This window comes from Piliocolobus tephrosceles, chromosome 15 (assembly GCF_002776525.5).
Source record: "Piliocolobus tephrosceles isolate RC106 chromosome 15, ASM277652v3, whole genome shotgun sequence".
NCBI lineage: Eukaryota > Metazoa > Chordata > Mammalia > Primates > Cercopithecidae > Piliocolobus > Piliocolobus tephrosceles.
The window spans coordinates 38485414-38600948 of record NC_045448.1 but is presented as its reverse complement, the minus strand read 5'-3'; the positions used below and the strand labels follow the sequence as shown (position 1 = coordinate 38600948).

Genomic DNA, 115535 nt, shown 5'->3' with positions numbered 1-115535 from the left:
TAGATATATGCACTGGTGCGTAAGCCCTATACCGCTGCTGTCACTAATGTTTTTGATAGTTTACTTAGGGATGACTGCTGTTAATGAAGTTTGCTTTGTGAATACTCCCTCTTTCCTTAGCCTTGGCAACATTCTTCTCTGTGCTATCTTTATGCTTTTAGAAGAACAAGAAAAATCAGATTTAAGAGCTGTAAAGAAATAATACTAGCTTTGAGTTTCTTTAAAAAAATATTGAAATCCCATCTCTGTATCCACATCCTACTACATATTTGATAATAAATCTGCCAAACTGAGTTATGGAATACGAGCTGCCTTTTAAAAATCCCTGTTCTGCTGAAGGTGTTGCCTCTCACCAAATAAAAATATTTGCAACTGTAGCCAACATGAGACTTTGCAAACATCCTAGTGATTTGGTTGTCTCAACTATGTCTTGAACAGAATTGAGAAGAGGGGAAAAATGACTAAATGGGGTCAGTTGTTTCATGTTTTCTTTACAGATAGGCTGCTGGGGAACTGCAAAGTAGCTGTCAGTGATACTCTTTCTGGAATACAGAAATTTTGAGTGTAGAACATCTCCCATACTTAGGAATCTGAAGCACAAGGAGCTTTGCTTCTCTTAAAGGTAACAAAAGTGCTTGTAAGATAACAGCGATGAACTTCCTATCTCCATGTGGTTGTTTGGTCTAAGAGACTTGTAGTCCACTGAGGGTTCGTGTGAAGAGTAGCAGGCCTTTGTCTTCATAGTACTGCAGCTCTGCTCATGATGATTTTCAATGTCAACCAAAAAGTAAGTGAATGTGCAGGCATGAATACTATTTAAAGCAAATAAATTATTTGGGATATTAAATCCGTGGATATTTTGGATTTTAAATAGTGGATATTTAATCCATAATATCGTTGCTTTTGCCTAAAACCTAGCATTTCCATCAAATGGATTCAAGTGTTAATTAAAACCTAATATATTTTATTTAGCAAAATACCATCTTCTAGGGATCTTAGTTCTAATGTTTTTTGAACTTGAACAAATGGACTTTACTAGTTACTTTCATAGAAAGCCCTTCATTCGAGGGAACACTTGAAATTCTCTGAGTTTTAATTTACAAATGAGGAAGCTGGTAATGTTGGATATTGTTTTCTCTATCCTCCATTCCACCCTCCCCTATTTTTTAGCAGTAATCAAGGTTTGAGTGAGCCTCATTGACTTAGTCTCATCACTCTAACTCAGTTCCTCTTAATAAGGGTGACAGGTCTTCCTAGAGGGGTATTTTGACAGTTTGTAGGGGTGTTTTTTCAGTGTTTAGGGGACACTGCAAACAATTTGATGGGTAGGACCAAGAAGAATTATCCCTTGTCCTACATGACTTTCCAATTTCTTATCAGATACTCAAATAGGTAAAAAACCTGTTTATAATGATCTGATCCTAGAGTCTGACTTTTTAATATATTAATGCAAAATATTTTTGTGTGGTTTTAATATGCAGTACACTGAATTTTTAGCAATACAACTACCTTATAAATCAAGGAAATAATGTTTAGAATGCTTTCAAGAGTTGTTTGCCATTTTGGAAAATTAGATCATCAACGTATTACTGGGATTGCCATTATAATACACAAGGGTCAGTTTTCATTTGTAGCCGTCACATTCATCTCTGTCTTCTATTGTAGCCATGCCTGAGCATTTATGTATTACAATGTATATTTTATCATAAATTTTATTTCTCCCTTAACAATTAGAGTTTTATTTGGTTTTTCTTTAAGCTGTGTGTGTCTATGTGTAGGTAGGTATTATCTAGGAATTTTATTTCAGCATAGTAAAAGGATATCAGATTGGGTGGGGAACCATTGTTGTAAACAAGGTAATAATCTGATTCTGTGTTGAACAGGTAACCTAGGCTGATCCAAAGAGAATGACACCTAGGATTTGTTGACGAGTGGATGAGGAAGTGCTCTCGCTAAGGGGTGTGGTCTGCTTGTGTAAGGTACAGCCATTTTGCTGTCTTGAGGGAAACTAGCTAGTAGAGAAAAATGGAATACACCGTGGAAACCACCTTGAGCATAGGCTCATTGGGTATTTTGTGCACAATACACCCATCTTCAGAGTTCTCTTTTGAGTTTGAAAACACAACCTATGTATTTTAAGGGTCTCCATTTGCCTAAATCTCATCTTCAGCAGTTTAATCTACAAACAACGCAATAAAATGAAAGCACTGACAATTGTTTGACAAAAGGCACTATTTTAAACATGATATATCTTTGTCTTTTTGCCAACCATAGGCTTTATTTTTTGGTAACTCTAAACTTTTTGTTTTGTAGAGATGGGGGTCTCACTCTGTTGCCCAGGCTGGTCTTTAACTCCTGGCTTCAAATGATCCTCCACTTTAGCCTCCCAAAGTGTTGGAATTACAGGCGTGAGACTACTTTGTAGTCTTCTGTCAGGTACCACAAAGTTTAGACATAGATGTAATATTTATGGACACTTACTGAAAGTATTGTGTGTAGATTTGTTAATGGCTCTTTTAAGGGTTTCTAAAACTTAATGGGCAAAAATTACCTATATGGGTATAATGTATACATTATGGAGTGGCTCAGTCAAGTTAATGTTAACATCCACTATGTCACATACTTACGTTCTGTGGTGAGAACATTTAAAATAGACTCTAGGGTCATTTAATTTTTAAGAGCAGAAAGCTTATTTATATGTAACTTAGAAATCTCTATTGTATATGTTAAACCCTTGTAAGTGATATAGAACTGCTAATAAAGTAAAAGCACTGAATTAGTGGCAATCTCTGATTTGGAAACTTTCACACCTCCCTTGTGGGGTGACACAGTAATCAGGCTAAGCTGCAGAGCAACCTTGAAATGTTTGCTTTGAGTTGTGTTGATAATTATAATCTGGTCATCATTTATTTTTTCCTTTTTTTTCTCCCCAGTAATACCAAAAGAAATTAAGAAGCAATGTTTTTTTTTTTTTTTTTCTGGGAAGTAATCATAGTTTATTGAAAGCCTGGAAAATCAGTAAATGACCTTAAAGATTTGGATTGTTACCATAATTTTAGTATAGCGTATTAAATAACAGTACCGGTGGGATAGCTTGGGAGTGTGAAACTTGATTACAACTTATGATTGTGAAGCTTAGGTTATTAAGGTGATTTTTGGATGTAACTTTATGTGAAATAACCTTTTCTTAGGCGAGTAGGGGAAGAAAAACAAAGTAGATAGCTAATGCCTGTGCTGCACTGTGATAGTTAGCAGTGCTTCTCAACAGTTAGGAGAGGAACATTTTATTTTGTGGGGAGATGATTTCATGACTAACAAAAAGGATCATGTGGGGAACTTTTAAAAAATACTGATATCCCAGACAATCTGCAGAATCTGACTGACTTGGACTATGTGTGTATATATTCAAAGCAAATTTTATTCATTGATTTCCATTTAAAATATCTGATTTTTGATGTCACAAAGCATGAATGTAAAGTAGATAATATTTTTGTTACAACTTAAAAATTCAAATAATGACAATTTTAAACCAAAAAACCTTCAGGTTCTACAAAAACCATTTCACTAGTGTCACTTGCAACCATTTGGCTTCTTGAATATTTCAGGCATTTATTCCAGCTTCTATCAAGTGCACTTAGTATGCCAGACAATACAAGTTCAGGCAGATGGTTAGCTTTAAAAAGTCAGTAGGTTCATTTGAGCTTAGAAGGGAAGCAATGGAAAAATGGCTAAACCTTCTTTCTAAATACGAGGCAGACTATTTCCTGAATCCTTAAGAGGAACTGAAAATTGATTAGTGAGTCTTTAGTCTTTGGGTAATACAATCTAAATCTTTTAGCTTTTATGAATTCCACTATAAGATGAAAAAATAAGGTCAAGGAATGATCAGCACTTGTGGTGGGGGTGCAAGGCTGTGTAATCATTCCGTTTCACAAACTGGGGGTGAGAGGCCCAGGTTTTTGTGATCTGCCCAAGTTTAACAAAATAAACGGGGATATAATGACTTGAATCCAGATGTTAATGCTCAAAACCTTACACAAAAGCCCTTTTGAGTCACTGAAATAATTGGCTCTTCTCAGTGAGTAGAAGTATAAGCTGTAGTAGCCTAAGCAATGTTACCTGCTTTGGTAAATGATTAGAAAGCAAAATTCTGGTTGCCAGCTGGGGGTAATGGAGGTGTGATTGTTATTGGCTACAAGATATATTTTGGGTGATCAGAATGTTCTGATGGTTGTACACCTTGTGAATGCACTAAATGCCACTGAATTGTATACTTTAAAAAGGTTAAAATAGTAATTTTATTTTATTACAGTAACAAAGTAGGTCTAGCCCACCAATCCTTTAGTTTAAATAAGGGCTAATATGGGTCTGCAAGGCTTAAATGTAGCCGGTTAGATACACTGAGGGAGGTGTGTAGGGAGAATCTGTGAGTTAGTTCACTCCCACACCAGCAGGAGATGGGATCCTGAGTTTGGTTTATGGTTGTATTGCTAGGGTGGCTGGCTGCTTCTGGTCACCTTGGACTATGGGACAAGAGATTAGAGCCAGGGAAGAGAGCCCACTGAGGTCTTGTGCACAGTGACAGGAAAGAGGATTTGAGGGTGAGGAGGGGATGATTCCATGAATAGAAAATAGAATTTCTCTTGTGTCTGAAGCCTGAGTAATGCTCTGGTTGCTTAGTTTACAGACTTTATCCTAACTAATTTTGAGCTACTGTCACTGAGTCTCAGCCTGCAAGAGGACCTATTCATGAATGTACTCACATTTTCTTGAAAAATTAAGAGACTATTTTAACCAGTTTACCCAGTTTCATTTAGACTTTGGCACGTATGCTAATGTATATACATAGCTGCTTCAAAGTCTTGAAGAGGAATTCAGTAAGAGACTGATTTATATAGACAAAAATCCATAAAAACAAAAATTGTGTGTGCAATGTATTTATAAATCCTTTAGAGGGTTTTAGGAATCTTCTGAAAAAAAAATCTAAAACGAGATAGCTAACGCATTTTGTTTTATGCACCTGTCATAATAAAACCTGAGATTTTTCTGCCTAATAGAAAATTGAGAGGACTGATGCCAGTGTCAGCCACCTCAGTCATGATAGAGGTTTTCTTGCTAGACTGTTACAAGGGTAAGTAATATTTATATGACTTGCCAATACAAATTCAAGCTTGTCCCACAAAGGCCCAGTATGATCACTTATCCCACAGTATTTCTCAGCAAGGCACTAGTATTTGAGCCAAAATTTCTACCACTTAACCAAAAAGACTAAAATAGCTCCACACCTGTTGTACCTCCTCCTGCTGTGTAATAACCCTTTGCTTCCTGCAGTTTTGCCTCTTAAACACTTGACTCAGGATCAGTAAAACCTGTTATTTTTGTTAGTTTGTTTATGTTTCTGAGGAAGGTGAGACTGCTTTGGCAAATTATTGCCATTATGTGTGAATGAAGGCCACATGGTTTATAAACTGTAGAGCAAGACACTGAAAGTGCACAAGGAATACATTCTGGAGTCCCATCCTCATCCTCAAACTACTTGCCACCAGGTGTGACACATGGGATGAAGCTCAGGGCCATGTGATGGGTCGTGATGCTCTTCCAACGAAGAATATGTGACAGGTTAGGCCAGGCGCGGTGTCTCAAGCCTGTAATCCCAGCACTTTGGGAGGCTGAGACGGGCAGATCACGAGGTCAGGGGATTGAGACCATCCTGGTTAACACGGTGAAACCCCACCTCTACTAAAAAATACAAAAAACTAGCCGGGCGAGGTGGCGGGTGTCTGTAGTCCCAGCAGGAGAATGGTGTAAACTGGGAGGCGGAGCTTGCAGTGAGCTGAGATCGCGCCACTGCACTCCAGCCTGGGCAACAGAGCGAGACTCCGTCTCAAGAAAAAAAAAAAAATGTGACAAGGGAAAGGGCAGAGACTGAGGGGCGAGGTCTGGATTTTAGTAATTTCTGTCACTGTTTGGTCTTGGGCAACTCAGTTCCTAGGTCTAGTTCCTCATCTATATAATGTAGAAGTTAGGCTACATGGCATGATTTGTTAAGAATGCGGTTCTGTTCCATACTTTTTCTGATTCTTTTCTGGTTCAGCAGTTAGTTACCACGTGTGGAAAGGGGCTGCTGAAGTTCTTTGGATAAAATGGGTAAAACTGCTATTGAGTAAAGGTTTTATTCTTATCTGAATTATCCATATAGGGTGTTTAAATTGATCAAGTTAATTTAATAATATTTTTGTTCCCTAGTAACTCTGCATTGTAGCAACAATCTTAGTGAATAAAGGAAAGGATCAGGCCGCCTGCCAGTTCCTGCATCATGAAAAATGCTCATGTGAGGATCCTTAAAGCTGGTATAGGTCAGAGAGATAGGTCAGACTGGGAACTTTCTATCCCACCCTATGGGAAGATAGCTGAGGAAATGATTGTTAAGCAGCAGTGGTTCCATCCCATAGGATTCCCAGTTGACACCAACTACCTCCTCTTAGTCAAGTTATGGGTAAGGTGGATGGGGGCAGGATATAGATTATAGATAGATTGGGTTGCTATGATGCAGGGAGTGAAATCGGTGTTTGCACACCTAGGTATTGGATTTGGATATCTTGAAAGCTGTGTTCTTCAAAGACTGGCCTTTCTGAGCTTGAAGAAATCCGGGGTATACCAGATCCTAAAGACTTGGGAAGAAGAGACTCAATAATTGGCTTTGAGAAGTGGCTTTGAGAATAAGTGGCTTTGAGAAAAATCTGAACAGAGCATTTGTAGTCAGAAGAAAGTCTCACTATGCCATTGGCCATCTGGTGGTGAGAGGGAGTGATCATAGGCATTTAAAAAATCAATTGGTCAGGTACAATGCTTGTAATCCCAGCACTTTTGGAGGCCAAAGTGGGAAGATCACTTAAAGCCAAGAGTTCAAGATCAGTCTGGGCAACAGAGTGAGAGCCTATCTCTACAAAAGAAATACAAAAGTTAGCCAGGTGTGGTGGCACACGCTCATAGTCCCAGCTACTGGGGAAGCTGAGGTGGGAGGATTGTTTGAGACCAGGAGGTCGAGGCTGCAGTGAGCCAAGATTGTACCATTGCTCTCCAGCGTGGGCAACGGAGCAAGACCCCATCTCAAAAAAAACAAAAACAACAACAAAAAAAAACCAGATTGGTTAAATAGGAAAGACTTTGCTGGGAAGACTTGGATTGTAGTCTACTGTCTGGATTATGGTCATACTGTTATCACCTAGAAATCCTGCCTTGGCCATGTATACATCTCGCCAGCTCTCAAAGATTCTTGGAAGAAATATAACCAAAATAACCAGACAGCTGCTGGTTATCCTGCGGGAAAGAGTAGTATTTTTCATTTAAGATACAATTTATATGTAGCCCAAGATAATGTGGTGGAGTTAAGAAGGGACAGAAACAACTCATTACATTCTGGTCATTTTGGATGAGCCTAAAATAATTCCCAATAATTTTGAGATAGTATTGTGTAGTAGAGCACTGGGTTAGGACTTTGTAAGACCTGGCTGCTTATCCTAGCTCTGCCACTAATGAGCTATGTGACTGGGAGCAAGTCATTTAAGGTGACTTTTAAACTTTAGATTCCTTTCATGTAAAATGGGAACAGCAATAATACCTGAGGACCAACTGATCTCATAATGAAATACTATGTAGAAAAGTACTTTTGGTGCCGGGCGCGGTGGCTCAAGCCTGTAATCCCAGCACTTTGGGAGGCCGAGGCGGGTGGATCACAAGGTCAGGAGATCAAGACCATCCTGGCTAACATGGTGAAACCCCGTCTCTACTAAAAATACAAAAAACTAGCCGGGCGTGGTGGCGGGCGCCTGTAGTCCCAGCTACTTGGAGGCTGAGGCGGGAGAATGGCGTGAACCCAGAGGCGGAGCTTGCAGTGAGCCGAGATCGCGCCACTGCACTCCAGCCTGGGCTACACAGCGAGACTCCGTCTCAAAAAAAAAAAAAAAAAAAAAAAAGGAAAAGTACTTTTGGTGACATTCAGTACAAATCTCTAGAAGAGATAAGGGTGTTCCAGAGAGTCCCTATGCTACCACAATAGAAAATACCAACTGCCACAATCCAATCATTGCCATTGTGAATCCGTGGTTTTTCTGCAATACAAATGGATTTTATAGATAAAAAAGTAGTCCAGCTCAGGTACTAGAAAATAACAGCAAGTTGGCAATTCAAATTATCCCAACCTACCTGGACAGCTTTTTCTAAGAGATCGGGTCTTCCTATGTTGCCCAGGCTGGAGTCCACTGGTTATTCATAGGTATAATCGTAGCGTGCCGCATCCTTGAACTCCTGGGCTCAAGTGAGCCTTCTGCCTCAGCCTCCCGAGTAGCTGGAACCACAGACACAGTGCTACTGCACCTGGCTTTTGTTTTTTTCGTATAGATTTGCCGGACAGCCACAGTGGCTCACACCTTGCCTATACTTTGGAAGGCTTAGGTGGGAGGATCACTTGAGCCCAGGAGTTTGAGACCAGCCTGGGTAACACAGTGAGTCCCCATCTCTACAAAAAAAATTAGCTGGGTATGGTGGTGTGTGCCTGTAATCCAAGCTGCTTGGGAGGCTGAGGTAGGAGAATTGCTTGAGCTCAGGAGGTTGAGGCTGCAGTGAGCTGTGATGGCACCACTTCATTCCAGCCTAGACATTTTAAATAGGTCAAGACCCTGGCTCACAACACACAAAAAATACTTGCCTCATTCATATAACAGCAGTAAGAACCCTACTAAATTCTAAAGACAGGCAAAGTTAATATTTTAGGATTATATTCCTGTAATCCTAGCACTTTGGGAGGCTGAAGTGGGAGGATCGCTTGAGCCCAGGAGTTTGAAACCAGCCTGGGCAATGTAGTGAGACACCATCTCTGTTAAAAAAAATCTTTTTAACCATATAACCAAGATATGGTACATAAAGACCCTTTTACTTTTTTTTTTTTTTTTTGAGACGGAGTCTCGCTCTGTCGCCCGGGCTGGAGTGCAGTGGCCGGATCTCAGCTCACTGCAAGCTCCGCCTCCCGGGTTTTACGCCATTCTCCTGCCTCAGCCTCCTGAGTAGCTGGGACTACAGGCGCCCGCCACCTCACCCGGCTAGTTTTTTGTATTTTTTAGTAGAGACGGGGTTTCACCGTGTTAGCCAGGATGGTCTCGATCTCCTGACCTCGTGATCCGCCCGTCTCGGCCTCCCAAAGTGCTGGGATTACAGGCTTGAGCCACCGCGCCCGGCCGACCCTTTTACTTTTAATGAATATGGAGTTTTCCAGAGACAACATTGAGTTTTAATATTACGTTGGCCATATATATGGTTTATTTGACGTGATACCCCCTTGGCCAGGACCCTTCATATTTCTGTTCATATGGGAAAACACAATTTAATTCCTAATGATTCAACTTAGTATTTTTTCCCAGGAACTCACTGGCATGACTGCCTGCCTGAATATTTCTGGCCAGCACTCTGTGGAGATGCAGAGTTTGATAAGTTTGTTTTCGGTCTGTGAAGAAGTACTTTAACAGGTGTTTGAAAAGTGCCAACTAGATTATCATAAACCGTCCCTGTCCATCTTAGTTCTGTCAGTCTGGATTTGATAGGTTTCTTTTCTTAACTATAACATTTCAAGGTTGATGAGTCTCAATTTTCTTTTTTTTTTTTTTTTCTATCCTTTTTAGTTTCTTCTAATTAAGTAGCTCTTTCATCAAAGCCCCAGGATTTTTTCCATCATTTAGTTGTCCACTTTCTGGGGTTTTTGAGATTCTCAGATGTGGCAAACAGAACTGTGTGCCAGTGGCAGACCCCTATGCCAGTTTTAGATAAGCATAGGAAACTGTTTTCCATTTTGGTTTCCATATCCTTAGAAAGAAGGTGCCAAGGGGAGGAAGCATAGGACTTAGCAAAGTCAGAAATCCTGGATTTGCATCCTGTGCTGCCCTTTATTAGCCATATGAGCCTGAACAAGTCATAACGATGGTGTGAGCCTCAGTTTTTTGTTAATCTATAGAATAGTGATAATATCTCTTATTTACTTATTTGTTCATTAAACCCAAATTGAGTGGCATAGAGTAGGCCTTGGGTGCCACTGCAGTGACCCCATTTTTTCCCTATTGTTTTGTTAAAACAGCCATTCGTCTCTGAACTCTGTAACGGCAGGGAACTCTGTATTTCCTTTCTGCTTCCTCTCAGCACCTTGCCCATGTAGTCAGGGTCTCCTATGTAAAGTTGTTCTCACAGATGAGAACTGTCTCCATTTGTGCCAAAGCCACAGGGTGACCCTGCCTGACTTTGTGACTGAGATGAAGAAGCAAGCATGCTATCAAAGGGAAGATAACACAAATCTAGAAGGAAGTTACAATGCTGAAAACCACAGAATCAAGATTAAAAACTCTCTCGACAGGCTGCAGCCCTGGGTTGGAAACAAGGTGAAACCTAATTGGGATCAGAAAATGTTCCTCATTTAAGTTGACTATTAATAATTATAGCTGACATTTATTGAGCACTTGTATGTTAGGCATCCTGTTAAATATACATGTTATGTAATTCTTATGATGGATGAGGCTGAAGCCATTACAAAGATGGGGAAATGTAAAGTAACCTGTTCAGTCTTGCTCAGCCATTAGATGGTGAAACCAGGATTCTAAACCCTGAGGTTTGGTTCCAAAGCAGACAATCTTCTAATAACAGCCCCCCAAAATAATGTCCCACCAAAGATATCCACATCCTAATCCTCAGCCCCTGTAAATATGTTACCTTCATGACAGAAGGGACATGGCAGAAGTGAGTAAGGGTTACCGACCTTTAGATGGGGAAAGTTTCCTGGGTTATCTAGGTGGCCCAATCTAATCATATGAACGCTTAAAAGTGAGAAACTTTCTTATCTTCTTTGAGAGAAAAGGAGATGAAAGGAGAGATTCAAATCATGAGGAGAACTGCCCTGCTGTTGCTGGCTTTGAAGGTAGAAAAAGGGGGCTGCAAATCAAGGAATGTGGGCAGCTTCTAGAAACTGGAAACAGTCCTCAGCTGACAGCCAGCAGTACCGTAAATTCAGTCCTGTCACTGTCAGGAACTGAATTCTGCCAACAAACTGAATGAACAAGGAATTGTCTTCTCCCCTAGAGCCTCCGGAAAGGAGCCAACACCTTGATTTTCTTTGTGTGCGTTTAGACATTTCTGTGAAACTTTCCTCTAGATGTTTTATATTTTTTTGTTATTGTGAATTGAATCTTTTTTTTTTTCCATTTTATTTTCTAATTGCTAGTTTAGCGTAAGGCTATTGAATTCAGAATATGTCTCTTTTATTCTTCTATTCTACTGAATTTTCTTACTCATCCTGATAATTTTTCAGTTGATTCTCCCGGATTTTCTTAGGTAGGCAATTGCATCATCTGCAAATAATTACATTTTGTTTCTTCCTTTCCAATATTTAAACCTATCACTTGGTTCTTGTCTTTCTCCATTGACTGCTGGCATTTTAAAACAGCTGTTTGACATCAGAGACATTTTGACACAGCCTAAATACAAATCATTAAATAATCTTTGTGTTTCCAAAATGAAATAATAATAGCTAATACATATCAACTGCCTTTTGTGAGCCAGGTAGGTTCCAAGTATTAATATCTTATATATTTATTTAATTATTACCACAACCTCATGAGGTTGTTATTATATTCCTTTAAAACGACAGGCAAACAGGAGCAAAGACATCAAGCAGCTTGCTGAAGGTTTAAAAGGGGGTGGTGCTTAGACTTGAACCCAGGCAATTTTGTTCCCAAGGTCATACTCTCAACTACTATTCAAAATCGCTTCTAAGTGAATAAAACGAAATGGCAATGTTGATTTTTCTGATTATAAAAGTAAGACATGCTTATTAGAAAAGATTAAGTCAAAAAGGTTTAAACAAAAGGAAAATCAACTCCCCACTATGATTTTTTCATTGCTGCAGAGTATCCCACTGTGAGATGGAATGGTAACTTATTTCATCAATCCCATGCTGATGGGTTTTTGCCAGACAGCTTTTCCTAATTTTTCTTTATTTTTCTTTTTTTGTTGTTGTTACTCTCTGTCTATGCTTACCCATCATATAGCTTTTCAAGCACCCATTTATGTGCTCATGATACTTCCTGAACTGGAATTTCTTAGTCAAAAACAGTAATCACATTTCACATTTCGAGAGAATTGCAAATTGCACCCCTCAATTCAAGAAATGGCGTATTAAATTTTGTCAACCTCATAGGTGAAAAATGTTATTTTCACATATTTTAACCATCTTTATTTTTCTATTGGGTGCTCATGTTTTTATTGATTTGTAATTATTTCATTCTTTTTATATAAGTGCAATTCTGTCTGATGTTGCTATTTTTAATTTTTACTTTTATATTGGTTTGCCATCATAGGAAGATTATAGAAATTGGCTGAGTGAGGTGGCTCACGCCTGTAATCCCAGCACTTTGGGATGCTGAAGTGAGAATCGCTTGAGGCCAGGAATTCAAGACCAGTCTGGACAACACAGGGAGAGCCTGTCTCTACAAAAAAAATTTTTAAAACAACATCAGATCTCCCTCTGCTGTCCAGACTGGTCTTGAACTCCTGGCTTCAAGCACTTCTCACTTTAGCATGATGGTGTGTGCCTATAGTCCCAGCTACTTGGGAGGCTAAGGTGGAAGGATCACTTGAGCTCAGGCAGTTGAGGTTACAGTGATCATGCCACTGCATTCCAGCCTGGGTGACAAAGCAAGACACTATCTCTTGAAAAAGAAAATAGTCATCTATACTTTCTTATATATCTTTACAAATGACAATATGTTTTAAAATTACTAATTTGAGTGAATCAGACCCCACCTTTCAGCCTCCCTCCCTCCCTTAGACGTAAGAACTCTGCAGCCACACTCGCTGGCATGAAGGGTCAGGACTGCTACTTTGGGTTATTACTTGGTAATTCAAAACTGTTTTGGCTTCTAGATAAATGTTGTGGATTGCACATTTATGCAAAAAATAAGCATGCTTTAAAATCCACCTAAGATAGAAGAAACCAAATTAGTGCTGTCAACAAACTGAAAAATGTGGTCGATGAAAAATGGAAAGTAGCCTGCAGAGAAAATGCCAGTAGGCATGCCAGTCTACAAAGTTTACTCTGAAAGGTTCAAGAATCGGAACCTTTCAGTTGTGTTAACTAGCTGGAGGTGAGAGGGGCTCATAACAGAGTCTTGTTGAAAGAACATAAGGAAGAGTTAAAACCACAGATCCCTTTCCATATCCGACCCTGCCAGATGGCTACCTCTTCCTTACCTCTGAACAAGAAAGGAAGCTTATTTTCTTGAGAAATTCAAGTAGAGAAGCAGCAAATTCAGAAACAAAGGCAGACAGAATGAGCGCTGAGGCACCGTTTGGAAAATGAAAATGAATCTATACATGGAAGACTGAGACTGCTCACCCTCATTCTTCTTGCTCCCTTAGGCTCCCAGAATTCTGGCCATCAGCTTATAGCTCATTAAGCAGATTGGAGGATTTTTCTCTGGAGAAGCTGTCTAGCCAAAGGCAAAAATACTACGGATTCTGACATTTGTAGGGTTTCTTGTTAAATGGGCAGTTATAGTGATAGCTACTACTGAACCCTCCTTGCCCATGCATGCAGAGCTGCTAATTGGCTTTTTAGTGTGTCCCTCTTAATTATGAATGGACTGCTGAAAATTAATCCTTTAACATGAAAGACAGAAACCTAGAGAAAACAGACTATGCAGGAAGCAGAAAAAAATTAAAAAGCAAAAACGTTTACCTTCTTTGATGAGATGATTTTACATGATTGAAATAAATATGGGATGCTTTTAAACAATAAAAAAGAGGCTGGGCGCAGTAGCTCACGCCGGTAATCCCAGCACTTTGGGAGACCAAGGTGGGCAGATCATGAGGTCAAGAGATTGAGACTATCCTGGCCAACGCGGTGAAACCCCATCTCTACTAAAAATACAAAAAATTAGCCGGGTGTGGTGGTGGGCGCCTGTAGTCCCAGCTACTCAGGAGGCTGAGGCAGGAGAATGGTGTGAACCTGGGAGGCAGAGCTTGCAGTGAGCCGAGATTGTGCCGCTGCACTCCAGCCTGGGTGACAGGGCGAGACTCCATCTCAAAATAAATAAATAGATAAATAAAAAAGGACAGAAAACCATAAAGAACTGTAAACGATAAAAATTAAAAGAATTGGCTGGGCGTGGTGGCTCAAGCCTGTAATCCCAGCACTTTGGGAGGCCGAGACGGGCGGATCACAAGGTCAGGAGATGGAGACCATCCTGGCTAACACGGTGAAACCCCGTCTCTACTAAAAAAAAATACAAAAAACTAGCCGGGCGTGGTGACGGGCGCCTGTAGTCCCAGCTACTCGGGAGGCTGAGGCAGGAGAATAGCGGGAACCCGGGAGGTGGAGCTTGCAGTGAGCCGAGATCGCGCCACTGCACTCCAGCCTGGGCGACAGAGCAAGACTGTCTCAAAAAAAAAAAAAAAAAAATTAAAAGAATTAAAAAGTCAATGAATATAAGCAACAAATAATTAGAAATAGGCCTGGCATGGTGGCCTGTAATCCCAGCACTTTGGGAGGCCGAGGTGGGCGGATCACTTGAGGCCAGGAGTTTGAGACCAGCCTGGCCAACATGGAGAGTACCTGTCTCTACTAAAAATGCAAAAATTAGCCTGGTGTGGTGGTGGGCGCCTGTAATCACAGCTACTCAGGAGGCTGAGGCAGGAGAATCACTTGAACCTGGAAGGCGGAGGCTGCAATGAGCTGAGGTTGTGCCAGTGCACTCCAGCCTCGGTGACAGAGTGAGGCTGCATCTCAACAAAAAAAAAAAATTAGAAATTAAAAAAAGTTAAAGATATGCAGGACCTGTATACTGGAAAACTATAAAATATTGCTTAGAGAAATTAAAGACCTAAATAAATTGAGAGATATCTTGTTCATGAGTCAAAAGATTCAATACAGTTAAAATGTCAGTTATCCCTGAATTGAGTTACAGATTTCATGCAATCTCTGTCAAGATCCCAGCAGGTCTTTTTTTTTTTTTTTTTTTTTTTTTTAAGGTAGAAATTTATAAGCTGATTGTAAAAATTCATATGAAATGCAAAGGACCTAGAATAGCCAAAACAACTTTGAAAACAAACCAGAGTTGGAGTAAGTCTTAGTTTGAATGGACTGCTATAACAAAATATCACAAACTGGTAGCTTATAAACAACAGAAATTTATTTCTCTGTCTGAGGCTAGAGTGGCCAGGATCAAGGCATCAGCTGATTCAGGGTCTGGTGAGGGCCTGCTTCCTCATAGATGGTTGTCTTATTATAACCTCACATGGCAGAAGGAGCCTGGGGCCTCTTTTATTAGGGCACTAATCCCATTCATGAAGGTTCCACCTCAAAACTTATACAGCTATAGTAATCAATACTGTGGTAGGTGTGTAAAATAAAAATAGATCAATGGGACAGAATATAGACATAAAACCACACATATATTGATAATGCATACTGATTTGTTACAAATATGAAAAGATAATGCAGTGGAAAAAGGAACATCTTTTCAACAAATGTTGTTGGAACAACTGGAAATACATATGCAAAAAGACCCCTTCTAGCCATATTCTGTTCCATATGCAAAAATTAACTCAAAGTGGGTGAAAGACCTAAATGCAAGAGCTAAAACTATGACTCTTATAGATGAAAACTTTTTGTGATCTTTTTTTGGGTAATGATTTCTTATGTTATGACACCAAAAACATTGGTCTATTAAAAAAATCCAAAACCCAAACTCATAAACTGGACTTCATCAAAATATAAAACTTCTGCTCTAATAGAGAAGGAAAAGACAAGCCACAGATTAAGAGAAAATATTTGCAACATATCTTTCTGATATAGGACTTCTATCTCGAAAATACGAAGAATTCTCAAAACTCAATAAGAAAATGACCCTATTAAAACTTGGCAAAAAGATTAGAATGAAGAAGATACATAAAAGATCAATAAGCACATGCAAAAAATGCTTAACATCATTATTCATTAGTTATTAGGGAAATAGAAATGAAAATCACAATGAGATACCTCTCTATATGTATTAGAATGGCCAAATTAAGAAGACTGATGCCAGGCGCAGTGACTCATGCCAGTAATCCCAGCACTTTGGAAGGCCGAGGCAGTTGGATCCCTTGAGGTCAGGAGTTGGAGACCAGCCTGGCCAACGTGGCGAAACACCATCTCTACTAAAAATACAAAGATTAGCTGGGCATGGTGGCGCGTGCCTGTAGTCTCAGCTATTTAAGAAGCAAGAGAATTGCTTGACCCCAGGAGGCGGAGGTTGCAGTGAGCTGAGATCGTACCACTGCACTCCAGCCTGGGCAACAGAATGAGACTCCATCCCAAAAAACAAAAAAAGAAGACTGAGCATACTAAGTGATGGTGAAGATGTGGAGGAAATGAAACTCTCATATGCTTTTCATAGGAATGTAAAATGGTACCACTACTTTGCAAAAACAATTTTGACAGTTTCCAAAAGTTAAACCATATACCTACCATATAGTCCAGCCATTCACTCCTAAAGAAAGTATATGTCTCTACAATGACTCGTACATAAATATTCATAGCAACTTTATCTGTAATAGCCCCAAACTGGAAACCACTAAGTGTCATCAAAAAGGAAATAAATAAGTTGGGTGCAGTGGCTCATGCCTGTAATCCCAGCACTTTGGGAGGTGCGAGGCCAAGTGGGGATGATTGGTTGAGGCCAGGAATGTGAGACCAGCCTGGTCAAGAGAATGAGAAACCATCTCTGCAAAAAATTTTAAAAATTAGCCAGGCATGGTGGCATGCACCTATAGTCCCAGCTACTCGGGAGGCTGAGGTGGGAGGGCTGCTTGAGCCCAGGAGTTTGAGGCTGCAGTGAGCCATGATCATGCCATTGCACTCCAGCCTAGGTGACAGAGCAAGACTCCATCTAAAAAATGAATAAATAAACAAATTGTGGCATATCCTTACATAGTGTCACTTCATCCATGCCATAAACCCTTCCAGATTTAAGGGTACTCTACTTCCCACTGGAAGAAGCGTCAAAATTCTGTTGTAACAAGAGTATGTGGGATAAGAGAGATTATAGCTTTCATCTTTGGAAAATAAAATATGCCACAGTCTGAGGTGTATGTCCTTTGGAAATACTCTTTTTATTTTTTATATTTTTGAGACACAGTCTTGCTCTGTTGCCCAGGCTGGAGTGCAGTGGCATGATCTCAGCTCAGTGTAACCTTTGCCTCCTGGGCTCAAGGGATTCTTGTGCCTCAGCCTCCCGAGTAGCTGGGCTTACTGGTGCCTGCCACCATGTCCAGCTAACTTTTGGCTAATTTTTGCATTTTTAGTAGAGATGGGGTTTCACCATATTGGCCAGGCTAGTCTCGAACTCCTGACCTGAAGTGATCTGCCCACCTTGGCCTCCCAAAGTGCTGGGATTACAGGCGTGAGCCACAGTGCCCAACCAGAAATACCCTTTTGAAAAGTCCTACACCACGCGTCAAATTCAGGGAACACAAAGAATCACTGTCCCATTGCATGGTACAGTACTCCTGTTTGTTGAGAGCCCATTCACTAGAGCAGCTCTGTTTCTGCTTAATGAAAGCTCTTTTCAGAGAGGCAAGAGAGTGTGTTCTATCATAAACGAAGCACTCTTCGAGAACTTCTGGAGCTAAAAAAAAAAAAAAAAAAGCAATATATGGTGTGACTAGAGCATCAGATGTGAAAAACTAGTTAGCTTAGGCCACAACTTCTCATCAGGGCTACCATTTCCAGTGGAGTATTTCCGGTTGCCAGTCGTATCTATGCGTAGCGTGGCCAAACTTTTTGGCATTGTTTAGTTCTATAACCACTAGACTTTTCTGGAAGGTGCTCGTTGTCTTGATGGAGATACTGCAAATGGACCACAGAAATTGGGCCCAAGTGGCTATTAAACTAGTTCCTTATTTTGAAAATAATAATCCAAGTGTAAGAAATAAACATTCAGGCTGGGTGCGGTGGCTCACACCTGTAATCCCAGCACTTTGGAAAGCCAAGGTGGTTGGATCACTTGAGGTCAGGAGTTCAAGACCAGCATGGCCAAAATGGCGAAACCCCATCTCTACTAAACATACAAACATTAGCCGGGCATGGTGGCGCATGCCTGTAATCCCAGTTACTCCAGAGGCTGAGGTTACAGTGAGCTGAGATTGCACCACTGCACTCCAGCCTTGGCGAAAGAGTGAGACTCTGTCTCAACAACAACAACAACAACAACAAAAAAAAAAAAAAAAAAAAAAAAAGAAAAGAAACATTTAACTTGCCTTTCCAATAGGAACTGCTTTTCATGGTAACTAAATGGTCCCAGATAATGAAGAAAAATCTCTGTTCTACTGAAGAATGTCTGCTAATCACATAGAAGATTGATAGAACTAGTGAACTGACATTTTGCAACACCCTGAACTCAGGCAACAAGTATCAAATTGTTGAAAGTGTTAGCTGTATGGTTGATGGGAAACTGAATATTTATATAGAGCCAAAGTGATACCATACAGATTTTTACCCAGTTGCAAGGAAAACAATGTAACTGTGTCCTGTCATTGGATCAAAAAGTCACTCTCATTCAGTGGTTGATCTCAGTGTCACTAATTGTGGGTCAACAAGACAGTACATGTTCCTGATGTGATATAAGATGAAATAAACAACATTACCTGTGATGTATAGCCAAACTTGGCTCAAACTTGTTAAGACTAAAAATTTTAATCTAATTTTCAGTTGATAAGAAATACAGAAAACAAGGGACCAAACTAACACCATAAAGAAGTGTCCAGAAAAATCCAAAACATGGCCCAGCCTATAATACATCTGGCCTAGTCTATTAACAAGTCAGTGTCAGAGAGAGAGAGAGAGAGGTGGGGATGTGGAGTGGAGAGGAAGAGATAGAGAAACTTACTAGCTTAGAAGAGAAACTATTATAACGCAATGCATAGACTGATTAAACCAGATGTAGGGAATGTTTTAAAGATGACAGAGAAAATCTGAATATAGATTGGTATGAGAAAAGATAAAAGTTTATATGGAAAAGGAGAAATCATTGCATAAACATTTCAGGTCATAAAATAGCATGTACAGTATGGTTTCATTTTGGTACAAAAAATATAGAAATATATACATGCAAGTTGGTTGTCTAAACTGGAACACTTATGGGGGTAAGGTAAGGCACTATTGATATGCCAGGATAACAGGTATAAACTTGTCTTCCAGGCAAGCTGGGAGGAATGCCCATCCTTCAAGCAGCTCTTCTCAAACTTCTATGTGAAGGGGAATTACTTGGGAGTTGGGGGTATGGTGGATCATTTTAAATGAGGATTCCCAGGCTCTATCCTGGGATAGAGGGATTCTGATTCCATAGATCTGGGGTGGGCCCGAGAATCTGGCTTTTTTGTAAGTATTCAGGTGATTCTGCTGCTGGGATTGGTGAGTGAATGGAGCCTGGCTAATAGCAGTTTCTGTAGGCATCATCACTAAGTAGGGATTGGCTAATCCTTGTGGATTTGTTTCATGGACTTTTCCTTTTCTTTTTTTTTCTTGAGGTAACCACTTAGAAATCCATCTGTTGCCTATTGAAGACCGGAGGCAGGGTGCGGTGGCTCACGCCTGTAATCCCAGCACTTTGGGAGGCTGAGGGGGGCGGATCACCTGAGACCAGGAATTTGAGACCAGCCTGACCAACATGCAGAAACCCCATCTCTACTAAAAAAATAAAATAAAATTAGCTGGGTGTGGTGGCGGATGCCTGTAATCCCAGCTACTTGGGAGGCTGAGGCAAGAGAATTGCTTGAACCCGGGAGGTGGAGGTCGCACTGAGCTATCACGCCATTGCACTCCAGCCTGGGCAACAAGAGTGAAACTGTCTCAAAAAAAAAAAAAAAAAAAAAAAGACTGGAAAGTATAGTGGTATAAATCAAAATTTATCGGAGACAGATCTCAATCAACTTAGCAGTTTATTTTGCCAAGGTTAAGGACATGGCCGGAAGAAAGGAACACAGATGTCACAGAAACAGCCTGTGGTCCGGGCCTTTCTCCAAAGATCATTTTGAAGGCTTCAGTATTTAAAGGGGAAAAGCAGGCTGGAAGAGAAAGAGGGAGGATGTGGTCATATGACTGAATCCACATGTTGAAAGAGAAAAGGAGCAAGTAGGAGCATAGACAATTATGTAGTCGTCTCCCATTCAGTAAATCAGCACTGATCACTGATAAGGTGAACATAGAATAGCTAACTGTGAAGACATCCGGCCTTTTATCTGTAGCTGTCTGCTTAGGAACAAAGAGAAAGGCAATTTCTGGCATGACCCAGCTTTCAGCTTAATTTTTTCCTTTTGGCGTCATGAACTGGGGCCCTGAGATTTATTTTCTTTTACAGTGGTTAAATGAATGGGGTCCTGAGATTTTATTTTCTTTCACTTTGGTTAAATGATGGCCTTTGCAGTTTGATAGAGTTGGGTTTGAGGATCAACTTTAGCACTGTGTGCTGTATGACATTGTCTCTTCACATCACTAAGTCTATTTGGTTGTAGGTGAAATATGAATATTGACAAAGTTGGTATGAGGATTAAGTGAGATAATGCATTTAAAGCACATAGTCTCAACAAACAATAGTTATGACTGTTGTTATGATCATTGTTACTATTCTTGAACAGGCAGTGAATACATTGTGCTAACCCTGGACTTGCCAGATAGGTGTCTTCTGCCTTTCAGATACAGGATGTCTCCTGTAAAGCAAACCAAAAACCTATCCTGACCTTCCTGGATGATTCATAAATGCTTGATGAATAGATTTTGCTACACATTTGTTCCCTGATAGCCCCTTAGAAGTCTGTGGAATTGGCTGGGTGTGGTGACTCACGCATGTAATCCTAGCACTTTGAGAGGCAGAGGTGGGCGAATAACTTGAGGTCAAGAGTTCGAGACCAGCTTGACCAACATGGTGAAACCCTGTCTCTACTAAAAATACAAAAATTAGCAGGGCGTTGTGGTGGGCACCTGTAATCTCAGATACTTGGGAGGCTGAGACAGGGCAATTGCTTGAACTCATGAGGTGGAGGTTGCAATGAGTCAAGATCATGCCACTACACTCCAGCCTGGGCGACAGAGTAAGACTCTGTCACAAAAAAAAAGAAAAATGAAAAAAGAAAAAAAAAAAGATTCTGTGGAATAGTTGCCTGAGTCTTTGGGTGTGGGATACTTACGCAGCATAGCGACTTCAATACTGTGCTCTGAAATCTTGGGTCTAGTTACTATGGAATGGAAAGCTAAGGACAGGGACTAGAAGGAGATTCTTCAGTAGTTTTTTGAACTCAACTTGTCTATTCCAGCTAAACTTTATTTCTTATGCAACATAAGTCTATGAAGGCAAGATTTTTCTTGGCAGCATAATTACTGCTACCCAATAAGGGAAGAGAATTTCCTTCTAAAGATTCCTGCTGATTTCTTAGCAGGTGGGAACTTTTGCACTCTGCAGCTGCTGGGTGCTGTTACTGTCCGTCCTGGGCTTGCTCTTTCCATTCTGAGATGGGAATGGAAAAATCCACAGGAAACAACTGGTAATTCCATCCTGATTTGTATGAATTTTGGGGTGTTGGTTTTGTTTTGTTTTGCTTGCTTTTTTTTGTTTGTTTTTCTTTGGTACTTCTATTCTGTAACATGTATCACTTATATTTTTTGAAAAGTCAAGATGCATCGTTTGACACATAATTAAATATATGAAAACAGGGACTGTCCTGGAACTCTTGGACTTTGGGCTACTGTGTGCATAACCTCATGGAGGGGTCTGAGCAGCTCTGTCCATCTACATGTGAAGGATCAAAGGGTGCCCCAGGTATGTCCCTACTGACTCCGTATAAGGCCTAGGGGAAATTGTGCCCTGAAGATAAAGGAAATTAAGCTTCAGCACCTTCGCTTGTCAGGGACTAGACCTTTCTAAGACACCAGGTAGAGGACCTAGCAATGTGTGCATATATTTTTTCATAAATGGCAAAAATAAGACATTTTTATATTGTTTTCCATTAAAGATGATCTCAAAAACTTTATAAGTTTAGGCCCCACAAATCTGTGTCCACCCATGACAGGCTTCCTCTGGCTGTGCCTGAAGGATTTTACTTTTATATAACTAGATAGTCAGCAGCCTCAACTCCAAGCCAGGGCACACTGGCATGCCAGGTATGGTGTGGGAATGCAAGTAAAGAGGGGCATTCACAACTCTATTGGCTGCTGGATGCAGAGAAAACCGCAAGCCGGAGCAAGAGCAGCCTCTGGAGAAAAACAAGCTGTAGACCTGAGGTCCAGCAGCAAGAGTTCCTTCTTCAAACAGGTTTTAGCAAGTGGCACGGATCAGCTACCTGTTCAGTCTTTGAGAAAAATTAACGACCTACTTTATAAATTAACGACCTACTTTATAATTTATACAAATAAAAATACTGTCGCCTATGTGCTGTGCCCCAGCCACTCCCCAGCCCTGGAGCGGCTTGTGTCCTGTAGTGGAGACAGCCCTGGGTAGTCCTAGCCTCAGCTCCTCTACTAGGTAGCTAAGTTATGAATGCTTAGCTTTGTTCATCTTTAAAATGAGTGTGTTGGATTAAGCAGTCTCACTGTGAAACTTAAATCGTTTTATGGTAAAGAGGTAAAGTTTAAATGATTTCTGTAGAGATACAAGAGCAGTGCTGTGGGAAAGTATGATGCACCTGTTGGGAAAGAGGTTGACATATGGAGAAAAATCAGACCATATGGGATTAGGAAATTTTAAAAATTATCTCCTCCTGCTCAGTAAATGTGCCAAATGTAAGCCTATCTCCCTAAGAACTGTCTTCCTTTTAACAAATGAGAAGATATTATGTGCCTTTCCAAAATTAAAGGGATATTCATGTCATGTTAAATGTGTGACAAATGTAGGCAATGATGAAGTTCTGAGAAGTAAGTTTGTGTTTACGGTATGGTCTTTGTTATTTAGGAGATTACAACTAAAACAGGACTAGCTCAGATGAAACAATTAACAAAGCTGATAAGCTATAACCAAAACCCATGATTAGTGATGGGTTGATTGAATACATTCTAGTACATCTATTCTATGGAATACTATGCAATCATCAAGTAGAATGAACCACATTTATATGTATTGACTTGGGAAGGTGTAGAAGACATACTAAGTAAACATAAGCAAGTGGCAAATGATAATGAAGAATATGACCATGTTTTTGTTAAAAGCATAAATGAAACCTTCAACAGGTGATTCTGTGCTTGTGTAAGCATAGAAAACATATGGAATGATATATACACCAGCATGCTAATACTGGTTACTTCAAGAGAGTATAATTGGACAGGGAAGGAGAAAAAACATATACATTATATATATATTAATATAATATATTACAAAATATGTGTCAATACGATGTATGAGATATATTTTTATATATTATATATAATATATTGACTTTCTATAATTAAGTTTATTTAAATTGTTATGAGTGTGTGTTTTTATATATATATATATACACACACACACACACACACATATATATATATATTTTTTTTTTCTTTTTCCCAGGCTGGAGTGCAGTCGTGCGATTTTGGCTCACTGCAGCCTTGAACTCCTGGGCTCAAGCAATCCTCCTGCCTCAGTCTCCCGAGTAGTTGGGACTACAGGCATGAGCCACCATATCTGGCTTGTGTATTATAATTTTTAAAAGTGCTTTTGTAAAATAAAAAAAGCATAACCTTTGTTTTCTCAGCCTCACCAGTCTGTGGTTGTATGCTGGATCACATTATGGTTATAACCTTCTAGGTGGTAGACTGATATGGCACTCGTGGGTGTGTCTTATGGAGAGGTGCTTTTGCCTCCTTCCTGTTTCAGCCAGTCTTCAATCTGGTCCAAAGTAAAATCCTGCCTCCTACCTCAAGTTAACTGCAGATTGTTAAAAGAGAGGCAAGTTGGGGCAATAGCAAGTTGTCTTAGTGACTGGAATCATCAATCAACATTTATTGGGCACCTACATTTTTTTTTTGACCAAGTCTCGCTCTGTCACCCAGGCTGGAGTGCAGTGGTGCAATCTCGGTTCACTGCAACCTCTGCCTCCTGGGTTCAAGCGACTCGCGTGCCTCAGCCTCCTGAGTAGCTTTCTATGAGGCTGGGCACTGAGGAACTTAAAGATGAGCAGAGTGGGCCAGCGCGGTGGCTCACGCCTGTAATCCCAGTACTTTGGGAGGCCAAGATGGGTGGATTGCTTGAAGTCAGGAGTTCAAGATCAGCCTGGCCAACATGGTGAAACCCTGTCTCTACTAAAAAAAATACAAAAATTAGCCTGGTGTAGTGGTGCACGCCTGTAATCCCAGCTACTTGGGAGGCTGAGGCAGGAGAATTGCTTGAACCTGGGAGGCTGAGGTTGCAGTGAGCCGAGATCATGCCACTGCACTCCAGCCTGGGCAATAGAGTGAGAATCTGCCTCAAACAAACAAACAAACAAACAAAAAACCAAAAAAAAAAAAAAAAAAAAAAAAAAACCCCCAGAAAGCATACAGTTGAATAAGAACAATGATTTCCCTGGTTTCTTTCTTTCTCCTGTCTTAAGGGACTCTTAATGTATTATTAGGCTGGGATGTGTGTGTATTAGTATCTTAAGTAAATAATTTAACACGTTAACAACATTCCTTGAGGAAATAAATGTGCTTAAATTTTTAGTATGGATGGGACTTGGCACTGGTGTCAAGATACTTTGAGCAGACAGTGGTTTACCCTGCAGTATTGGCTATATATTCTAGAGCCTTCAAGTGTCTGGAGAAGTGGTTTCCTTCTTAAAATGGATTAGATCCTTCTCTGAGTGCAGGAATCTGACTAATTACAAGAAATCTCCTTCCCTGGAGTGATCATTCAACCTGGGGTATGTCACTGCAGATAAAAGAACACGCCGTAGATTTTCACAAGAAGAGAACCAGCGGCTGAGCGTAATGTTCCCTTCCTCAGGGAGAACACATCTCTTGAGAAGGGGAAATGCTTTTCAGACAAATACATCACTGCTCCAAATTTTTCATAACTGATTCAATATTCAGTTCCAACTTCTGTGTCAAATGCTGGTTTGGAAAAGATTTCCAGTGTCATGGGAAATCTATGGACTGAAGAATATAATATGTGCATGGAGGAAGTATCAAACATTGAGCTTTAAAAAATACTTTATAATTGTCAAGTATTTACAAATGAAATGATATGTAATCTCAGATTTGATTTAACATAGCCTAGCTGAGTGGCAGAGGGGTCCTGGGGTATAGATAAAACGGAATTGACAATGTGTTAATTATTGAAACTGGGTGATGTGCCCATGTGGGTTCATTATACTGTTTTCTCAACTTTTGTAAATGTTTGAAAATTTCCATATAAAAAGTTAACAGGCCGGGTGCGGTGGCTAACGCCTGTAATCCCAGCATTTTGGGAGGCTGAGGCGGGTGGATCATCAGAGATCTGGAGTTCAAGACCAGCCTGGCCAACATAGTGAAACCCCGTCTCTACTAAAAATACAAAAAATTAGCTCGACATGGTGGCAGGCACCTGTAATCTCAGCCACTTGGGAGGCTGAGACAGGAGAATTGCTTGAACCCAGGAGACTGAGGTTGCAGTGAGCCGAGATCGCGCCATTGAATTGCAGCCTCGGCAACAAGAGCGAAACTCCATCTTAAAAAAAAAAGGTCGGGTGCGGTGGCTCACACCTGTAATCCCAGCACTTTGGGAGGCCTAAGCGGGTGTATCACGAGGTCAGGAGTTCAAGACCAGCCTGGTCAACATGGTGAAACCCCCATCTCTACTAAAAATACAAAAATTAGCCAGGCGTGTTGGCAGGTGCCTGTAATCCCAGCTACTTGGAAGGCTGAGGCAGGAGAATCGCTTGAAACCAGAACGCAGAGTTTGCAGTGAGCCAAGATCCTGCCACTGTCCTCCAAGTGGGGTAAAGAGCAATACTTCGTCTCAAAAAAAAAAAAAAGGTTAAATCCCAATAGTGTCTTTCGAGTGAAAATAGCTTTTTAAAAATTAATAATTCATAGAAGTTGCATAACGAATAAATATATAAATGCATAAAATACAGCTAACACTGGTGCTTACTATGTACTAGGCATATAGGTTATATATGTACATAATTTTATATATTATACATGCCTATGATTATATGCATACATACATTTATATGCACTTATATTACATATTTAAAACACACACGTATACATATATGTGGTGTATCAACTCATTTAATTCCTGTCAACAATTCATGACGTGAGTTTTAAGTAAATTATTTGCATTTGCAGATGAGGCAATGGGGTTACACGGGGTTAAATAACGCACGCAAGGTCATTAAGCAGGAGTTGAACTCAGCGATTTGGGCTCCAGAACTCATGCGCCCCGCTGCCTGTATCCATGCGGGTCTGCATTGTTGTCGCCAACTTTCCCCATCATAGTTTAACTTTTTTTTTTTTTTTTTTTTTTAAGACGGGGTCTGGCTCTGTTACCCAGGCTGGAGTGGAGTGATGTGATCTCGGCTCACTGCAACCTCCGCTCTCAGGTTCAAGCGATTCTCCTGCCTCAGCCCCTCTAGTAGCTGGGATTACAGGTGCACGCCACCAAGACAGGCTAACTTTTGTATTTTTTCTAGAGACGGGGTTTCACCATGAGCCACCGCGCCCAGCCCAGTTTAATTTCTATTTTTGAATTGATTTGGGAGTGGCGGGTGGGGTGAAAACTTTTTTTTTTAAACTCTCCCGCAATTTTGCTGAAGCTGCCGGTCCAGGTTGGCCCCAGGGCGGGCCTCTGGGCACCGAACTGGGGCGCCTGAGCCTCGGCAGTGCGGGCGGTGGGTCGCCTCCGGTGACTGGTTACCCCCGGTCTTGGGTCCTCTCACCGCGGCGACCCGACCGCCTCGGAGCGGCGCGCAGGTAGCCGTGTGGCGCCACCTGGTGGCTGGAGTCCCGGAGCCGATCCCGAGCAGGGCGCGCCCGGGCCTTCACGGTGAGAACGCACTCCCGGAGCGTGGTCGAGGACAAAGCCAAAGCCCAGGGTGGCGGGGAGGAGGTGGGCGGCGACAGCCCCAAGGGAGATGGGCCTTGGACCTTAGCCTGGAGGATCTTCTCCGCTAAGGAGGGAGACCGAGGAGGCTCGCTCGCGGTCCGCGCAGCCCAGGCCTCCTACCCTGACCGCGCCTCCTCGGAGCCCGGAGCTCCACCTTGGACCAAGTGGGAGTTAACTTGAGAAGGGGGTGCTGCCTAAGGACTTTTAAAACGAGCTCTTTAACATTTCCAAGTACTTACCCTTCATGTATGTGTACATAATCTATGTCTATTTCTTTATATCCTGTCTTTTTTCCAGAAAGGGTATTAAAGCTGGAATGACGTCATATGCCATTTTTTTCCCCTCTCGACAGCCCTCTTAGGCTTGTGAAGAACGCGTGTGCTGGCCCCCAGAGTCTGGTCCTGCCGAGCTGCTCCCTGGTGCTGGGGAAAGGTGGCACAACTGTAGAGACAGAAGAGTATTTTGGGGGCCTGGCAGGAGGAAGAGTGTTCACGGTGCTCCAGAAGGTGCAGCCGCATCAGGGCAGGGGGCTGGGAACCGCTTTCTCTCGCCCATAAACCTGCCAAGAAGATCTGGAAGGCCTGCGGAACTGCCTACCTCTACCAGGTGGGCCGGCGGGACTGCATTTGCTACCGGACCAAGAAGGCAAATCTCCCTGGCACGTGCTCCCTTTCCTAGTGTCTGCGCAGCTGTAAGCTAAGGAAGCTCTTCGCTGGGTCCTGCAGCGTACAGGCCGCAGGTGAGGTGCAGTCGCCTCCTGTCACAGGCAGCAGGGCTTCCATGCCACAGAGGGAGGGCAGCGCCTCCAAGACAGGGCCTCACTCCTCATCCAGACTTGTCTGAAGATTCTGCAACGAACGCCCAAGTCCATGGATGCTTCCCTGGCCAAGGCCTGGACCGGCCTCTCGTGGACTTTATGAGTACTGTGTTATTGTGCGTATGGGCACGCCTTCCCATAAAGGGTGAGGTCATTGACTAGGTCACTCCACTGGGGAAGAAGAACATTTCTCAAAATTGCACCTGAGATCTGAGCAGGGAAACTTGGGCAGGACTGAATCTCTAGGCAGCTACTACAGTGTTTCCCTCTGTGGGCATTTGATAGATACTTGGGGCTTGCTTCTCTTCTACTCCCACATAAAATCTCAAGATTCCATCCTCCAAGGAGTCAGTTCCACCCGTCACTTCACTCCAAGCTCAGCTTCGGAGATAAGGCTTCAGAAGAGGAATGTGTCTTCCCACATATGGCTCTGTTTTGAACTTAAAAACAGATTTGATGTGAGTACCTGCATACCATGGTGATAGATACCATAGAAATCAGAGGAAAGGCTGGGCGCAGTGGCTCAGCCTGTAATCCCAGCACTTTGGGAGGCGGAGGTGGGTGGATCAGTTGAGGCCAGCAGTTCAAGACCAGCCTGGCCAACCTGGTGAAATCCCGTCTCTACTAAAAATGCAAAAACTAGCCAGGCATGGTGGCAGGCACCTGTAATCCTAGCTACTCGGGAGGCTGAGGCAGGAGAATTGCTTGAACCTAGGAGGCGGAGGTTGCAGTGAGCTGAGATCACACTACTGCACTCCAGCCTAGGCGACAGCCTAGGTTTTTCTCAAACCCTCTCTTTGAGGAAAAAAAAAAAAAAAAAAAAAAAAAGATTCATCTGAACAAAACAAAACAAAAAAAAGAGGTAAAGCAGGGAGGTGGGACAGAGAAATGGTGGACCTAGAACATCAGGGGTTGGTTTGGAAGCAGCGTTTTGGTGACACAGATTCTTATTTTAAGCTGACAGTATTATTGATCATGTCCTCCCTGCACAGCCAGCCTCCCCCCGGGAATACAAATGCTTTCTGCTTCCCTATGCGCTATACTCTGGGGTCTTGAGAGGAGTGGAAACTCTGCATTCATCATGTAAGATACACATCAATGTGACTACTTCTTTGTTGTTGCTGTTGTTGAGACAGAGTCTTGCTCTGTCACCCAAGAGTGCAGGAGTGCAGTAGTGTGATCTTGGCTTACTACAGACTCTGCCTCTTGGGCTCAAACAATCCTTCTGCCTCAATGTCCCAAGTAGCTGGGACTACAGGCACGCACCACCATGCCTGGTTAATTTTTGTATTTTTAGTAGAGATGGGGTTTCACCATGTTGGCCAGGCTGGTCTCAAATTCCTGGTCTCAAGTGATCTGCTGGCTTCAGCCTCCTAAAGTGCTGTCATTACAGGCATGAGCCACCATGCCCGGCTGACACTTCTTAACATATTTGTGCATGTTACTTCCCTCATTTAATCCTGTGCTAGGGCAGCTAGTACTCACCCCTGCATTTCTGATGAATTTGAGGTTCAGAGACTGACTTGTCCAAAATCACACAGCACGTGACTGGCCACAGCTAACCTGAAGCCCCCTGTTCCCCTGACTCAGCTTCCTCATGTGGTGTAGTCATGGAATTTCCAGGGTGCTGGACAGGCCTCCGGTGTATTTTGGGCAGTGTCATTCAGCATAGAAGGAGCTGTGTGGAGTTATTCAAATGCTCAGAGAAGCTGGTGCTTCTGCATGAAGACTGCAAGAAAATGGGATTGGCTGCAGAAGAATTTTGCTAATTTTATGTCTTGAGATACATGGACTCTACTTTCAAGACTGGCAGTCATTCCAAACAGCTCCCGGCCAGCGTCAGTGAACTTCAGTACTCTCAGCTTCACTGGCCTGTGCAAATGCAAATACAGGTCCTGAGAATGGTTGCACAGCTGCCTACACCCTCCTCAAAGCATCACGGGACAGACTGAGCTCAGACCAAGCCAAAGACAATGTGAAACACTGGGCGTGCTGTCACTCCCTTTCTCCACTCTTCTGCACGCACGTTTGTTGTAGCTAACGGTACGCCTGTGTGCCATGAAGCTCCTTGTGTCTGAGCCCTTGCCTCTGCCTTCCCTCCCTCTCACCTGACCATTCATCTTCACTTTGCCAAATCTGACCTAGCCATAGAGACCCAGTTCAAATGTTCCCTCTCCAGAAACGTTTTTTCTGATTCCCTGTCACTGAAAGTTGAAAGTGATGTCTCCCTCCTCTGACACCACTGGTTTGATAGAGGGTCTAAAGGTGAGAACCAAAGGTCTCTCCATTCTGAGAGCCACCTGTAAGCCCCCAGAAGCTGGAGTCTGCCAAGCTCCCCTCGCCTTATAGGGGAAGTCCGATCTGGTTGCATGATTCCCAATTCAAGCTCTGAGGGTTGACAAAGCAGAGGGTGAGCTGGACTGGTTTTGGGGAGAGAGTTATTCACTCTCTTTCTAGAAGCCAAGGAGTAGGGTGAGGACCTAAGAGAATCATAAGGAAAACCACAGGTGTTTGCAAGAAGGGGAGTTTTGCTCCCAGATGGTTGTTCGCTTGGCCATCGGGCTTGTCGATCTGCCCTCGGCTGTGGAGAAGAGGATGGGAGGGAGATAGTGGGGAAGGGATATACTGCCTGACAGAGAGGGCCCAGAACTGCTGCCTTGAGTTCTTGGCTCCTGAGGGCGTTCAGGATGGATCCATGCAACCTCGCTGTGCTGAGAGAGGACACACTTGCCCTTTGCCTCCCTCTCTTCCTGCACCAACACACCCTGGAGGGCTGGTTCTAGAGACGGGAGGAGATGATGGGTAAAGAGATCAAGCGTAAACTAGAGTCACAGATAGACCCAGTCTGCGCGGGTGGACTGGGAGGTGATGAGACTTGAAGCTTCAGGATGCAAAGGACTGAGTCTTAAATCGGAAATAATCAAAGGTGGCTAGAAAGCTATGGGAGGTGGCAAAGATGTGATTAAGGAACCCTCTATTTGAGGGGGGGGGGGGGAAAAAAGGATGGGTCAGTCTGGATTAGTTGGGGGCAATTATATTAGGAGAAAAATCATGTTTTATCCCCAAGTAGTTTTATCCCCAAGTAGTTGAGATTATTCAATCAACTGTTTAGAATTTTTTTTTTTTTTAGACTGAGTCTTGCTCTGTCACCCAGGCTAGAATGTAGTGGCATGATTTCAGCTTACTGCAACCTCTGCCTCCCGGGTTCATGTGATTCTCCTGCTTCAGCCTTCTGAGTAGCTGGGATTACAGGCACCCACCACCATGCCTGGCTAATTTTTGTATTTTTAGGAGAGATGAGGTTTCACCATGTTGGCCAGGCTGGTCTCGAACTCCTGACTTCAGATGATCCACTCACCTTGGCCTCCCAAAGCACTGGAATTACAGGCATGAGCCACAGTGCCCAGCTAGAATTATTTTTGCACCAGATTTTCTCTTAAAAAAAAAAATTGTGCTAAAAACACATAACATAAAATTTACACTCTTAAACATTTCTCCCCCTTTTTTTTTTTGAGACAGTCTCACTCTGTTGCCCAGGCTGGAGTGCAGTGGTGTGATCTCGGCTCGCTGCAACCTCTGCTTCCTGAGTTCAAGTGATTCTTATGTCTCAGCCTCCCAAGTAGCTGGGATTACAGGCATGTGCCACCACACCTGGCTAATTTTGTTGTTGTTGTAATCTTAGTAGACATGGGGTTTCGCCATGTTGGCCAGGCTGGTTTCGAACTCCTGGCCTCAAGTGATCTATCTGCCTTGGCCTCCCAAAGTGCTGGGATTACAGATATGAGCCACCATGCCTGGCCAGAATTTTTCTTTTTTAAGGCTGAATAATATTCCATTGTATGTGTACACCACATTTTGTTTATCTAATCATCTGCTGATGGACACTGGGGTTGCTTCTACCTCTTGGCTGTTGTGAATAATGCCCTATAAACATGGGTATGCAAATATCTCTTTGAGATCCTGCTTTCAATTTTTTTGAGTATATACCTATAAGTGGAATTGATAATTCTATTTTTAATTATTTGAGGAACCTCCACACTGTTTTCCACAGTAGTTGCACCATTTACATTCCTACCAAGAGTGTACAAGTTTTCTTATTTCTCCATTTTCTCACCAACACTTGTGATTTACTGTTTCTTTTTTTCTTTTTTTTTTTTTTTGAATAATAGCCATCCTGTGGGTATAAGGTGATATCTCATTGTGGTTTTCATCTGCATTTCCCTAATAATTAGTGATGTTGAGCATCTTTTCCTGTGCGTGTTGGCCACTTGTATATCTTCTTTGGAGAAATGTCTGTTCAAGTCATTTGCCCGTTTTTTCATTGAGTTATTTGTGTTTCTTTGTTGTTGTTGAGTTGTAGAAATTCTTTATATGTTCTGGATATTAGTCCCTGATCAGGGTTATGATTTGTGAATATTTTCTCCCATTCCTTAGGTTGCTTTTTCACTCTGTTGATTATGTTCTTTGATGAGGCTCATCTCTTACCATTCTGAAGTTTTGTTGGGGCAAGATTGTATTTCAGGGGGCTTCTCAGTAAAGGCTTGTGGAATGAGGCAAGGAACATACAGTGAAGATGATTAGGCAAGCATCTTTTTGAGGAGGTGGAACTCAAGTTGCTGGACAAGGTGGACCCTAAGTACAAAAGCAAACTAGGGCTGAGTGTGTTGGATCATGCCTGTAATTCCAGAACTTTGGGAGGCCAAGGCAGGTGGATCACTTGAGCCCAGAGGTTCAAGACCAGCCTGGACAACATAGTAAAACCCCATTTCTACAAAAAAATACAAAAATGAGCAGGGCATGGGGCATGCGCCTTGTAGTCCCAGCTACTCAAGGGTGCTGAGGAGAGAGGATCGCTTGAGCCAGGGAGGTTGAGGTTGCAGTGAGCCGTGTCCCAGCCACTGCACTCCAGCCTAGGGGACAGAGTGAGACCCTGTCTCCCAAAAGCAAAAGGCCAGGCATGGTGGCTCATGCCTTTAATCCCAGCACTTTGGGAGGCTGAGGCAGGCTGATAGTTGAGCTCAGGAGTTCGAGACCAGCCTGGCCAACACGGTGAAACCCCATCTCTACTAAAAAATACAAAAATTAGCTGGGCCTGGTGGCATGTGCCTGTAATTCCAGCTACTCAAGAGGTTGAGGCAGGAGAATCACTTGAATTCTTGAGGCAGAGGTTGTACTGAGCCGAGATGGTGCCACCGCACTCTAGCCTGGGCAACAGAGCGAGACTCCATCTCAAAAAAAAAAAAGAGAAAGAAGAAAGAAAAGAAAGAAAGAAATGCAGACTAGGAGTTTGCCTGTGGCTCCCTTTCCGCTCCTGCCGTCTCCTCTGACAGTTCCTCTCTGTGCAGGCACTAGGTCCTTTAAGCGGATCTGTCACATACAGGCTGTCCCCTGGACCACAGTTCTGTTCACTTTGACAAGTGGATCTGAAGCGCTGCAGAGCTGGGTGCGGTGCTGGGGATTACCAGGGAGAATGAAACACAGCCCTACCCTCAACATGTGCCCCTCTGCAGGGGAGAGAAGAACTGTGGGAATTTCATTTACTTTAATGTGATGAATGTGCCCTGGAGGAGTAGCTACCCACAGTGGAAAAAAGGCAAAGAAGGGCTCCTGATCTGGACCAGGGAGGAGTGAGGCTTCCTGGAGGAGGCCATCCTGAGGTCATTTTGCACCGAGCCTGGTCGGCCCTCAGCACAGCCTGTGCTCCTCCACTCTGTAGGCCCCAGTTTGCGCCCCCGGAGTCGCTAGAAGAGGGAGCATCACTGCAGATTGTGTCATCTTTCCCCATTGGCATGTTCACTAGGTAAAGGTGCAAAAGTAGGCCGAGGCAGGAGGATCGCTTGAGGCCAGGAGTTCAAGAACAGCCTGGGCAACATGTGAGACCCCCGTATTTAGCCCCCCCACCCAAAATTAGCTGGGTGTGACGGTACACACCAGTAGTCTTAGCTACTTGGGAGGCGGGAGGATCCCTTGAACCCAGGAGTTTGAGGCTGTGGTGAGCCATGATCAAACCACTGCACACCAGCCTAGGCGACAGAGCAAGACTCTGTCTTTTAAAAAAGAAAAATGGGCGGGGCGCAGTGGCTCAAGCCTGTAATCCCAGCACTTTGGGAGGCCGAGACGGGCGGATCACGAGGTCAGGAGATCGAGACCATCCTGGCTAACACGGTGAAACACCGTCTCTACTAAAAAAATACAAAAAACTAGCCGGGCGAGGTGGCCGGCGCCTGTAGTCCCAGCTACTCCAGAGGCTGAGGCAGGAGAATGGCCTAAACCCAAGAGGCGGAGCTTGCAGTGAGCTGAGATCCGGCCACTGCACTCCAGGCTGGGCGACAGAGCAAGACTCTGTCTCAAAAAAAAAAAAAAAAAAAAAAGAAAAAGAAAAATGTAAAAAAAAGGTGCAAAAAAACTAAGAGGAGCAATATACATGACTGATCAATTTTTTCTAAAAATTAAATGCTAAAAAATCAGATTTATTATATTTAATAATAATGTGCTTCATATGTGCCAGTCACTGTTCTAAACACTTTACATGTCTTTAATTATTCCCCACAACAGCTCTATGAAATAGGTTTTCTTTCTACCCGTTTTCCTTTTGTAGACAGGGAAACTGAGGCACAGGGAGGCTAAGTAACGGTCCCAAGGCCAGAGTGTAGGAAGTGAGAAAGTTAGAATCGGAACTCGGGAGCCTGTGCTCTTGGTCTCTGACGGTGTGATTTTTTCATGCCAAGAAAGTTTTTCTGCTTCAATCAACTTGATTCAACAGAATATTTGTTATAAGGTCGTTGCCTTTAAAGCTGTCATTTCTTTTTTTTTTCCCCTCGAAAATCATTTTAATATAGTCCATTTAATACCAATGCTTTCCTAAAATGTAAACTGTGAGAAAGAACAATCATTCAGTTGGGAAATGGAGCCTTCAATGGTTCATCCTTCAATATGATTTCTTGAATACTGTCGATTTTATGTCCACCTGATTTCATCCATTTTTTGTACTGTTCCTCAGCGTGCAGTAGAGAATCTGCTTTTGAAGCATCTTTCCGATCTGATTCACCACTCCATGGTACAGATGGAGGCGAATTTGTAGACTGTCATTAGGATTTCCATCCGCTCAGCGCCATCTTCCGCCCAATCACAGCGGCGGCTACGGGCGGGGGAGGAGGGGAGCCGGCCGCTAGCTCGCACCGCAGTCCGCGGGCGGACCCCAAGCCGCCGCGGACCCACGCACGGAGCCCGCTGGGCCGTCGCTGCCGTCGTCCTAAGGCTGTCATTTCTTACTTGCCCCTTCTGAAAAATTCACTGTTGACTTAGGTATTCCACGTAGGACTTAGAGCCCTGGGACATCTAGGGCATTAGTCACCACTGAGCTTCTGTTGCTGATTCCTGGGAATCTCACTTAAAGGCATACTTTTTAAAAAACAACAACAAACAACTCAAAATAAAATTAGAAATAAATAAATATACCATAGACAAAAGGGGAAAAAAATCTCTTAACAGGAAAAACAAAAAACAAAAAACAAAACCCATAATCACAGTACTCAATTAAATAAACCGTAATATAAATTAATCAGAACCATAATAATACAATGAACTATAATAAAATAAATCATGAAATCAAATAAAATGCTCAAAATTAACACTTCCTTAATATTACAGTTCAATTTTCTTTCTTTCTTTTTTTTTTTTTTTTTTGAGACGGAGTCTTGCTCTGTCGCCCGACCTGGAGTGCAGTGGCCTGATCTCAGCTCACTGCAAGCTCCGCCTCCCGGGTTTACGCCATTCTCCTGCCTCAGCCTCCGGAGTAGCTGGGACTACAGGCGCCCGCCACCACGCCCCGCTAGTTTTTTGTATTTTTAGTAGAGACGGGTTTTCAGCGTGTTAGCCAGGATGGTCTCGATCTCCTGACCTCGTGATCCGCCCGTCTCGGCCTCCCAAAGTGCTGGGATTACAGGCTTGAGCCACCGCGCCCGGCCCACAGTTCAATTTTCTTTGATTATTTCAAAATTCTCTTTTCACCCTTGCATTTGGTCACAGGTCTGTCTCTTAAGTCTTTTCTAATCCATAAAAGAATGTTTTCCTTTCAATTTTTGTTCGTTTTATTTGTTGAAGAAACTGGGCCATTTGTCCGGTAGAATAACTAAGAAGACTGACAAATATGGTTTCAGATTTCTCTGTAGTTCTCTTTGCCCCTAGGCTGTATCCTCCCTAGAGAGATGTTCGGCCAAAGTACTGCGTTTTAAAGTCACTTAAAATAATTCTTCTCCCTGTGATTGCAAAATCAACTTGCTATACTATAACCATCATTTGGCTAAGTTTGTTTTTGATTGAAGGGGGTTGCCTTTTCTAAGTATAATTTTGTTTTTCAATACTCTAACATATTTACATGCTGAAAGTAAAAATTATAGGAGAGATATAAGCAGAGAATTTAACCTCCATGTCTGCCCCTTCCCCACTCAGCTGTCACAGCTGCCATTCTTTCTCATCTCATCTTAGAGATAATATTTTCTTTTTTTTTTGAGACGGAGTCTGGCTCTGTCGCCCAGGCTGGAGTGCAGTGGCCGGATCTCAGCTCACTGCAAGCTCCGCCTCCCGGGTTTAAGCCATTCTCCTGCCTCAGCCTCCCGAGTAGCTGGTACTACAAGCGCCCGCCACCTCGCCTGGCTAGTTTTTTGTATTTTTTAGTAGAGACGGGGTTTCACCGTGTTAGTCAGGATGGTCTCAATCTCCTGACCTCGTGATCCGCCCGTCTCGTCCTCCCACAGTGCTGGGATTACAGGCTTGAGCCACCGCGCCCGGCCGAGATAATATTTTCTAATTAAGTTTTTTTTTTTTTTTGAGATGGAGTCTCGCTCTGTCGCCCAGGCTGCAGTGTGGTGGCAGAATCTTGGCTCACTGCAACCTCTGCCTTCTGGGTTCAAGCGATTCTTCTGCCTCAGCCTTCCCAGTAGCTGAGACTGCAGGCGCCTGCCACCATGCCCAGCTAATTTTTGTATTTTTAGTAGAGATGGGGTTTCACCATATTGGCCCGGGTGGTCTCGAATTCTTGACCTCATAATCTCCCCGCCTTGGCCTCCCAAAGAGCTGGGATTACAGGCATGAGCCACCACACCTGGCCTTTTTTTTTTTTTTTTTGAAACAGTCTTGCTCTGTTGCCCAGGCTGGAGTGCAGTGGTGCGATCTCAGCTCACTGCAACCTCCGCCTCCCGGGTTCAAGTGATTCTCTTGCCTCAGCCTCCTGAGTAGCTGAGTCTACAGGTGCCTGCCACCATGCCTATCTAATTTTTGTATTTTTAGTAGAGATGGGTTTCACCATGTTGGACTTAAACACCTGACCTCAGGTAATCTGCCTGCCTCAGCCTCCCAAAGTGCTGGGATTACAGGCATAAGCCACTGTGCCAGGCCCCTCCTCCCTTTCTAACAACAACAAAAAACACTAGCAGACTGTATTTACTCTTCTGACCTTATATTTCTTACTTACCACTATACCCTGGAGGCCATCTATCCTCCTTCCTTTTATTGCTGTACAGCAATTCACTGTGTGCATACTCCTTAATAAATTCAACCAGTGGCCTACTGATGGACATTTGGGTTGTTTTCAGTTTTTGCTATTACAAATAGTGCTGCAATGAATAACTGGAGCATATGCCACTTCACATTTCTGGTAGTTATGTTTGCAATAGACTCCTAGAACTGCGGTTGCTGGGTCAAAGGGCAAGAGCACATGTAATTTTGCTAGACATTACAAAATCCTTCTCCAAAGAGATTGTATGATTTTGAATCCCCATCAGAATAGGGGAGAATGTTTCCCCAAAGCCTCACCAATAGACTATATTGTCCAACGTTTGGACTTTTGCCTATATGAAAGATAAGAAATGGTACCATAGTGTACATATTTTAAGTTTGCAATTCTGTTATTAGGAAAACAATAGTAAACATATTTTCACTAGTTTTATTTGCTTTGCTTTTTCTGTGAAATATCTGTTCATATTTTGCCCATTTTTCTATCAGGTTATTAGGCTTTATATTCTGAGAAATTCTTTAATTGTTAAGGATATTAACAATTCATTAACCTTGATTGTTAACTAACCTTGACTGTCTGTGATACAATTTGCAATTCCTTCTCCCAGGTTTTCATTTGCCTTTTGATTTTACTAGGATATTTTACTTAGGGTGTTTTTATAATGCTACAGAATCAAATTTGTTAATATTTTATTACCTTTATGAGTTAGGGATTTTATGAGTTATAATTAGAAAAGATTTTGTCTTTTCTACATTATAAAGTATTCCACTGTCTGTTTTTTGCATTATTTGTATGGTTTCATTTTTACATTTAGATTTTGATCCATTTGATGCTTAATCCAAAAGCTTTTACCCTGGTGCCTAATGTAAGGAATGGATCTAATTTGATGTTTTCCACGTGGCTATCAAATTGTATGACACGTGTGAATGATACTCTCAGTGAAGCTGTTTACACACACACACACACGCAGAAGGATATATGCTAGCACGCACTGGTTGACTCTGGATGGTGGCATTATGAATGCTTTCCATTTTCTGTTTTATTATTTTCCTCTGTATGAACAGATATACCCTGTGAAGGCTGGGACATTTGTGTCTGAGAGGATATAATGCAGACCCAGTAAAAAATTTTTTTCAAGAAGTTTGTCCATAATTCATACTCAGGCAGTCCCGCAATCGGAATGTCTGCTGTGCTCACTGGACTGAGTGTACTCTGTGCTGCGGGAAATGTTTTAAAAAGCGAAATCATCTGTACAGAGATACAGATAAAAAAGTCAAGGCAACTAATGGTGAGGAGAATTGAGGTCTCAGAGAAGGCCAAATGAGCAATACAGACTGGTGAAAAATTCACAGGAGACATCTTCATGGGCTGGGTAGCCTGGGAGGCTTCAGGGAGGAAGTGTCTTCCAGTTAGTCCTTGAAGGATGAAAAGGATTTAGACTCGTGGGGAAAACAGAGATGCCTGAATGCAAAGACAGTGTTGTAGGAGAGGTGAATGGGAACACCTGAGGGTGTCTGGGACACCGGGTAGGCAAGGTGGTCAAAGAGGATATCCCCTGAGCAACTGACACTGTTCACCCAGACTGGGGAGCAAAGCTCTCTGCTCCTCCTAGGAAGTGAGGTTGCCTGCAGTTGCTGGGGGCAAGGAGTCTCTCAGAGGAGCCAATTACACACAGAGCCCCTCCCCAGGGAGCTCATTTCTGGTGGTGAACTGCTTGCAGATGGGGACACCTGGGGATACTCAAGTCCACTAGACTATCAAGGTTTAGATTTGCTTTTGCTCCTAATCATTCCACTCTTGGCTGGCATCCATGATCTGAGGACCCCTGACTCTGTGGCAGGACATACCAGCACTCCACAGATGGGAACATACAGCTGCCTCCCTCATTGCAGGGCCCACAGGGTGCAAACCCCTAGGGTTGGATGGACTTCTGCTGAGAAGGTCTGGGCTGGGTGGGATGGCTCACATCTGTTAATTCCAGCGCTTGGGAGGCCGAGTCGGGTGGATCATGTGGGGTCAGGAGTTTGAGACCAGCCCCGGCCAACATAGTGAAACCCTGTCTCTACTAAAAATACAAAAATTAGCCGGGTGTGGTGGTGTGCGCCTGTAGTCCCAGCTACTCTGGAGGCTGAGGCAGGAGAATTGCTTGAACCTGGGAGGCGAAGGTTGCAGTGAGCCGAGATTGCACCACTGCACTCCAGCCTGGGCAATAGAGCGAGACTCTGTCTCAAAAAAACAAAAAAAAAGTCTCCTGGGCACAAATATTCTGCTTCCTCCTCCTCCAAACAGTCTGAATAAGCAACAACATTTATCTTAGGCAAGGAAGGGTTTCCTGGGGAAGGGGCGGGCAAGTCTAACAGCTAAAAACAGCCACCTGACACCTGGTGTAAACTACTGCTTCATTCCTTTGAGTAGTAAAGTTTTAAAAAAGGCCCCACATGTTCAGTTAGTCTTTTGGATTGCGTGTGTGTGTTTGGTGGAGTTGGGGGGCTTTAGCAACTCTCCCTCTCCTGTGACTCCCCAGAGCCACGTGCAGGCCCCACATCCGTGCCTTTTCCTCTAGACTGCCCCTAGATTACGGAGGGCCTTCCTTCACTTTGCATTCTTCCACTTCAGGGCAGGGTCATGCTCCCAAATCATCCCCTAAAGGGAGTTCTTTAACTTCCTGAGACAATCCATTTTTGTTTTGAACAATCCCCACTTGTGTCTAACCTAAAGCTCTCATGCTGCAGAAATAGAGAATACCTGAATATCACATTTTTCTCCTTAATTAGAGATCCCACTGGTGTTCCTCTTTAGAGGGCTACATGGTGGGATGGACAGAGCATGGGCTCTGAGTGAGTCTGATGGAATCCTGGCTCTGTCACTACCTGCTGGATGTCCTTGGGCAAGTGACTTAGTTCTGAGCCTATTTCTGCACCTTCACATGGTTGTAGTGAGGATGAAACAACACAGGCAAAGTGCCTGGCTCATGGGCAGAAGGCTACAAAAATCAGTTTATTTGATATGTTCAAAAGCCTTTCTTGGCATAACCCTCAGCCTTCTGGGTTTGAGCACCCTAATGTTACCCATCCTGCTTCCTAACACTTTCATCATTCCCCCCAATTTGAGTACATCACTGTCCAGAAAGGCCCTGAGCTCACTGTAAAGCCTCTTTTGAGCCTGCGCAATGGAAATATTCCTTTCCAGGCGAGGTTTCTATACCAAGAGCTGGCTGCTAGGCCCAAGGAGGCTGCCCCAGGGAGAGAGAATCCCCTAGATGCTGCCTGCAGAACAGGGTCGGACAGATGCGACTGTGTTTACGGTCTTGTCCTCAGTTACCTGACACCAGTCTCCATGGGAATTAGCACGAGGCATCTCGAATTTCGGGGTACATATTTCTGTCTGAGCTTGAGCTGCCGATCTTCCCCTCCATGGACCTGCACCACATCCTCCCAGAAATAAGTGACCCAGCCTCCTTGTGGAATGACCTACACAGAAAGCATGCCTTCCTGGGTACGGGAAGAGAACTGGGACAGTGCGTAAGGGAGGAGAGGCTCTTGAGAATTAAACAGGGCACACGGGGCTGGTCAGGAGCCAAGTCATTAATGACTCTGCTGATTTCCCTTTGGAGCAGTCAGGACCTGTTTTGCTCTCACTTTTGCATCTTATAACCCCTTTGATAATTGAGATGGTGGTACCTGAAAGCAGGTGTCTTGATACCACCTGTAACCTTGTTTCAGTATCTCCCTCCCTGTTTTGTCCTTGGACAGCCACCTAAGACCCAAATCTTTCTTTTTTTTTTTCTTTTCTTTTTTTTTTTTTTTTTTTTGAGACAGAGTTTCACTTTGGTGGTAGTGCGGATCTCAGTTCACTGCAACCTCTGCCTCCCAAGCTCAAGCGATTCTCCTGCCTCAGCCTCCCAAGTAGCTAAGGTTACAGGCATAAGCCACCACACCCAGCTAATTTTTGTATTTTTTGTAGAGACAAGGTTTCGCCATGTTGGCCAGGCTGGTCTCCAACTCCTGACCTCAGGTGATCAGCCCACCTCGGCCGCCCAGAGTGCTGGGATTACAGGCGTGAGTCACCGCACCCAGCCCTTAGACTAAAATCTTCAAGCTGCTTCTCCGTCTCATTTTCTTCCTCTGAGGCTGACTTTAGCCATGGTTCTACCTGTGTTGCTTTGCTTCTCACTGTCTCAGCACCAAAGTGTTGACAACTAATTTAATTAATGCTTCCAAGTTCAATGAGAGAAGGCCAGAAGATACTCTGGGTTCCCTGTTTAGTTCTCTATGTAGGTCTAGACACATCGTCATTAACTTTCTGACTCTGATGCTGGAAATTTCTCTCGAAACAGGAGATGGTTTTGGAACAACGGGTCATTCAATTGCCCTCATATTATACTGGATGCCAAAGTTCTCTATAAATTAAAAACAAAATTAGAAGACGACCACCATGCTCACAAATGATAAACTGAACACCATGCACTGGTGATCAGAACCAGTACTGTAATCAAGTATGATGTCATAGATTATCTGATGCCTATTCAGTGATATTTTATGCTTCCTTTTAGCCTCCATTACAATTTGCCATTAAGGGAGAGTAGCTTTCAATCTGGCTTTTTAATGATAATCTGTAGCTTTTGATAACTCATAGTTTCTTTCTCCAAAATGTAGAGTAAGTGGTCTTCAAAGTACGGTCCTGGAACCAACAGCATAAGCATCACCTGGGAGGTTGGTAGAAAGGCAAATTCTCAGGCCCCACCCCGGACCTGCTGAATTAGAAACCCTGGACGTGGGGCCCAGCAGTCTGTGTAAGAATCAACCCTCCAGGTGGTTGTGATGCATGCTCAAGTTTGAGAACCACTGGTGTAGATAATTAACCAATTACTAGTCAATCAACCCGCTTTAGCTCTGAGTGCTGGCCTGCCCCTTTTTAAAGGATCTCTCAGGGAAAATTAAATTCTTGTCAATCTCAGCTCCTTTTCCAATGAATTTGCCTCGTTTTTGCCTGGAGTAGCAAGTTGTGGTGGGAAAGAGGCAACCAGATTTAGGAAGTGCAAGAGATGCAGAGAAAATCCTTGCAAGGAACCCGTTTGGCTCTGCTGCAAACAGACGGTGCACCTGGGATTAAGCCCCGCTGAGTTTAAACTGAGCCAGAGGAAGGCATAGGCAGCCATGAGAGCTGCTGGGCCCACCACCCCAGGAACAGGCTCCTTTCCTGCTCCACCTCTCCTCATTCACCAATGGGATGAGACAAAGCCGATCAACTATTTTATTGGTGTGTAGTCTGGCTTTGAATTACATCAGAAGGGCTGGAAACAGTGGTTCATGCCTGTAATCCCAGCACTTTGGGAGGCCAATGTGGATGGATCACTTGAAGGCAGGAGTTCGAGACCAGCGTGGCCAACATAGTGAAACCCTGTTTCTACTAAAAGTACAAAAATTAGCAGGGCGTGGTAGTACGCACTTGTAATCCCAGCTGCTTGGGAAGCTGAGACAGGAGAATCACTTGAACTCGGGAGGCAGAGGTTGCAGTGAGCTGAGATTGCACCACTGCACTCCAGTCTGGGCGACAGAGCAAGACTCTGTCTCAATAAATAAATAAATAAAGTACATCAGAAACAGGACTGATCGTCACTGGAAGGGTCTATAAGCGGACAGCCTTTCCCTTGACTAAGAGGTGATGACTTAGATGGAAAAAGTTTGAGTACTGCCAGAAGGTGTTTAGAATCATAATGGTTCCCATGGACTGCATGCTTCTGGCTAGCTATAGCTGTGTGGCCACACCAGCTGATGGAGCGTGGGAAACACCAACAACCTCATTACGTTTGCTGGTCACGGCTCTTTGAGAGCAGTCCTATTATCAGCCTATTCGTAGATGGGGAGACTGAGGCTCAAATAGGTTGAGCCAAATGCCTGTTGGAAAGGGACAGAGCAGGTACTTAAACAAAGCAGGCTCAAAAGCTTTCACCTTGGTACTAACCCATCAAGCTAGTTTCCCTCCCATGGGTCCAAGGGGCCAGAATCATCCTTCATTAGTTTCACAGGAAATCTCAGCTTCTTTGGTCCTTCCCTTCCCCGTTTATCTTCTTGCCACTCTCTTCTGCGTAACCTCCCTCTTCTCCCTCCCTTTAGTGACAGTCTTTCCTCCATCTAGACTGAATGCTTTGTCTTCAGAGGTCTCCTTGGGCTTCTGTGTGCCTGATCATCCATCATAGCCCTAAAAAATAATCAGAGACAGAAATTTTTATTTAAAAACATTTTTATTCCCTTGTTTAATAGATTCTGATTCTGATTCACAATCGATTCTGAATAATACTCATTAACTGAATGAAGGACAAGGAGGTGGGTCCCTCTCAAATGTTGATGGTGTTGGGCTGAGGTGGATTTTATAAATTAAATCAGTGGTTTTGGAGTCCCAGAGCAATAATTTCCTAGGGAGTTAGGATGAGTGGACCACATCTTCCAAGGGGCTGCATGTGAATCTGACCCTGCCCTTTGCCACTGTTCTCTCCTGGTTCGATTCTGAATCCTCTGGTTCGATTCTGAATCCTCTGGAGTAGGGTCCAGGAATTGTGTCTTTTTTTTTTTTTTTTTTTTTTTGAGACAGGGTCTTGCTCTGTCACCCAGGCTGGAGCACAGCAGTGCAATGACAGCTCACTGCAGCCTCAATCTCCCAGGCTCAAGCAATCCTCCCACTTCAGCTTCCTGAGGAGCTGGGACTGCAGATATGCACCACCATGCCTGGCTAAGTTTTAAAACTTTTTTGTAGAGATGGGGTCTCATTATGTTGCCCAGACTGGTCTCAAACTCCTGAGCTCAAGGGATCCTCCTGCTTCGGCCTCCCAATGTGCTGGGATTACAGGTGTGAGCCACCGCATCCGACCTGAAAGTTGGTCTTTTTCAGAGGTCCCCAGTCATCCTTACAATTAGGCCAGTTTGGGAAACACTGAACTTGAAGGAATAAACCATTGGTCCTTTCATTTCCTTGCACTTCCACATAACCCATCTCAGAAGCCCCCTCTGGACATCCTGAGGCTGGGGGTCCCAGGACCAAAATTTGAGAACACTGCCCCAGAACAGATGTCAAACTCAGAGGCTTGTTCAAGCACAGATTATGGGCCCCACGTCTAGAGTTTCTGATCTAGTTGGTCTGAGGTGAGGTTGGGGAATTTGCATTTTTAGTGAGTCCCCTGATCATGCTGATGCTGCTGGTCCAGATACCACACTTTGAGAAATCTCCTGTGCTAGATCATTCTGTTGTGTTAAAGAGTAGATTTGCCCTCACCCGGACCAGAGACTTTTCTTCATGTCAAGCTTAGATGTATATAATTGTAATAACTGACATACCAGGCCTTCCTTATAAATCACCAGCTTCCTTAATTATTACAGAGCTCTGCTCTTGCAATGTGTAGAAATATTCTATTTACCGTTAGAAGTAGGTATTAGGTGGCCAGGCGCCATGGCTCATGCCTGTAATCCCAGCACTTTGGGAAGCCGAGGTGGGTGAATCACAAGGTCAGGAGGTCAAGACCAGCCTGGCCAACATGGTGAAACCCTGTCTCTACTAAAAATACAAAAAATTAGCTGGTTGTGGTGGCGGGTGCCTGTAATCCTAGCTACACTGGAGGCTGAGGCAGGAGAATTGCTTGAACCCGGGAGGCCAAGGTTGCGGTGAGCCGAGATCATGCTGTTGCACTCCAGCCTGGGCAACAGAGCAAAACTCCGTCTAAATAATAATAATAATAAAAAAAAGGAAGTAGGTATTAGGAAACTTAGGTGCTAGGATTCCACTTACAACCCAGAGGCAAACTTCAGGAACGTCTACAGAGAAGTCATTTCCCTCTATGTGGCCTGATTTTCCCCTCATTTGCCAAATACAACATCTTGAGAAGATGAAATGAGAGAATAAAATAGAACACACATTTATCCTCTGTTAACTGATCATAGGGTAAAAAGAAAATATTAAAAAAAAAAAAAAGGCTGAGCATGGTGGTTCACACCTGTAATCAGCACTTTGGAAGGCCAAGATAGAAGGATTGCTTGAGGCCAGGAGTTTGAGACCAGCCTGGGCAACATAGCAAGATCCCCATCTCTAAAAAAAAATTAGCCTAGTATGGTGGTTGCACGTCTGTAGTCCTAGCTACTGGGGAGACTGAGGCAGGAGGATCTCCTGAGCCTAGGAATTTGAGGCTGCAGTGGCACAAATACAATTGTGTACACTGTACTCTAGCCTGGGCAACAGAGCAAGATCCTGTCTCAATAAATAAATAAATAAAATTCAAACACATTCAGAAAAAGTTTAAAGCTCAAGGCACAAATATTAGCCATTACCCTCAGCTTCTGACTTGGGGAGATGAGGAATGTGGCTCCTGGGTCCTAGTTTGTTATTAACTTTAGGGGCAGTGGCCAGGCTTCCCTTTCTTCATCTCTAAAAGGTGGGGATTAGCCTGGACTGTTTCAAACATCGCTCACAGCTGGGAGATCACGAGGTTTCAACCCTGACCCAGCACCTGAGACTGGGTTCATTTTTATGTTGGTTCATATGGAGATCTGTTTCTACTCTTCAGATTGTAATCTAGGTTTGGGGCATGAAATATTCCATTTAAAACATCTAGGATGCTTGCAGCAAGTGGGCAGAAAAAGTGTGAGGGCCATTTAACACAAAACAAGGCCAGATGGAAACAAAAACCAAGTGAAACGTGGGCCGTGGTGTTCTGCAGAGTGGCCTGACTTATCAGTGTGTTCTCTTCAATGCCTGTCAGAGAAGAGGCGATCACTGTGTGTTATGAAATCAGATCTGTAACCGGAGAAAAGATGAAATTGCTTAACTAGCCTGACTCATGTCAGTTTTTATTTGAGAAGAGAAAAAACATCCCTTTGAATAAGCGAAATATAGCAGTCCTTATCTGTCTAGCAACTGTACTCTCTGTATAAAAAAAGGTAGCCCCATTATTCTACAATTATTATTTTTTTAATTATAAATAAATACAATATAAATGTATTGAAGGAAGGTGTGCAAACTTATTTTACTAATGGTCTGTGTGATCACAGTAGTTTGGAGACCACTGCTCTAAGTGATGAAATTTCAGGGGTCCCTGCTTTGTCCTTTGCATATTTCTTTTTAAAGAAACTTTGAAAAATAAACATTATAATTATTATTATTTTTTGAGACAGAGTCTTGCTCTGTTGCCCACACTGGAGTGCAGTGGCGTGATCTCGGCTCACTGCAAGCTCCGCCTCCCGGGTTCACTCTGTTCTCCTGCCTCAGACTCACAAGTAGCTGGGACTGCAGGTGCCCGCCAGCATGCCTAAAAAATTTTGTATTTTTAGTAGAGATGGGGTTTCACCATGTTAACCAGGATGGTCTTGATCTCCTGACTTCGTGATCTGCCTGCCTCGGCCTCCCAAAGTGCTGGGATCACAGACGTGAGCCACCGTGCCCGGCTGACATTATTTTTAAAAGTAGTTTTAGTCCACAGAAAAATTAACCAGAAGATATAGAAATATCTCATATCCTCCCTGCCCCCATACATACATAGCCACCCTCTTGTCAACGTCGCTTCCACCAGAGTGTACATTTGTCACAACTGATAACCCACATTGACACGTCATTATCACCCAAAGTCCATAGTTTACGTTAGGGTTTACTCTTGGTGGTGTACATTCTGTTAGTTTGGACAAATTTATAGTGGCATGTATCTTCCATTAAACCATCATACAGAGTATTTTCACTGGCCTAAGAATCCTCTGCGCTCTGCCTATTCATCCCTCCCTCCACCCTAACGCCTAGCAACTACTGCTCTTTCTACCATCTCCATCGTTTTGCCTTTTCCATGTTGCCATATAGTTGGAATCATACAGTATGTAGCCTTTTCAAACTGGCTTCTTTCACTGAGTAATATGCATTTAAGTTTCCTCCATGTATTTTCATGGCTTGATAGGTCATTTCTTTTCAGTGCTGAGTAATATTCCATTGTCTGAAAGTACCACAGTTTATTTATCCATTCTCCTACTGAAGCACATCTTGGTTGCTTCTAAGTTTTGGCAATTTTGAATAAAGCTGCTATAAACATCCATGTGCAGGTTTTTGTGTGGACATAAATTTTTGACTTCTTTGGGTTAAAACCAAAGAGTATGATTACTACATTGTATGGTAACCATATGTTTCTTTTTGTAAGAAATTGCCAATCTATCCTTAAAGTGACCATACCACTTTGCATTCCTATTAGCAATGAATGAGGGTTCCTTTTGCTGCACATCCTTGCCAGCATGTGATGTTGTCAGTTGTCAGGTTCACGACTACACCAAATATTATGCTGAATCCGAAGGGAGTGGCTGGATGAGCAGAAAGAACACTCGGGGGGCTGTAGGCAGGTGAAAGATGGTTTTATTCAGCAGCAGCTCTCATCAACAGCTTTCTCTCACACTGCCCGCCCTGTCTCCGCTGCTTAGTCTGGCGGCTCCCACACACAGCTGCGTAGCCGGCTCTCCCTTGCCTTCAGGGTGAGCAGCTTAACTCTTTCTCTCTCTGGGCACGAGTGAGCTGAGCTATGTCCTGGCTCCTTCTGTCCATCTGCAAAGACGGACAGCTCTGACTCACTCTTTCTTTCTCTGGGCACCTGCGCGCCCACCATGTCAAGCCATGCTGAGGCGTGCCGAGTCCAAGAGCCGTGTCTCTGGTGCACAGTGTTAACAGGGCAGTTATACCTTTTACAGACAACTGTGGCTCCAAGTCAAGTATGAACTTACACAAACAGGTTATATAACAAGTGGAGGTGTGCGCCTGCGTGCCAAACTTGCTGATTCACACAGGCCTGGATACCCGCCTCGGCCTATTCCTTGACCAAAGCACATCAAGGTACCTTACATCAGTGTTCTGGATTTTGACTGTTCTAAAAGGTGTGTAGGTGGTATCTCATTGTTGATTTAATTTGCATTTTCCTGATGACATACGTCGTGGGGCATCTTTAATATGCTTATTTGTCACCCGCATATCTTTTGTGGTGAAGTGTCTCTTAAGGTCTTGGCCCATTTTTAATTGGTTGTTTGTTTCCTTACTGTTGAGTTTCAAGAGTTGTATTTACGTTTTGGATAATAGTCCCATATCAAATACATCTTTGGCAAATGTTTTCTCCCAGTGTGTGGCTTCTCTTTATATTATCATAAGTATTTTTTACAGAGCAGAAGTTTCTAATTTTAATAAAGTCTAGCTTATCAATTTTTTCTTTCATAGATCACACCTTTGGTGTCATGTCAAAAAAGTCATAACCTGGCTGGGTGCAGTGACTCACACTTGTAATCCCAGCACTTTGGAAGGCCAAGATGGGAGGATCACTTGAGCCCAGTAGTTCAAGACAGCCTGGCAACAGAGAGAGACTCTATCTCTACAAATATTTTCAGAAAAATTAGCCAGGCATAGTGGCATGTGCCTGTAGTTACAGCTACACAGGAAGCTGAAGTGGGAGAATCACTTGAGCCTGGGAGGTCAAGGCTGCAGTAAGCTGTGGTTGTGCCACTGCACTCTAGCCTGGGTCACAGAGACCTTGTCTCAAATAAATAAATAAATAAACCAAAGCAAAACAAAAAGTCACCACTAAAGCCAAGGTCATCTAGATTTTCTCCTATGTTATCTTCTAAGGGTCTTATCATTTTGTGTTTTACATTTAGATCTGTGATCTATTTAATTTTTTGTGAAGGGTATAAAATCTATGTCTTCATTCATTAAATGTCCTGTTGTCCCAGTACCATTTTTTGAAAAGATTATCTTTTCCCCATTGTATTACCTTTGTTTTTTTGGTCAAAGATCAATTGACTATATTTATATGGGTCTGTTTCTGGGATCTCTATTCTGTTTCATTGATCTCTTTATTCTTTTTTTTTTTTTTTTGAGATGGAGTCTCATTCTGTCACCCAGGCTGGAGTGCAGTGGCCCAATCTCGGCTCACTGTGACCTCCGCCTCCTGGGTTCAAGCAATTCTCCTGCCTCGGCCTCCTGAGTAGCTGGGGTTACATGTGTGTGTCACCACGCCCAGCTCATTTTTGTATTTTTAGTAGAGATGGGGTTTTACCATGTTGGCCAGGCTGGTCTCAAACTCCTGACCTCAAGTGATCCACCTGTCTTGGCCTCCCAAAGTGCTGGGATTACAGTGGGTGAGCCACCGCGCCCGGCTCTTTGTTTATTGTTTTGCCAATACCACACTGTCTTGGTTGCTGTAACTTTATAGTAAGTCCTGAAGTCAAATACTGTAGGTCCTCTAACTTTGTTCTTCTCCTTCAATATTGTGTATCCTACCACTATTTTCAAGGAAGTTAAAAAAAAATCCATCTTTTTTTTTTTTCCCAACTCTTGCTATAACCCTCACACTGTGCACCAACTCAGCCTCTGTCTTTTACTCACTGGGTGATCTTAGCTGTTCTCTGCTTTTGTGAAAGAAAGAATCTACGTCAGGATATTTATAATTATATACAAAATCCAAACACACTCAGAAAAAGTTTAAAGCTCAAGAAACAAATATCAGCCATTACCCTCAGCTTCTGACTTGCGGAGATGAGGAATGTGGTTCCTGCGTCCTGGTTTATTATTACCGTCACGCGCGTCTGTGTGAAGAGACCACCAAACAGGCTTTATGTGAGCACCATGGCTGTTTATTTCACCTGGGTGCAGGCGGCTGAGTCCGAAAAGAGAGTCAGCGAAGGGAGATAAGGGTGGGGCCGTTTTATAGGATTTGGGTAGGTAAAGGAAAATTATAGTCAAAAGGGGGTTGTTCTCTGGCGGGCAGGAGTGGGGGTCACAAGGTGCTCAGTGGGGGAGCTTTTTGAGCCAGGATGAGCCAGGAAAAGGAATTTCACAAGATAATATCATCGCTGAAGGCAAGGACAGGCCATTTTCACTTCTTTTGTGGTGGAATGTCATCGGTTAAGGCGAGGCAGGGCATTTGCACTTCTTTTGTGATTCTTCAGTTACTTCAGGCCATCTGGGCGTATAGGTGCAAGTCACAGGGGATGCGATGACTTGGCTTGGCTTGGGCTCAGAGGCCTGACAATTACCTTTAGGGGTGATGTGGAGCCAGTGGCCAGGCTTCCCTTTCTTCATCTCTAAAAGGCGGTGATTAACCTGGACTATCTCAAACATCACTCACAGCTGCGAGAGCACGAGATTTCAAACCTGACCCAGCACCTGAGATTGGCTTCAGTTTTACGTTGGTTTATACAGAGGTCTGTTTCTACTCTTCTTCAGATTGTAATCTAGGTTTGGGACACTAAATATTCCATTTAAAACATCTAGGGCTGGGTGCTGTGGCTCCTGCCTGTAATCCCCACATTTTGGGAGGCTGAGGTGGGTGGATCACCTGAGGTCAGGAGTTCGAGACCAGCTTAAACTTATGTAATTATAACTCATATAACTGTAAGTATCCTGACTTAGAGCTGATCCTGACCACAATGGAGCCTCTAGGATGCAGGTGAACACACAGCCAGGGGAACTAGGCATCCCAGCAGAAGATGAGTGTGTGAGGATGAATCCCTCCCTCTACACAGGGCTGTACACTTCACAAGGCTCTAAGCCTTGCAGCCAGCCAGGGAGAAAAGCAGAGCTGGTAGCAGAATCTTTATTTCCCTAGGAATAAAACTCTGGCTCTTAGAAGTCAAATGAATTTCCCATAGTCCTCTAAATAGGACTGTAAAACATCTGGCTTGAGTTCAGTATTTTTTTCACATAGCTTAGAAGGTCAGGAGAACCAGGGTCTCTTTCTGCGTGAACCCAGGAAGGTCCTGAATCACCAGCATCTCCTCAAGGAAGAAGAAACCCTGGCTTGCACGTGGGGTGGAAGCAGGTGAAACAAGGGACTCTCACCTGGAGCCAGCACATAGGTTCCTGGACTAGAGAAAGCCTGGCTCCCGTGGGTGTCCTGAGGCACAAATAACTCATGAATCCTAGTCAGTCCCTGGGGGCAGTTTGTTAAATTGAATTCTGAAGTAAGCTGGATGATCTGAGCTAAACATAACTAGACCTTGTTTGAGAATGGGTCTCTACAAATTTAGCTACTTCCCCATGCTTGCTTGTAGTTGGCAAGTTGCATTAAAAATTGTCCACTGATTGCTGTAACATCCATTCTCACTTATATGTTTGTATGTAAGTTCTTTCATTTTAAGGGGAGAGCTCACTGAAGGCCACTGGCTGGGTGGTAGCAGCAGGCTGTTGGGCAGCAAAGGCTGGGGTTGGGGCCAGAGGGCTGCCATTACACCAGCCTTGCTCTGGAGAACAACTTTTGGTTGTTGAGGAATGGTATGACGATTAGTGAGATGTCATTAGAGAATATAAAATATAAATGGCTATGAACACTAATTGTTGCAGTAGTTAGGGACTGACTGATAGTAAGATTTGCCAGGCACAGTGGCTCATGCTCGTAATCCTAGCACTTTGGAAGGCTGAGATGGGAGGATCACTTAATTCCAGGAGTTTGAGGCCACCCTGGACAACATAGTAAGACCCTGTCTCTACCAACATATTTTTTAAAAATTAGCCAGATGTGGTGATGTGTGCCTGTAGTCCCAGCTATTTGGGAGGCTGAAGTGGGAGGATGGCTTCAGACTGTAAGGTGAAGACTGCAGTGAACCAAAATCATACCACTGCACTCCAGCCTGGGCTACAGAGCAAGACTCTGACTCAAAAAAAAAAAAAAAACAAAAAACAAAAAACAACAAAAAAAAAACAACTAGAATTATGAAGTAACTAGTGTGCAATTATATTGAAATTGTTACTTGTCCGTAGCTAGACTATAAGGTACATTCAGGTGGGGCCCATCTTTGTCTTTTCACTGATGTCTCACTGTTTATAGAGTTAGGCATTTAAAAATTATTTGTTGAATTAAATTATTGAATGCAATTGAGGATAGAAATGAGTTAACTTTAAAAAATATTATCTTCTAGGCCAGGCGCGGTGGCTCACACCCATAATGCCAGCACTTTGGGAGGCTCTGGATAAATTAGTTTCACCTTAAATCCATTTTGTAACAAAACAGGGATAAGTATGTTAATGAATGAATGACTAAGTAAGTCAATGATCAAAACAGTAAGCGAAACAAATGGGAAATAATACATCAGTAGCCTCTTGACCTGCCTTGGTGGAGTGAGGCTCTGGGCATCTGCTCTGAAGAGTATTCTGGGCTCCCCAGAGGTCTATAGTAGTCCATCCCAATTTTGATGGAGACCAGAGGAATGAGACCAAGGCCATCATCTCAGTTCACACAGGAACCACCTGGAGTTGCTCAACCTTGCAGCCCAGGTTGCAGCATGGAACCAAACTAGTCCTGCCAGAATGATGGTGTGAGCAATGTCTGCCTTCTCAGGGATTTTTCTTCCTTCCTGTGGGAGCTGGAACCATGCTCCATGTCCTAGCACGTATTCTCATTTGGGTCCCTCATAGGACTGACCATGTCCCATGTGTCAGCTTTTCCCTTGACTTTCTTCTTCTCCCCATGGTGTCCTGCTCTGCTCTGTGTGGGATCTGGTTAACCTGGTGGAAGGGAACAGCCTCCAAGAGATGGAAACTCTCATGGTGAGAATGTCAGACATAACTGAAAGCCAGAGTTGAAGGCATTTCTGGAGGATGGGCCACGGATTCCTTCCTTCTATGGGTCACTTGGGTCACCTGTGTACATGCTAGAGACCAGGCCGGGTGTAGTAGAAGATTCAACACAGGACCAGGCGTGGTGGCTCATGCCTGTAATCCCAGCACTTTGGGAGGCTGAGGCGGCTGGATCACGAGGTCAGGAGATCGAGACCATCCTGGTTAAAACAGTGAAACCCTGTCTCTACTAAAAATACAAAAAATTAGCCAGGCGTGGTGGCAGGCGCCTGTAGTCCCAGCTCCTCGGGAAGCTGAGGTGAGAGAATGGCGTGAACCCGGGAGGTGGAGCTTGCAGTGAGCCGAGATCATGCCATTGCACCTCTAGCCTGGGAGACAGAGTGAGACTCCATCTCAAAACAACAACAACAAGATTAAACACAGACACAGACCTTTTCCCTCCAGAACCTTACGAATGAATGAAGGGACCAGCAGCTGCACAGATCACTGTAGTAAAGACAGTATATAATAAGAGCAATCATTTTTTGTTTAAATATTGATTTGCTGATTCCTATAAAAATGCTTCTTTTGCCCTTTTTTTCTTCCCATGAGCCTTTCTTGCCTCTTTAATGTTATTTGATTGTACTTTCCAGCTCATGGACATTACACAGAATGGCAGTTCCTAGGAAAAGCGAGAATAGAAAAAAACCATAGCTTTTCAGTCAATTCTTGTTAACACTAGAGCCCAGAAGGGTCATGTAGGTCAATGAACTGTAGCTCCTGGCAATTGAAATAATTAATTTATCTTCTGAAAAAGAGAGATCAGGGTTGCCCCAGAGCTAAGTTAAAAACTGCGGGGTTAAGACAGGGCACAGTGATGCCTGTAATCTCTGTGCTTTGGAAGGCTGAGGCAGGAGGATTGCTTGAGGCCACGAGTCAGAGACCAGCCTGGGCAACATAGTGAGACATGACTGTATCACTGTACTCTGTCCAGACAGAGAGTGAGACTCTGTCTCTAAAAACAGAATAAAACAAAACAAAAAGCCGGGTGCGGTGGCTCACTCCTGTAATCCCAGTACTCACTCCTGTAATCCCACCCACCCTGTAATCCTGAGGCGGGTGGATCATTTGAGGTCAGGAGTTCGAGACCAGCCTGGCCAACATGGTGAAACCCCGTCTCTACTAAAAATACAAAAATTAGCCAGGCATGGTGGTGGGTGCCTGTAATCCCAGCTACTCAGAAGGCTGAGGCAGGAGAATCACTTGAACCCGGGAGGCAGAGGTTGCAGTAAGCTGAAATCATGCCACTGCATTCTAGCCTGGGTGACAGAGCAAGACTCCATCTCAAGCAAACAAACAAACAAACAAACAAAAACACACACAAAAAAAACCCTATGGGATTACCTGAGGTCTAGGACTAGATTGTCAAGGCAGGAGAAGGGTAATGACCTGGGCAGTACAGCAAAGGCTTCTGGAAATGACGCACACAGCTTATTATCTCTGCTCTCTTTTTTTTTTTTTTTTTTTTTTTTTTTTGAGACGGAGTCTTGCTGTGTCTCCTGGGCTGGAGTGCAGTGGCCGGATCTCAGCTCACTGCAAGCTCCGCCTCCCGGGTTCACGCCATTCTCCTGCCTCAGCCTCCGGAGTAGCTGGGACTACAGGCGCCCACCACCTCGCCCGGCTAGTTTTTTGTATTTTTAGTAGAGACGGGGTTTCACCGTGTTAGCCAGGATGGTCTCGATCTCCTGACCTCATGATCCGCCCGTCTCGGCCTCCCAAAGTGCTGGGATTACAGGCTTGAGCCACCGCGCCCGGTCTTATCTCTGCTCTCTATATCCTGCTCGTGACTTCAAGACATGACGGTGCTTTTCTGAACCTCAGTCTCTTCATTTGCAGCATGGCTATAATATCCATTCTATCCACCTCACAGGGTGGTCATGAGAATAGAATGAGTTACCATATATACATAAACTCCATGCTGAGCACACAATACAGGGCTTAGTGGCTGCCTCTCATTTCAGGAGAACTCACATTTCTTAGGTCACTGGGAAAAGGTTGAGATTGGCAAGTATCCCACATCCATTAGAGAGGTGACTCAGTGATTATCCTTCTAAGGATTAAAAACAGCTTTATCAGGCAGCCACTCTACTGCGATGTACATGATTTAATTTCAACTTAATCATCTCAACAACCGTACAAAGAAGGTATTTTCTTCTCCCTTAGACAGAGGATGAAATAAAAGTTCAGAAAGGGTAATTACACCCTGCCTGAGTTCACATAGGGATTTGAACTCAGGTCTGTCTGAGGTTCATTTACTTTTTACTCTGCCCCACTGGCTTTCAGCTTTGATAGGTATGGAAATAAAACCTAGCCCTTCACATCAGGCCATTATCCTATACACCCAAGTAGGCCATGGAGAAATGGCCTTTCTCTAAGGGGAAATGTGATCTCTGGAAAAGTCACCTTGCCTCTGGGCCATTGCACGGAGACAGCTGGGGTCCAATGAGATGCCAGTGCCCAACCAATGGGCATCAGCTCTTCATCCTCCTCTCTTTCTCTAGCATCATATCGGATGACCTCAAAGCCAACAGCTATGGAATGCATCTTCCTGGCCTCACAGGTCTCTTGAAGCTGTGAACTGCCCCCAGCAATCAAGCCAGATGGAAGCTTTGGATGGAAGCCTAGCTGGGGAACAGCTTGCGGGCTGAGTAGGGGTGTTCAGTGGGCGAGGGGCAGGCTTCACGGTAACTCTCTCTCCATGCAGTACTGCCTCCTCCTTCTGGCCTGCTTTCTGATGTCCCTAAGGCCTTTTCAAGTAGGAGGAGTGGAAGGACAGAGTGGATGTGGCCAATCAAGAAACACCATCCTCTAATCAGGTCACCCAGGCAGCCCCTCATCTAACCCAGCTGGCTCTGAGCCCTTTGCCTGGGGATCATTCTGTTTTGTAACAGCAAGACTGACCTCAAGCTAGGCCACTTGGTCTGGATCTTTGATCTAAACAAGCACGAGGACTTTCTCCCTGGAGAGTTCTGTCTTGCTGGCAGGTCTCCAGAAGGGGGCGTTGCTGTTGCATATGTCAATAGGATCGTTAGGAACAAGCTGCGGTAGTTTAGCCAAGGGAGTTTACAAGTTAGTCCTTTGCTTGGACTGCTTTGGTCACCAAGGGTAAGTGCTTGCTGATGACTTTTGCTCTGGTACATTAGTATCTAAACTTTCCAGAGATGTGTAAAAGAGAGCCTCATAAAATTTATAGGAGAACACATCAAAGTTACTAGATAGAAGGTCATTATACAAAAATTAATTTGCATTTTAAGGTACCTACCACAGTTAGAAAATAAAAAAATTTAAAACTAACACCTATAAGAGAAACAAAAGCTATAAGGTACCAGAAATATATACGTGAGCTTTATGAAGAAAATTATAAAACTTTACTTGTTTAGGTATTCTTTTTGTTTTTGTTTTTGTTCTTAGGGTTTTTTAGAGACAGGGTCTCTCTCTGTCACCCAGGCTAGGGTACAGTTGGCACCATGATAGCTCACTGCAGCCTTGAACTCTTGGACCCAAGCAATCCTCCTGCTTCAGGCTCCTGAGGAACTGGGACTACAGGTGGGTGACACCACACCTGGCTAATTTTTTTTTTTTTGGTAAAGATAGGATCTCACTATGTTGCTCAGGCTGGTCTCAAACTTTTGGCCTCAAGTGATCCTCCTGCCTTGGCCTCCCAAAGTGCTGTGATTACAGATGTGAACCACCGTGGTTGGCCTAGGTATTCTTTAATAGATAGATAGATATATTTATGATATGAAGGTTTGGTGTCATAAATTTCTTTTCTTTTTTTTTTTTTTTTGAGATGGAGTCTCCCTCTGTTGCTCAGGCTGGAGTGCAGTGGCACAATCTCGGTTCACTGCAAGCTCCGCCTCCCAGGTTCACGCCATTCTCCTGCCTCAGCCTCCTGAGTAGCTGGGACTACAGGTGCCTGCCACCACGCCCGCCTAATTTTTTGTATTTTTAGTAGAGACAGGGTTTCACCATGTTAGCCAGGATAGTCTCGATCTCCTGACCTTGTGATCCACCTGCCTTGGCCTCCCAAAGTGCTGGGATTACAGGTGTGAGCCACTGCACCCGGCCTTGGTGTCATAAATTTCAGTTCTTCCCAAATTATAAATTCTACGTGACTCCAACCAAATTCACATAGGATTTTTTTTTTTTATGGGTCTAGACAAGATGATTCTAACGTTATTGTAAGGACCAAAAATAGTTAAGAAATTTTGAAAAACTTCAAAATTGATGAACAACTTCAAGATGAACAACTCACCCTATAAGGCTATAAGGCCTGTTAAGACTGTGTCGCTTTAGCTCAGAAAGAGACAAACAGACCAACAGAACAGAATAGAGTCTCCCAAAACAGATCCCTGTACTTGTGAAGACTTGATATATGGCAGAGGTGACATGCAGATCAGTAGAGAAAGGATAAATTATTCAATTAGTGGTACTGGGAGTTTGATAGCCTATACTGGAAAAAAAAACCCAACGATATGAAATTTTAGGTGAAAAAAAATTTAAAGTAAAACTTTCAGACTTCTAGGAGAAGTACAGAAAAACTTCCAAGATCACAGTATAGGCAATAATATCATAAAATAGAATAAGTACAAGCACTAAAGGAAAACATTTGTAAATTTGTGTGCATTAAAATGTAAAGCTTTGGCTGGGCATGGTGGTTCATGCCTATAATCTCAGCACTTTGGCAGGCCAAGGTGGGAGGGTCACTTGAGTCCAGGAGTTTAAGACCAGTCGAGGCAACCTAGTGAGACCCCATCTCTACAAAAGATAGGAAAAAATAGTCCAGCATTGTGTTAGTCCATTCTCACACTGCTATAAAGAACTATCTGAGACTGGGTAATTTATAAAGAAAAGAGATTTAATTGACACAGAGTTCTGCAGGCTGTATAGGCGGTACGGCTGGGGAGACCTTAGGAAACTTACAATCATGATGGAAGGTAAAGGGGAAGCAAGCACATCTTCACTTGGTGGCAGGAGAGAGAGAGAGAAGGGGGAAGTGCTACACACTTTTAAACAAACAGATCGCATGAGAATTCCATCATGAGACAGCACAGCACTAGGGAGATGGTGCTAAACCATTAGAATCCACCCCCATGAGCCAATCACCTTCCACCAGGCCCCTCCTCCAGCACATGGGAATTACAATTCAGTATGAGATTTTGGTGGGGAAACAGAACCAAACCATATCAGGCATGGTGGTGTGCCCCTGTAGTCCCAGCTTCTCAGGAGACTGAGGTGGGAGGATTGCTTGAGCCAGGGAGGTCGAGGCAGCAGTGATCTGTAATCATGGCACTGCACTCCAGCCTGGGTGACAGACAAAGACCCTGTCTCAAACAAACAAACAAACAAACAAAAAAAGGTAAAGTTTCTTTTCCTCAAAATATGCCATAAAGTAAGATAAAAAATAGACAAACACAAACTGGGAGAAGATATTTGCAATGTGGCAGTCAGGGGAATGTGCTGTTCGGCTCCTTTCAACAGAGACACACGTATGAGGTGTGACTGACTGACAGCCTGGAGCTGCCTTATCTTCAGGATCTACCACTGTGTTCTAGCAGAGTCCATGCTCGCTCTGAACGATCCTAGCCAATGACTGAGCATGGAGGGAGTACCAGAGTTGAGTCATTCTTGCTCAATGTGGGACTTCTTTAAAAGGCAAACTTTCTTCCGGGGCTCCCCATTTCTTAGAGGTGCCCTGCAGATGGAGGCTTTTCCTACCCAATTCTCTTTCCTCTTCTTCCCTTTCACAGGCATAAAGATCTGCATTGGTGTCTGAAAACCCTCCCCAACCATGCCTGCTCTTTTCCCCACTATCCTGCACAGGTGTTACCCCCCCCCCATTATTGTCTTGCACTTCCAATTTTGTTTTGATTTCTGCTTCTTGGAAGACTTGAATGAACATAGCCTATAAAGAACAAAAGCCTAGTATCCAGGCTGGGCATGGTGGCTCATGCCGTAATCCTAGAGCTTTGGGAGGCTGAGGTGGGAGGATTGCTTAGGGCCAGGACTTTGAGACCAGCCTGGGCCAAATAGCAACACCTCATCTCTACCAAAAAAAAAAAAAAAAAAAAAAAAGAACTATTATTCAGAATGTATATGATTTGGAATCAAATGCATTCTATAGGATTCAAATCATATAGACAAATTTATATGCAATCCAAACTGTAGATTGATAAGAAAAAATAAATGTCTCAATAGGAAATTAGGCAAAAGACATGAACAGGCAATTCACAGAAGATGAAATCTAAAAGGCCAATAAATACATGAAAAGATGCCAATCTCAGTAGTAGTCAGGGAAATGTAAATTAAAGCAAAGCAAGGTACCATTTTATATCTATAAGACTGGTAAAAACGACCATTTGCCAAAGTATTCAAGAAGATACAGAGCAACAGGTACATTGTGGGTGGGAGTATAAATTGATGCAACCATTTTGAATAGTAATTTAGTAATTACTTATCTAGTAAAGATGTGGAAGTACTTAACCATCATTCCACTTAAGAGATTCTCCCATGTGTGCATAAGATATGTAGAAGAATATATTGTAGAATTATTTGAAAGAAGAAAAAACCCAGAACAACCTAAATGTTCACTAAGAGAAAAACAAATAAGTAAATATCATATAACTGTGAAAAGAAACCAGAACAAAAATTTCCAGGAAATTTTTGAAAAGCAAGTGAAAAGTTGACTTTGGCTGTGAAAGTCCTGTAATGTTTATTTTATTTATTTTAAAGTAAAAAGAGAGGAAGAAAGAGAAAGAGATACTTGTTTATCTTCTAGTCTACAGAAACTAAATTAATGAGTACTTTTGATATGATTTGTATTGGCCACATTAACTCCTGAAGGAGACAAACTATGGTTTTGTCAATCCTTCATCTATCAAAACAGATGAGGAAGAGTCATTTGGTAACAATTTGTTTTCTTTTCTTTTTTTTTTTTCTCTCATCAGTCTTGACAACTGTTGAAGGTGCTAGAAGTTTGGTGGTGCTCTCTTAAATGTCTGGCCTGAGTGTGCCTGGCATTCAGAAATACAGATGAGAAGGGGGAAGGGGAGGTGGGTTATGGCGGGTGGAGCAGAAAGGAATGTGGGCCACCCTAGCATGTGTCCCTGCTGGGGAACTGCCTTGCTACCCAGCCTTCATCTAGCATAAGGCTGCCAGCCAGCTGCTGCCTCATGTGTGCTGTCCTGGAATTCTTATTATATCTCAGAAATCCTGTTCTGGCCAGTGATGAAATTACAGACAGCAAAGTCCAGCCTTGCCTATGTGACCTGAGAGGGGAAACCTCTCTTCTGGATCCCAGTTTTGGAAAATCTTTCAGGCCTGTCTGCCAGGGACTTGTCCTCAGTTGCCTTCCTGATCTGGGACCAACTGAGAAGCCCTGAACTGTTTACTGCCCCCTCCCTTCCCACTGGAATGCATCTATTGACTTTGTCACCATACCCTCCGATCAAGCCAGCAACAGGTAATAAGCATCAATAAAGAGCAAGACCTGGGGCTAGCATTGAACATAAGCAACTAGATCAGATCTGGCTTCCAAAGAGGTTCAATGAAAAGAAGTGTTATTTTATTTTTTTAAATCTTATTCAGAAAATATTTATTGAGCCCTACAATGTACTTGGGGGGAAACATGGGAAAAGATTCATACCTTGTTCTCAAAGTGTTGAAAGCTCAGAGCAGAAGGTAGACAAGAGAATGGATGATTACTTTTGGATGAGATAAGTGCTAGGACAGATAAGAGCAAGGTACAATGGCACCCACTGGAGACCCCAGGAGACTTAAACCTGAGAGCTGGGGAAGGCTTCCTGGGGAAAGGACATCTCAACTGAGACCTGAAGGAACAGGACTTAGCCAGGTGCTCTGTGTAGGGGTTGGGGTACAGTGGGGGTGACTGTTAGGAAATAGAGATTGAAATTATAGACAGAGCAAATAACAAGGGCAAAAGGAAAGAGCAAGGCCAAGAATGATTTGCAGGGGGAAATACTGGGGTCAAGGAAACTAAGTAAGAGACTGGGAATGAAAGGCATCCGTTGCTTCAGGGAGTCTATGGGAAGAGGCTTTCTTCTCCTCTCTCCCCTTCTCTTTATTTTCTCCTTCTTCTTCTCTCTCTTTTGTTCTTCCCCTCATTAAATACTTTGTGATTCTTCTATGCATTTGGGAGTGTATTGGTGACTCCAAATGAAGGAAATGGTGGCAGTATTATTGGGGTAGGAAGTGATGTGTGGTAGGTAGAATAATGGCCCCCCTAAAGGGGTTCATTTCCTAATCCCCGGAACATGTGAAAATGTTACTTTATAAGACAAAAAGTACTTGGATTGAGTTAAGGATCTTGAGATGAGGAAGTTATCCTGGATTATCTGGGTGGGCCCAAGGTAATCACAAGAATCCTTAAAAGATGGAAGAAGAGAGAACTTTGTCGAAACGGTAGGGGCCAAGGGAAAATTTCCCCTTTACTCTCTGAAGGTTTGCTGAAAAATCAACTCATAAATGGCAGATTACTTGGAGAAAAGGCATATAAACATATTGAAGGCTTATTTATTTAAGGCTCTGTGTATAACACAAGAGCCTTCAGAATGCAGACCCAAAGATACAGGGAAAATTGTCCATGTTTATGCTTAGGTTCAGAAAAGTATGGACAGCCATGTAGAAATATAATTGGACAAAAAGATTATGATCTAATGCTAATGTAAGTGCCTGATGGGTTCTTCTGGCCTGCTGCCCAGAAAAGCCAAGTCACTGAGAACAGCAGGTGTTGCAGCAAAGAAAGAGTTCACTAATCACAGGGTCAGTCAAGCAAAAGGATGGAAGATAATTCTCAAATCCACCTCCCTGAGAACTCAGAGCCTAGGGTTTTTTAAGGGTAGTTTGGTGGAGAAAGAGCTAGGGAATGGATATGCTGATTGGTTGAGTTGGGAAGGAAATCACAGAGGGTTGAAACTGTCTTCTTGTGCTGAGTCAGTTCCTGGGTAGGGGGTCACAAGACCAATTGAGACAGTTTCTTGATAATGGGTTAACTGTTCTGGATGACACCAGCTGGTTCATCAAAATGAAAAGTCTGAAAGATACCCTCAAACACCAATTTTAGGTTTTACAATAGTGATGTTATCTGTAGGAGCAATTGAGGAGGTTACAAATCTTGTGGCTTTTGCTTCTGAGGCTGCTTCTGAGACCTTCATTTTGGGATGTTATTTTCTGAGCCCCAACAATGCTCTGCTGTTTTCTTTGAAGCTGGAGGAAGGGGCCACAAGCCAAGGAATGCAGGTGGCTTCTGGAAGCTAGGAAAGGCAAGGAAGCAGTGCCTTTTCTTTTAAAGCCTCCAGAAGGACCACAGCCCTGCCAGCCTCTTGATTGTAGGAGTTTTGACCTTCAGAACTATAAGATAATAAACTTGCGTTGTTTTAATCCACTAAGTTTGTGGCAGTTTGTTACAGCAGCAATAGCAAACTAATACAAGGTGAATAGGTTACAGAGTGGTTTAGGAAATAATTTGATTAGAAGGAGGAGGTGAGAGAGAGGCCTCCTTGGATTTCTGGGTTAGGCATTAAGATGAATTGAGGTACCATTCCCTGAGCTAGGGCCCAATGGTGAGGGGATGGTAGGGAGGGCTGGTGATGGCGTATTCACTTTTGGACATGTTGGGGTTGCAGTGTTCATGGGGGTTCAAGGTGAAGGTGTCCAGTAAACACTTGTCTGCTGGGACAGAGGCTGGTCTGGAGACTGACGGTGTTCATGGTCACTGAAGTTCAGGTGGTGGGGCCATGAGAGTGACACTGAGAGGAAAAGAGAGCTGGGGCCAGAGCCTGACATTTGAGGGAAGATCTCTTTGTAGGTCAGGAAATAGAACAAATCATGCCTCCACGGGATTGTTTTTTGCTTTGTAAACTTTTTGACCCTTGTATATTCTTTGCTCTCTGGTGTTTTTTTTAAAACTTTACCTTATGTACAAATGGGCAGATTTCAGTTCTCCACTCCTGGATTCTCCCTCTCATTCCTGCTAGTGCCTTCCCAGATACAGAAGGCCATGGAGGGGGGATTTAAACTGTTTCTGGGCTCCAGCTGCCTCTCTTCTGACCCTGCCTTCTTCTTCTTTTTATTTTCTTGAGACGGAGTCTTGCTCTATTGCCCAGCTGGAGTGCGGTGGCATGATCTTGGCTCACTGCAACCTCCGCTGCCTCCCAGGTTCAAGCGATTCTCCTCAGCCTCCCGAGCTGAGGCCTCCCGAGTAGCTGGGATTACAGGTGCATGCCACCATTCCTGGCTAATTTCTGTACTTTTAGTAGAGATGGGGTTTCACCATATTGACCAGGCTGGTCTCGAGCTCCCGACCTTGTGATCCACCTGCCTCGGCCTCCCAAAGTGCTGGGATTACAGGCATGAGCCACTGTGCCCAGCCCCTGACCCTGCCTTCTATGCTAGGCTCCTGCTCCCAAGCGTCCTCTGCAGAGGCTCACAAAGACAAGCCTCAGTGGTAGCTCATGATCCCAGCAATCTGCCTGCCCCCCGCTTCTCCCCACCCTTCTCTGTCCATGTCCTGACCTGTTCCTACCTACTTTCTCCTTGGGTTCTCCTACTCACATTTTGAGTCTTGTTCCTGGCCCCGTCCAGAGGAAGCAGCCCTCCTGACTCTGTACCTGGCATGGGAAACTTAGCTTAATTTTGCCATTTCAGGATTTGAGAACCCCAACCCCACTCCCCAGCTTTTGCACTTACTGTTCTCCCTGCCTAGAACACACTTCTAGAAGGGACATCTGAGTTAGCCTGACTCAACTTTCAAAGCACTGCAGGATTTTTGTACACCGAAGGTAATTTTGCTTTCTATATCACATGGATTGTACGCAACTGTTGACTTGTTTGTGTCCATCTTCTTGATCACAAGTTCCTTATGAGCAAGGACCCTGGTTTATTCATCTCGTATCCTCAGCACCTAACATACGACGTGGTTCAGTAAATTTTCCTGTTGGACAGAACCCTTCTAGACTGGATCATTATGTCTTCACTCTGACAGTGAGGTGAGCATGCGTCGGAGGAAGATGTTTTCCTAGCCTGGGTCCCGACAGGCAGTGCACTAACTAGCAACAGGTGAATAGCAGTGCGCAACCCACAAGCTGCGCTTACATAACATGCAGTCTTCTGCTCCTCACTGTCTCCAAGCTTTGCACAAGCCCCGGCTGCCTGCTTCTCTGCACCAGAGGCTGCAGGGATCACGCGCCTCTTGGCCTCTCTAAGAGATACCTGTGCTTGGCCTCACATATCTGGCTTGACAACCTGAGCCAGGCAGCCAGCAGGAAGGAATCGCCTCTATCCTGGAGTGTCTTGGCAGGTCTGGAATCCAGTCAGGGAGAGTGCTAGTCAGAATGTGTGGCTGGGAGGAGCGGGGAGGCTAAGGGATAACTGCATAACTGAGTCTCCAGGGCTCTGAAATCCCATTTTTCCTGGGGTTAAGGTGGAGACTCAGAGTTGAGAAATGCAAGATGATTGAATTTGGACAGGAAAAGGGGATGGAAACCGTGTGAGCAACCTAGCTGCTGCTGGCGGATCACGTGCCGGCCTCTGAGCACTTGTTTCCAAAGGCAAGAGCCAGCTGGTGCAGGTCTTAAGGACACTTCTCAGTTGCCTCGGACAGACAGCTCATGGAGAGCCAAATGCAGCCGGAGCCCCCCTCCCCACATCTCTGTGTACTGTTTTGCACTTCCCTTAACCTAGAAAAAGAAGGCAGATTGAGTTGATCAAATTACATGCTGGCCCTGCTGTGCCTCCTCCTCACCCCCAAGGTTAAAATTGTGGATTCAGTAATATGCGTAATAACCCCGGAAACATTGAGTTCTACGGCACAGAAACCTTGTTCATTTCTGCAAAGGCAGTTTAAATACTAAAGCCAAAAGTATTAGGTGAAATATTTAAGACTCTGATAGTGCAATGGGTCTGCTGTTTTGCTAAACAAGTGGTTCTCAAACAAGATCACAAGAAGGGCTTGTTAAAATACAGATTGCTGGCCCTGCCCCTACAGATTCTGCTTCCGTAGGTCGGGGCCAGGCACGTCATTGGTTCAGGTTCTAAGATCCCCAGTGATGCTGATGTTGTTGGTCCAGGGACCTTGCTTTGAGAACTTTTTTTTTTAAAAACAGCTGAAGAAACTTAATTAGAGAGAACTACATAAAACAAATAGACGTAAAAGCTGCTATGTGAAAACCTGGCCTCAGGGCAGTCAAAAGCAGAGGCCTCCAGATACTTTACATTGTCCCTTGTGTAGTAGGTCACCCTCTCCCAATGGCTTTTCCAAAGGGTACCCTAGGATTCACAGCCTTTCCGCTTTGTGGCTCCTACAGTGCCCCTTCCCCATGGTGCCTACTGCATCCAACCTCTTGGTACACAGCTAAGGGAAGGTGAATCTAGGATGCAGTCCACCAAAGATTTAGAGTTTAGAAAGTTCAGCTTGTATAGGCTGGGCGGGGTGGCTCACGCCTATAATCCCAGCACTTTGGGAGGCCGAGGCAGGTGGATCACCTGAGGTCAGGAGTTTGAGACCAGCCTGACCAATATGGTGAAACCCTCTCTCTACTAAACACACACACACACACACACACACACACACACACACACACAAAAATTAGCCAGGCATGGTGGTATGTGCCTGTAGTCCCAGCTACTTGGGAGGCTGAGACAGGAGAATTGATGGAACCTGGGAGATGGAGGTTGCAGTGAGCCAAAGTTGTGCCACTGGACTCCAGCCTGGGCAACAGAATGAAACTTGGTCTCAAAAAAAAAAAGAAAAAGAAAATTCAGCTTGTATCCACCAAAAATATCACCAAGTTATTTCCAAGCCTTTCTAGTTTTCTGTTCCCTTCCATGACCCCAACCCCATCTTTGAGTCTAGTGACTTTAAAAGCCAATGTTTCTCCTTGAATGATTTCCTCCACTCTTCCCCAAGAACACACATTTCTCTGTGGAAACTGAATTGTTGCTTTTGTCCTTAGTTTCCTGGAAGAATCAAGATAATTTTCTGCATGGCCTTCATGTCAACTCTTTTGATTTCACTCCAGTATTACTCTCTCATAGGCTCCGACAGCCTCAGTTCTTTCACAGAAACTTCCCGAGTTAAAGTCTGCTATGTCTTCCCCACTCTGACATTACGGCATCAGTTTCATCACCTCTTGAGAATTCTCATTCCTCTCCCAACCAGCTGCCTTGGCCTACTTTAGACCACTTTGCTGTGAAAGGAAGTCTCTTCCCTGGGGTTAAGCTCTCACTTTCGAGCCATAACCTCACATCTGTCACTCAAGTGCAACCCCTCCCCCACCCCCACTTTCCTCTGGTGGATGAGCATTGTGGTGGAGACGGGGTGGAGGGATGGGAATAAGGTAGGGGGCAGAAGATGGGAGAGGTGGAGATTATTTGCTACTGCAACATTCATCTTAGGAAAAACCAGATCCTTGATTTCCTTCCCTTATGCTTAAAAAAATGCAATTTGGTGTTGTCTTTAATTTGGGGTGAAGCTCCATAATGGGTCCTGTCTTTATGGTCTCTGAATGTCTTAATCGGACTCTGACTGCTGCAGCCCAGCGACCAAGTCTTATGACTCCAGGCTATATTTCAGCGGGAGAACCTTGCACATTGCTTAACGGGCTGTTTTAGTTTTACACTGTTCAAATATTCGCTGAAGGAAAGAGTGAATTATGCTCCATAGGCCTTAGCTTAGCTGGATGGTGGAATTCACAATTACAGTGTCACACCTCACATCTTAAATTTAAAACTCTCTACCTCAGAAAACATCTTAAATTTAAAAATATTTTTGAGGTTAAAAAAGGTAAAATCTGCAAAACATTTTTTTTTTTAATTTCCACAAAGAATGCCTCCTCCCCTCAGCCAAGTATTAAGAGTGTAATTTTCTCCTTGAGGAAAGTGACATAAGTCATCTGACAGGTCCTGCATGATCCGGGTCACTCAATGCAAGTGCTCCGGCAGCCTCTTCCTAATGCAGAAGCTTCCTGAGCTTGCACATTGGCATCCGTTCGTGGTAAGGCTGGAGGATGGAGCTGTGCTATTTCTTACCTTAGGACTTAGGAAGCAAGCATCCGTGGAAGCCAGGGTGACAGAGTCCAAGGTTTGGCTTGCGATTGGCTTCAAGGACAAAGACTTTTGTGTCATCTGAGCAAATATTAGGAATGGGTCACTGCTGTGTGCCACTCACGGCTCACATCTGGGTGTTAGGAAATCCAAACCTGCAGCCAAGGCTGTCATTCTGGCTGGGTATGAATGTGTCATCTACAAGAGGCTGCAGCCAAGGGCAGAAATCCAGCCAGCAGCTAACCCAACACAGAAGAGTCACTCTAAGTGCAATGGCCACCCTCTTCCTCTCCTGTTCTCCTGCTCCAGAGGGAACCTTTCTAGGAGTCATCCAGGTGATCCTCTCTGGACAGCCTGAATTAGAACCACTGCAGAAAACCGAGTGTGCACGGCTGAAACCACCCTCTGTCCCGTCCCTTTACCAAGCAGACTGGTCAGTCCAGCGAGGCCCCCAGCATATGGGCCTCAGTTCTTCAGGCTGCCTCCTTGGAAATGGCAGAGCAAAGTCACTGCAGGCTGGGTGCATGCCCTCCCCACCCCGGGGCATGCCAATGGGGTCAGTGACAACTGTTTCCAATTAAGGGCTTTGCTGAGAAGAACAGACTGTGTTCTGGAAATAAAACTCCCTTAAAAAATGTCCACTTCATCCTGGACTCAAGATAGGAAATTTCTATGTTCCCAACCAGAAAACGTAAAGGCAAAGGAAAAGCTGGAGAGTCTCTTTTCTAAACCTTCTTTAGAGATATTTAAAGCAAAAATAATTCTCCATGCCTTTCTGAGGGAGCTCGTTAGGCCCAGGGTTTTTTCCTCGACTTCTCTTGCTGATTTGGTGGTGTGTGTGGGCTCATACGCCCCTCTGCAGTAGGGTGTACATCCAGGAAATCATGGAGTAGGGGTTTTGTCCAGGATACCACAAATGAGGTAATCCAAGTGACCATTTGTGGGACAGGTCATTACGAATGCCTTTCTTTTCTAGGGCAGGAAACGGAAGCGCTTGGGAAGGCGGAAGTTGCATGTGCTCTCACAGTCAACTGTGCTGGAATAGGAGGCCAGGAACCACCTCTGTTGGAGGAGGAGGACCCATCAGGCATCCCTTCAAGAATGCCAAGGTCCACAGCAAGCGCTTCCCTTCTATGGGCACAGGAGGGCTGTGGGAGCCCAGAAAAATGTGCTTCTGGCCAGAGGTATGTGGCATTCTTTGTAATAATAGACATTTGGGAGCATTTACTATATGCTAGGCACTTCTCTTGACATACATTAACTTTTTATTTTTATTTTTATTTGTTTTGAGACAGAGTCTCGCTCTGTGACCCAGGCTGGAGTGCGGTGGCCGGATCTCCGCTCACTGCAAGCTCCGCCTCCCGGGTTTACGCCATTCTCCTGCCTCAGCCTCCCCGAGTAGCTGGGACTACAGGCACTGGCCACCTCACCCGGCTAGTTTTTTTGTATTTTTTAGTAGAGACGGGGTTTCACCGTGTTAGCCAGGATGGTCTCGATCTCCTGACCTCGTGATCCGCCTGCCTCGGCCTCCCAAAGCGCTGGGATTACAGGCTTGAGCCACCGCACCCGGCTGACATACATTAACTTAATTAACAACCCTATAAAGTAAGTGCTATATTATTGCTATTGTAAAATGATGCATATTGTAAAATGATGCAGATGAGAAAACTGAGGCCTACAAAGGCTAAGTAATTTGTCCAAGGTCACTCTTGTAGGAATCGGCAGAGCCATGATCTGAACCCAGTCAAGTCTGATTCCAGAGCCAGTGCTGTTAGTTCCATGCTGTCCTGTCTCGTGCCCCTCACTGTCTGGGTTTTAAGGAAAATTGTTTATCTAGTCCATTGTATGACTGAGTATGTTCATGTACATGATTCCATTTGATTTCTTTCTACAGCAGCCCTAGGAAGTAGGTAGATTGAACAACATTGTCCCTATCAGATGAGGAGGAAACTAAGACAGAGGTCAAGCATCTTTTACAAGGTCACGCATCTTTTACAAGGTCACCTTATTAGTAATAAACTACTCAGGCTCCTGATTTTGAAGAAATGTTTGCTCCATTGACCCATGTGGAGCTAATCTTATGTGTAAGATTAGAAACAAGGAGTAATGCCCAACACCCGATTTGCAATCCCAGTTGATTTAAGACCCAGGACTTACCTCTTACACATCAGGACCTCCTTGCAAAATAGAATGGAATCATCGCCTCTAGGTGATACTAGGTTGCCAGGGCAAGATGGGCTTGACCTTCCTCTGGTGATGGGTGTTGACCGTAAGGCCACATGGGAAACTGAGTGCTGGGTCGCAGTGCTCCCGGAGCTGGCCTATGGGGGTGCCCTGAAGAAGTGGAGCAACGACAGTCCTTGTTCAGATTTCCCTCTCTTCCTGGGTTGCTCCAGCATGTTCTCTATAAGAACTTCAATCATCCTCCTGGCATCGGAGAATCTCAGGTCTGGTCACCATCAATAAGGAGGGCCCACTTTGGATAGAGTAGCTACGTACGGGTCACCTGACTGGTGACTGGCTTCCCTTGGTCCAGCGTATGGTTGCATTTCGCCTGAGCAGGGTTACAAGGCTGATTTCATTCAACATGCAGGACACTTTCCAGAACAACTTCACTGAAAGAGCCTCCTGGACCCCTTTGTTCTGAAGGGGGCTGAGGACTTACTGCCAGGGAGTAACTATCAGTGGCCTGTTAAACACAAAGATAGAGTTTAGAAGAGGCCTTGTTTATTTTATTTTATTAACAATATAGGCCAAGTTTTATTTTATTAACAATATAGGCCAAGTTTAAAGGGTCAAGACATTTGCTGAGGGTCACTGGAACTGTTCACTGCTGAGCTGGAAGCAGAACCAGGCTTCTGACTCTAGGTCCGGCACACTACCACTGCTCCCAGGAGATGTCAAGATGTAGATTGCCTAGTCAAACAAGCCTCTTAGATTAAGGACAAAGGGATATGGAGTCTACTACCTGCTCCAGTGGATGCTTGCTGAGTACTACCCAATATATTTTTTAAAAAGCAGGACTTTCTGGCTCAAGCCTGTAATCCCAGCACTTTGGGAGGCCGAGATGGGCGGATCACGAGGTCAGGAGTTCGAGACCATCCTGGTCTACACAGTGAAACCCCGTCTCTACTAAAAAATACAAAAAGCTAGCCGGGCGAGGTGGCCGGCGCCTGTAGTCCCAGCTACTCGGGAGGCTGAGGCAGGAGAATGGCGTGTACCCGGGAGGCGGAGCTTGCAGTGAGCTGAGATCCGGCCACTGCACTCCAGCCCGGGCGACAGAGCGAGACTCCGTCTCAAAAAAAAAAAAAAAAAAAAAAAAAGCAGGACTTTCTTGGGTATTAACATTTCAGTATCTTCTCTTCCCTCCCAAATCCCTGCTCTGTAATTTGAGATGCTTCCCTGATCTCAGACTCAGTGCAGATGCAGTACAGAAAGGATGAGAAGGCATGAGGAAACCCCAAACAATGGAGCCAGGAATCTGTCTGTCGAAGGGAGAGATGCTGGAAGGGTCACGCAGGTGGGGAGGTATCAGATGCCACATGTCTGTGGTGGTGACCCTGCTGCCCAACGCCAACCCTGCTTCTTGGCAGCGTCTGCTGGACCGTCAGAGGCATGATTCAGCCAGAGGGCACATCCGAACCCATTAGGCATGGAACACCAAGTAAACAGCCCCTAGGAATGTCTCTGACTTGAATTTCAGCTCATTTACTTGGGAGCATCTGTCCTCTCTGGTTGGACAAAGGAGGAATGGGGGATAGGGAAGGCTCAGCTTACAATGCCCTTTGGCTAAAGGAGGCTGTGTGGTCTGGGGGGCAGTGGTTCTTGGGATGTTTGGTGGGGGTACTGCAGCGACAGAGGGTGGGGAAAGGGGTGACTGAGGGGAAGCCTATTCCCGGCACCCCCACATCCCTGACTCTCAGCCACTCAGCTACTATCTGCTCCAGTGCAATTCTGCTTGAATTTCATTTCAAGTGAAGGTTCTGGGACTAAAACTTTCTGAGAAGCGTTGAACTCATGGGGATGTGTAGGATGAGAGCAAGCAAGGTTTAGAGCTCATACCTGCCAGTTTCTGAGTGACCTTCATCAAAGCTACTCATCCTAAGAGCCAGACCTCGGTCATTTCCACTGCAAGGAAGATTTGCCTGGGCTCTGTCCTCTCTTCCCACATGGGAATGGGGTTAGGGCAACCGTCTAAGCAGGTGACCCTGCCTCAGAAATGCTCTCATCTTGAGGGCACTCAGACTAGCCCTCCAACCTACCCCCTCTCCCCTCCTATCCCAGATGAACTCAAAGGTGTGACACTAACTGGAAAGATAAAAAGGAAGATTAAAAATCGAGGCATTGGCCAGGCATGGTGGTTCACACCTGTAGTCCCAGCACTTTTGGGAGGCTGAGGTGGGCGGATCACCTGAGGTCAGGAGTTCGAGACCAGCCTGACTAACATGGAGAAACCCCATCTCTACTGAAAATACAAAATTAGCCAGGCATGGTGGCTCATGCCTGTAATCCCAGCTACTCGAGAGGCTGAGGCGAGAGAATCGCTTGAACCTGGGAGGCGGAGGTTGTGGTGAGCCAAGATCATGCCATTGCACTCCAGCATGGGCAACAAGAGAGAAACTCCATCTCAAAAAAAAAAAAAAAAAAAAAAAAAATCAAGGTACTGTTATCACATAAGTTGACAAGGAAGAAGAAAGATGGGAGAGGACAGAGAGGGGGAGGAGGAATTCTGAGTCTTTTAGCCATTGATATTTACTGTCTAGTCAAGCAAGCTTCTTAGATTAAGTAAAAAGGGATGCAGAGAGTTTGAGACAGTTGCTGCTGGCTCAGGTTAGGTAAAGTACGCTAATTAGAATAGGGTGGGAAGCCAGAAAAGACATAATTACCCATCTGATTCCAAATGAGGCTCGTTGAGCCAAAGGGAAGCTCGCCATAGCAACACAACCTGCTGGAAAGATCAAAATCACTGAATGCAAACTGCAGCAGGTCGGGAGTGTACTCTGATATTCAACTGAGGACTGACAGGTCTCCAAAAAAAGGACCGGCACCTTTGCTGACTGCTGAATTCCCAAACGCAAGCCTGCTCTCCAAATTCCATGACGAGCATAACGCCCCACCTCCCTGAGTGCCTCCTTGCTGTTTTGTGCAGTTATCTATTAAAGGAAAGATGACTTTTAAAAACAGCATTCTCTAGGTAGTAGGTGTGCAAGTAGGGGGACTTAAGTGATCTGGGGAGTAATGATGATGACGGAGAAGATGAAGCTAAAGAGGGAATCAGAACAAGATTATAGATGGGTTAGCAAATCTGGCTTATTTAACAGTAGTTTTTGGAGAATACCTATGCCCCCAACAATAGAGGTTATGGAAGAAAAAAACAATCAGACCTAACGTTTCCATGAAGATTCTTAGTAGCTGATGCATTTTAGCCCAAGGAGATGATACCATAAATCCCTTGTCCCCATGACTAAAAATAAGGATGATTAAAGAATGGCATCTTAGCTCTCTGACATCCCAGACAGTAGGCCTTGTCCCTGGACTTGCAAGTTGAGCAAGACAATCACAGTGGAGAAAAAGAAATGCCTTTATATTTAGATTGTTTTCCACCCATTACTAAGGCAGTAAGGTTGAGGACCACAAGATCACTCTTGGATCCTCATTGGGCCTTCCTCTGGCCAACTGCTTTCTGAGAGGGTTATTGTGCATTCCCGAAATGACTCCGGAATCATCCACCCTCAGATCATCCGTCCACATGTCCCAGCATCTACTGTAGCTGGCAGCAATTTGCATGCCCTCTGGAATTTCTTGGGCTGTATCTTCAAATGCCTGCTGTACTATTTGGAATGTCATCCTCATATCACAGCATCTTGTCTCCAACTAGAGATTTCTCCCATGGTGTTCACTGCATTTATCTTGAGGGCTGACATTGCCACAGCTGTGTAGAGGAGATAGAGCCTGTAGATGCATGAAGCTGTCCCTTCAACAACTTCTCAGACACAGCAAAATAATTCCAGCAAACAACAGAAACCAAGGAGTGTCTTCCATATGGAGGCTAATCAGTGGACACATGAATCCTTAGGGGCAAGGCTAGAAGCATTGTTTTAAATAATTCTGATCAGGGTTGAGGCTAGTACCATGACCAAATGGGCCAGTAAAAGACTGCCCAGGACTTGGGAGGGAGAGGTGAGGGATATAAATACATCTTGAAACATCCTGACCTGGGCCAGGGAAGGACAGGTTTAACACCATTTTATGATGGTGTGTGTGTGTTTAAACTACTTTTGGAATTCCTCTTTATTAAACTATCTGAAACTTTGACATCACAGCAAGTCTAGGGTATAAATTGCTATGTATTCTATCTGCTATCTATTAGAGGTCCACAGTTTATGGCAGTCTTTGACCCATACGGGTTGGCTATCACAAAACTGCACAAAAATCCTGTGAAAGGTAAGTACAGTATATTAAACTCTCCTGCCAGGGCTTTTCAACCCAGAGCCCCACACAAGGATACATACAAACACACACACACACACACACACGCCCCACTACAGGACTTCACTATTATCTGTGTTGAGCCCCTGTTTCTGCTGTGTTGGGAAAGGGAGATGAGATGTTAATAATATCTGCACTTACTTGAGCATGCACAGGTTTATTTTTGGGGAGGCACTAAAAATTGGGCAACCAAACTTAGAAAAAGTGACCCTGCCATCTAGAAATCTTGGGTGATAAGGCAGCACAATTGAACTTGTATTGTTGTATCCTCAAGACTTCTTGGTTCCAGTCATCCTGGAGAACCCAGGAGGGCAGGACCCTCACCTCCCATAAACATGAGAGGCCTATGGGTAGGCTGACTGTGTGGGGCCACTCCATGAGAGAACGAGGCCTGCACACAGCTGCAGAGGACCCTGGATTGGCTAATGAGGGTGATTGTGACTTAGGGCATGGCAGGAAGAGCCTGATCTGCGATCTGGACTCTACCACCTCCGAGGTATGTGATCTTTCCCACCTGCTTTAAGCTCTGAGCCTCAGTTTGCTTACTTGGTGGAAGGAGTAGAATTGTCTAAAGTGACCCCAGGGGCTTTCCCTAGGTTGCTTGGGCTGGATGGGAGATTCCTATCTGCTCTCTATTGGAGAAGCTGCATCTGAACCTAGCCCATGGCCTTAGCAGTTCTTTCCCTGACAAGAAGGTCTCTTCTGTCCTGTGGGCTCCAAGGGTCGGGCAGTTGGCACTTTCAGAAAACTTCTATAAACAGCTGGCAAATCCAGACTGCATTGCACCAGACTGCCTTGTTGAGTTTGATTTTACTTATAGGATGTGAAAAAAGAATGACAGGTGCAGTGGGGGCCTCCATTGCTAAATAGACCCACAATGTGGTCCAGCAGCTGTGGGAAGATGGATGGGTTCAGGGACCTCTGCCTTCATTTATTTTGCAGGCCCTGGCTTGGTAAGTTTGCCCTTCCCCTAGTCAAGCATATTCCTTAACACATGCCTTGTGTCATCATGAAATTTGTCTTGAACCCTAGTAATAGGGACCCAACTTTCATTGCACCTTGTTTGCAGAAATGCGGTTATAACACCTTAAAGGCTGGTGGAAAAAAAACAAAAAGCCAGGCACAGAGGCAATACTGCGAATAATGGTACCAAGTTGTGCCTGGGCCTGGCCTATTCGGGAAATGATGATAAATGCAATGTGGCTTTGGTGCTGGGTGTGTGGTGGGGGTGGGCCTTGAGGCTGCAGAGGGACTGGAGCTAAGGAATCATTTTTCCCTTGAGAGCCACTGAGTGTCTACATCCCCACTCTCAGCTTGGGAAAGACAAGTGGAGCCTCCCCTGGCCCCAGCCCCAGGTCCCCAGAAGGTGGTCTGGAGGAGTGGGGAGCAGTTGGAGATTTGAAGGCAAATAGTGATGGGGTCCCCAGTGGAGTGCTGAATGTGGGGTTGATGAGAAGCATCCTTCAGGAGGATGAATAGGATTCTGTGACCATTACGTGATGTGGAGAGTGAAAAGGAGAAGCAAATGTGCTCAATACACATCACTTTTCTTCCTTTCCTTACCCCCAGCAGACAGAGGTACCCAAGAGCCAAAGGAGCCTCCCTGGGGAAAGAACTGACCAGCTAGTGTTTCAAGGCCAAGATGCTGGCTTCACTCCTTGGGCGCTGGACGTCCCCCTCAGCCTTCACCTGACTTGGCTGAACCCTCCCTCTCTGCCCACCTGTCCATACCTGTTTGTGTTGGTCCCCGACCTACACCCCTGCCCACCTTTTTAAAAGAGAAAGGATGGATGCCAATAGCTGTTATTATTTTAGAACTTTATAAAAGTTACCTAAAAAAAAGAATCTGTCAAGAAGAAGAGAGTCAACTATTAAAAATGGAGCTGGCCAGGCGCAGTGGCTTGTGCCTGTAATCCCAGCATTTTGGGAGGCTGAGGCAGGAGGATCACTTGAGCCCAGGAGTTCAAGAACACCCTGGAAAACATAGCGAGACCCTGCCTCCACAAAATTATTTTAAAAAAATTAGCTGAGCCTGGTGGTGTGTGCCTGTAGCCCCGCTACTCAGGAGGCTGAGGCAGGAGAATCACTTGAGCCCAGGAGGTTGAGGCTGCAGTGAGCCACGATCAGGCCACTGCACTCCAGTCTGGGTGACAGAGTGAGACCCTGCCTCAGAATCCTAAGAAAAAAAACTACAATATATATATAAATAGAGAGAGAGAGAGAGAGAGAGAGCGAGAGAGCGCAAGAGATGAGGTTTGGCAAGGGCCACGAGTCTATCTCTGATCTAGGTAATTTTTTTTAAACTGGACCTGGTAAGCAAGGACAAGGTATGCTCAAGATGTGTAGGGGGTGGGACAGTTTCAGCATTTGTTGGGAAGTGGCCTGATATTTTACAGACCTGGAACCTGTAGGTGTCTCATTTATATAAATTTTTTTTTTTTTTTTTTTTTTGATGGAGTCTCTCCCTGTTGCCCAGGCTGGAGTGCAGGGGTGCGATCTCAGCTCACTGCAACCTCTGCCTCCCAGGTTCAAGTATTCTCATGCCTCAGCCCCCCAAGCAGCTGGGATTATAGGTGCCTGCCGCTGTGCCTGACTAATTTTTGTATTTTTAGTAGAGACAGGATTTCACCATGTTGGCCAGGCCGGTCTCGAACTCCTGATCTCAGTGATCTACCAGCCTCGGCCTCCCAAAGTGCTGAGATTACAGGTGTGAGCCACCGCATCCGGCCTGTAGGTGTCTCATTTAACTCCCAAGGACACTGTGAGGTATTAGTGTTCCCATGTCGCAGCTCAGGAAACTGTGGCACAGACCATATCTATCTGACACTGAAGCCTCTGACCTGACCCTGAGACACATGCTGGGCATAGGCAGGAGGACTTGTGGTCCTGGGTGTGATTCCTAAAGGAGCACACGCTCTGCCCCGGTACTTGCTGCTCCCCGAGAACCCCATGTGCTCTTCAACCCAAACCAGTGAGTTCTTTGACTATCCTCATCATAATCATCGTTAGGATGATCAACATCAAATGGAAATAAGATTGTTTAAAAATCCCATGAAATTAAAATAAATTGTAGCACAATTTTTATCCATCTGTAGCAAATTAAAACAGGCAGCCTCTGAGAGTGCCAGGCTCTCCTTTGGCCCATGTTCAAGGACAGGATCAGCTTCCTCACTATCAGCTCAGCACCAGTTCTTGATCACAATGATTATGTTTATGTTTGTTTGTTTGTTTGTTTATTTTTTGAGGCAGAGTCTCACTCTCTTGCCCAGACTGGAGTGGTGCAGTGGTGCGATCTCAGCTCACTACAACTTTGCCTCCCGAGTTCAAACAATTCTCCCACCTCAGCCTCATGAGTAGCTGTGATTACAGGCACCCGCCACCACCCTTTGCTAATTTTTGTATTTTTAGTAGAGACAGGATTTCACCATGTCGGCCAGGCTGGTCTCAAACTCCTGGCCTCATGTGATTCACCTGCCTTGGCCTCCCAAGGTACTGGGGTTACAGGCGTGAGCCACTGCACCCAGCCTGATTATGTGTTTTTTTTTTTTTGAGACAGAGTCTCGCTGTGTTGCCCAGGCTGGAGTGCAGTGGCGTGATCTCGGCTCACTGCAAGCTCCACCTCCCGGGTTCACGCCATTCTCCTGCCTCAGCCTCCCAGGTAGCTGGGACTACAGGTGCCCGCCACTGCGCCTGGCTAATTTTTTGTATTTTTAGTACAGACGGGGTTTCACCGTGGTCTCGATCTCCTGACCTTGTGATCCGCCCACCTCGGCCTCCCAAAGTGCTGGGATTACAGGCGTGAGCCACCGCGCCCGGCCCGGATTATGTTTAAACAGATGTTAAAAACCAGCAGGTCACAAGTCATATCGGGTTTGCAGATATATTACCAACAATATGTTGTTAGGCCTAGAAACTGGCTTTAATTTCCTTTTTTAAAAAAAATTGAAATCATTGCCAGCAATGAAATTAACACTAAGAGATTTCACCTAAAAAACATTGTTTTGGCTCCTCTTTAAAAATCCAGGAGCACTGGCAACACAAGGCCACTTTCCCACATGGCAGCAAATGGCTGGAGCTTCGTGGCAACAGCTAACCCCATTTGCTGTCTTCTCTGCCTGGCCTGCTGGGACTGGCTTCATTCACCTGGGTTTCAAATCTGCCCCTTGTAGGCCTCTGAGTCCTTGACTCCTCTATGATGCAAAGTGAGTTGCCTAATTAATTATCATGTTAGATTGACCACACTCCATGCACACTTGTGTCCCAGGGCCTGGGGTCCAAGGCTATGTGTGTGGTGGTGGTAGGGACTAGCGACCACAGTGGGGAGTCGAGGGAGGAAATATGAATGCATAAAACATGTGGCCTCTTGCATCTTAGTGCTCTGCAGCCAACCTGGTCAGCTGTGAGTCCTGATGGAAGACAGCGCTTCTTTACTTCTTGAGCTCCCTATTCCCACTACCCCATACCCGGGACCAGCTCCAAAGGTACAGAGAAATGAAGGAACACCATTAGCATCCGTTCAAGGCCTGCCCTACCCTGGGGGGTCTTTAGCTGCCAGATGAAATGACTGAGGTCCTGGGAGATTGCATTTGCCTGCAACAAATTCCAAGAAACTCTGCTGGAGACTGAGTGGCCCTAAAATGGCTCTGGGTGCCAGGAAGAAGGAATTCTGGAGGGAGACCGTGGCTGAAAATAATGTCACTCTGCTTGTCCAATTATGGGGTTTTGTTTCTTTTTCTTCTTCCTCTTCCTCTTCTTTTTTTTTTTTTTTTTTTGGTCTTCAAATTTACACAGCTCTTTGAATTTGACCCAGAATAGTAATCTATTTTTATAAACTATTTTATTGAGATATCATTCACATATCATACAATTCACCCACTTATAGTGTAATGGTTTCCGAGATATTACAATAATTTTTAATATTGTGCTAAAATATGTATATAACATAAAGTTTGCTATTTTAGCTATCTTTAAGTGCACACTTCAGTGGCATGAAATACATTCACATTTAGTATGCAGCCATCCCCACCGTCTAGTTCCACCATGTCTAGCTGACATAGCCCCCAACAGAAACTCTGCACACATTGAGCAATAACCCCTTATTCTCACTCCCCTCCCAAGCCCTAGTAGCTGCCAGTCTACTTTCTATCTCTGACTTTCAGTATTCTAGATATTTCATATGAGTAGAATCATGTAATAGTTGCCCTTTTGTGTCTCAGTTTATGTCACTGAACATAATGTTTTCAAGGTTCATCCACATTGTAGCATGTGTCAGAACTTCATTTCCTTTTTCTTTTTTTTTTTTTTTGAGATGGAGTCTTGCTCTGTTGCCCAGGCTGGAGTGCAGTGGCACGATCTTGGCTCACTGCAACCTCCACCTCCTGGGTTCAAGCAATTCTTGTGCCTCAGCCTCCTGAGTAGCTGGGATTACGTAGGTGCCCACCACCATACCTGGCTAATTTTTGTATTTTCAGTAGAGATGGGGTTTCGCCATGTTGACCAGGCTGGTCTCAAACTCCTGGCCTCATGTGATTTGCCCCCCTCGTCCCCCCAAGTGCTGGGATTACAGGCCCCCCTCAAGTGCTGGGATTACAGGCATGAGCCACCACGCCCAGCCAGAACTTTATTTCTTTTTAAGGCTAAAGCATATTTCGTTGTATGTGTGTGGCACATTTCATCTATTCATCTGTTGATACACTGGGGTTGCTTCTACCTCTTGGCTATTGTGAATAGTGCTGCAATGAACATGGGTATATAAGCACCTGCCCTAGTCCCTGTTTTCAGTTCCTTTGGGTAAAGACCTAGGAGTGAAACACCATCTCCTTTCAACTACCTCCCCCATCCTGGCAGCTCACACCAAGCCAGAAAATTAACTCTGGTCCTAAAAATAGATGGAGTTTTAGATGTTCTAGGACAAGCTAACTGCAGTTGGACCACTTAGGAGTACCTGTGTGAGTCCTTTGTCTCTTCAAAGCCCAAATGATGCCACTTTTCTTTGTAAGTAAGCAGTTCCCCATGGAGGGCATCTTGTGGAGAAGGCAGACACCCACGAGGCAGAAATGTCCTCGGGGGGTTCCTACTGCCCCCCTCCTCCCCAAAGAGTAGAAAGAGGGAAAAACCCCCATTGTGGCTGAGGAGAGTGGTCCCTTCGGGAAGAAGGAGAGAGGGAATTAGCCTAGTGAGCTTTTCCTGTGGGGCAGGCACTGGGGTAGCAGATTATCTGGTTGCTCATTAAACCCCCGGAGAGTATCATTGCTCCCATTTTATAGGTCAGAAAACTGGCTCTGAGAAGGTGTCTTATGGACTCAAGAACTCAGTGGCCGACACTGAAAATGCAGAAATGAGAAAATACCAGCAGATGATGCTTCCTGAAAAGGGGACACACAAAATGCTATGGGAATTTAGGACAGGGAGGGACGCCACTGCTTCGGGGTTCAGGGGAGTTTTGGGGAGAAGGTAGGCCATGCAGCCAGACCAGGAAGGGTAATTTTATTTCCACAAGAAGATGGAGTGGGGAGGGGGGCAGCAGGAATAGATGCTGTAAATCGGTTTAGAATTCTTTTCTGTTCTACCTGGTTAAATCCTGGAGTCCAGGAACTCCTGCCTATGTTACAATGGCGCAGGCGGTTTCCTGGGAAGCCGACTCGGATGGAGATTAGAGAGCAGGATGTTTACTAGGGAGTGCCTTTAGGATCAGCGCCTGAGGAAGGGAGGGGAAAGGAAGGGAAGGAAACTGGACTACAATTCAGGCCCCATGAAGGCCTCAGCCAGGCACCAGGGAGCTCTGGAGCTGGGCGGGCCCTTCACTTATCCCAGTTGAGGCGAGGGAGCCTGACCTTCCTCCATGCATCGGGGTTACCGGCTGCGCTTGAAAGGAGGCATGATCTTGGGGGAGGCAGTTATCTTCAGCCATGATAATCCCCCAAGAGAGTTGACAGCTGAGACCTCTCCAGCTGACAACCCCTCCAGCATCTGGAGCAATCAGCTTTCCTTTCCCAAAGGGGGATCTGGGCCGCACATCACAGGGTCCACTGGGCACTGACTCACCAGGGTTCTCCCTGCCCTGCTGTTCACTCAAGGCTGAGGACAGTCAGGCTCCCTGGGCCTCTGTCTCTCCTCATCCAGGCTGTGGTTTAAAAAAAAAAGAATCAGCTTAAATGTATTGAGTAGTTCATACATGCAACATCTTTGATATTAGAAAGGAAGAAAAATCTATTAGTTTTTTTTAGTTTTATGAATATGTATTGATCATTTGTGTTTTCTCTGTGGATATTTTTAATATTCCTTATACTTAAAAACATTTTTTCTTTTTTTTTTTTTTTTTTGAGATGGAGTCTCGCTCTGTCGCCCGGGCTGGAGTGCAGTGGCCGGAGCTCAGCTCACTGCAAGCTCCGCCTCCTGGGTTTATGCCATTCTCCTGCCTCAGCCTCTCGAGTAGCTGGGACTACAGACGTCCACCACCTCGCCCGGCTAGCTTTTTGTATTTTTTAGTAGAGACCGGGTTTCACCATGTTAGCCAGGATGGTCTGGATCTCCTGACCTCGTGATCCGCCCGTCTCGTCCTCCCAAAGTGCTGGGATTACAGGCTTGAGCCACCGCGCCCGGCCACTTAAAAACATTTTTTCTATTTTAATTTTTGTGGGTATGTTGTAGGTATTTGTGGGGTACATGAGATGTCTTGATACAGACATGCAATGCATAATAATCACATTATATAAAATGGAGTAGGTTGGGCACGGTGGCTCATGCCTGTAATCCCAGCACTTTGAGGCCGAGGCGGGCAGATCACTTGAGGCCAGGAATTCGAGACCAGCCTGGCCAATATGGCAGAACCCTGTCTCTACTAAAAATACAAATTAGCCAGGATGGTGGTGGGTGCCTGTAATCCCAGCTACTTGGGAGGCTGAGGCAGGAGAATCGCTTGAACCTGGGAGGTGGAGGTTGCAGTGAGTCGAGATCATGCGACTGCACTCTAGCCTGGGCAACAGAGTGAGACTCCATCTCAAAAAAAAAAAAAAGAAAAAAAAAGAAAAAGAAAAATACATTAGTTCTTATTAATTGGTTTATTTGATTAATGAGAAAGAGTATTCATCCAAAATGCAAAATTTTCGATACAGTATGTATTTTAAGATATATCTGAGAGTGCAATAATGTGTTCTGATGTTATTACTTTTCAGTGGCATCCCCAAGGAAGATGTTAAGACCTCTAAAATATTTGAGAGCAAAATTAGCACACCTCCAGCCCATGGGCAAGTTAGAGACAGGAGTGGTGTCTGTAGAATGGAGGAAAGCAGAGGCTGCCACTGACCATCCTGCAGCCCTTGCTCTGACTGCTCCCAGTTCTCCACCTTCTCTGGACTTTGTCACTTCAGTGTGAGTAGTTAACTTTTAAGGAGCTGGAGGACTGATCTCAGTAAGCCAGTGACCACTGCCTGCATGTTCAAGAAAATAATCAAAGTCAGTCTTTGATAACCTTCATCTATCTGTTTTTCTTGCAGATAACAACTCGAATGGACTTAAACAAAAAGAAAAGATACTGGTTTATGTACCTAAAAAGCCTAGGTGGCTTCAGGAAGGGCTGAATCCAAGGGTTCAAAATATTATATTGGCTTTGCCTCATCTCAGTTGCTCCATTTTTCAGACAGGCTCTTCTCTTGCAGTGGAAGGTGGATGTAGCAGCTCCAGATTTTTTCATGTTCAGCTGGAAATAGAAAACTCATTTTCCAGGAACTTAAGCAAAAGTCCTGAGGTTTGATCAGCTTCAGCAGCCCACAAGTCATGTGACTGCCTCAGCCAATTACCATGACCAGGAGAATGAACTATGTTAATTGTCATGCATTGTAACCCTGGATTCTGGGCTAGAACTCCTCCCTTCTCCCCTTCAACATATGGACTGACCCAAATCAAAGTTAGAAACTGTGGAGAGAAGGGGGTGGCAGACACAGCTAACTGCTGTGGTAGATTTTGGGGGACTGGAGCTCAGCGTCTTCCACCCTTCTTCTGTAGTGCCTTCCTGTAATTGCAGGGGATTGAGAGCTAACAATCACATTTTCGAGACTCTCTTGCAGCTATAATTTCGGCTGTGACTTGGTTCTGCCCATTGGATGCTCTCCTGTGACATTTAAATGACTGAAGTTGGGGGGTTGGCAAGATTCTATTAGAAAATTTGGTTGGGGAAGTGTTTCGTTTCTCTGCAGTAGCCAGGGTGGACATCTCAGTGTGTGGTCCCTGGCCTTGTGGGTGTTAGGAGGCAGGCTGAGTCACCTTTTGGGTGGTGTGCCCTATGGTGGGCATCATGTAGTCAGTGTAGATGGCAACACTCTTGGGGACTTCCTGAGTTTGGCCGTGGGAGTCTGGCTATGGAGCCCTTGGCTTTCTGAGCACAGACCAAGCAGCAGCTCGCTTGGTGGCCCAGGTCTGCAGGGTGACCATTAGGATCTCTTCAGCCTCCACAGCAATTTTGTGGGCCAGTTAAGACTCAGAAACAAATTCCTCTTGCTTTGCTCGGCAAGAATGAACTGAATTCTTGAACCTGAGCCATTCTGTGCACTTGAACCCTCTCCCCATCCCTTTAGCTCTCTGCTCCACACCACCCCCTCACCCTGTCCTTCTTCCTTGCTGGCAGGGCCCACTCCCTCCAGAGAGGCTGTGTCTATACAAAGTGGGTGTGTGTGAGAAGGAGAACATTCCTGAATATTTTGTGCCCTAATAAAAAGAGACATTGGAGAAAAATCTCCCCTCCTGCTTTTGGATGTGGCTGGGGGAGAATGTACTATGTGGCACTAAAGCAGCCTTTGTGACACCCTGTGGCAATAGGCCTGAGGACATCAGCCAATGTAGGAGAGATGACAGGAAGGAAATGAGAAGTTCTGAGTCCTTCATGGCACTGAGGTGCCACTAAATTAACACATCTTGGAACGGGAACTAGTTATGAGAATTTTCTATTGTTTAAGCCACTTTCTTTCTTTCTTTTTTTTTTGAGACGGAATCTTGCTCTGCCACCCAGGCTGGAGTGCAGTGGCGCAATCTTGGCTCACTGCAAGCTCCGCCTCCTGGGTTCACGCCATTCTCCTGCCTCAGCCTCCTGAGTAGCCTGGACTACAGGTGCCTGACACCACGCCCAGCTAATATTTTTGTATTTTTAGTAGAGACGGGGTTTTACCGTGTTAGCCAGGATGGTCTCGATCTCCTGACCTTGTGATCCACCTGCCTCAGCCTCGCACAGTGCTAGGATTACAGGAGAGAGCCACCACACCCGGCCCTGTTAAAGCCACTTTCAACTGAGTTGTGTGGCTACCTGCAGCTGGAAGCGATGTCCATATCTTTTTGTCTCTATCTCTCTATCTCTACCTATACCTATACCTCTAACTATCTATACCTATGTATCCACCCAATGGGTTCACCTTGCCTGCTGCCTAGACAGAGCCGATTTATCAAGATGGGAATTGCAATGGAGAAAGAGTAATTCATATAGAGCTGGCTGTGTGGGAGACTGAAGTTTTACTATTACTCAAATCAGTCTCCCCAAGCATTCAGAGATCAGAGTTTTTAAAGATGGTTTGGTGGGTAGGGGCTTGGGAAGTGGGGAGCGCTGATTGGTCAGTTGGAAATGGAATCATAGGGGGTTGAAGTGAGTGTTTCTTACTGTCTTCTGTTCCTGGGTGGGATCACAGAACTGGTTGAGCCAGATTACGGTCTGGGTGGTGTCAGCTGATCCATCAAGTGCAGGGTCTGCAAAATATCTCAAGCACTGATCTTAGGTTTCACAATAGTGATGTTATCCCCAGGAGCAATTTGGGAAGGTTCAGAGTCTTGGAGCAAGAGGCTGCATGACCCCTAATCTGTAAATTTCTTTATCTTGTTGTTTCTTTTGAGATGGAGTCTCACCTCTGTCGCCCAGGCTGGAGTGCAGTGGTATGATCTCAGTTTATTGCAACCTCCTCCTCCCGGGTTCAAGTGATTCTCCTGCCTCAGCCTCCAGGGCAGCTGGGATTATAGGCATGTACCACCATTCACAGCTAATGTTTATATTTTTAGTAGAGATGGAGTTTCATTATATTGGCCCGGCTGGTCTTGAACTCCTGGCCTCAAGTGATCCGCCCGCCTCTGCCTCCCAAAGTTCTGGGATTACAGGTGTGAGCCACCGCGCCTGGCCCTAAACTGTAATTTGTAATCTTGTAGCTAATTTGTTAGTCCTGCAAAAGCAGACTGGCCCCCAGGCAAGAAGGAGGTCTTTTTGGGAAAGGGCTATTATCAATTTTGTTTCAGAGTCAAGCCATGAACTGAATTCCTTCCCAAAGTTAATTCAGCCTATGCCCAGGAATGAACAAGGACAGCTTATAGGTTAGAAGCAAGATGGAGTTGGTTAGGTCTGATTTCTTTCACTCTCATGATTTCCTTAGTTATAATTTTTGCAAAGGCAGTTTCATCTATGCTGATCTTTATACTTATCTATATCTATCTCTGTTTCTAACTATATCTATATCTAGACCTGTTTATATCTGTATCTATGTATATACCTATAGCTATCTCTATCTCTATCTAATCTATATATCTATATCTGTATCTGAGGATGGAGGTGGAGGGAGTGGAGGAGGGGAACAAACGCCAATTCTGCTAACGTTCCTTGTGGAATGAGCAACTTTGGTGTAGGCAGGTAGCCACAGCCTTTGGGTTGTTTGGGAGGGATTCAGAGATTGATCTTTTGGCTTCTTTAGTTGAGGCCATTGAGCTTGGTGGAGGGGGATGGTAGGGACTTCTTGGCTGGTTGACATGAGTGATACCACCCTCATACCTCCCGTTTTCATTCCCACTTCATGAAACAGTGTTGCTCTTACTCATGCATTTCCAAGGCTTCTTGTGCCGTTTTCGCATGTGATCTTCATATGAAACCTTCAACGCAAATATTATTTGTCCTGTATTTCTGATGAAAGAACTAGGACATAGACTTAAATTACTTGGCCAATCTCGCACAGCTAATTAAGGGAGCCACAGGTGTGTGACCCTGCTCTAGTTAAATTTCTGCTGTATAACATTGCTGACTCTAAACTTTGCCAAAATGATTTGTAAAAGAAAAAAAACAAAAAACATACTAAGCGCCTAGCGGGGAAACAGAGCTGTGGGCTCACCCTCTTTGTTCCAAAATGGGCAAAGAGCTGTAGGAAAGACCACCCTGGTCTCCTTGGGACCACATCATGGTTTCCACCCTTTGCACTCAAGAGAGGCGGGAAGTTTCTGGCACAACTGCCATTTGGCTCATTTGTTTGCCAGAACAGAAACTTTCTCAAGCACACTCAAGTAAGAGGGGTTTGGGGCAGTGAGTTTGATGTTGCACCAAGTGGAGTGATGTGGAGCATCCCACAGATATCCACAGATATCTAACAGATATCTAAGACAGGAGCCAGACGGGGTCAAGCCTTCCAGGGGCCATGCAGCGGGGAGGACAGCAGGTGGCTCTGGAGCCTGTCTGGTTTGCTCTGAAGACCCTGCAGTGGCATTGGCCACTTTCATCCCAGGCCCCTTCAGGTGCCTTGGCAAGCTCAGGGCCTGCTCCTTCCCATCCTGTCACCAGCTTCTTCCCTGACTCCCTTTTGCCTTTGGCTATTCATGCCCTATCTGGCTTACTCCACATCACCAGGAGAAAGGCATATTCAACAGAGCAGCGTGCAAACAGCAATAGATGTAAAACAATACTGTCTCCAGCCATACCCAGTGGAGTGAGGCTGCTGTCATTGCTATGAGAGAGAAGCCAAGTGACCCTAGCCCGTGTCCATATAGGGCCTGAGGGCCTGGGTCACCAGCTTGGCAGATGGCCCCTCCCAATCCTCCTCCAGTCAGTGTGGAGAAGGAGGGGATGGCAAGAGCGCAGGGTCACATGGCATACATCCTGGGATCCTGGGTTCAGCCCTTTATCAGGGGCCAGTTCCTGTAGTAGGATGGCAGGTGGAAGGCACCGTGAAACTCCCCACAATCCCCAGCCTGGGCCCTGATTCCCACTCTCTCCTTCAACAGTGGAACTTCCTGGGCAGCTGTGTCTTTGCCAGTCTCACAGATGAGCTTTGAGGAGGAAGCTTGCTTCTCAAGACTGTTGCCCCGGGTTACAGCTGAGTGGATGTGAGCTGCGGCACATCTGGGGCCTTACTTCCTTCTCCTGTATGTGCCCTGGGCCTAGCAAGCACCTGGCACACAGGAGATGCCAAGTAAGTGTTCAGGATTTTTTTTTTTTTTTTGAGACGGAGTCTCGCTCTGTTACCCTGGCTGGAGTGCAGTTGTGCGATGTTGGCTCACTGCAACCTCTGCCTCCTGGGTTCAAGAGATTCTCCTGCCTAAGTCTCTCAGGTAGCTTGGGGTTACAGGTACCCACCACCACACGGGGCTAATTTTTGTATTTTTAGGAGAGATGGAGTTTTGCCATGTTGACCAGGCTGGTCTTGAACTCCTGACTTCAAATGATTTGCCCGCCTTGGCCTCCCAAAGTGCTGGGATTATAGATGGGAGCCACCATGCCCAGCCAAGTGTTTGGAAATTTTATGCCTGACCCCACTGCGGTTCTACTTTTGTTTGTCTGAAGGGAGACAAATCAAAAGGGAGATTTAAGAGATGAACTTTCCTTGTAAATCACTCCCAAGTCCTTTCCAACTTTCAGCAGCTCCTGTTAACATTTTTTCCTGGTTCCTGAAACTCTAAGTTCTTGACCTTGGCCTCAGATGATGCCAGTGCATGGTTGAGTATAAAGATGGAGTAGGGGGCTGGGCATGGTGACTCACAACTGTGATCCCAGCCCTTTGGGAGGCTGAGCTGGATCACTTGAACAAAGGAATTTGAGACTAGCCTGGGCAACACAGAGAGACCCCGTCTCACACAAAAAAAATACAAATAAACAAAAGATGGTGAAGGGGACCCTCTTTCTTCCCAATCTTGGCCTGATAAAGTCAAAGAAGGCGGCAGACAAACTGTGAACCCAAATGAACTTGAAACCTAATAGGGTTTGGCTACTGCATGGAATTAGACTATTTTTAGATGAATGATTTTAATATTGTCCCCACCTGTTTTGCATTCATATTTTAATACTTCCCTGAAATTTCCATTTGTCAATATTCTGTCTCATTTAATTCTAAACTGCTGTTAAAGGTTGATATGAACATGTGGTCTTGCCCTCAGAGTTATTGTGGGACCAACTGCTGAGCCATCGGCCAACTCTCTTGCTATTGACAGGTGTCAGAGTGCAGTTTTAGCTTGCTAATCAGCTTCGCTACACTTGTTGTTTTGTATAACTGTATTCTGCACTAAGCCCAGATGTTGAATTAAGGTGGGTATGTTGGTGCAACGTAAGTGCCTTTTGAATAAATAAATAAATGAATGAATAAGACAATGGTGAAGTAGCTGTAGTTCAGGCCCCCGGTGGTACTTTGCCCTTCTGCATTCCCTGCCCCCCTCTGGTGGCCTCTTCTTTTGGACACCAGTGTCCTCATGGTGCTGCCAGATACCTTTAGCTCTCCTCATAGGCACAGCATCCAGGCCTGACCTCCAGGATTCTATTTTCAAACAGGATTCTGAGAGAAGGAAATGTTTATCCTAAAAGGAAGGAGGAAAAAATGCTCTACTGCCAGACATTGACAAACTGGTCAGAGAACAATTTTTTTCTTGGCAGGGGATTGGGTGTGCATGTGTGTATGTGTGTGCATGTGCAAAGAAAGCTTTCTGGGATTCCAGCTCTGTGAGGCTGGCCCTGGATGTCTGAAACCCAAATCCTAGCTAGTGGAAGCGATGACACTTCTCATCCAAACCTTTATACAAATGAGCTAAGCAAGGGAAAATATACATTTCCAGATGAGGAAATCTGAGACCTGGAGAGTTGTCCCTCATGGAGCCTGAGTAGAAGAACCAAAAGCTACCAAGTCACTGGATTCCAATTTAGATTGCAGAACATGCCTGTAAAGCTTAAAAACATATGTTCTAGAACTTACATGCCCACATGAGGACTGTCCTATAGTGGAGAAAGATCACTTGTTTCAGTGATTCTGTAAATTTTTTTTTTAACAAAAAAAACAACCACCTACAATTGAGAATTGGCTCCAAGTCAATTTGGAAGACACATAAGAAAAGTATTCTCTTACATTTTCACTTAAAAAAAAAGGAGGGGGGATTCCTCAGCTTGGTGATGGACCTCAGTCCTTACTTTTTGCAGCAAATAACTTTTTAAATATAGCTTTCTCAAGGTAGAATTGACCTACAACGAACCACACATATGTAGGTGTACAGTTTGATGAGTTTTGACTTATGTATTCATTCATGCAGCTATCACCACAATCAAGATAAGAAACAGGTCCAACACCTTTCAAAACTTTCTTGTGACCCTTCTGTATTGCATCCCTCCTGCTCCATGATCCCATCTCCCTGTCCCAGGCAACCCCAGATCTGCTTGCAGCAAATGACATTGCATCTCTTCCAAAAATCAAAATTTTCCTAAAAGGATGAGAATTTTCTAGTTCTTGGATACGGTTATGAAGGGAAGTCCCCTTCGGAAGCCCAGTGTAATTCTCAGTAGCGACATCACTGTAGGAGGAAACGCATACCCTCCAAGGAGGGGATATTGAGATATGTAAATCCTGTTTTTTTTTTTTTAAGAATTAATGGCATTTCATATCTCATCTTATATTTTGTGATATTCTGTAGTTGGAATCTACTAACCCAAATTCATTGGCCAGTTCTACAACTGCTGTGTTAAAGCCAATATCTGTCTTCTATGAGAGAACAACTCCCTTTTCCCCTACTCTTGTTTCTTGTTCCCAATATCTAACCCCCTTCCGGGTGGCGTCAATCTTGTCTTCACAATAGCCATCAGTTTCAGCCTACTCTTTCCTGTCTTCTGTCAGTCCCTCTGGGCGGGCCCAGGGAATTTCTCAGCTGTATTACCATGGATCTGTCAGCCTCTTCACTGATTCACCTGCTTCCACGCTCTCCCTCTTTTCATCCTCTGTGTATCAAGGGAATCTTTATAAAAGGTGAGTCTGATCAGTTTATTTTTCTGCTGTAAATTAAAAGTTATGATTTTATGTGTGCTCCTGTCTTCCTCTCTAGAGCCTCCCCATGACAGTACCACACCCCAGCTCACTTCTTTCATTTCAACTATGAAGGATTTTAATAGTGTTACAGAGAACATTTTAATAATGTACAGAGGGTACAGTGGCACCCACATTTCTGTCCTGACATCCATTTCTTTCTTTCTTTCTTTCTTTCTTTCTTTCTTTCTTTCTTTCTTTCTTTCTTTCTTTCTTTCTTTCTTTCTTTCTTTCTTTCTTTCTTTTCTTTCTTTCTTCCTTTCTTCCTTTCTTCCTTTCTTCCTTTCTTCCTTTCTTTCTTTCTTTCTTTCTTTCGACAATGTCTTACTCTGTCGCCCAGGCTGGAGTGCAGTGGCACGATCTTGACTCATTGCAACCTCTACCTCCTGGGTTCAAATAATTCTCGTGCCTCAGCCTCCCAAGTAACTGAGTTTACAGGCATGTGCCACCCCGTCCAGCTAATTTTCATAGTTTTAGTAGAGACAGGGTTTTACCATATCGACCAGGCTGGTCTTAAACTCCTGGCCTCAAGTGATCTGCCCGCCTTGGCCTCCCAAAATGCTTGGATTATGGGCGTGAGCCACCATGCCCAGCCTTCTTCTTCTACTTTTTACTTGCTTCTGTCCTCATTTCTTGACACTCACCTCCCAACCAGACCAAAAGAGGATCCCTGAATGCACCATCCTCTCTACCTCTGTGCCTTCATGCCTACTATTTCCTCTGCCTGAAATTATCCTTCTTCCTATTCTGGAAGACTTGCATGTTGTACCTCCCTCCTTTGCAACATTTTTACTGCAATTGTAACCTGACCTGCGTGGACATTTTTTGATTCGTCACTAATATCAGATGGGCAAGGATCATCTGTATATTTCAGCACAGAATCCTGGCTCATGGAATGAAATAGTGCAATGTCTTCTCCCTAAATCGGTATCTAGTAATTTCTAGGGCCCAGGTGCGGTGGCTCACACCTGTAATCCCAACACTTTGGGAGGCCGAAGAGGATGGATCACCTGAGGTCAGGAGTTCGAGACCAGCCTGGCCAACATAGTGAAGCCCTGTCTCTACTAAAAATACAAAAACTTAGCTGGGCATTGCGGCAAGTGCCTGTAATCCCAGCTACTCAGGAGGTTGAGGCAGAAGAATTGCTTGAACCCAGGAGGCAGAGGTTGCAGTGAGCTGAGATCGTGTCATTGTACTCCAGCCTGGGCAACAAGAGTAAAACTCCATCTCAAAATTAAAACAAACAAATAAACAAAGAAACAAACAAAAAACCTCTAGGACAGTGTCATTGGCAAAGTGGAGTTGATGAGTCAGAAATCACTGGTACTCGATGGAAGGTATTTGTAGCCTGACACAGTGCTGTTTTTCCCCTGCCAGGAGCTCTCTTCTCCCAGACTGTGAGCTGCCTCATGCCCTTACTTTCTTTAGACCTCTGCTTCTTGATTCACAAGGCCTTCTTTGACTACTCCATATGAAATAGTAACCACCCACCCTCAGAAATCCCTATTTTCCTCTAGCCTGCCTTACCCTATTCCTTCAACTTTATTGCCATCTGATTTACCATGTGCTTATTTACTTATTTGTTTACTGTGTGCTTATTTGTTACTATTAGAGTATAAGTTCCCTAAGGGCAGGGATTTTTCTGTTTTGTTCCCTGCTGCATTCTTAGTGCCTGATACATTATGTGTATGAGTTCAGTGAACAAATGTGCATGGAGAACAGTGCATGCCACCGAAGGACAAGGCTATGCATTTTGGTTTCCCAGGGTTTATTCTCCATATGATAAAACTCATTAAATAGTGGCTTATAGGCAGAAACGGGTCACAGGAATGGTTTAGGGAGTTCCAAGAATGAAAATAGCTTCTCTCAGCCTCGAGCAATATAAAAAATGTATTTTAAAAAAAGGGTATCACCCTGTGTCTCGGAAAACCAATAATGTATGGGAAGAAAAAAGATCAGAGCAAACAAAGAAAAAGAAAAGGAGAGGGGCCGGGCGCGGTGGCTCATGCCTATAATCCCAACACTTTGGGAGGCTGAGGTGGGTGGATCACCAGGTCAGGAGATGGAGACCATCCTGGCTAACACAGTGAAACCCCGTCTCTACTAAACACACACACACATAATAATATTAGCTGGGCGTGGTGGCAGGTACCTGTAGTCCCAGCTACTTGGGAGGCTGAGGCAGGAGAATGGTGTGAACTCGGGAGGTAGAGCTTGCAGTGAGCCAAGATCGCACCACTGCACTCCAGCGTGGGTGACAGTGCGAGACTCCATCTCAAAAATAAATAAATAAATAAAAAAGAAGAGGAGAGACGGAAAGAGAGACAGAGAGAAAGACGCTCAACCACACCACACCAACCTTTTGATGCTACCAGCAGATCTTTGGTGTTTGTTCTAAATTCTGTAAAACCAACTGCACTGAGCTGTGAGAAAAAGCAAATGGCAATAGACAAGCTAAATGCTGTGCTTTCGTCTTAAGCAAGCCCAAGGGTTATTATGCATGATTTCACTAAGATTCATCCCAGTCTCACAAGAGAGTTGGGCAGGTGATTTATGGGCTGAGGTCTTGGCTTGAACCCTCAACTGACCTTAGGGCCTAGGGCAAGCCACGTTCTCCTTCTGGGTCTCAGCTTTTGCCAGCAAGATAGTGAGGGAGTTGGTGAAAACCGATTTCCAAAGTCTCTTCCACCCATAATGTTCTATGACTCTGAATTTGACAAGGGTTTTCAATTTGTCCTCATTAATGAAGAGATTCAATTAACCAGGACGTTAAATTCCCTGAGTGTTCTGGTTAATTGGATCTTTACTAAAATAACTTCTAAATCTTGTTTACTACATTAAAAAATAAAAAGCATTTTTGCATTAATTTCTACCTGCAGAGAATATAAAAGCATTGAACTGTAACAGCTGGGAGTTTCTCCAGAAGTTATTCCTTAAAGCAGAGTTTTCAAAACATTTTGACAGTGACCCACCATTTAAAAAAAAAAGAAAAAAGCAAACTTTTTACATCACATACACATACGCATGGTATCAAAGATTTTGTGAAATAATATTTAACTTTATCATATGATACAGTGTTGATATTTTATATTCTATTCAGAAAGGATATTCAACCCACAAGTTGATTTCATGATCCAGTGTTTGAAAAGCACAGCCCTACAGTTCCACAGGAGTCTGTCTGCCCCTCGTGGACCTCTTTGCATGGGGATAAAAAACGCCCAGGACATCCCAGGGCTGTCATGTGGATATCTGAGGACATTGTGGTTACTTTATTGGTTTCAGTTCCAATTCACACTCTTTGAAATGTCTTCGGCATTGCCTGAGAAGTGCTCCTAAGCAGCCCAGTGGAGAGAAAAGAGCACTAGACAAGAGTTTCTGACTTCTAGTCTGGGTTCTGTTACTAAGTGGCTGTGTGACTTTGGATAATTCACGTAACCTCTCTAAGCCTTAGCTACCTTCAAGCATGGGAATGAATGACATATCCAGGTGCCCCTCTCCTGTACCCTCTGTGATCAGGCGACCCAAGAATCATTGCCGTTTTCATCTAGGATGAATCGAGGATGGGAAAGACGATGAACTGCTGATCCATTCTGTCCTCTGTAGGCATGATGAGAGGGACTGGAACTGTGCTTTGTGTCCACTTTAGGTGGGACTGGCACAGATGAAATGCCTACAAAGGGCTTTTGATTTCTGTGGCAAAATGGTTTTAAGGCTCCACCCAGCTTTAAAGAATTATTTCTGGACTAAATATTCCTTGGGAGAGTCCTGCTGTTTCTCAGAGCTTCTCATGTACTCCTTTTTCCCACTTCCCTGCATGAGGTAGACCCCTAGCTGTCCCTGCTGGTGTCAACAATTCTTCCTGGAGTTGTGTGCTGTTTGGCTGTTTTCCTGTCCTTATATGTGGATGTAGTGAAATAGCCTTCCCGGTGATGTCAAGTGACATGGAGTGATGGACCACAGTGGGAACCCCTGGGAAAGAGGACCTGGGAAGACCCGAGCTGAGATCAGAGTTGAGGCGTGTGTGTTTGTGAGGTGCACGCCAAGCAGAACTGTCCGGCTGATACCTGAGCTGCAGCAGGAAAGATGGGAACGCCCCTTACTACAATATGGCAACCTCAGATCTCTTATTTGCTTGCTAGTTTTTGTTTGGTTTGGTTTTGGTTTCAGTTTGGTGTTTGCAGTAACACCAATCTGAAGAATTAACAACATTCTTCAAAAATATTCGTAATAACCAGCTTTGTAGTCCAAAGGGCAGCCTTGATTCCAGCTTTCTGCAGCTCACTAAGCCTAAAGTTGGGTGTATTATTCATTTTCTTTCCAGACATGAAACAACCATTTCAACCAGGTTGGACAAAAAAGAGAAGCCAAGATGGGGCTGAGAAACCAATGCAGCCGGGCCCAGGGATCCAGGACTCAGGGACCAGGTGCTGCCGGATGTTTGCTCCGACTCGTGTTGCTGCTGTCTTCTCTGTGCCTCAATTCTGTCCTCTGTCACTGCAGGCAGCTTCCTCCCAAGGTGGTGAGTAGGCTTGCTGCCAGCCCTGGTGAATGACATCTTAGCTTTTACGCTGGAGATACACTGACCCCCTTTCTTGGTTCCAGGATGAAAAAGTCTGGGGAGGACTTTGACTCTTACCCACCCCCTGGAAAAATCAACGGGGGAGGTGGAATTCGTGGAAGAACATGGCAGCTCCTGAGGTGAATGTGTGGGTTTGAAGAACACACCATTCATTCATTCATCCATGTGACACATTATTATTATTATTATTATTATTATTATTATTATTATTTTGATGGAGTTTTGCTCTGTCGCCCAGGCTGGAGTGCAGTGGCATGATCTCGGCTCACTCATGCAGCACATTTTTATTGAGCAAAACTGAGAGGCTGAGTGAGGGACCAAAGTCTTCACTGATGAGGGAGAGGGTGCCCAGAGATTGGCAGATGAAGGTGAAGAGAAAAGGTAGAGGACACCAAGAGCCCTGCCAAGCAGCAGAAGTAGGAGGAATTGAGGAGCTTCTTCCAGAATGAATCAGTTGCACTTTTTTTTTTTTTTTTTTTGAGACAGGGTATTTCTCTGTTGCCCAGGCTGGAGTGCAGTGGTGCGATCTTGGCTCACTGGTGACCAACCTCTGGCTCCTGGCTCAAGCGATCTTCCTGCCTCAGCTTCCTGAGTGGTTGGTATTACAGGCACGTACCACCACGTCTGGCTACTTTTTGTATTTTTAGTAGAGATGGGGTTTCACCATGTTGTCCAGGCTGATCTTGAACTCCTGAGCTCAAGTGATCAGCCCGCCTCAGCTTCCCAAAGTACTGGGATTTTAGGTGTGAGCTACCGGGCCCAGCCCAATTGCTCTTTTGAAAGGAAGTCCTGCTATGAAAAAAGTAGCAGTTGAACTAAATCGTGACTTGAATGATGTAGCTGCTTTATATCCTGGCTCAAGCTCCTGACCTTGTTGTAAAGCAATAAAAGTTTGGGCACCAGTAGTGAGTCTGCCAGCTACACTTCGAGTAGCTCTGCCTGAGGGGAATTCTTGCACATACTCTATGGGAGACATGTACAAGAATGTGTGTAATAGCATTGTTTATAATAGCTAAAAAAGGAAACAACCCAGATATTCATAAGTAATAGAATAAACAAGTAATTTTGGCATAATGGAATCCCATAAAGCAAAGAAACCAAATAAACTACAGTTATACCCATCAACATGAACAAATTCTAAAAATACTGTTGAGCAAAGACAGCATGTTAAGAAGGTGAAATTCACAAAAGGCACCTCTGAGCAGTATATTGGTTAGGGATCCACAATAAATGGATTAAAACTATAAAGGAAAGCCAGGGAATGAGTAACACCTGTGTCAGGTCAGTGTCTTGCCCCGGGGTTTGGGAAGGGAGAGCAAGACAATTGGGAAGGGTGAGCATGGAGTGAGCTTCAAAGGTATTGGCAATATTCAATTCCTTAAGCTGGGTGGTGTGGACATGGGTATCTGGTTTTTATTATTGTTCTTTAAGCTGGACATATACGTTATGCACATTCTTTCGTAATATGATCCATTTCACAATGAAGAAAAATTTGTAAAGCATATATAGCCAAAACCAAAGCTCCTTCACACCCCAATAAAAGGTAGAGTTTGATGTGGTTGAAGCGTCTGAGCCTCAAAGGAATTAGGACTTTTCTGAATGTGGTGCTGTACTGGTCTGGAATAGCATCTGGGAGAAAGGAGGATGGCAAACTACCCCACACGACCCCATGGCCAGGGCATCAGCAACTGGACTGAGGGGTGCCCCGGTATCTCCAGGACCTCCTGTTCCTATGGCTCTGGGACCACAGCGTGCCCACTCTATGTCCCTTTCTTCCTGCACCACAATTCTCAGGGGTTGGCTGGCTTTTCAGAGTCACCACCATGTACTTTATTTCTCGCAGCCTTCCCACGGCTGCCTGCTGAGTAGGAAGCAATCATCCTAACTCTTCATGTTTTTGATCCCCAAAGCAAGTGCCCCAGCCCATTTGGAGTTAAAAATGTGAAAGCATTTTGGACCACATCCAAAATCTGGTCACTCACCATGTGATTACCTTTTTAGGGAAGGCTTATCATTTGCCTGCTGAAGTTTACTTTAAATTCTGACTGTTTTTCAAACACATTCTTTGTTGACAGCTCTAGTTGGAAATGTTTGGGCTCACCGTGTTCTGGGTAAAATACATTGTCAAGTCTTTTTTTAACGTCTCACGTTAGGTGGTTTTTCTTGGCCTGCATTTCAGTGTCCATTAACCTTAGTGTCGTAAGAGCTTGGAGTGAGAAGGAACCTTGGAAGCCACCCATCCAACTTCCCACCCAGTGGGAGAATTGTTCTGAAGCTTGCCTGATCACAGCCTCAGATAGCTTGCTTTTTAAGGGCATTGCTGTACGGACACAGAGTACCATAGTTTACCAATTCCATATAACATTTTGCATACATTTTCATGAATCTTGGAGAATCAGAAAACAGTGTGAGCAATTCCAAGTTTGCTAATTAAATTAAAATGAGCACAGACTCTTACAAAACAGGTTTGAGAGTTACAGGAGGCCTTACATGGTCAAAGACATTTTTCACCTACTTAAAATAATCCTATCCTGGTTAGGAGGTACAGCGAGACAAGGGAGTTGGACACATCACATGCTTGGAATGAGAAACAGAGAAGGATTGCTTGGCAGTCCTGTGTATATATTTTCTTCTGTCCCTTTGTTATTACTTTCTTGCCTCCTTAAAGGAACAGAGATAGCCAGGCGCGGTGGCTCACACCTGTAATCCCAGCACTTTGGGAGGCCGAGGTGGGCGGATTATGAGGTCAGGAGTTTGAGACCAGCCTGACCAACGTGGTGAAACCCTGTCTCTACTAAAAATACAAAAATTAGGCGTGGTGGTGGGCGCCTGTAATCCCAGCTACTCAGAAGGCTGAGCAGCAGAATCACTTGAACCCAGGAGGCGGGGGTTGCAGTGAGCTGAGATCGCACCACTGCACTCCAGCCTGGGCAACAGAGTGAGACTCGGTCTCAATAAAAAAAAAAAGAAAAAGAACAAATGGTACTGGAATGAAGAATGTAGACATCACCCTGCTGAAGGGCACAGGACTGGCCTGTCATCCTCTCACTGCCACCCTCTGTCTTCCCACCTAATGGCCACTGGAGGCCTTTTCTCATTAGTCTGGGCCCACCCCAGTTTCTGAGCCCACCAAGAGATGGTGCAATGTGTGTTAATAGTTGCCCCTTCCACATGTCTCCCCACCTTTTGTTCTGCTCCTGTAGAACTTGGAGCCAAGCGGTGATACCAGCTGCCATGGTAGTTAAATGGGCTTGAGCCTTGAGCCACGCTGGGACCTTGGTGGCACAGGCCCCTCAGAGTGAGGGGAGGAATCCGACCTGGGAAAGACTGAAGTTAATCCATCGGAACAGCAGGGTCATTCTCTGCCTCACCCCTCTCTCATGCAAGCTGAGGAGAGTTTCTGGGTTAAAGAAGGTAGCTGAAGATTGGTTTTTTTTTTTTTTTTTTAAATTTAGGGGTAGGAAGCTCAAGCAGGAGTAAGGAGGGAACAATGAAAGGTGCTGACCCAGCCTGGACACACAGGTGCAAGGTCCCGGGGGCATGCGAAGTTCAGGTAAGCTTAAGTAATGGTTGTGAGAAGGCCTAGTTGGTGGCACAGGGCCTGGTGGACTCTTCACAGCATGATACCCCAGTCGGAGCCTATGCAGAGAGGCAGGAGAGAAGTGGCAGGATGTTGGCGCCACAAGAAGCAGCTCAGGGCAGGCCAGCATGCCCTGCAGGCCACCAGGGGCAGGCGCCTCCTTCAAGGTTCTGATCCCATTGTGTGGTCCCTCCACAGACACCCAGATCTCCCCAGCATGCTGGGCCCTGGGGACTGGCCCGGGACTGATGCACTCACAGACCTGCCTGGGTCCCATCTGATGACTCGAAGGAGCCAAAGGTGACTGGGACTGACTGCCTGAACTGCCGGGCCCCAAGTTCCATCAATTCAAATAGACAAATACCTTACTGTATATCTGTGGGTGAGGGAGTTGGGGTAGGATAAAGACAAGGGGCTGGGTGGCCGACTGGGAGGGAGATTAGGAAATGCCGATAATGCCATATCATATGAATTATACAGCAGATTATGCAGCCAGAGGACACTGCTTCATTGGTCCATATGGGCATCCATTTGCACTGGGCATTTGCATTGGAAAAAGAGAAAGGGAAGACAACATAGGGAGAGAGGAAATGGGGGAAGAATTTTGCATAGAAAAAAGGCAGTGCCAACCCCTGACCTTGTCTTCCAGTCCAGTGGCAGGTGGCAGCAGGGAGGGACTAAAGGAGTCATTTCCACAGGGCGTCAGGGAGGCAGAGGCCACAGCTATCTGCTTAGGTTCCAAAGTTACTTCAGGGATACTGAGTGGAGGAGAGGGTCATCGTCCTCACCCCGCTGTGCAGCAAAGCATCTCCGTGAGTGCGAGGGCAGCAGAGGCGTAACTCCATGTTGGCACCTACACCGCTGGTGTAGTGGAAGCAGCACTCTTGTCACGTACACAGGTGTATCCCCAGAGGGCAGCCTGAGAGCGCAGCGCAGAGCATCCGCAGGACGTGAGTGTGATCGGAGGGCAGGAACCAGTGATGTTCTGGACACACCTGTTATTTTCAGCTGGTTGGCACCAGGTTGGGCCAGTAGGACCTGGAAATACTCCAGTTGTGGAAGTTAACAGTGTCCTCTCTAGGCGCTTTAATTGCCACCTTTATAACAGCCTTGAAAAATTCCACCCCTCCGACCTTTTTAATTTCTTTTTTTTTTCTCTTGAGACAGAGTCTGGCTCTGTTGCCCAGGCTGAAGTGCAGTAGTGCAATCTCAATTCATTGCAGCCTCCACTTCCCGGGTCCAAATGATTCACCAGCCTCAGCCTCCTGAATAGCTGGGACTACAGGTGTGTGCCACCACGCTGGGCTAATTTTTATACTTTTAGTAGAGAGGGAGTTTCACCATGTTGTCCGGGCTGGTCTCGAACTCCTGGCCTTATGTGATCTGCCCACCCGAGCCTCCCAAAGTGCTGGGATTACAGGCATAAGCCACCGCACCCAGTCCCCACCTTTTAAATGTCATAGAATTTTTCTGAATCTGTAATTACCTTGTTTTTTTTCCTTTAGTCCAAGGATCAGTCAATTTTTTAAATTTTTTTTCTGTAAAAAGCCAGATAGTAAGTACTTTTGGCCTTGGAGGCCATATGGTCTCTGTTACAACTGCTCAGCTCTGCCACTGCAGTCTGGAAGCAGCCATTGACAATGCATAGACTAATGAATGTGACTGTATTCAAATAATAGATGATTTATGGATTCTGACACTGGAATTGTATATACATCTTCACAAATTACAAAACATTCTTTTTGATTTTTTTCACAAATCCAAAAGTGTGAAAACCATTTTTAACTTGTAGGGTGCAAAGACAGTCCCTGGCCTTAGTTTACCAATCCCTGAGGGTCAGGAAGGGCTCATAGTTGTGTTGCTAGTGCCTAGCACAATATCTGACATACAGTAGGTGCTCAATAGATATTTGTTGGAGGAGTGAACTGCACTTTACATACAAGGAGACCACGGCTCAAGAGGTTAATCAACTGTCAAATGTGGAGTTAGAACTCACACTTTCATGGTTTGCAATAGTTTGGAGAGTGAGGTGGTTGGCAGCTCTTCCAACTCCAAGCCCTGCACTCCTTCTACCAAATCACAGCTTTGCACTTCCCAGAAAAAAATATTGTTACATGGAATTTCACAGAATTGGGGGCCGGGCATGGTGACTCATGCCTGTAATCCCAGCACCTTGGGAGGCCAAGGCAGGTGAATCTCTTGAGGTCAGGAGTTCAAGACCAGCCTGGCCAACATGGTGAAACCCCATCTCTACTAAAAATACAAAATTTAGCCAGGTGTGGGGGTGTGCACCTGTAATCCCAGCTACTCGGGAGGCTGAGGCGGAGAATTGCTTGAATCCATGAGGCGGAGGTTGCAGTGAGCTGAGATCACACCACTGTACTCTAGCCTGGGCGACAGAGCCAGACTCCATCTCAAAAAAAAAAAGGAATTGGGGATTGAGAACTGCTCTTGAGCAGTAAATCAACCAGTGAGGTTGACTCTTGTGGTATCACCTTTCAACATGGTCAAGCTGTGGAAATGTGATTTTCATTTCTTAGGGTTTTTTGTTTTTGTTTTTGTTTGTAACTCTGCCAGATGGAGATCATGCCATTGCTAGTCTACCTTGAAAAACAGATGTAAAGAATCAAGTCAGGGGCTTTGCAGGTATTAAAAAGTTTCCATGAGGGCTGAATCATATGTATATTGTTCAGTTGAGCATTTTCTTTATAATCAAAATTTGTTTGTTTTTTAAAAAACAACAACCAATGGTTTTGTGTGAGCTAGGGGCTACATAGCACCTAAAAAGTTCCTGCTTTTGGTAAAAGCAAAATTTAGATCTACTATGGAAGGTAACCTGCCCTTAAAAACATCCAGGCTCCTGGTTGGAAAAACAGGTTCTTTTTCAAAGTCAGTCCTTGCAAGTCTGTATCCACCCTCATTTCTGTCAACTCCTACACTTGGTTTCAGCTTAAGTCTCTGTTGGTTGCTATGCTTTTTTCCCATCTCCCATGACTCACTCCCAGGCTGTGTTCTCACTTGGCCTCAAGCCTGCTCTGCTCCTCAGGTGGTGAGGTTGACCACAAACCAGATAGCATTCCGGGAGGTGAATATGTGAACTCCTCCTCTGGAATCTGCACCTGTGTTTCTTCCGCAGCTTTAAGTTTCAGTGGCTTCCTACACTGAAGCCTCTCTTGGGGCCCTGGCCATCAGCTAGGCACCACCGTGATGCCTCCGAACAGGCCCCTGGGTGCTGTTCTGACAAGCAACAGAATTGGAGATTGAGGTGAGGCGCTCCCGCCCCCGCACTTCCCACTGTTCCAGAAGCTTGCCCAGCCCAACAGTGTGGTGTTGCAGGGGCTGGGCAGTGGATGACACTCCCTTCCGAAGGCCTCATATCTGATGTGTTTTGATTGTTCTGATCCTAGGAAGCATAGTTAATATCAACACATTCTTCCCCCTCCCTCTGGCCATGCACTGGCTCCAATTTTTATTTTTACTTTATTTTTTTTTTGAGACAGAGTCTCGCTCTGTCACCAGGCTGGAGTGCAGTGGTGCGATCTCGGCTCACTGCAACCTCTGCCTCCCCAGTTCGAGTTCATGCCATTCTCCTACTTTAGCCTCCTGAGTAGACAGGCACCCGCCGCAACACCTGGCTAATTATTGTCGGCCTCCCAAAGTGCTGGGATTACAGGCATGAGCCACTGCGCCCTTCCCCAATTTTTAAAAAGTAATGTACACTCAGTGTGGAAAGTTTGAAAATATCAATAAGCAAAATGCAAATAAAACCCATCTCTAGAAATAAACACTATTAAACATTTTAGAATATATCCGTTGAGTCATTTTATATTCATAATTTTCTAAATATATTGCATCATATTGCAATGCTCTTTTGCCACCTGGTTTATGTTTTTACTTAATACATTATGAGCACATTCCCATGTCATGAAGCATCTTTTTATAATTTTTTTATTGTTATACTGGGTTCAATGATAAGTGTGAGCACAGTATATTTAATAAACACTGATTGTTGGACATTTAGCTTGTTTCTGGTTTTCCATGCCATGAAAAACATCCTTAATTATAAATTAATTATAAATGCTTTTTTGCATCTCTTGCTGCTTCCTCAGGATACATTTCTAGAAGTGGAGTTAATTAGGTCAAAGGCTCTGCACATTTTTAAAGGTCAGATTGCCTTCCAGAGATGATCCAATTTTTGCTTCTACCTATAGTGCAAAATGTCCCTGTTCCCCAACACTTGCCAACATAGTATTGCATATTAATAACTTTTTTTTCTTTGAGATGGAGTCTCACTTTTTCACCTAGGCTAGAGTGCAGTAGCTTGATCTCAGCTCACTGTAACCTCTGCCTACCAGTTCAAGCGATTCTCCTACATCAGCCCCCAAGTAGCTGGGATTCAGGTGTATGTCACCATCCCTGGCTAATTTTTGTATTTTTAGTTGAGACAGGGTCTCACCATGTTGGCCAAGCTGGTCTTGAACTGCTATTACAGGCGTGAGACACATGCCCGGCCAGTGTATTTAATAACTTTTGATTGGTAAAAAAAACATTACTATTTGGAAGTTGATGAGTGAGGCTGAATTTTTCAATGTGTTTTTTAGTCATTTGTATTTCTTTTGTGATTTATCCTTTGTGAGCATAATTATTTGCTTCTTCCTTCCTCAAATGTATTTATTGTTAGATAGCTCTTAGGTTCAAATTTTGACTCTACCAATAACTAGTTTTGTGACCTTGGAAAAATCACACCATTGAACCTCAATTTCATGATCAATGAATTAGAATAATAATCCCTACTGAATAGAGTTGCTCTTAGGGTTTAATGAGATAGCATACGTAAAGCAATTTCCACTATCTCTGGCACACGGGAGGTGTTCAATAAATGCTAATTTTTCCCCTTCCCCTACCATGGGCAAGGTGCCCATGAAACACACAAATGTGAAAGATACTCTGTTTGTCCTCAAGGAACACACAATCCAATAGAGACAATAAAATATACACAAATATTTGATATAGGCTTTATAAGATGGGTAGCATTTTGACAAGGTGGGAAGAATTCCAGGGAGAGAGAGTGGCAGAGGTGTGTTTGGGGAGTGGCAAGTAGATTAAGTTGACCACAGTGGAGGGTTCATACAGATAATTCTGGATATCTAGATTAGGACCTCTACCGTGAAGAGACTTTGAACACCAGGATCATTTATGTTTTGCTCCCAAAGCAATGAAGAGCTATTGAAAGTTTCTGGGCCGGGCGCGGTGGCTCACACTTGTAATCCCAGCACTTTGAGAGGCCGAGGCGGGTGGATCACCTGAGGTCGGGAGTTCGAGACCAGCCTGATCAACATGGAGAAACTCTGTCTCTACTAAAAATACAAAAATTAGCCAGGCGTGGTGCTGCATACCTGTAATCCCAGCTGCTCGGGAGGCTAAGGCAGGAGAATAGCTTGAACCCGGTAGATGGAGGTTGCGGTGAGCCGAGATGGCGCCATTGCACTCCAGGGTGGGCAACAAGAGTGAAACTCTGTCTCAAAAAAAAACAAAAAAACAAAAAAACCAAAGTTTTTGAGTAGCAAAATAACATAATCACAAGTATATTGAGCACTAACTAATATGACAAAGACTGGAATTGGGGAAATTGGCTATAAAAATTATAACTTTGATCAGGCTAGTCACAGTGGCTCACACCTGTAATCCCAATACTTTAGGAGGCTAAGGCGGGCAGTTCGAGACGAGCCTGGGCAACATGGCAAAACCCTGTCTCTACAGAAAAAGCAAACATTAGCCAGGTGTGGTGGCATGTACCTGTAGTTTCAGCTACTACGGAGGCTGAGGTGGAGGATCGCTTGAGCCCGGGGGTTGAGGCTGCAGTGAGCTGCAATCATGCCACTGCACTCCAGCCTGGATGACAGAGTGAGACCCTGTCTCAAAAAAATAAATAAATAGGCCGGGCACAGTGGCTTATGACTGTAATCCCAGTACTTTGAGAGGCTGAGGCAGGTGGATCACTTGAAGTCAGGAGTTCGAGACCAGCCTGGCCAACATGGTGAAACACCATCTCTACTGAAAATACAAAACTTAGCTGGATGTGGTGGTGGGCACTTGTAATCCCAACTACTTGGGAGGCTGAGGTAGGAGAATTGCTTGAACTTGGGAGGCAGAGGTTTCAGTGAGCTGAGATTGCACCATTGCACTCCAGCCTGGGCAAGAGAATGAGACCCTGTCTCAAAACATAAAATAAAATGAAATAAAATAAAATAAAATAAAAACCATGATTAAGTATTGAATTCAAGAGACACTATGAGAAAACAATTAACAATAGCTGGCACCTGCATGTGGTGGTGCACACCTGTAGTCACAGTGACTTGGGAGGCTGAGGAGGGAGGATTGTTGAGTCCAGGAGTTCGAGGCCAGCCTGGGTCACATAGAGAGATCCTTGTCTCAATAACAACAACAGCAATAATAATAATACCTTGCAAGAGAGTGATATGGAATCAGGGAGAGGTAGAGGTCAGAGACGCGTATGAAGCCCAGTCATTGGGAGACTAACTCTAGAAGATTTCATCATTGTTTAAAAAACATGCTTAGGCTGAGTGTGGTGGCTCACGCCTGTAATCCCAGCACTTTGGGAGGCTGAGACAGGCGCATCACCTGAAGTCAGGAGTTCGAGACCAGCCTGGCCAACATGGCGAAGCACTGTGTCTACTAAAAATACAAAAATTAGACGGGCGTGGTGGCTTATACCTGTAATCCCAGCTATTCGGGAGGCTGAGACAAGGGAATTGCTTGAACTCAGGAGGCAGAGGTTGCAGTGAGCCAAGATCATGCCACTGCACTCCAGCCTGGACGACAGAGCAAGACTCCGTCAAGAAACAACAACACATGTTTACACAATTTGTTTCAAAAATCTGCTGCCCTTCTCTATGGGTCCCTTAGGAAGGCAATATATCCCACCTCACGAAATCAGCTTTCACCACAAGATTGCTTTGACCAATGGGATGTGAGTAGAAGTTTGAAGAATCACACACTGGTCCACCACCTTGTTTCTCATCCCTCTGACATAAGCAATGTCCCAGATTGGGGCTGTTCTGTTAGCCTGGCTTCCAGAATGAAGAGAGCTCATCAAATGGCATATGTCACAGAATAAGAAAATAAACCTTTGTTATTGTAAACCATTGAGACTTGGGGCTTCTTTGTCACAGCAAATGAATTTAGCCTAACTATCCAATACAGGTACCTTGAGAAGAAACAGCAACAGCAACAGGACAAGGAGTTGTGTGGGGGGAAAAAGGATGATCCAGGGTGAAACGTAATAATTCTGAGGTGGCCATTGAATACCTCAGGTGGTGTCACATGGTTGACTTATAAATGATGAAATTGAGTCTCAGTGAGATCATTTGCCCATGGTCACACAGAAGCTGGAGATATAGATTTGGAAACTGTGTGTGTATTAATTATAACTGTGTGTGCTGAGAGGGGATGGTCACCAAGAGCAAGTTTGTAGAGAGAAGGATGGGGAGCAAGTAAGAGTCAAAGCTGGGTCTCTCAGAAAGGCGAGAGACGAGCCAGGAAGGGCCATGACAGAGCAGGGGCAGACGTGTTAAGAGAAGAAAACATGGGACAGGAGGTTCCCAAAACTGAGGAAAGGCCTTGGGGTGTGGCGATCACAAAGTCACTGGAGGCCTCTGGAAAAGCCATTTTTGTAGAATTCCAAGAGTGGCAGCCACATAGCAGATGGTTGAGGAGGGATTATGGGTTGAGAAGGTGAAGGTGCTTTTCTGAGAAGTTTCTCTGTCAAGGTGAAAAGTAAATAGAATATACGAGCAGCAAGGTCCAGTGAAGAATTTTTGTGGTGGACATCTGTGTGTGTTTCTGGGCAAAGGGGAGAGAATGAAGAAAAATTGAGAGGCTGGAGACACCGGAGAGCCCTTGAGGATCGCCAGCCGGGATGCGAGCAGGAGCTGAGGCATCAGGAGTCTCGGAAAACGATGTGGCCTGGGCGCTGGGCAGACTCTGCTCCTTGGAGCAAGAAGCAAAGGGGAATTGCTTGAAAGGCGAGTGATGTGTGGAAGAGGAAAGCAGGGCAGAGGGAAAACCTGGAGTGTGCCTAATGGCTTTGACTTTCCTGACAAAGTTGGAGGGGAGGCTGAGGATAGGAGGGCAGGAAAAGGTGAGGAAGGGGCTCTGGGAAGCTGGAGGAGATGAACTGTCTTGGGCAGCAGTCTCCAGTCCAACAGCAGAGGCAAACAGCATTGTGGGCAGAACGAAGTAATCATTCAAAGCAAGAATGCGCATGGAGGTAGGTTCTGTGGTTTTCTATGGCCGTCTCTTCAGTGTGGGAGCAAAGACTAGAGAATGAGAGGCAGAGAGAGTCCCCAGATCAGACATTAGCCTAAGACAAGGGACAAGAGTGAGGCACACATGAGTCTAGGCACTGGGGCAGAGTGAAGGGACTGCCTACAGCATGGGGAGCTGACAAGGATTTGAGCAGGGCCACAGGGGGCGAACAGAATGGACACACTGAACTGCTTGCCAGGGATTAGAGGAGTCAGCAGTGAGATATGGCCTTGGTGGTCTGGGGCCGCTGTGGAGAGAAGGAGATGCGCGAAGTTCTCCAGGAACAAGTAACCATTTTATTTTATTTTATTATTTTTTTGAGATGGAGTCTCGCTCTGTTGCCCAGGCTGGAGTGTAGTGGCACGATCTTGGCCCACTGCAACGTCAGCCTCCCGGGTTCAAGTGATTCTCCTGCCTCAGCTTCCTGAGTAGCTGGGATTACAGGTACCTGCCACCACGCCTGGCTAATTTTTGTATTTTTAGTAGAGATGGGATTTCCCCATGTTGGCCAGGCTGGTCTCAAACTCCTGACCTCAAGTGATCCACCTGCCTCGGCCTCCCAAAGTGTTGGGATTGCAGGCGTAAGCCTCCGCACCCGGCCACAAGTAACCATGTAAAAGTATATAGTTCTTTGGGGCCTGGCATGGTGGCTCATGCCTGTAATCCCAGCACTTTGGGGGGCCAAGGCAGGCAGATCACAAGGTCAGGAGATTGAGACCATCTTGGCCAACATGGTGAAAACCCATCTCTACTAAAAATACAAAACATTAGCCCGGCTTGGTAGCGGGCACCTGTAGTCCCAGCTACTCGGGAGGCTGAGACAGGAGAATGGCATGAACCCGGGAGGTGGAGCTTGCAGTGAACCAAGATGGTGTCACCGCACTCCAGCCTGGGTGACAAAGCAAGAGACTCTGTCACAAAAGAAAATATATGAGGACCTAGGTAGTAAAGAATAGGAAAGCAGGCCAGGCATGGTGGCTCATGCCTGTAATCCTAGCACTTTGGGAGGCTGAGGCGGGCGGATCACCTGAGGTCAGGAGTTCGAGACTAGCCTGGCCAACATGGTGAAACCCCTTCTCTACTAAAAATACAAAAATTAGCCGGTTGTGGTGACGGATGCCTATAATCCCACTATTTGGGAGGCTGAGGCAGGAGAATGGCTTGAACCCAGGAGGCAGAGGTTGCAGTGAGCTGAGATTGCGCCACGGTACTCCAGCCTGGGCAATGGAGCAAGATTCTGTCAAAATGAAATGAAATGAAATAAAATAAAATAAAATAAAATAAAATAAAATAAAATAAAATAAAAAAGATAAAATAAGATAAAATAAATAAAATAAAATAAAATAAAATAGGAAAGCAGACACAACTATTGGGAAAAGGCAGGAAAGTGCAGTGGAGTAAGTATGGGGCTGGGACTTTGAATTCCCATTTTGATGTGTATTTAACTATGTGACCATGGGCAAGTTTGCTAACCTTTCTGTGTCCATCTTCTCTTGTGAAGTGGGGACTGTAATATTTCACTATTAGAAATTAATGGGAAAACAATCCAGCAGTTCCTTGAGTGGTTCAATATAGAATTACCATGTAGCCCAGCAATTCTGCTCCTCGGTACCCAGGAGAAACAAAAACATGCATCCACACAAAAACTTGTATACAAATGCTCAAAGCAACATTTTTCATAATAGCCAAAAATAGAAGCAACCCAAATGTTCATCACTAACTAATGAATAAACAAAATGTGGTGTCTCTATACCATGGAATATTATTTGGCCACAAAAAGGAATGAAGTACTGTTACATGCTACAATATGGGTGAAACTTGGCCACATAAATGCTAAGTGAAAGAAGTCAGTCACAAAGGACTACACACTGTATGATTCGATTTATTGAATAGAATAAGGTGTCCAGAATAGGCAAATCTCTAGAGACAGACAGTAAATTAGTAGTTGTCTGGGGCTAGGAGGAACAGGGGAATAAGGAGATGACAGCCATAGGGAATGGGGTTTCTATTTGGAATAATGAAAATATTCTAAATTGGTTATGGTGGTGGTTGCACAAATCTGAATATACTAAACATCATTGAATTTTACACTTTAAATGGATAAATTATACGGTACTATCTCAATACAGTTGTTACCAAAAAAAAAAAAAAAAAAAAGAAGAAAAGAAAAATTAATGCTGGAGTAAGGTGCTAGTAAGAGGGTATTTGACTGGGAGACCTAAGTGTATCTATGAGGTGGACATTTGCCATACTTTGTTGATGGTTCAGCATTTGGGGAGTGCCCCACCCCATTTTATGAGGACTCACCTCCCAAGGTAAGTCAATACTTGCTTCCCTAGCCTCTTTTGCTGCCTAGGGGCCAGCATATGAGCCAGGCTCAACCTGACACACTTGCTAGACTCTGTAGGTGGTTATTGTAGGAAAACAATACCAACAAAACAGGCAAATACCAACAAAACGTGCAACAAAAACAGGCTGTTGCACGGCAAGAATAACGCCATCTTGAAGCAAAACCACCACAATGACCGATGTCTGACTTCTTTATACCAAGGATTCCCACAGCGAGTTCAAGAAACAATGCCTGTAGCATAGATAACCCTTCACAGAGATGTGTATCTAACTTCCTCAGCAGCCAGGAATGTAAAGTGTGACCAGCTGCCCATGCTTTACGCTAAAAGCTTGCTGTAGAAAGGATACTTTGTGGAGGATGGATCGCTATCTCACAGCAACAGCCCCAGACATGGCTGCTGTTCCTAAGTTCCCTATTAAACGCTTCCTTCTGAGAAACTGAATTGTCAGGCTCTTCCGCCTCTCCGCTCCCTTGGCCTTTGGAGATAGGTCTGCAGGTCGGCATAGACCTGCTCAACATGGCAAGTCATATAAGGAGTGGGCGCTGTGTGAACCTATTGAAGTGAGAGTGGCATCAGCCACATCTACTTTCTCAGGCAGCGTGGATGAGGTTCCTGTGGTAGCGTTCAGTGCTCCAGGCCCGGGTATTGATGGGGTGAGCCCTAGTGAGCCCAAGTGTGGCAAGAACACTGACTCCCCCGGGACCACTTTTGTGGAGTGATTTGGGGCGTTACTCCAGCTGCCCAGCTTCTAGGCTTGTTTCTCTGACCTTCCTAGAAATTCCGTGAACTACCTACCACTCTTGAAAAAAACATATTTTCCACTTAAATTAGACAGTTGGGATTCTATTGTTCAACTAAGAACCATGACTGACAATCTGGCCCTTTCCACCTTGAGCCACCTCTCCCAGTGAGAACAAGGAAGTGGGTGACCCGCCATTTTCTAGGTAGATTAAACTTCAGGCCGAGACTGATTTCTTTCTGCAGACCTCTTGACAGAAGTGAAGCCAATGGGAAGAAAAGAAGGAGGAAGAGGGCAGAGTCTGGTTCTTTTAACGGTTTGAGTTTAAGAAACAGAAGAAAATATACCATATATTCTGAGATTTTTAGCCAGGCAGAAAGACTCCACTCACTAACACAACAGCCATGAAAACATATCCTTTTAGAACACCCAACCCCTGCGTGGGGAGGATTCTCAGCTTTCCTGGGAGGCCAACATTCACTTGCACGGCTACCTTGGAGGTTGTGATCAATGCAAAGTACCTGCCTCTCAGTAGGCATTGATTCCAAGAATGTTTATTGAGTACTTGCTATGTGCCATACACTGTTCTAGGTGCTGGAATAAGAGAACAAGATAGACAAAAATCCCAGCCTTCTTAAAGCTTACAGTCTTGTGAAAGAAGACAGAAAGCACATAAATAAAAATAAATTGTGTCAAAGGCGAAAATTCCTATGGGAAAAAGTAAAGTCAGGTTAGGAGATAGGGAGTCCTGGAGAGGAGAAAGGGCCACTTCAATTAGCATGTATGAGAAGGCCTCCCTGGGAGGGGGTATGAGGAGGTGAGGACCTGGGAAAGGGGATCCGTTATTATTACAGAGATGTGTACCATGGCTGCTCTTTCCAATCTCCGCCTTCCCCACTGAGAACACCTGTTAGACACAAGCCTACTTGTGGGGATTTTGGTGAAATCTTTGGAGGGAAACCCTCGGCCATGTGGGTGTCTCATGTTCTAGGGGGTGAGGATTAAGAGCTTCCTGGGGTGATCTGGTGAAAAAGCTGAATAGAGTCAGCTGGGTGGGGCTTTCCAGAGGAAATGACTTTCGAAGATGGGAAGGGCAGCCACCTAGCCATGCTTACCAGGCTGGCAAAGCCTTGTTATAACCTTTGGGGCCTTCCTAAGGGCGGATACTCTCCCTGATGAAAGAGGAAGTCTCAATGGGCACAGTGGCTCATACCTGTAATCCCAGCACTTTGAGGGGGGTGGATCACGAAGTCAGGAGTTTGAGACCAGCCTAGCCAACATGGTGAAACCCTGTCTCTAGTAAAAATACAAAAAATTAGCCGGGTGTGGTGGCAGGCGCCTGTAATCACAGCTGCTTGGGAGGCTGAGGCAGGAGAATCGCTTGCACCTGGGAGGTGGAGCTTGCAGTGAGCTGAGATGGTGCCACTGCACTCCAGCCTGGGCAACAAGCAAGATTCTTTCTCAAAAAAAAAAAAAAAAAAAAAGAGGAAGTCTCATCGTTATATCAGTCTTTTTCCTTCAAGCAGCAAATCTACAGATGGCACTGAGAAACATTTCCTAGTCATATTACTCTATTAAAACAAACACAGGCCAGTGTGCTGGCTTGTGTGTGTAATCCCAGTAGTTTGGGAGGCCAAGATGGGAGGATTATTTGAGCTCAGGAGTTCAAGATCAGCCTGGAAAACATAGCAAGACCTTGTCTCTACATTAAAAAAAAAAAAGAAAGAAAAAGAAAGAAAAAGAAAATTAGCCAGGCCTGGTGGTGCACACCTGTAGTCCCAGCTACTTGGGAGGTTGAGGCTGGAGAATCTCTTGAGCTTGGGATATCAAGGCTGCAGTGAGTTATGATGATGCCACTGCACTCTACCCTGGGTGACAAAGCGAGACCCTGTCTCAAAAACAAAACAAGACAAACAGACAAAACCCCACAAAAGGCTGGGCATGGTGGCTCATGCCTGTGATCCCAGCACTTTGGGAGGCCGAGGCGGTCAGATCATTTAAGGTTAGGAGTTCGAGACCAGCCTAGCCAACATGGTGAAACCCCATCTCTACTAAAAATTCAAAAATTAGCCAGTGCTAATTTTTAGGCAGTTGCCTGTAGTCCCAGCTACTCAGGAGGCTGAGGTAGGAGAATCACTTGAACCCCAGAGGCAGAGGTTGCAGTGAGCCAAGATTGTGACACTGTACTCTAGCCAGGGTGACAGAGCCAGACTCCAACTCAAAAAAAAAAAAAAAAAAAAAAAAAAACCAAGCAAAACAAGCAAGCAAACAAACGAACCAAAAAACCCACAAACAAAGCCCACTCTGGATTCTCTGGGATTCTGATTCCACAGGGTCATTATAAGCCAGTCTGGGCCTTTGCTTCCTTCTCAAACAGACTCGTCTTTTGAATATATCCACCCCGGACTATAATAACCCACTCATAGTCATCAACCACCTGCCTTCCCCAAGCCCTCACATTCACAATGATTCCTAAGAGATCAGGAGGGGGAAGCCCAGAAGACGTTCTCTGGATTGCTGACAGCAGGGAATAAAGATAACTCCTAGGTTGTTTGGCCCTTGCAGATTTTTATTACTGAGGGACTCTGTGCCTTAGAAACTCTATTTTATAGGTTTTTGTTGTCTTCAGGAGCGATGCCTTGTACACACCATTGTGCATGGGGACATAACTGAATGGAAAGCACCCAGTTGTGATCCATAACCAGATTTTAATGTATCTTCTCCCAATATGCAAGGAGAAATTCCTGTATGAGAACTTGTTCTCCTTATTTCCTGTGGCAAGGAGCCAGAAAGAAATCCAGGGGGAGGATAGAGCTTTGCATATATGTCTTTTACAACATTCCAGAGACTCATTTAATGTCTTCCCAGTCAGAGTTCTTAATTTCTTTGCCTTGCACATAATTACTGCTGAGGGATTTTTGACTTGAAAGCCTTTTGAGAGGAGCATACATTGAGAGGCAAATGTGATGTATCTTTTTTGCTTTGCAAAATTCTCATATGCAATCTAACCCAGCCATGCAAAGCAGCAGGATCTAAAGCCTTTAGATTTAATGTCCCGAGAGAAACAGGTGGCAGGTAAGGGCAAATGTTAGTAAATATTAAGCTCATGTCTCCCTAGCCTTGGATTATGTATTTCCTGGGTACTGATATTCACATGTATCAGAAGTCATATTCAACTAATTAGTTGAAAAAATATCCATGCATCCATCTACAAATATTTATTGACTATCTACTATGTAGAAAGACCCTGCTGGCCACAGGATCTTAGTTCATGTCCTCAATGAGCTTTACAATTTGGTGAGAGCAGGAAGCAAACAACCAAGCAAGAATGTAGTAGATGGCCAGGCACGGTGGTTCACACCTGTAATCCCAGCAATTTGGGAGGCTGAGATCAGGAGTTCAAGATCAGCTTGGCCAACATGGTGAAACCCTGTGTCTATTAAAAATACTAAAACTTAGCTGGGCATGGTGGTGCATGCCTGTAATCCCAGCAACTTGGGATGCTGAATAAGGAGAATTGCTTGAATCTGGGAGTTGGATGTTGCGGTGAGCCAAGATTGTGCCATTGCACTCCAGCCTGGGTGACAGAGTGAGACTCTGTCTCAAAAAAAAAAAAAAAAAAAAAAAGGAATGGAGTAGAGCTAAGTACAGTAAACAGGCAACATTGTTGCCTTCCCAATCTTCCCAGCCAAAAGATAATGACAGTCAAAGGGAGATTACTCTCTCCCACCCCAGACCAACAACGCATTGTTGGGCCATTTGTTGAGCCCTAGTTATGTACCATGCATTGTGCTACGCACATTACATGTGCTCTGTAATTTAATCATCACATACATTCTAAGAAGTTCATACTATTATTAACTTCATTTTATAGATAAGAAAAACTGAGACTCAGAAAAATTAAGTAACTCTTCCAAGATCACACTGTTCAGAGTTGCAGGAATGAGATTTATAACTAGGTCCAAGACCAACTTCTGAGGATTAGTATTTGGTGGTCTAACTCTTGACTATTCCAAACACAGCCACGACGAAGAACAGTGGAGAACAATCTGCAGTTTCAACACTCCTACTGAATGGCTGTTGTTGGTTTCTGGAACTGTACAGAATAGTGCCCCATGTCAGGGGCCTACGGGCTGAGAACTGAAGACTGGTACCAACTGTAAAGGAAGGGAATAAAAATGCCTGTTTATTACTCTTGCTCTGAATGTAATGGCTCTTTAAGACTGATGTTTCCTTCATCCTGTGTTTCCTGGGGAAGAAAGAAGGTGAGCTGTTTTGCAATAATTCCTCCAAGTCTTCAGACTCTGGCAATACAAGAAAAATGTTCAGAAACAAAGACCACACCTTCCTCACGGCAGCTCAGAGAAAGATGAACTCAGCTGCCTGCATCATTCTGTTAAGGGCGTAGCTGCAGGACAGCTTCAGCTGCGTTGGTCTGGAAACTCTCAAAAGTGGGTCAAGACTCTCAGACTGGTTTTAGCATAGTTGTATATTCCTGACCCATTTCTGCAGGGAAAGGGAAGGACCTGAAGACTGCAGTTGCAGGCTTTGGACATATGAAAAAACCAACAGATGGCGGCACTGCCAAATTACAGGCAGAATGTGTGGGGTGGCTTGGCCTTCCCCACCACCTGTTCCTCTTCTTTCACACCTTTCCCCCAGGATCAAAGATATGCATTTGTGCCAGGAGAAAAATTGCAATAGAGCTTGGTTTAGTTGTCACTGGGGCAACACTCAGAAGACTAATTGCCGTGACGGTAGCAAGTGAGCCCTAGAAAAATCTGAGGATGTAAAACTGTCTAAGACCATTCAGTTAAAGCTGTCTCTAAGAGCTGTCAGACTTTATGGTCAGTCCTCCTAGCAGAGAAAAGAACCTTCGGGCTTGCTATTTCCTCTCTCTAGTCTTACTGTCTTAGTATTCCGAATGTCTACAAAGTGGATGGCACATAATGGATACTTAGATAATGTTTGCCAAATCAGTCCAGAAGGAGACACTTAGGGAAAGCTTCAAGGCCATTTGGAAAAATGGCCTTTCTGCTTGGTAGGTGGTGCCCTGGAAAAAAGAGGAGCTGCCAAATAAGACTTTGGATCCACCCAGAACCGTACTTCAGGGATGGTCTCTTTTGGAGGCTTTAGATGACACTGAATGTTCTGGGGTTAGAGTCTGGAAGAACTTCATGTTGAGGTAGGAAAGTTCTATAGCTAAATCTAGAGAGACAGAGGCTCCTAAAATCAGAGTAGAAAAAATATAATCTGGAGATACAGAGTTGTTTTTACTGAAAACTCAAATGGTCAGTAGTGAGGCCCCAGTCCAGTAATGCTGGCAGTCAGACCTAAGGTCTAGGGCAGTAAGAATCTAGTCTTAAAAAATAGAATCAGGCCGGGTGCAGTGGCTCACCCTTGTAATCCCAGCACTTTGGGGGGCCGAGGTGATCACCTGAGATCGGGAGCTTGAGACCAGCCTGACCAACATGGAGAAACTCGGTCTCTACTGAAAATACAAAATTAGCCAGACGCGGTGGCACATGCCTGTAATCCCAGCTAGTCGGGAGGCTGAGGCGAGAGAATCACTTGAGCCTGGGAGGCAGAGGTTGCGGTGAGCCGAGATCACGCCACTGCACTCCAGCCTGCGTGACAGAGCAAGACTCCGTCTCAAAATAAATAAATAAATAAATAAATAAATAAATAAATAAATAAATAAAATAACAATAGAATCAAGTCAAGCAACCTGATGGAGAAAAAGCCTGCAAAAGCTTCCAAGGATTACCCTGAAATAACACATTGACCCATCTGACCAATAGATGCTACAGAAACTCTAGATGCAGATGTGTTTTTCATTTTGACTAACTGCTTTTAAGCTTGCCCTCAACATTTCTTTCACCCCTTATTTGCAGCTACCTTAAGGGTGCCAAGCTGAGTCTCCACCCCAGAATTTCTCTAGGTGATTTAAAGCCGACAAGTTTCCCAAGAAGAGCAGCTTTTCTGCCTGGACATTCCTACCAGACCTCATTTCCAGGTAGCATGACGGTCCTGGGTCCAGACTTGTCTGAGAGAGACAGTCTGGGCCAGCCCTACCAGCCCTGCCTTGCCCAACTTCCATACCTCCTCCTGCAGCAAATGCATCTCCTGAAAAACAGCCAGGAGCTTCCTGCAGAGCCAAAGCCTTGGGAGGAATTTCACTGTGAGGAGAATACACTCCTGAGTTTCCTCGGGAGGAACACAGCCTGTTTGGAAGGTGTTCATCCTGCTGGTTTCAGCAGAGCACCTGGTAAAGCTGACATACATGTGTGTTTAGTGGGAGCCTTT

At 44.6% G+C, this 115535-nt stretch overlaps 1 long non-coding RNA gene across 1 annotated transcript; it reads left to right on the top strand.

Annotated features, from left to right (window-relative positions):
- Window positions 1-47998: 47998 nt before the first annotated feature.
- Window positions 47999-104981, top strand: LOC111545440. Its single transcript, XR_002732456.1, has 5 exons — window positions 47999-48277; window positions 68082-68289; window positions 81769-81964; window positions 93974-94171; window positions 104739-104981. It is a non-coding gene; the product is annotated as an uncharacterized LOC111545440 (long non-coding RNA).
- The last annotated feature ends 10554 nt before the right edge of the window (window positions 104982-115535 follow it).